At 38.5% G+C, this 144179-nt stretch overlaps 1 protein-coding gene, 1 non-coding gene and 2 pseudogenes across 2 annotated transcripts; 3 read left to right on the top strand and 1 right to left on the bottom strand.

Annotated features, from left to right (window-relative positions):
• Nucleotides 1–25399: 25399 nt before the first annotated feature.
• Nucleotides 25400–26192, top strand: LOC116898437 (annotated as a pseudogene).
• Nucleotides 26193–38395: 12203 nt separating this feature from the next.
• On the top strand, nt 38396–105292 carry LOC116899236 (protection of telomeres protein 1-like). Its single transcript, XM_032900838.1, has 17 exons — nt 38396–38483; nt 46292–46338; nt 50766–50880; nt 51335–51465; nt 53826–54116; nt 56234–56389; nt 60240–60409; nt 63510–63586; nt 66243–66251; nt 69634–69696; nt 72444–72600; nt 74008–74213; nt 74826–74961; nt 91150–91238; nt 93031–93122; nt 103719–103824; nt 105028–105292. Exons 2-17 carry the CDS (start codon nt 46330–46332, stop codon nt 105138–105140), a joined length of 1920 nt encoding a protein of 639 aa, XP_032756729.1. The 5' UTR covers nt 38396–38483; nt 46292–46329; the 3' UTR covers nt 105141–105292.
• On the top strand, nt 46510–49014 carry LOC116897731 (annotated as a pseudogene).
• LOC116899786 lies at nt 98510–98617 on the bottom strand. Its single transcript, XR_004387794.1, has one exon. It is a non-coding gene; the product is annotated as a U6 spliceosomal RNA (small nuclear RNA).
• Nucleotides 105293–144179: the final 38887 nt, after the last annotated feature.

Genomic DNA, 144179 nt, shown 5'->3' with positions numbered 1-144179 from the left:
AGAAAACGCAAGGCCCTGGGTTCGGTCCCCAGCTCCGAAAAAAAAAAAAAAAAGGAAAGAAAAAAAATAATTTAAAATGAAGGGGGTATTGAAATTTGTCAAATGCTTTCTCGGCATGTAACCCTTTTTCTTTTTGAGGTTTTTTTTTTTTTTTTTTGCATAGTGGATTATGTTGATGGATTTCCATATATTGTACCATCCCTGCATCCCTCAGATGGAACCTACTTGATCATGATGAATGATCATTTTGAGGTGTTCTTGGATTCAGTGTGCATCAACTTTATTAAGTATTTTTACGTTGGTATACATAAGGGAAATATGTCTGAAGTTTTCTTTCTTTGTTGGGTCTTTCTGTGGTTTTGGTTAAAATGTAATTGTGATTTTATAGAAGGAATTTGGTAGTGTTTCCTTCTGTTTCTATTTTGTTGAATAGTTTTGACAGTATTGGTATTAGGTCTTCTATGAATGTCTAATAGAATTCAGCACTAAACCCATCTGGTTGGGCTTTTTATGGTTGGGAGGCATGTAATAACTGCTTCTATTTCTTTAGGAGTTATGGGACTGTTTAGATGGTTTATCTGATCCTGATTTAACTTTGGTACCTGGTATATATCTAGAATATTGTCCACTTCATCCAGATTATCCAGTTTTGTTGAATATAGGCATCTGTAGTACGATCTGATGATTTTTTTAATTTCCTCAGGTTCTGTTCTTATGTCTCCCTTTTAATTTCGGATTCTTTTTTAATTTGGAGACACTCTCTGTGCTCTCTCTTTAGTGTGGCTAAGAGTTTATGCCTCTTAGGTGTATTCACTTCTTTTTGTTCTATAGCTTTTAGGTGTGCTGTCAAGCTCCTGAGGTATGCTTTCTCCTGTTTCTTTTTGAAGGCACTCATAGCTATGGATTTTCCTTTAGCACTGTTTTCATTGTGTCCCATAAGATTGAGTATGCAGTGCCTTCATTATCGTTAATTTCTAAAAGTCTTTAATTTTTTTTCTTTATTTCTTCCTTGACTAGGTTATTATTGAGTAGAGTGTTGTTCAACTTCTACGTGTATGTGGGATTTCTGTCATTTTTTTTTTGTTATTGAAGACCAGCCTTAGTCTGTGGTAATCTGATAGGATGCATGGGATTATGTAAATCTTCTTATGTCTTTTGAGGCATATTTTGTGACTGATTATGTGGTCAATTTTGGAGAAAGTACCATGAGGTGATGAGAAGGAGGTATATTCTTATGTTTTGGGATGAAATGTTCTAAAAATATCTGTTAAATCCATTTGGATCACAACTTCTGCTAGTTTTTCTATGTCTCTGGTTAGTTTCTTTTTCCATGATTTGTCCATTGATGAGAGTGAGGTGTTCAAATCTCCAACTATTTTTGTGTGAGGTACAATGTGTGTTTTGAGCCTTAATAAGGTTTCTTTGATAAATTTAGGTGCCCTTGCATTTGGAGCATAGACATTCAGGATATGATAGTATACTTAAGTGACCCCAAAATAGTAGTTCAATCAGAGAACTACCAAGCATGATAAACAACTTTAGCATAGTGGCTGTATATGTGTATAAAATTAATTCAAACAAATCAGCTGCATTCCTCCAATCAAAGGATAAATAGGCTGAAAAATAAATTAGGCAAATGACACCCTTCAAAATTTTCACAAATACCATAAAATACCTCAGTGTGATGATAACCAAGCAAGTGAAACATCTGCATGACAACAACTTCTACCTCCTCTCTTCCCATTTTCATCAGTCCTATTGATCCTGAATCATTCAGGTAAGTTTTGCTTCCCAAAACCATCTTTCCTGTAAGCTGAATATTCTCAGGTAGGCCAAGCTGTCATAAGCAGACTGCTATCCACTCTGGGCATCTACCTCCACATTTCCCCCCGCCACACAAACACTTTTTCCATTCACCTTTGTCATACCTGCATAGTCTGAGTCATACTGGTTACCTGTTCTTTCAACACGCAACTTTGCTGCTTGCTGAGTTTTCTGGGGCACTTCAAGCTTCCCTGAATAGTCCCTATCTCTGCTGTCCCATCATTCTCCCCCATGTCTCTGCCTAACTTCATCAGACCTGCTAAGCCTGAACCATACACAGACCTGCTAACTCCTTTCACAATACCTACTGCAAGAGAAACATCTCGGGACCAACAAAATCCAGGGAAATATGATACTTCAATGCTCAGCTACTCTATTATATCAAGACCTACATATCCTAACAAAACTCAAGAAAAAGAAAATAACTAATTTTAAAAGGATGATACAACACTTTAAAGAAGTAACAAATTGTTCAATGCAATCAATCAAATACAATCAAATTTGTGGAGACCTTTAAAGTTGTAATAAATAATTCTCTTAAAGAAATATGGGAAAATACAGTTAAACAGGTGAAACAAATTAATAAAACTGTGCAATACCTGAAAGTAGAGATAAGAGCAATAAAGAAACACAAACTGAGGGAATCCTAACCCTGGAGACAGAAAGCCTAGGGAAGAGAACAGAAAGCCTAGGCAAGCATCACCAACCAAATACAAGAGGTCAAAGAGAGAATCTCAGGCATAGAAAGCACAAAAGAAGAATTTGATTCATCAGTCAAAGTAAATGTTAAATCTAAAAAGTCACTGACATCAGACAGTCAGAAAATTCGTAAAAATAATAGGAAAAGAAAAATGTGAAGAAACTTAGCTCCAAGGACCAGAAAATATTTTCAACAAAATAATACAAAAAAAAAATCCCAACTTAATGAAAGAGATGCCTATTAACATACAAGAAGCTTATAGAACCACAAGTAGAATGTGCCAGAAAAGAAAATCCTCCTGCCATAGTGTAATCAAAACACAAAATTTATAGAACAACAACAACAAAATACCTAAAGCAGCAAGATGAAAAAAATCCAGGTAACATATAAAAGCAGACCTATCAGAATTACAACTGATTTCTCAACAGAGACTCTGAAAGCTGGATATCTAACAACCTCTAAAAAACTAGAGATGCCAACCTACACTACTGTACCCAGCAAAACATTCAATCACTATGGATAGAGAAAATAAGATTATTTCAAAACACATTCAAATAGAAACAATATATACCCATCAATGTAGCCTTATAGAAAATACTAGAAAGAAAACTCCAATGCAAGGAGGATAATTACATCCTAAAAAGCACAGGGAATAATTATTTCCACATGGGCAAAATCAAGGAAAGACCATGAACACACACACATACACACACACACACACACACACACACACACACACACACACCACACACACACACACACCACACACACACACACACACACACACACACACACACACACACACACACACACACACACACACACACACACACGCAAGTGCCAATAAATGGTTTTACTGTGTAGAGTTTGATATGTGATTTAAGCTTTAGCATTGTTTCTTTAACAAAGGAAGGTGACTTGTGTTTAGGAGTTACATCAAAATAACAGAAATTAATAATCACTAGTCATTAATATCTCTCGACATCAATGGACTCAAAGATACAGTCAATGATCCATTATTCTTCTGCATACAATAAACATGACTCAGCAATAACGGTAGACATTACCTCAGGAAAATTGCTGGAAAAATGTTTCCCAAGACAAAGTACTCAAGAGGTGGGAGTAACCATCTAATAAATGGACTTTCAAACAAAATTAATTAAAAGAGATAGGAAAAGACATTTCATACTTATCAAAGGAAAAAAATGTATCAAATTGATATATCAATTCTGAACATATATGTGCCAAACACAATGGCACCCATTTTTGTAAAAGAAACATTGCTAACACTTAAATCACACCTTGAACCCCATCCATTAATAGTGGAAAATTTCAACACCTCACTTTCTCTAATTGATAGGCCATCCATACAAAAACTAAATAGAGAAATTTGAAACTAACAGACATTTTTAATCAAATGGACCTAACAGACATCTATAGAATATTTAATCCAAGCACAAAACCTTCTTCTCAGCACCTCATGGGTCTTTCTCTAAAACTGACCATGTAGTCTCTTACAGAGGGAGCATCAGTGGATACCAGAAAATTGAAATAATGCCTTGTATTTTATTAGACCAACACGTATTGAATCTGGACTTCAGCAAAAACAGAAACAAAAAGAAAGGTTGCACCCTTATGGAAACTGAACAACCGTCTACTCAATAATCTCTGGGACAGAGGCATAGCATAACCTAATTCATTGGATGCAGTTAAAGCAGATCTAAAGGAAATTTCATAGCATTATGTGCCTCCATGAAGAAACTAGAAAGTTCTAATGCCAGCAATTTAAGAGTATACCTGAAAACTCTAGAAAATAAGAAGTAGCACATTGAAGAAAAGGAAAAGGTAGGAAATAAAGAAATATTCAACATACTGAGTCATCAGAAAAATGAAATTCAAAATGACTCTGTGATTCTGTCTTTTATCTATGTGATTGGCTAATATCAGAAACTCAATAACAACGTACACTGGAATGAATTATAGTAAGGAGATCACTCATTCAATTCTGGTGTTAGTGAAAATTGTACAACCACTTGTAAATCAATTATATTGTCTCTAAAACTTGGGGATAGTTCTTACTCAAGACCCAGCTATACCACTCCTGGGTATATACCCAAAAGATGCTGCACAATGCCACAAAGACACTTTTTCTACTATGTTTATATCTTCATTTGTATTAGCCAGAAGCAGAAATGAACCCAGATGTCTCTAAACTGGAGGTTGGATAAAGAAAATGTAAAACATTTATACAATTGAGAACTATTCAGCTATTAAAAGTTAGAGCACTGGGCTCCATCTCTCATAGCTATTGCAGCACAGTAATTGGGACAGTACCCAGCAACTCTGCCTCACATAGGAAAGTCAACTAAACCTGGGCAAAATACATCCTAAAAAGCCGAGAGGTAAAATATCCTCATATGTATTCTTTGTAAAAATGTGCCGGAAGGACCACAAGACAAAGCACCAGATGCTTCAGTTAACTTCTCTGAGTTCTCCCAGAAGTGCTCAGAGAGGTGGAATCCAATGTCTTCTAAATAAAAGAGAAATTTGATGACATGACAAAGGCTAACAAGGCTAATTATGAAAGAGAAATGAAAACCTACATCCCCCTTCAAAAAGGATACCAAAAAGAATTCCAAGAAGCCGAATGCTGGACAATGCCATCCTCTGCTACATATGTGTCTGGAGTCATGGGTCCCTCCATGTGTACTCATTGATTGGTGCTTTAGTCCCTCAGAGTTCTCATGGGGTCTGGTTGCTTGATACTTCCTATGGAGTTGCAAACCCTTCAGGTCTTTCAGTCTTTTCTCTAACTCCCCTTTTGGAGTCCCCTTGTTCAGTCCAATGCTTAGCTGCAATCATCCTCGTCTGTATCAGTAGGGCTCTGGCAGAGATTCTCAGGGGACACCAATATCTGGCTCCTTTCAGCAAGTACTTCTTGACATCAGCAATAGTGACTGGGTTTGATGGATGTTTGTGGGATGGATTCCCAGGTGGGCCAGTCCCTGGATGACCTTTTCTTCAGTCCCTGCTCCATTCTTTGTCCCTTTATTTCCTCTCATGACTATTTTGTTCTCCCCTCTAAAAAGGAATGAAGCATCCACATTTTGGTTTTCCTTCTTCTTGGACTTCATATTTTTCATTTTCACTTCTCTCTGATTCAGCTTATATGAAGTTAGTTGTTGTTCTTTCACTGATTTTCACTTGTAATTGCGAAAAAACAGATGTTTAGGTGGCAATCTCAATGCTAAGTAAATACTTTTTTTTCATTAGGAAAACGTAAGAGCATCATGAAATTTGAAGGCAAATATATAGACTAGAAAATATTATTCTGAGGGAGAGCTAAACCTTCAGAGGGGCAGACACACCTGGGAAGCCAGAAGAGACTACACTCTGCCCACATTTCTGACTCCAGAGGAAAACACCTAATGCCATCTGGGAACCAGGTACATTGGGGCCCCGGGAAAAGGCAGCACAGGCCCTCCTGGTTGCCACCCTCATGGAGAGCTCAAAAGCAGCCCCCCAGGAGTCACTTCAGCCTCAGGACCACAGGTAAGACCAACTTTTCTGCTCCAAGCGACCTGCCCGGTGGATTCAGGACATACAAAGGCAAAATTCCTCTGGGACTGGACACTTCCTGTTTTTAGCTGGAGCCCCACCTCACTGATCCTGGACCACAGATCCTTGCTCCCAAACTCCTTGGGAGAGAGAGCTCACCTCCCTAACAGGTGGGCACTCCTGAGACTGCAGACCTGGAGAGACCACCAATACTGCCCACTGCTGCCCACATCCCTGGCCCAAGAGGAAACTGTATAGTGCCTCTGGGAAGAGGAAGATAGGGGCACTCAAGCGGCAGGTCCCCTATGGTCCAGACACTGCCCTGATCTGAAGGAACCTGATTGAAAGTTCCCTACACTCAAATCCCGTGGGAGGGAGAGCTAAAACTTCAGAGGGGCAGACACATCTGGGAAACCAGAAGAGACTGCACTCGGCCCACTTTTCTGACCCCTGAGAAAAACACCTAATGCCATCTGGGACCCTGGTGCACAGGGGCCCCGGGAAAAGGCTACTTGCCGTCCTCATGGAGAGCTGAAAAGCAGCCACCCTAGGATCAACTTCAGCCGAGGGGCCACAGGTAAGACCAACTTTTCTGTTCCTAGCTGCCTGCCTGGTGGACTCAGGACAGAGGCCCACAGGAACAGCTGAAGACCACTAGACAGTAAAGACTACATGCCCAAAAGCAGAACACTCTGTTCCCATAACTGGCTGAAAGAAAACAGGAAAACAGGTCTACAGCACTCCTGACACAAAGGCCTACAGGACTGTTTAGCCACTGTCAGAAATAGCAGAACAAGGTAACACCAGAGACAACCTGATGGCGAGAGGCAAGCACAGAAACCCAAGCAACAGAAACCAAGACAACATGGCATCATCAGAGCCCAATTCTCCCACCAAAACAAACACTGAATATCCAAACACACCAGAAAAGCAAGATCTAGTTTCAAAATCACATTTGATCATGATAATGGAGGACTTTAAGAAACACATAAAGAACTCCCTTAGAGAAACACAGGAAAACATAAATAAACAAGAAGTCTATAGAGAGAAATCACAAAAATCCCTGAAAGAATTACAGGAAAACGCAATCAAACAGGTGAAGGAATTAAAAATGGAAATAGAAGCAATAAAGAAAGCAGAAAGGGAGACAACCCTGGATATAGAAAACAAAAGGTAGAGACAAGGAGCTGTAGATACACGCATCACCAACAGAGTACAAGAGATAGAAGAGAGAATCTCGGGAGCAGAAGATTCCATAGAAATCATCGACACAACTGGCAAAGATAACGTAAAACGGAAAAAGCTACTGGTCCAAAACATACAGGAAATCCAGGACACAATGAGAAGATCAAACCTAAGGATAATAGGTATAAAAGATACTGAATACTCCCAGCTCAAAGGACCAGTAAATATCTTCAACAAAATCATAGAAGAAAACTTCCCTATCCTAAAGAAAGAGATGCCCATTAACATACAAGAAGCCTACAGAACTCCAAATAGATTGGACCAGAAAAGAAACTCCTCCTGTCATATAATAGTCAAAACACCAAATGCACAAAACAAAGAAAGAATATTAAAAGCAGTAAAAGAAAAAGGTCAAGTATCATATAAAGGCAGACCTATCAGAATCACACCAGACTTCTCACCAGAGACTATGAAAGCCAGAAGATCCGGAACATATGTCATACAGACACTAAGAGAACACAAATGCCAGCCCATCTTACTATATCCAACAAAACTCCCAATTAACATAGATGGAGAAACTAAGATATTCCATGAAAAAACCAAATTTACACGATTTCTTTCTAAAAATCCAGGCCTACAAAGGATAATAAATGGCAAAGCCCAACATAAGGGAGCAAGCTACACCCTAGAAAAAGCAAGAAACTAATCGTCTTGACAACAAAACAAAGCAAAGAAAAGCACACAAACATAATCTCACATCCAAATATGAATATAACAGAAAGCAAAAATCAATGTACCTTAATATCTCTCAATATCAATGGACTCAACCTCCCAATAAAAAGATATAGATTAACAAACTGGATATGCAATGAGGACCCTGCATTCTGCTGCCTACAGGAAACACACCTCAGAGACAAAGATAGATATTACCTCAGTTTAAAAGGCTGGAAAACAATTTCCAGGCAAATGGTCTGAAGAAGCAAGCTAGATTAGCCATTCTTATATCAAATAAAATCAATTTCAACTAAAAGTAATCAAAAAAGTTAAGGAAGGACACTTCATATTCATCAAAGGAAAAATCCACCAAGATGAACTGTCAATCCCAAATATCTATGCTCCAAATACAAGGGCAGCTACATACATAAAAGAAACCTTACTAAAGCTAAAAGCACACATTGCATCTCACACAATAATAATAGGAGATTTCAATACCCCACTCTCATCAATGAACAGAACATGGAAACAGAAATTAAACAGAGACATAGACAGCCTAAGAGAAGTCATGAACCAAATGGACTTAACGGATATTTATAGAACATTCTATCCTAAAACAAAAGGATATACCTTCTTCTCACCACCTCATGGTACTTTCTCCAAAAATTGAACATATAATTGGTTGTAAAATAGGCCTCAACAGATAAAGAAAGATAGAAATAATCCCATATGTCTTATCAGACCACCATGGGCTTAAGCTGGTCTTCAACAACAATAAGGGAAAAACGCCCATGAATACATGGAAGATGAACAATGCTCTACTCAGTGATAACCTGGTCAAGGAAGAAATAAATAAAGAAATTAAATACTTCTTAGAATTTAATGAAAATGAAGGCATAACATATCCAAACTTATGGGACACAATGAAAGCTGTGCTAAGAGGAAAACTCATAGTTCTGAGTGCCTGCAGAAAGAAACAGGAGAGAGCATATATCAGCAGCTTGACAGCACACCTAAAAAATCTAGAACAAAAAGAAGCAAATACATCGAGGAGAAGTAGAAGGCAGGAAATAATCAAACTCAGAGCTGAAATCAACAAAGTAGAAACAAAAAGGACAATAGAAAGAATCAACAGAACCAAAAGTTGGTTCTTTGAGAAAATCAGCAAGATAGATAAACCCTCAGCCAGACTAATGAGAGGACACAGAGAGTGTGTCCAAATTAACAAAATCAGAAATGAAAAAGGAGACATAACTACAGAATCAGAGGAAATTCAAAAAAACCCACCAGATCCTACTACAAAAGCCTATATTCAACAAAACTTGAAAATCTGCAGGAAACGTTCCTAGACATATACCAGGTACCAAAGTTAAATCAGGAACACATAAACCATTTAAACAACCCCATAACTCCTAAAGAAAAAGACGCAGTCATTACAGGTCTCCCAACCAAAAGGGCCCAGGTACAGATATGTTCAGTGAAGAATTCTATCAAACCTTTATAGACGACCTCATACCAATACTATCCAAACTATTCCACAAAATTGAAACAGATGGAGCGCTACGAAATTCCTTCTATGAAGGCACAATTACTCTTATACCTAAACCACACAATGACCAACAAAGAAAGAGAACTTCAGACCAATTTCATTTATGAATATCGACACAAAAATACTCAATAAAATTCTGGCAAACCAAATCCAAGAGCACATCAAAACAATCATCCATCATGATCAAGTAGGCTTCATACCAGGCATGCAGGGATGCTTTAATATATGGAAAACCATCAACGTAATATACTATAAAAACAAACTGAAAGAAAAAAGGCACATAATCATTTCATTAGATGCTCAAAAAGTATTTGACAATATTCAACACCCCTTCAAGATTCAAGTCATGGAAAGAATAGGAATACAAGGCCCATACATAAACATAGTAAAAGACATATGCAGCAAACCAGTAGCTAACATTAAACTAAATGGAGAGAAACTTGAAGCAATCCCACTAAAATCAGGGACTAGACAAGGCTGCCCACTCTCTGCCTATTTATTCAATATAGTTCTTGAAGTTCTAACCAGAGCAATCAGACAACAAAAGGAGATCAAAGGGATATAGATTGGAAAGGAAGAAGGCAAAATATCACTATTTGCAGATGATATGATTGTATATTTAAATGATCCCAAAAGTTCCACGAGAGAACTACTAAACATGATAAACACCTTCAGCAAAGTGGCTGGGTATAAAATTAGCTCAAATAAATCAGTAGCCTTCCTCTACACAAAAGAGATACAAGCTGAGAAAGAAATTAGGGATATGACATCCTTCATAATAGTCCCAAATAATATACAATACCTCTGTGTGACTTTATCTAAAATGAGTGAAAGATCTGTATGATAAGAACTTCAAGCCTCTGAAGAAAGAAATTGAAGAAGATCTCAGAAGATGGAAAGATCTCCCATGCTCATGGATTGGCAGGATTAATATAGTAAAAATGGCCATTTTACCAAAAGCTATCTACAGATTCAATGCAATCCCCATCAAAATAGCAATCCAATTCTTCAGAGAGATAGACAGAACAGTTTCCAAATTCATCTGGAATAGCAAAAACCCAGAATAGTTAAAACTATCCTCAACAATAAAAGGACTACCAGGGGAAACACTATCCCTGAACTCAAGCAGTATTACACAGCAATAGTGATAATAACTGCATGGTATTGGAGCAGAGACAGACAGATAGACCAGTGGAATAGAATTGAAGACCCAGAAATGAACCCACACACCTATGGTCACTTGATTTTTGACAAAGGAAACAAAACCATCCAATAGAAGATAGAAAGCATTTTCAACAAATGGTGCTGGTTCAACTGGAGGTCAGCATGTAGAAGAATGCAGATCGATCCATGCTTATCACCCTGTACAAAGCTTAAGTCCAAGTGGATCAAGCACCTCAACATCAAACCAGATACACTCAAACTAATAGAAGAGAAAGTGGGGAAGCATCTTGAACACATGAGCAGAAAATTTCCTGAACAAAACACCAGTGGCTTATGCTCTAAGATCAAGAATCAAAAAATGGGACCTCATAAAACTGCAAAGCTTCTGTAAGGCAAAGGACACTGTTGTTAGGACAAAACGGCAACCAACAGATTGAGAAAAGATCTTTACCAATCCTACAACTGATAGAGGACTTATATCCAAAATATACAAATAACACAAGAAGTTAGACTGCAGGGACACAAATAACCCTATTAAAAAATGGGGTTCAGAGCTAAACAAAGAATTCACAGCTGAGGAATGCCCAATGGCTGAGAAACACCTAAAGAAAAAAATGTTCAACATCTTTAGTCATGAAGAAATGCAAATCAAAACAACCCTGAGATTTCACCTCACACCAGTGAGAATGGCTAAGATCAAAAACTCAGTGACAGCAGATCCTGGGGAGGATGTGGAGAAAGAGGAACACTCCGCCATTGTTTGTGAGATTGCAGACTGGTACAACCATTCTGGAAATCAGTCTGGAGGTTCCTCAGAAAATTGGATATTGAACTACCTGAGGGCCCAGGTATACCTCTCTTGGGCATATACCCAAAAGATGCCCCAACATATAACAAAGACACATGCTCCACTATGTTCTTAGCAGCCTTATTTATCATATCCAGAGGCTGGAAAGAACCCAGATGCCCTTCAATAGAGGAATGGATACAGAAAATGTGGAACATCTACACAATGGAATATTACTCAGCTATCAAATACAGTGACTTTAGGAAATTCATAGGCAAATGGATGGAACTGGAAAATATCATCCTGAGTGAGGTAACCCAATCACAGAAAAACACACATGGTATGCACTCATTGATATGTGGATATTAGCCCAAAATGCTCGGATTTCCCTAGATGCACAGAACATATGAAATTCATGAAGGATGGCCAAAATGCAAATGCTTCACTACTTCTTTAAAATGGGAGGCAAAGTTTAGAACAGAGGCAGAAGGAACACCCATTCAGAGCCTGCCCAACAAGTGGCCCTTTCATATATAGCCATAAAACTAGACAAGATGGATGAAGCAAAGAAGTGCAGGCCGACAGGAGCCGGATGTAGATCTCTCCTGAGAGACCACAGCCAGAATACAGCAAATACATAGGTGAATGCCATCATTAAACCACTGAACTGAGAACGGGACCCCCATTGAAGGAATCAGAAAAAGGACTGGAAGAGTTTGAAGGGGCTTGAGACTCCATATCAACAACAATGCCAATCAACCAAAGCTTCCAGGGACTAAACCACTACCCAAAGACTATACATGGACTGGCCCTGGGCTCCAACCTCATAGGTAGCAATGAATAGCCTAGTAAGAGCACCAGTGGAAGGGGAAGCCCTTGGTCCTGCCAAGACTGAACCCCCAGTGAATGAGATTGTTGGTGGGAGGGCGGTAATGGTCGGAGGATGGGGAGGGGAATACCCATAGAGAAGGGGAGGGGGAGGCGTAGGGGGATGTTGACCTGAAACCGGGAAGGGGAATAGCAGTCAAAATGTAAATAAGAAATACTCAAGTTAATAAAGATGGAAAAATATATATTATTCTGAGAGGTAACCAGATGCCAAAAATCATGTATTGTCTGTACTCACTTATAAGTGAATATTAGTTTTAAAGTACAAAATTACCATGCTATAGTTGAGAGATCAAAGGAAACTAAGTACCAATAAGGAGCCAATGAAAAATACTTAAATCTTATTTTGAGAGGAAAATTCTGATACCTGAAGTGGTTTGAGACTGGAAACTGTGTGAGAGAGTATTTGGAGAAGGAAAACAGGGGTAGTGATTAGGCTTAGGAAGAAGGAGAGATGAGTCGGGGGGGGGGAGGAATTGTTAGGGATCATCTCTGGAACAATCTGGAGACTTGGTTCAAGAAAGCTCCTCAGTGGCTGTGTGGGTGACCCTGCTGACCCTCCTAGCACTGGGGGATATGATAGTATAAGTGGCCACATTCTATACACAGGCATGACTTCCAGGATACAAAGGGGCACACAAACTCACCCACAACACTTTGAGCCATAATTTGCCCTAACTATAATATATACCAGGATCAAGGTGGAACAGAGATTGAGTAATAGGCAAACTAAACACTGGCCCAAATTGAGACCCACTCTTGGAACAGAACTAATCTCTGAAACAATTAATGATACTCTGCAATGCTTGCAGACAGAACCTTAGCATAACTGTCTTTGAGAGCCTTCGTCTAACAACTGAGGAAAACAGATGCAAAGACACACAGCCATAAAATGAGAAGAAGCTTGAGGAATCTTGTTGAAGAGTGGGGAGAATGATTGAGGGAATCAGAGGTGTAAAGGACACCACAAGAAGACCTACAGAGTAAACTAACCTGTGCCAATAGGAGCTCACAGAGATTAAACAACCGACCAAAGTGCATGTCTCAGATGGACCTAGAACCCCTACATATACATAGTAGACATGTAAGTTAGTCTTCCTGTGAATTTAAAAATTACATCAGGGGATGTCTCTGACCCAATTGCCTGCTTTTGGTTGCTTTCCCCCTAGCCGAGCTGCTTTGTCCAGCCTCAGTGGAAGAGGGCGCACTTATTCCTGCTACAATTTAATGAGCCAGGACAGGTTGGAGAGCCTATTGTTCTATTAGAATAAAGGGAAGGTGAAACTGAAGAGGGGAATGTGGGAGTAGAAATTGGGGAAGAGGTAAGCAGCTGTGATTAAGATGTAGATGGAATAAATTAATTAATGAAAAATGCATTCACGATAGCATCACTGATATCTTCAGTCACTTTGTATAAGACAAAAACATCATTAGTGGGTCAGTGAGAGATAATGAAGTGTCAGAATTGAGTAGACAAGAAATATACAGAGAAATACATTAAAAAATAGGGTGTGCAATTTATCATGTTTTCTTTTTTTTTTTTATCTCAATGGTTTATGTCAGGGCCAAGAACTGTTTTCATAGTTCATTAATTCAACACTGAAGTTTTTTTCGTTATTGCTGTTGGCTTATCTTTTAGTCAGAAAATTTTATGGCTTCATATTTTCACATAAATCTATTAAATCATGTGACAATTTACTTTGCTGTGTAAAATTTAAGTTTTTGATGAAATTTTGCTTTGGCTGTGTTCACTGTAGGTTTCTATTTTGTCTGGTACTGCACAAAGAATCTCAATCCAAAACATGATCTGCACATACTTAATAGCACAGACACATGAAAATGTTTCTATAGAATCTCACAGCTTTGGGTACGAAATGCTACAATAGCAAAGACACTGGAAGATGAGAGAGCCCTGTTTCTCTTACCTGGTGCTTGTGGCAGGCACCGGCTTCCCATATCTCCAGTTGCCACCATCAGTGTTCTGGGAATTTCTTCAGTGAGGCTGGGTGAGAGTTCCTAAAATGAATGAACCAATAAAAAGACCTATTGGTGTTCAATAAAATGAAAATACAGATAAATAACGCACAAAACACATCTGCCTCTTTCCACCAATAACTGCATATGATAATCTACCTCAAAGAAAATACTTAATAAAGGTAACTAGCATAACCTTGACTCGAGTATACATGCCTACTCCTTGATATACTACCAGGAATTGATAGTCAATGGAACTAAACTCTGCTGACCGTTTAAATGCAGCTCACATATAGGCAACAAACAGCAAGACTGTCATTATGCTTTTCAATATTCCAGTAACAATCATATTCATCTGGTGATAGGCATCATAATCATATATAAAATCACATTCTTAAACAATGTGAAACAAAGAGCAGCTATTGATTCAAGGACCATTGTGTTTTAGCTATTTTTGTAGGTGCCCGGGAATGTGCAATGTATTATAATTAATTTTAGTCTCTGTATCATGCCAAAACTGTCTTGCTTAGTGTCTGAAATGTCTGCAAGTCAAACTTCTTAAAGACCATTTCATTTCTCTAATTGTTCCACCTCAGGACTCACAGTCAACATTCTATTCTTAGTCCTGAATTTTACAATTTCTTCTTTCCAAAATGTGTACATTCCGGAACTGAAGATATAGCACTCTGATAATGGCACAGATTATAGGAATTGAGCTACATCACAAATGTCTTTGCCCACTTTTCCTGTTTGTCGTTGTTATGATTGCAAGAGGTAGCAATGAACAGAAGAGAATGCAGAGGCAGCAACTGAGGGAATGAAGGGAAGAAGATTATCATAAGCCAGAAGCAGAGGCAATGTAGGTGATGAAATTTATGAAGCGATCAAGATTAGCTACTGCAGTTCCTAGCCACTATATGAGTTTCAAAGACTTGTCAAACCCTGAGCCTATGATTTGGAAGGCTATAACCATAACTCCTGTTAAGCTTCTTAGAAAGTCTTTATAAGACCAAAGAACCTGCAGGTAGTATATGACTCAGAGATTGTATCTGCTTCTTTTTGTTGTTATCATTCATTAAAGCTGAAAGCTGAGGACTTGCTATTAATGTTGAAACAGTGAAACCTCTATTGGTTAATAAAGTTCACAAGAGTAATACAACATGATTGCCTAATATTGTACTTCCCTGTGTTCTCAATCCCTGGATCAATGTAGTAATTGCTCTTTTGGCCCAGCACTATAGTTTTTGGGTTTTTTTTTTAATTTATCAGTCCAACCTGTAGGATTAAAATGTTCCAAAGCTCCACACTGCCAGCATTAGGAGAGTTTCTTTTTGTCTGTTTGTGAGTTATGCATAGATAGAGCAAAAGACTCGAGGTCAGATGTTTGGCAACACATTGTGATTCTATTTTCATAAAATGATTCTGGAAATAACCTACAAATCTTACAATATCAATTGCTTTTTAAAATTCATGACTGGGAATTTAAAATAACTGAAACTCCAATGGCATTTTAAACAAAATATAAATTCTTTATGTGAAAAATCCATTTTTAAATTAAAATAATGGGACAGCTTGATTTAATCATAAATGAGTCATTGTAGTAAGGGTTTTCACTGCTGGCATCATCACTATAAAATTGAGAAAAGAATCGCATAAAGGAAAATGACAGTGGCTATCAGCAACCTAATAAACAATGCCCTGTGCATATCATGATCAACAACAGTGTTCTTTATAAATTTGTGAAACAATAAAGTGTGAAAACATTGCTAGGGACCTATGTGGGATGAATCTTGCTAGATGTATAACTGAAAATAGAGAATGAGAATATTCCCAATTTTCATAATTTAATATCATAAATAAAAGTATATTTCACAACTCTTCATTAAAGTAACCTAGCTAATATTTTAAATTAGTATAAGAATAAAAATAAAAATATAGTATGCAAATTCATCACCCAAGCATTTTCAAGAGAATAATCTCTACACAGCACCCTTCAAGAGATAAAATGGATGTTAAGAAGAATGTCCTTGAAGAATTTCCAGTCAAAACAGTTTCTGTTGACACAAAATCATGAGTGATTTTTCCCCCTATTTTCTATGGCTGGTTGTTAATATAAAAGCTACTTACTCCAGAGATGATAGGCCTTTGCTTCTTACCCAGTCTGGAACATTCTCATCAACAATGAAAGAGGAAGTACATCACTGCTTATCTTGTTCTCTCTTTCTCAAGGAATCTTCTGGTCACACGAAAAACTGAACTTTTTGCAGCGACGTTTGCCTAATGCTAATTAGTTCTCTTTTCACTAGTGTAAAGTAAACCTTGCAGTGCCTAGAGTGTATAATATTGAAATGCTTCAGAAAACGACTTTTTAAATGGTGGTTGTCTGCAGGCAACATGGTATAAACTCCTAAGTTTATAAGTCCAACTTTGAAGTAGCTTCTTTAATTGATTCTTGATTCTCCATAGACTCCCACTTTTTTTTTAAGCTTGGACTTACTACTAGGTTTCAGATATGTTCAGTGAGTGAAGTTCAAATGAGCCCCAACTCCAACTCCCAATTAATTCTTACAGTAAATATAAGCAATATATCACCTAGGAATATAGAAGAGAAATCCTACTGCAGAAGACATTAATCTATACTTAATGTGTTGGTGATTATAATTAAATGTTTTCCAATGAAATTTAAAGAGAGGAGGATGAAAATTAACAATATGTCTTTGTCTCACTGCAGTCCTTATGGGACATTTAACAATTCACCACTTTTTTAAAAATTCTGACATATTTCTACTTATTCCTGAACAATAAAAAAGCCCCAGACAACCACTCATATGGATCTACTGTGCCAGGAAATCATTTGACTTGTCTTTAGAATGATGTTCTGATATCTTGTTGTGATTATGTTAGAAGACTCTTGTTAAATTCTACTATACTTCAGAATATAGTAGTTTTTTTCTAGCAAGCTAAAATCCATATCTTGCAATTTGACTTTAGTCACAGGCAGAAATAAAATAAAATAGCATTATTTGTCTTCAGGTTGACATTTTCATTTCCCATGCTCCACTTCTTTTAGTAAGTAAAAAAGTCAATGTAATGATGTCTTCAAACAATTGCCATGAGACAGCTTTAAAATTTGATCCATTATTAGTACTAAGATACTCCACATACTAATCCGAAAGTATAAGCATTTTCTCCTGTCTTAGTTAAGGTTATTGCAATAAAATCTTCTGAATAAAGCAAAGAAATGTTCGTAATCAACATAAAATATTAAAATTCTAAGCATTGTGTATGATTAGTGCTCCGTGTTTCACCCCAGATGTGTCTGCACCAAAGAATACATATATTTCTGACTTTGGGCATTTTTATTCAGAGATAGACATAAAACTTGGGCAGGTGGTTGGCTTTTGCACATTAAACAAGAGTTTATAGGGTTTAAAAACCCTATAACTTGGTGGTCATATGAAAGAGAATCAAAGCTTGCTATCAAATTCCTTTATTTTGGTTTCCAAGCTATTGTCAACCAGAGATATAAGGAGAATCCTGTTAAATATAATCATTTTGATTACCAAAAATCTGCCTATAAACACATTAAAATGATCACTCTAGAACAGGCAAGGTTGTCTTATCATAAAAAAAGGTATAGGCAACACACAATATTATGATTTAAGTGAAATATTATAGTTTTGTATATGTTCATGGTAGAAAATTATAGCAATGGCTTGTATGTGCTCCTTTTTTCTTTTTTTTCATATTTATAACCCTTACTCTTTTTCTCACTTCCATTCATGCCTTATTATGTTTTTTGAAGTTTTTATTAATCAATTTATTCATTTACATTTCAAATGATACCCCCTTTTGGTTAACCCTCCACCAACCCTAATCACAGGAGCTACAGGGAGGAAGGGACCTGGGATGGAGAGGGAGTATGAGCAGGAACATGTATTAGAAAGGACATGAGACAATAAAAGAATATCAGGAAATTGAACAGAAACATGCATCAGAGGAGGATGGGGAACTGGGAGTATCAGACTCCAGGGAAGTGAAATGCTTCCAGGAACCAATTGTGATGACTTTAGCCTAAATAACAAACAAAGGGGAGGTACAACCCATAGAGACCATCTCCAATAGATAGGCACAGCCCCCAGTAGAGGGATACGGCCACCCATGCATCTCAAAATTTTTATCCCAGAAATGTTACTGTCTAGCAGGAAGACAGCAACAAAAAGTGTAACAGAGACTGAAGAAAAGGCCATCCAGAGACCACCCCACCTAGGGATCCATTTATTTTTCTGCAGACACCAAACCCCCACACTATTGCTGTACCATTCATGCTGTTTTGATAATATCCCTTTTCTCAAAAATTCTCTTTCTATTTCAATGCTATATAGGTACACAAATGTCACAAAAATGACAGATACTAGATAGATAGGTAGGTAGGTAGATAGATAGATAGATAGATAGATGATTTAATACAGTGTAATGATATTCCCTGTCAGTTACACCATTTTATTTGTATTCACAACCAATTAAAGCCTAGTTGGTAGATCATTCCGTACTATCCATTAATTTTCCAGCATATGTAGAGACTGATTTTGCTGCCTATATTGAGAAATGACAGGAAATTTTCAGAAATATATCTCAGACTGATTAATCTTGGCATATATGCTGTCAAGCATTGTACTATTTGGCATTCTTTCCTAACATGATTGATTGAAAAATTCATTTTTCCACATGACAACTAATTCTCCAAGGCAGTAATTTGAAGACATGTATTCCACACAGTTTTTCTGCATTGGATGATAACTAATAGGCTTACCCAATTGTGTCTATCTTTTAGAATTTGAACACAAGAGTGATGGGCAAATTTATAGTTCATGCAGAAATAAATAAGTCTGCATAAAAAAAACCTGAGCCCTTCACCATCATAAGCAAATTTTCTGCCCCTGTACATAACTAAAACAATATATAATGTATTAATTAGATACTTCTAATTAAATGCTTTTGGAGGGCCATCCATTTCTTCATATAGTATGCCAAAATGAAAACCAAGTTCTCCAGGTAAGCAAGGGTTCACTATTACATATGTCAAAAAAAAAAGCCATACCATACTTAAAAGATAGCAGCTTTTTAGCCTATAGAAATACAAGCATGGTCCATGGAAGGGCTCAGGAGGCATTTGCTGTTGACAGCTGCTGCAGGAGACTCTTGTTTTGGAGGGTTATCACCACTGGCTGGTTGTACATCTTCATTGGAAGTTTTTCTGCTTTCACTGTATGATAAGCACTAATTGGAGGCTGTATTGGGTGGGTAGAATATGAAAACATATTGGAGCAGTAATAAAAGGAGGTGAATAAGAACATACTACATTACACACACTATAAAATTCAAAAAAATTAAAAATGTATTCTAACACAAAATGAACGTCTACATTCCAAAAACTGCACAGCAGAGAAATGAACAAATTCTACTCTCCTACTCTGAAGATAAAATCTTATCAACTTTCACAAAAGAGGAAACTACATTTCAAGAGGAGGAAACATCATCCCACCACCGTGTGGTTGCAAAGCAGAAACACAAAAACACCACTTCCTCCTTTAAAAGGTTATTTTTAAAAGAAATTTCTCCTCAGCAAAACTCCAAAGTTCAGTAATGGCTGTTGAGTATGACTTTATGTTTGTTTTTGTTTGTTTGTTTTTATCAATTGGGATCCTTTGCTTCTATACCTCAAGGAAAAGAGTTAATCCAACATAACCTGTGTTCTGTAATGGTAAGTTACACTAAAGGCAAATAGTCATTTTCAGTGCTTCACAGAAATGTGCTTTATTGCTCAGGACACAGAATTTGAGGCAAGATTTTTGATAAGACTCTAAATTCTCATAGTTTCAAGCAATGGACTTTTTACACATGTGCTTGTACTTAAACACAGTCACATGCCTCTGATCATTCTTACAAAATGTCTCCATGCCATGAATTTGGCTCTGTATTGTCCTCCATTTTTTACATTATTAATTAAGTGCTTCATGCAGCACAAACTGACATTAAAGATTACCATTTCATACTTGATTATTCACCCCAGAAAACTATTAATATATGTTCAACCAAAGTTATGCACAGCAATTTCATTGCAACATGGCTCAATGTCACAATGTATAAACTCAGTGAGTAATAACATATGGATCCAACCATCCACAGGAAACTGTAATGTTATTGAAGAAGAAAGCATGTTGTGTACTTTGGTGTAAATGAAGATTGTTTTGAAAAAGTTCAGTGGAGAAGATAAATAGCAGAGAATAGGGGTGGGGGCAGTGTGGAGTTCAAACGGCGAAGTAATTACCTTGCAAGTAAGATTGTTTCTGTTAAGTTCTTAATCCTCATAGGGAATTTAAAAAGAACAACTAAACACACAAACAAAAAGCCAGTATGTTCATACATGCTTAGAATCCCATTTCAGAAAAGACACAGATATAACTGTAGGCTTAGAGTTGTATGCCCAGTTTAGCTACCTTGATAAACTTATGATATGAGTCATTTTTCAATTAACAAAATCACAGCTGAGGCCTCAGTATGGATGTCTAATAAACAAGTATGCTCCCACTACATAGCTAATACAGACACAGAATGCTGTAAGTACTAAGTTTTTCAGTTGATATGAACTATCTAAATCAATGAATGTATAGAAAAAGAACAGCATCTGATAGTCACTGAAGGCTTGAGAAGGCAGAAAGAAGGGATGACTGCTCAACATTTCTGAAGTTTCCTTAGGTATTGTGAAAATGGCTGGAAATAAACATTATGAACTAAATAGATTAAATGATTTGTTCTTATATTTGTATTTTTATCGTAATAACAAATAATAAATGATAAATGTAGGCTTAAACTGTAGCCAGATTGCCTATTTTCAGTTTGAAAACCTCATATTTGTCATTGTTATAAATTTTGTGGTGACTATTGACTTCCTGTTTTTAAAAAATGACCTTTCATTCTGCATATGTGCTGATCACCCAGAAAATGATGGCAGAAGAAGAAAGTACCCTTGATTGATCTAAATTCTCATAGTTTCAAGCAATGGACTTTTTACACATGTGCTTGTACTTAAACACAGTCACATGCCTCTGATCATTCTTACAAAATGTCTCCGTGCCATGAATTTGGCTCTGTATTGTCCTTTCAGGTTTTATTTACAAGAATGTGGCACAAAATATGTCTTTTTTTCACTTTTTTATGTGAAATTAAATTCTCATTTGAAGCTGCAGATGTATGTATAACGCTAGTAAGAAAACACTGGTATGAATAAGCAGTAATAAGTAATTAAAACAGTTAATGTAGCTTGGTGATAATGCCCATGCTAAATGGGAACCCTACAGATTCTGGTATACATTCTCACCACTAAAAGGAGGAAACAGAAGAATAGAAAGAGGAATCACTGGTTTTTAGTGACAAAATACTTAACTTCCCAATGAAATTAAAATTGAATCTCTTTTGGTCCACATTCTCAACAACATTTTTTTTTTTTTTTTTTTTTTTATTAACTTGAATATTTCTTATATACATTTCGAGTGTTATTCCCTTTCGGTTTCGGGGCAAACATCCCCCTCCCCTCCCTTCCTTATAGGTGTTCCCCTCCCTCCCCCATCGCCGCCCTCCCCCTCTCAACAACATTTTTAATTTTTATAAAATTGCAATTCTAACTAGACTGAGATAAAAAGGATTTTGCCATTTTTGCTCCAATTTCTATGATAACAAATTGTCTTGAATTATTTTCGTATATTTAAGGCAATATTTTGTTATTTCTCTTTAGAAAAGTCTATTCATATACTTCATTTATACTAACATAACTGATTCTACTGATGCTAAGCTTTTTGAGGTTTGATTATGTGTTTTATGTATTAAGTAATCATATGAATGCCACAGAAGCATTTTCTCAGATTCAAAGAATAATAAATGATATATTGTTAGGAACTGAAGCACAATTTCAAGGAGAGGTGAGGGAGGGGGAGGTGGGGAAGGAGGAGGGGGGGAAGAAGGAAGAGGAGGAGGAGGAGGAGGGAGAAGAAGAAGATGATAATGATGAATGGTGGATAGGTGGTTGAACATTTATAACTTAGAATGAATAAAGACATGAAAATAACAGTAAATTTTTGGACTTAACATATTTTAGCAATTAAAGCAAAGATATAAGTAGAACTGATAAACTGATTACTCTCCTATCTCTTTGATGCCAACTTGAATCTACATATAAACAAAGACCATAGCTGCATTCATTTCATAATGTTTCCCTGTGTCTTACGTTTTTACTGCTGTGAAAAGACACTCTGTGTCAGGAATTTCTTCAAAAGGACCACATTTATTTGAGGCTGGCTCACAGGTTCAGAAGTTCATTCCATAATCAAGTCAGGAGTATAGTAGCATCCAGGCAGGCATGATTTGGGAGAACCTGAGAGGTCTACACCTTGTTGTGTAGGCAAAGAGTAGAAGACCAATTCCTACATGGTTAACTGGAGGGTTATATGGTCTACCCTGACAGTGACACTTTTTCCAACAAGGCCACACCTCCTAAGAGTGTCACTGTCTGTGCCAAACATATTCAAACTACCACAGAGGACATAATATCTCACACTTGAAGAGTATAATATATGTATTTAATATATACCTCTATGAGTATGGAGCAATTAAAAAAAGCAAGAAGAGAGGAGGAAGTTTGAAAGATAGGATGGAAGAAAGCAAGGAAGGAAGACAAAAGGAAAGGGAATGTATAACTCTATAAACATATTAATGCCCAAGAAAGACAACTTAGTGTATTGAGAGGTATAAAATGCCAATTCAAACATTCAAATATTCAGTGATATATTTATTTTATTTCTGATCTATACCACCTGTCTTAGTCAGAGTTTTTATTCCTGTATAAACATCATGACCAAAAAGCAAGTTGGGGAGGAAAGGGTTTATTCAGCTTATTCCACATTGCTGTTTCATGACCAAAGGAAGTCAGGACTGGAACTCAAGTAGATCAGGAAATAGGAGCTGATGCAGAGGTCATGGGGGAATGTTTCTTACTGGTTCGCTTTCCCTGGCTTGATCAGCTTGCTCTCTTGTAGAACCCAAGACCACCAGCCCAGGGACAGCACCACCCACAATGGATGCTTCCGCCTTGATCACTAGTTGAGAAAATGCCTCACAGATGGGTCTCAGGGAGGCATTTCCTCAACTGAAGCTCCTTTCTGTGATAACTTCAGCTTGTGTCAAGTTGACACACAAAACCAGCCAGTACACCACCCACTGGAATGAAACCTTTATTTTAAGAATGTCCAAACATACTATGCTAGTTTGCAGGAGAAATGTTCTTATGATTTCATGCCTTTGAACATTTTCTCCCAGTTTCTGGTACTGTTTGTAACGGTACAGAAACCTCAGGAAGTGAAGGCCTTGTTGTAGAAAATATATCACCTGAGTTGGCTTTGATACTTGGCTGCACCTATTGTCTTCTTTATTTTCCCTGTGTATGTATAAATTGTGACCAGATAGCTTCTGGGGTATCATGTCTACTCTAGCACAGTGGGCTCTATTCCTCTCCAACTGTAAACTAAAACTAAACTTTTCTTGCTGTTAAGTTCCTTCTGGTAAGGTAACTTATCAGCAAGAGAAAAGTCAATAATACATGTACAATGTTTAATTCCAAAGACTCCGTGTTCAGTTGATATAAAATATTTGTAGGATGAATTAATGCCTGTTTATTTCTAAGTCTGTCCATTATTATTGGATTTAAAATTATGGTGTTCTACACAGATCTGGAGTGCATCTATGATGCAATTCGTAAGAGTCTGCTATACACTTGCAACATGCCCTTATAGCTTATGACATCTACATAAAATTGTTAATAACTAAGGTGGTTGTTAGATGAATCCAATAAATAGGACAGGGAAAACAGACTCTGGGTTCACACTTGTAAAGCATCACCTGCAATTGGGCTGATAAATGTTGCAATGATGTTTATGATTTAAAGGACCTGTGTGATTATCTCTAAACAACTTTTGTGTGAAATATATAGAGAGATATAATAAATTTTAAGGATAGCTAGATGTCCAGGTACATAAGCTGAGGCAACTTTGTTGACAAATCTCATATTTTATACAATAAGTAAATATGTGGAAAGATTGCAAATTAAACATGTTTATCAACTACACAAAGTGGAAATTATCAGTGAAACAATGCCCCAATATAGAATTACTATAAATTGGGAGATCTATAGTTCCAGAATGTAACCTAGTTGGGCTGGAGAGATGGCTCAGCCATTAAAAACTAAACTCACAATCAGAATATAACCTACTATCCTGCTATGGTACATAAATGCAGAAGTGTGAAAGAGGAGACAACCCATCTGACGAATGCATTAAATGCTTATTGTTTGATGTTGGTTTGATGCCTTAATGGGTAAAGGCTTGTTAGGCAAACATGGATTCTGAGTATAAATCCTGTTGACCCAGTAAAATACAGAAACATGTGCCTTATTTGCGATATTTGTACTCCTATGGTAAGATGATGTACAAATGGGAGAAGTCCTGGGAGCTCATGGTCCACATGGCCTTGTGTGAGCACTGGCAAACACAAGAGTAATAAGGACTTTCACCTACAGCCTTACTCTGAACACCACATTTGCTAGAGTACACAGAAAAGCACACTCCCACCATAAGCACAAATGCGCGCGCGCGTTCACACACACACACACACACACACACACACACACACACGCACGCACACACTTACACATAAATAAATAGAAAACATTAGCTCCTAAAACATTTTGATTTTAATCTTTAAAAAGTGGCAGTACACTTGTGTTTGGAATTGTAAACACCATTGCACTCAGGACTCAAATCTAAGTCCAGAGAGACAGCTGCCTCCTTTCTGTTTCACAAGCACAAAAGTTGTGCTTATTTTTACAATGGCCTTTTTGTCCCAAAAAGGTCTTCTGATTTAGCTGTGTGACTAAATGTTATTTGTCCTCTTCAGAGGACCTCTATTCTCTAGACTCTCTTCTTGTTTTCTCACCATCCCACTTGAGATGCTTGTTAGTAGTTGTTACAGGTCCTCTTTACCACCGAGGAAATACAGAATTCTACTAGAGACCAGAAGGAATGTTCTAGATCCAGATGGAAGGCCCTCACCCCTGCCTGTTGACTTCAATACCCCTGAAGGTAGGGAGTGTGCAGGTTTATCACCAGGCTCCAATGGTGGGTCTCTGAGGGGCTGGAAAATGCCCCACCAATTTTGCTAAGGTATGGAAAAGATATGAAGAGAAAGATGCAAAAACTTGAGGGGTTAAGTTGCTGAGAGAGTTAGTGTAAGCTTCAGAGAAAGTAAGATTGAAGTGTGGTTCAGGGTGTGTACACAGCATCTAATAGCTGTAGAAGAAGATGCAGAAGATATTATAACAGAGAGACTGAAGAAGAGAAAGAGGAAAGAAGGCAAAAAGTGCAGGAAGCTAGGGAAGAAGAGAGACAGAAAGAAGAAAAAGCTTGAGAGCTAAAGAGAGATAAAAGACAGAAGAGGAACATATACTGGCCACAGTAGTTAGAGAGACTAGGAAGACAGTACCTGGCAACAGGAGAGAATTCCTGGCTAAAGATCAGTGTGCCTATTATAAGGAAAAAGGACACTGGGTCAGGGATTGCCCCAGGATAGAGGGGAAGCCCACTCAGTGTTTTGTGGACACAGGGGCCCAGCTCCTATGCCCAAGTAGGCCAGTGTCCATCAAAAGACCTTGGGTTCAAGAGGACTACCAAATGGACTACCATAATACAAATAATACTCATGGACTACCAGAAGAACAGTGGACCTTGGCGTGGGCTGGGTAACCCACTAATTCATGGTCATCCCTGACTGCCCCTTTCCCTTGCTCATGAGAAATTTGCTCTCCAAAATGGCTTGCATGGGCTGAAGTGGCTGGGTAAGGCCATGTGTATGCATATTTGCAGGCTGTGTATATGGAGCTTAAGACCTGTCTCAGGGGGTTGGGGATTTAGCTCAGTGGTAGAGCGCTTGCCTAGCAAGCGCAAGGCCCTGGGTTTGGTCCCCAGCTCCGAAAAAAAGAAAAAAGAAAAAAAAAAAAAAAGACCTGTCTCAGTGCACCAGTACCTGATGCTGGGAGATGTGTGGCTTAGTGCCATTCTGCTTGGAACACACTGCTCCTACAAGCCGGACACTAACAATTATCACCACCCAATCCATGACTTAAAACTGTGGTAGAGTGGCTGACTTCTGCACTACTATGCCTAACCCCTAAATTCTGTGTTCTTTGCCACCTTCCAGAATTTGGTACACCATTTTAGACTTGAAAGGTGCTCTCTTCTGCCTGAGCTGAGTACCCCAAAGTCAAAATTGCTTTGCCTTTAGATAGAATGTCCCAGAGGATGGGACCACTGGTTAGCTGACATGAACAAGATTCTCTACTGGTTGGGGGCAATCTGGTCACCTTGCTGCCCAATCCTGACCTGCAGCCACCACAGCAGGAATATCAAGTACTGGCAGAAGCCCATGGGTGGAGGAAAGACCTCCTGACAAATCGACCCCTGCTGAAAGCCGAGGCTACCTTATCCACAGACAAGAACAGCTTTCTTCATGAAGGTCAGAGATGAGTGGGTGCTGCCTTGGTGGACAACACAAATATCATCTAGAATGGACAAACCTCTACCCCTCCAGCACATCAGCGCAGATGCCTTTGCCATCTCTTAGATGTGTTGATGAAGCCAACAACTGCCTACAAGAGACAGCCTCGATAGTCATCAAAAAGATACTAGAAGAAATCTTCCCCCAATTTAGAGTGCCCAAGGTAATCAGGTCAGACAACGGCCCTGCTTTCATTGCCAAGGTAAGCCCAGGTGTGGCCAGGTATTTAGAGGTCGATTAAAAATTACATTACATCTACAGACCTCAAAGTTCAAGACAGACAGAAAAAAATAAATAAAACTCTAAAAGAGACCCTGACCAAATTGTCCATGGAGACTGGCACAGACTGGGTGGCACTCCTTCCCTCTAGCTCTCTTCAGAACAAGAAATACCGCTTCCAGATTCAGCCTAACCCCCTTTGAGATCTTATATGGGGCCTCAGCTCCTCTGACTGTATTAGATGATTTTATTGAACCAACATGTCATAGTAATAATCATTTGTATGCCAGGCTAAAAGACCTACAGGTGATACAAAAAGAAGTCTAGTCACAGCTGACAGCATTCTATGCCCGGGGACCCCTGAGACATCTCACCAGTTCCAGGGCAGAGACTCTGTCCACGTACAACAACATCATGTCCAAGCACTTGAGCTTTGCTGGAGAGGACTGTACATGGTGCTGCTGACCACCCTGACAGCTGTCAAGTGTCAGCCCTCACCAGCTTCGTACTAGCTGTTGGGAGGGATGGGGGGGGGCTGGGACCTCAAGGGACACTCAGATTTTTAAAAGCTCCCTAGACTTGCACATCAGATAAGTGAACAGATCAGAGATGTGACTAGGGGATTGCTACAAGGCTCACTTCAAGGGTGGGCTTTAGAAACAAAAATTTTATGTTTGTGCTGGGTTCTATCAAGATAAGGCCCTCAAATGTATGTGTATAATTTCTATTACAAATGATGTAACACTCCCTTACTATAAAGACATTACATATGTTAGTACTCCTAACACTTCTTGGGCCTATGCCTCAGGGGATCACAACCTATATAAGTTTAAAAGTTCTAAAAGACAGTTGTGACTTTTGTGTGTTAGTTCAGATAGTGACTAGACTGTTATACCATCCTTATAAAGATGTACTGAACTGTTAGGATCCTGATGCCAGATACTAGACAGAGAGAGAGAAAAACAAAGCAAATTGAAGATGGTTTAAAGACTGGTTCACCTGGTCCCCGTGGTTGAATACCCTAGTTTCTACCCTAATGGGACCCCTAATAATTCTTTTGTTACTTCTAACCTTTAGACCATATATATTAAATAGGCTGGTGACTTTTATTAGAGAGAGAATTAGTGCTGTACAATTATTAGTATTGAGACAACAGTACCAAGCTCTTGCCCTAGAGGACCTAGATTCAGAAGTTCCGTGATTAGAACTTGGCACAAAAGAAAATGGGGGCATGAAAGATCCCCATTTGATATTAGTGCAGTCATTTCTTAAAAATGAGAATCTTTTAAGCTGGCCCCTGCATAGCCCCTAGATGTTAGACAATAGACCAGAAAGTAGAGAAAGCACATGCCCACCCACTCTCTAGGAAGCTGCCTGACCATAAGAACAGATGGTATAGATCATATTTACTGCAGGACAATTACAAGGCAGGAAATATCTCTGGGAAGCTGACTGACCACTATAGATTGTGCCCCAGGACAGAAAATCCTATATCAAGTTAGATGTCCTTGGTACTGAAATAGCTGTGCTGACATAGCTATAGCCTTGTCCTGGGAACTCCAGAAGAGAAACATCTGCCAAGTCAGATATCCTTGGCACTGAAATAGCTGAGCTAATGAAACTGTGTAATCTTAAATGACTATTTAAGCTGTACATTTCTGCTGTTCAAGTCCCTTCACATCCCTCCTGTATGAGGACCATGTTGAGCCCCAATGCATTGGTATCTCAAAGTAAACCTCTTTTTTTTGCATCAAGACTGAGTCCCGAGTGTTTGTGGGGTGGTGGGTGTCCTCAGGATTGGAGCAAGTGTCTCCTCAATCTGAGGGTCTTTCACTATAATTAAAATAATTTCTTACTAAGTTTTGAATTTATGTAAGTAAAACAGCTCTCTGTTATTTCCAGGCATTATTATTTCCAATTCTTCAAACAGCTAGAAAAACAGATTATTAACATTTTAGATGCTTCTACATCATCTTTTAATTCTCTAATTTTAATTTCCTCATCCTAGCAATTCTATAACCTCATGTAATCTCCTTCTAATATTGTTTATTTATGAATTATATATAATTTCCTACTTTTCCATCCTTACCATTTCTTCCTGGGACCATTTTAACTCTCTATACTTGATGTCCACAAGTTCACACAGCCTAATTAATGCAGCAGTCATAGGGCCAGAGGGCACATATATCACCTTATGATTCCACATTCAAGGCCAAGTATGGCAATGAACTAGTTCTACAAAGGACCATGTAGGTATTTATGGCCTTATGGTTATGTTGTCAAGAATCTTAAAAAGATGGTGTATTAGTCAGGGTTCTCTAGAGTCACAGAACATGTGGAATGTCTTTCTATATTGAGGGTATTTATTATGATGACTTATTGTAGTCCAACTCCCCAACAATGTTCAGCTGTGAATGGGAAGTCTAAGAATCTAGTAGTTGCTCAGTCCCACAAGGCTAGTTGTTTCAGCTGGTCTTCTGTAGAAGTACATTCCAAGAGACGTGCTGGCAAGTAAATAGAAGCAGTGAAGAAGAGAGAATCTTTCTTCTTCCAATGTCCTTATGTAGGTCTCCAGCAGAAGGTGTGGTCCAGATTAAAGGTGTGTACTACCAGACTGACCTTGAACTCAGAGATCTCCTTAGGTTTAAAGACATGTCCTCTCTTGCCTGGGCCTATGCTTTCTATAGCCATAATGCCTCAAAATCTCCAGGTCAGAAACTTGTGTCTTCCAGTCTCAAGATCTGGATCACATGTGAGCCCTCCAATTCTATATTGTAGCTTATTCCAGATGTAGTCAAGTTGACAACCAGGAATATCCATTACAGATGGGTATGACAGGCCTCAACATAATCAATCGCCTCAGAAATGGTAGAGAGAAAATAAATAAACCTCAGAAGATCCTTGGCTCAGCAATCTAGCTGAATTTATTAGCTTCAGGTTCAGTGATTGACACTGTCATTCAAAGGTGTCTATAAAGAAATGGGAATAAGTCAAGCTTCTTTTGGGGCACAACTTTGATTTTAGCACACAAGAGGCAGAGACACACAGATCCCCAAGTCCTCAAAGTGACTTCTGGAACAGTCAGGGATACTCAGAGAATAACTGCATAAAAAAAGGAAACAAAAAGATAGTAATTGCAGGAGGCAAAATTCCAATGATCAGTGATTTTACACTCTAGAGGAAATAGTAAGTAAGCCAGGGTACACAAAAATACATTTTATGGATGAGTGCTATGTATTTATGTGGTACCTGTGAATATGTAAATATATCAACACACAAGCCAATGTTTAGATCAATACTTCATGTCTTTCTCTTTGAACTTTTGCCTTATTGATATGAGATAAGGACTCTCACGGAACAGTAAGACTGTTTGTTAGACTAGCTAGCAAATGAACACTATCACTTCGAACCACCACAACTGATATCAACACTGGGGAAACTGGAAGACACAGCCCTTCCTAGCTTTTTACATGAGTGCTGGGGATTCAAACTCATATGCTCATGCTTACAAAGCAAAAGGTCTTAATCACTGAATATCTTTTCAGTATTACAAACAAACAAATTACTCAGTACAACTTCACAGGACTTTATTCTGTGAATGAAAACTATTAAGTGGGGTTTATATGATTGAACACAATTATTTGAAATCTATATGCAAATTAAGCCTACTAGAATACCAGAAGACATTTTAATTCGTCCACTTATTCAATATGATTCAAAATTAAAGGAGAAAAAAGTGATTTTTATTAGTTTATTGTTAAAAATATGCATCCTATATTGCTTGAACAATCCCTCCATCTCTGCTTTATCTTTGTCCCAGCACATCTTATAGACAGGACACATTTTGGGTCAAAAATTGTGTGGGTTGATTATGATCCATAACTCTCTACTAGGAGTCCTGTCTGGCTACAGAAAGTGGCTACTTCAGTATCCCTATCCCCTAGAGCTAGGAGTCTCAACTAGAGTCACTCCATAGACACTTTGGCACTCCCCAGCCCCATTCAAATCTCTGGCATGCCCTGAGATTGTCCCCTCACCCACCTACAATTTATGTTTTCTTTCCCCTGTTCTCCCTAGAACTGAACCCCCCACTTCACTCCTCTCCCCAACCCTTCTTACCTTGTTCACTCCCTCCACTTACCTCCAATACCTATTTTATTTACCCTTCTGTGAAAGATGCGACCATCGTCCAGTATGCCCACATTGTCTCGTGGCTTCTTTGGGTCTGTGAATTATACCATGGTTATCCTGTACATTATATCAAATATCCACTTATAAGTTACTACATACTGTGAATGACCTTTTGGGTCTTCACTCAGGACGATATTTTCTAGTTCTATCCATTTGCCCACAAAACTCATAATGTCCTTGCTGTTAATAGCTGAGTAGTATACTGTGGGACTGGGAAAGGCACCCTGGTTCCTGGTTGAGCTAAGGCTCCAAGCCCCTCCACAGGTAGAGGACCAGAGGTCACATAGGTTCAAGACAGATCTCCATTATAATGAGGTACCTGAGGCCTGGAGGTTTGGCCAATAACTTTTCCTTTCCAGACACTTTTCTCTGCAATAGGTCCCACCCTGAGATGTGGGGTACAGTTTTACTCATCCACCTTCTGTCATGGCAATAACTGTCTTATAATCATGGATTGCCTCTTCTCATTGGGATTCACTTTGGGAGCCACAGAAAAGGCCTTCGCCTACAGAGTCACAGTCTAATCTCCTGTAGAAGGCCTCTCTGCACTCCTAGACATAGCCAAGCGACTACCAAGCATACAGCCCACCACCTTCAAGTCAAGGACTATCCCCTTGGGAGTAGCAGGAGCCCCTCTCTTCTCTCGTTTGACCCAGGCTAGGTCCAGTGTGGGTAGAGGAGGGACTTCGTTCTTAGCTCTTCTATAACCTCCAGCAGTGCCAGGATGCCCAACAGCCTGAGAACCGGACAGACCCAGCCTTTGCAGGCCTGGGAACCCCTGAGCCAGCTCTGGCTGTGTCCTGAGCCTCAGACTGTGCTTTCCCCACCCTGGAGCTGTGTCTTGCAACTGCCCTATAGCCTGACACCTGCCCAGCGGTTGCATGGGGTAAGCTAAGTCAACTTCCTGCATCCTGCCTCCCCGAGTGACTGAGCCAGTGTAGTACCACTAAACTTACGTTTTCCATTGTGTAAATGATTACTGGCCCAAATTGAGACACATCCCATGGTCAAGAACCAATCCCTGACACTATTAATGATACTCTGTTATGCTTGCAGGCATGAGTTTAGCTATATGTCCTCTGAGACGCTTCACCCATCATTCAATGGAAAGAGATGCAGAGACTCACAGTCCAACATTACGTGGAGCTCAGCGAGTAATGGGAAAGTTGGAAGAGAAATTGGGAGACCTGAGAGAACAGGAACTTGAAAAGAAGAACAATAGAGTCAACTAACCTGGACCTTGTGGAGCTCCCAGAAACTCAACCAACAACCAAAGACCAAAAATGGGCTGGGAACTATGCCCCCTAGAAATCTGTAGCAGATGTGCAGCTTGGTCTTCATGCAAGTTCCCCAACAACTGGAGCAGGGACTATCCTGAAATCTGTTACATACCTGCCTATGGATCCTGTTCCCCTAACTGGGCTGCTGTGTGTGGCTTTAGTGGGAGCGTGTACACCTAGCCTTGCAGTGATTTGATATTCTGTTGGAGAGGGACTGTGATATCAAGAAGGAAGTTCCATCTTCCCACAGGAAAAGGGGAAGAAAGGAGGTAAGATATGTATGAGGAGGTGCTAGGAGGAGAGGGGGGATGATATTGGGATGTAAAGTGAGTAAACAAATAAAATTAAATTGAAAAAAATACCTGACCTTTATAGAACTGAAGCAGAATTGCTCTAAGTTTGAGGTCAGCCTCAGCTGCATAATGAATTTGATATTAGTCTCCTTTAAATATCAAGATCTTTTCTGAAACATAAATAAAATACTTACTTATTAAAATTATATACTAACCTTAAAGATGTAGGACCCAATCCTACATCCAGGAGGTCCCACTCAGGGAAACACAGAGATGGAGGTCGATGCAATAAAGAAGAGGTTTAATAATCCAGTACACTGGGGTGACCCTGTAGTTGGGATAGAGGCGACCCAGAAGAACAAAGGCCCACACCCTTTATACTGTTTCAGAGTATAGGCTTTAGGTTAGAGCATGAGTTGGTTATTTTTCTTTGGTGGGGCCTATTACTTTTTGAATTCATTGGTAGCCACCTATTGTCCTTTGAATTAATTGGAGGCCTTTGGTGGGGAAATAGCTTTGTCATGCAGAGCTGGTGGTAAAGGATCCCTGCTAAGGGCGACTAGCTCTTTTCCTGGAACAGGGTGTTAGCCTAAATTCTACCTGGTGTTTGCCTAAGGCAGCCTTTGTTCTTAAGTTTGAATCTTACAGGTTTAATCCCAGAAAACAGGCATGCAGATTTCTGAGTTCAAGGTCGATCTACAGAGCAAGATCCAGGATAGTCAAGCTCAGGCACTGAAAGGGTTGGAAAACAAAAAGTTAGTGATAATGTAATAGAAAGGGGCCATGTTCCAGCTCTAGCAAGCAGCAGAACTTGGCAACTTTGGCCATTAGGCTCCGGATATAGAGTCAAAAATAGAAAGGACTACTGGGACAATTGATGCTGGTTAGCTGGAGCTAAGAAATTAGTTGTGATTAAGAGACCAGACTCATTGGAGGTGAAATCTTCTGAAAAGTGTTGTCTGAGAGCACAAAGAAGCTATGTTCCAGAGATAGCCAAAGTTGTACCTCAAACTGCAGCTGGACTTGGTAATGTTTAAGAGTCACCCAGGCGGTACTGGTTTTGAAGCATGAAAGCGTCATGTCATGAAGAGCAGCTGAGTCTTATTCTGGTGTTCAGGAACAGGATAGTTTGGGGTATACCCAGGCCCCTCCTCTGACTCAAAGAAGAAGGGAAGGAAAGATAGGGAAAGGATTGTGGAAGTGGGGGTGACCGGGCGGGTGGCAGTGAGCAGGAAATAAAGTGAATAAGTAAATAATGATAATAATAATAATAATAATAATAATAATAATAATAATAATAATAACATATTTACAACAACAAAATCTTTGCTACCAAATTCAGGGAACATATTAAGAAGATTAAGATCATTACTGAGTGGGCTTCATTTCAGAGATGCAAGGTGTGAATAACAATTCAGAAAGTGTAATATATTGAAAGACCCCTGGAACGGGGAGACCCTCACTCAAGTCTTGGGATGACATGAACCCCCAAGAACTCACACAAGACCATCTTTGCTGTAATCACATGAGGTTTATTGATAGGAAGCAGTGCACTGGGGTCGAGACTCGTATCCCACGCAGGGGCAGTGCAGTTCGATGACGAGGGGCTGGGAGAAAGGGTATTTAAAGGGAGAAACCACAACCCGAGGGGGCAGGGATGGTGTCATTGGAAAGTGTGGAGAATACCAGTGAAAAATCAGAAGGAGAAACTCTCTGTTTCTCAAGATAGTTTCCTAGGAGAAGCTGCTTCTTGCTTCTCAAGATTGTTTAACTTTATGGTCCACTAGTTCCTGGGAGAAGCTGCTTGAACCAGCAGATGTAATTACCTATTCTATAGCCCTAGGAGAGGCTTCCTGGAACATACAATTCTGAGGCTAACCTGTTTCTTCTGCTCTAAACTTTGTGTCTAGGGGGGTAACTTTAAAACTTTTACCTTTCAATATCGTGTAAATAAAATTTAAGCAGAAAAAAACATCACATAATAACCTGGATACTTGTCAAAAAAAAAAAAAAGCATTTTACAAAATTCAAGATGCCTTCACGATTAAAGTCCTGGAGTCATTAGGAATAGATATAGCACATCCCAAAATAATAAAGATGAAAGACTTTGTTCTCTTGAAGGAACAACCTGGCCTTCCTGTCTGCCCTAGGGGTTAGCTAACATCTGAAGGCTAGATCTCTTGATCTCAGCTTTTGTTTCACTTTCTGTTTCTCCACTGTGCTTCCACTCAGTGGTTGGGGTTTATATTCTGTGTACCCAGTAAAAGCTTTGCCATTCATTTTCTTGAAACATGAGTGACCGGAGTCTGTGTGTTTCTTCTTAAATCTCGAAGGCCTGCGTTGGGTTCTCAGTATCTTGATGATGCAGGCATCGTCTGGCTAGAACTTAAATGTGTGACTATGGATAAGCTCTCAATCTTCAGTAGTCTAAGCGATTCTGTGAAGAAGATGCACCACTGAGATAGTGAACATTTGAAAGGAGAATTGTTAGGGGTCAGTTAATCAATATTTACCATTTAGATTCTTATAATTAGAGAGATGGAAAGATATTCTAGACATCTAATTTGAAATATCGAATGCACATCTGAAATAGAAAGGCTGAATTTATGACAAATACAACATCTAAAATGAAAGATACTAAGCTAGTAAGGAAACTAAGGAAGGCAGGTAAGACAAGTGTTGCTAGAATATAAACGGTTGTATAAATTTTTTGAAACAACATTGGGTATAATTGTATTGTCTCACAAGATGTCAACTTCATGTCTAGATTGCTAGTAGATAATAGCTTTTATTGATGAAAATGGTCTGTAACTTTCCTAATTTTGAGACCCTTAAATATAGTCCTGTTGTGGTTTGCCCTGGAGTTATCTGTATTTTGATGCTAATTCCGCTGCCTCAAGGACAGCAGCCTAGACTCAGGACTACATGAGGACTCACGTGACTTCAGCAACACCTTCTCCCCATTTAATTTGTAAAATACAGGTGAGGGCAGGTACAGGATAGACCGAGGCCTGTCATTGGATGGGAAGGAAGGATGGGCGGGAGAAAAGTTTGAAGGAAGAGGAGGAGACAGGAGGGACAGGGAGAGGTTAAGATTCCATGCTGTACCTTTGCCCGGTGTTACTAAGGAATGGATGTGTATTGGGCTTTGTATGTTTAGATGGGCAATTATATCTTATCAATTGAGTCGGAGGTTACTGTGTTTTGTATTCTTTCACGTGTAGATTTAAGTATAATGGAGAGTGGGGCGGCTGGTCTGGGCTGCCACGGAATTGGGATGTGTATGCCTGGCATGGAAAACTGCCTTGGGAACTAGATAGGTAGAGAGATTGCTGCCAGGCTCAGAGAGAGGCCTTCGGCAGTGTGATGTGGGATGGAGCAAAGCAGGTGAGGTTTTGCTGACAGAGAATTAAGATATCTAACAGATATCTTGGGGCACTGCGGTGCTAGACCTAGTGAGGGATAAGAGACAGCCTTTTTTATTTTTTATATTTTTACAACAACATAGTCCCTCATGTTGTGGTGACTCCAACCATATACTTATTTTGTTGCTACTTCATAACTGTAGTTTTGCTACTGTTATGAATCCTAATGCAAATATCTGATATGGAGGATATCTGATACATAGGTTGAGAACCACTGGTCTATGATTTGCGTGGCATTTGCCCAAAAGACTGCATTTTGATGCTATGGATAGAAAACCAAAAGCAAAAAAAATAAACATATAATATATATCACTAGAAATCATGAGGAAAATGAGATGTGGGGAGATTCAAGGGCTCAGTATTGACTTCAGATCGTAGATGTTTTGTTTTTGTTTTTCATTTTTAATCTTGTTTACCACTCAGTCAAACACAGAACCAACTACATCAAATCTTCCCTCTGATTTTGTGATTACTGCCCGAGGAAATGACACGTATAGTTTCTTATGTAGTTCCAGAAAGAATTTCCAGGAAATCTATGTGCAGATGGAATACCTTGACATAGCTGCTATAGATGTACCAGAAAATATTGCCTTACATCTCTGAACATTCTTAAATATGTTTTCTGCTGAAGGACCAATGGATGGATACTAAGACTATCTGTCAGAAATAAAAGGCAAAGAATAATTTCTAATATAAAAATAGGGAAGAGTTGACTAACGTTCCTATGAGACCACTATGGGTAATATGAGGAAGTTTAACATGGATGACACTAGCATAAATGGGCAGACATAAACAACAAACCAAAGCAGTAATTTTTGTTCTTAAGTCTCCTTTTAGTCTGATATATTTACTTCAAACTTGGTCCCATTTGCAACATTTTAATAGGAACATAAGTCGCAATACCAAATTATTTGGTGTTCTTCTCATATCCTATTCCATTGTGCCAAATTCTGACTTAATGTTGTAGGTGAAATATGCTTCAATCACACTGAATTTCTTTAACTCAATTACATGGAAATCATATCTATTCTCCTCAGTCATGGGAAAGATACCTTTAACTGATTTTTTTTCCTATTGATAGAATAATGGAGATAAATTCCACTCTACCATCGATGGATACAACCTGATGATTTTTGTCAGATGAACAAATTGTATGGGAGAAAGATTAATATTTACTACTAGGCAGTGTTATTACTGCTTCATGTAGTTTAAAAGAGTGAACTAAAGACACTCATTTTCATCAATGGGATTTCAAAACATTTCCCACTTCCAGAAAAAAATGGGTGAGCATAATGAATCAATTTAAACTAACAGAGTAACATTTTGAGAAAGACATAAAAAGCTATTCTGTGTTTAACAATGCTTTTGAACCTGATATCCTATGGTTCCCAATTACTCCAAATAATCGTGATAAACTTTTAAATCACACACACTCTTGTTCACTTTTTTATATTCTGAAATTAATCATTACAAAGTTTCTAAACTCATGACAATTTTTAATCACTCAATAATACAGTAAAGGAAGAAAAATCTTCAGGCTAATGAAGGGTTCTTGATATTTTTCAACTTGCCTGAAAATAGCATGATAGCCCTAAACTGCGATTCAACAAAAAAACAAAAAACATTGTTACTTTTCGTCCATTTACATCCTGTAAAAAGTGCATTTGCAAGTTAGAAGGTGGACAAAGGATTTTGCCTCGGGGTCATTGATTCAACTAAATAGTATTTGGAGTCTCACTCGGAATAGGGTTCCAATTAGCTCCAGGATTTAGGAGTTTTTCAAACCAGTTCACTGTCCTTTGAACGGTTTTCCCCTACCCCAGAAAAACCCATTAGGGACATGGGAAGAGGAGCAGCCAAAGCTTCCTAGTTGCTGGGAGGAACTGGGAGGAGGTTGGCTAAGGCCCCGCCTGCCTGTCCCTTTAGTTAGTGGGAGCAAAACAAAACAAAACAAAACAAAAAACCAAGCGGCCGCCAGTGTGATTGGAGTGCGCATGCGTATGCGCGGTGAGCTCCGGAATTCGCATCTGCGCAGGTTGAAACAGTCGCCAAGGATTCTGCGTGTTTTGTTTGTGAGTGAACGCTGGAGTTTTGGTGTGGTCGCGGGTGGTCGAGCCCTGGATGATGTAATGAAGGGTTGTTTACAACCACATCTGGGGTAGTTGTGGAGAAAGTAGGCTATGCGTTGCTGGCGGCGATAACGTCAGGAGGGGGCCGTCACGGGCTCCTGGTACGTGTGACTGCGTGTGCTCGTGCGCGCGTGCGGTCCGGAGGGCGGCCTCAGAGGCTTCCGGTACGTGTGTGTATGCGTGTGCGTGTGCGTGTGCGTGTGCGCGTGCCGTGTTTGTATCTCTGTTGTCTGGAGGGTGGCCTCAGAGGCTTCTGGTAGGAGTGAGTGCGTGTGCCGGTGTTTGTGTCTCTGTTGTCCGGAGGCGGGGCTCAGGGGCTTCTGGTACGTGAGTGCGCATGCGTGTCCGCGCGCGCCCGTGTTTGTGTCTCTGTTGTCCGGAGGCGGGGCTCAGGGCCTCCTGGTATTCGCCCAGGTGAAAGATCACTGGTTTGGGAACCTGTTAATGTATCAAGGTTAGTAAGTTAGCCTGACAAGTTTCAGGGAAAAAAGCCTAAACCCGGTGCACAATTAACCGAGATCCACCGGCTTTTGCCTTTGCCTCAGAGTGCTAGGATTAAAGGCCTGAGCCACAATGCTCTGCTACAGATCTGAAGACTAGCTTTTACAAGCACTTTGATACAAAAACCTCAGAAAAGAAACGTTTGAGCTCCTTGGAAGTGTACTTTGGGTTTGGAATTGCCATAAAGCTATAAAATCATATACTCTAAAACCTCCACCCCAACACTGAAACTAAAGAACCCCCCCCCCCAAAAAAAGACTTAAAACAAATTATGGGCTATATTTTGTACAAAACGTTGATTTTGTGTGTGTGTGTGTGTGTGTGTGTGTGTGTGTGTGTGTGTCCTCAGCAGCAAGTATCAGCTTGAATTTTTATGCCTCTTGATTTAATAAAGGAAGTCAAATGGATACCGAATTTATTCAGCCACTGAATAAATTACGGAAATTAGATTTCAGATCTCTACAACCAGGATGTGATTATAGTAAGATACATGTCCAGTTAAGTTTGTTAACTCAAATGTGTTTTCCTCTTAAAAACTATGCACATATTTTATGTTTAGTATCTTTGTGAGAGCTCTTAGAATAGGATTTTTTTTCATTACAACTGAGACTGAATATTTCAATATTATTCATGTTTTTTTCCAGCTTTTCCCTAGGAAGTATTTATTGTTTTGTGATGCATTGAAATAAGTTTCTGAAGTATAAAGTTGAATTGATCTAGCCACCATACTCAAGGTGATCTCTAATTTTCATTAATAATAAACAGTAGCATTTTGGTATGTGAACATAAGTGAATTTTTGTTTCTGATATTCTTAGATTATGAGAGATGAACTAGGACTTTCAGGGCAACTATTTTACTTGCCTTTCTTTGGGATGAGAGCAGTTACATGTATACTGAGGAATTTGGGTATTACAGTAACAATGTGGGAATCTCATGCTAGACATCAGCAGAAGAAAGACATGACTTCCTTTGAGTTTAGACTATTCTTTCCCCTGCCCAAAGAATATATGACAGATATGATATAGATAGGGTATAGCAAGTACACTGGAAGAAAACCAGGTAGGCAGTGACAGTAACACAGGTAAGAATTGATAACTGATTGGCACTAGTGGTAGAAGGGATGATAGGGGTAGACTGATAGAAAAAAATAGAAATCTAATGTTAATAACAACAAGGAACATTTATTGAGTGCTTTATGTTGGGTGGCATTTTAGGTGTTGTGTGCGTTAACTCATTTAATTATTAAAAAAATTTATGACATCGATGCTTTATGTTTACCTATGTATTTGAAAACATTGCATTTTCCTGAGAGCTAGTTAGCGGTAGAGGTGACAATTAAATCTAGAGTTTGTTTTAGGCTTGAGACAAAATCAAGAGTTAGAAGGCCTTGCAGAATAATTACATTACAGGGGCAATGAGTACAGAAAGCTTAACTGTAATTTCTAGACACGCTGGCAAGAAAAGAGGAAATAACATATGCTGTGAGTTCAAGTTGGGACATGTAGGTGAGATCTTTGGTGTGGGACATCTTGACCTGATCTACCTATAGGCTTGGCCCTTGCTCCTGTGTCCCTTTCTAAGTAGGGGTAAGAAGGTGGGTTTTGCTTTGTTTATTTCTGTTCTTCTTTTCCAGCCACACTGGGTTTTCATCAAATTCACAGGCTTGTTTCACTTTTCCTCACATTGTGAGGCCTTTGTTGTGAGTCAGAGGTAGAGGAGAAAGATCCTCACAGGGTACCTGCCTTTGCTCCAACAATGGCTGCTGCTGTCCTCTCCTAGTCTTAATGTTTCAGGTCTGTGAAGAAGAATGTGACCTGCTCTTGGTCCTAATCAATAAAAACCTTCCTTAAATTTCATATTAGTTGCAGACACTTTTGGAATTAGATGACAAAACTCTTTTCTCACTGAAGAATCCCTTTCCTTAGCTCTGTTAGTTTACTGCCCTGGATCTCCTCTGGTGGATCAAAGAAAAAATTGAAACTGTAGATTGTCTAGCTGTTTGCTATCTGATGTCTTGGCTCATGTCCAGGATCTGCCTGCCACCATACCTGGCTTATGGTGACTCTTTTAGGAATAAATTTGTCATGTTTTCTATTTGATCAGTAAACTTAACAGCCTTTCTGTTGACTATTTTAAAGTTTGAGATGTAATATAGAAGAGTATTAATTAGGATCTACTTTTAATCTGTTTTTTAAATAAATAAAACATACCCATATAGTTGTTTACCAGGAATCCATGGTTTGTGTGAGACAGAAAGTTTTAATATGAGAGTCAAAAGAAAAGTTGACAGACGGTACAGAGACTAAATTGTACTTTTTTGTTGTATATTGACTGGAACTCATTGTCCTAGTTTATGAGTTTTTCATTTCACATTTAGAATTTTTCTTTTTAAATTGTAATTTGTTTCTCAAAGCAATCTTTATTTTATTTTGCTGAGAGATTTATTAGAGGATGAAAAAGAAGCTTGGGAAATTAATGAACCTCACTTTATTCTGTATCTTAAATAAGGCTTGAATCAAGTTATGAATTCTACATATTTTCTTCCTCAGATTTTTCTCAGATGACTTAATATTTATTAGAACATGGTATATTGAGTTCCTAAAAGTATGGTCTAAGTGAGATTCAGAGAAAGGTTCTCTAAAGATTAATAAAAGGAATAGAATAACTATGTATAACCGGACACATCCCATAGTATAGTATGAGTATATTAAGGAGTAGACTGTGGCAGTATAGGTTTTTAAAGGCAAATGAGCATGCTTGCTGAAGATACCCATAATCCTCCATAATAGATATTAGCAGCAAGTGTATCATTAGTACAGGCTTACATATTCAGAGGTTGTGTGTGTGTGTGTGTATGTGTGTGTGTGTGTGTGTGTTTGTTTGTGTATGTATGCAGTAGACTTTATTTAGGAGTGAGGAGTAAAGCTGTAGCAGAGACCTTTAGGACAATAATTCTCAGGTAGTCAGTCATATGTGAGAACCTGAACCTCTAAGTGGCTTTATGTATTTTGTTAGGGCTGATGCTACTCCAGTAATATTCCAAAAAAAATTCTCAAAAGGTAAAACATTACAGATGCTCTCAGTTCTATTCAAACTTTTGCATGAAAAGAAAAACAATATAATTTGTAAAAGTAGTCACCTTTACTAGTTTCTTCATTTCAGGGAAAATTCTCAGTTACTTAATATTTGGAAGTAAAGCAGCTATTTTGAAGATTAGACCTTATTAAGGTATGAGGTGTATATGTGCTTCATTTCTGCTTAGCTTCTTACTTGTACTGTAGAAATAGGTAACAGTTTGTATGTATACTTCACAGGGACACACACACACACACACACACACACGAGTGATTTTGGTAGATGCTCCATTTGTTGTAGAGCAGACAATCCTATATAAGGAAGAGCTGCCCTTTCATTGCCAAAGCTTTGCTGTAGTGTTTCCCTTGGCCTTCTCTCTTACTTAATAGGTGAGACACATTTTGAAAGGATCACAGTTCAGCAAGGTACAGGGGATGGGAGAGACAGGAAAGGCAAAACCACTTGTTAACTGTTTTGCCCTGTCTGAACTTGTTTTTCCATTTTCTGGCATGACCCTTCACCATTCCTCTTACCTCCAGGCTGTCAGAGTAGCTAACAGTGTTTTCCGTTTGCACTTTAATTAACATGACTTAATCATCTTAGTAACTTTGTTAAAAGTTTGCGTTCATTATATAACTTTTTACATAGATGTCCTCATGTAGGGACAATTCTCTCTTTATTATTGCTCAAATAATCCTGTCAATAAGGGAAAAAGAAGTACCCCTGGACACTTTGATGCTTCCGGTCCATTTCATTTAAAGCTTATACTTGCTTTGGATGGTCTGGAACAGTGTTGGAAATCAGAATATAAACAATAGCTATTATAACTAGCAGTGAAATAGACAATTTTATTAGTACTAGGGGAGCAGTGGTGAACCAGACTTAGTGATTGCTTCTTGGAGTTTGCACCATAAAGGAGAGAAGAAATGAAATAAATAAGTATAAATAATAATGTAAGATACTAATATAGTCTTGTTAAGAATAAAATTAAGATTATGGACTATAAAGGCATATTTAAAATAAATTTTATGAGGAAATATAATGTATCTGTGATATCCATCAAGGAAGATTGAGAGAAAATTGAAACTTGTCTCTGTTTATTTTAGGATTTCTAGTAGTTAGATTAGATTAATAACTATTAAATAGATTAGAGTTCAGGCAGGTTGAGAAAGCAAGTAAATAGAAAGTATAGTTGTGGACTTCAACTGTTTGATCTCAGAGAAATCATTCATTAATTAAGAAATTGAGATGTACAAATGAGTATAGTATAACATAGGGCAAACACTGGTATTTCTGGCCATCCAGGTCTATTTTGAATTGAATTTTATCAGATAGGCAAACCTTGCGTATGAGGAAATGATCAAGTCACCATGAAGAGTTTTATAAAGGAAACACAAACTTGTAATTAGTGTCTAATCCCGAAAAGATATTAGAAAGGTAACTTTTCAAGTTACAGGCTTCCAAGGATCATGAAAGTCCTCATAACCCACAGCAATCTACTTTTCTTTGACTTTTATAAGACCACATGTCAGACAGAACAGGTGTAACTTATTGCCACCTTCACCGAAAGCCTACTTTACCAGCAGACACAGATTAGGTGCACAGGGGCAAGATGCCCCTTTGTAAGAGAAGATGCTAACCGTAGTGAATAGGAAGTTCTGGAAGTGGTCAACGGGCCCAGTGCACAGAAGTTTTCTACGTGGTAAATATTAAAAGCAGAAAGGGATTGAAACTCAGGAATTTATATATATCTTAAGAATTTGATGCTAAAGTTAGATGAATAAGCTCAATAATATAATTCAATAGATAAAAAAGCCTGAGTGTTTAAGTTCATGGAGGACAAGAATTAAAATATGAAAGAAAATTAAAGGAGGATGACTTTATTACAGGTAAAAACAAAGGTGGAAGGTGACTCTGTTTCTCCTGGTGTAAAGCTGCTGAGTTCTTATGTAGATGTCTTGGATCAGTACTTAGGTCTGATGTGCTGGATATTGAAATATGTATTAGAGATTTTGTACAAATTAAGTGTACTATCTCAAGGTGTAGTTTTATTTAAGTTATATTTTTGACTACTGTGATACCATCTTCTGCCTTGTTATATGCATTCACTCATATATCTCACTTATGTAAGTGGAGGCAATGATTTTGCAAGTTGCACTAAATACAGTTGTCCAAGCAATACTGTGAGTGCCTTTTTGGTCATGGAAGGGGCATTATATATACTGTAGCAACTATACTGTATCGATAGGTGATGGAGAGTCTAAGAGTCTGAACTATGCATTCAGTAAGTGTTAAATAAGTTTCGGTGATCCAGGCTCTAGTTTATAGACATGCATACCATTTATTTTAAAATGAATATGGAACTCATGACGTGCAGAATTATACACACTTCTGATTGATAAAAAACGACTTTCCCATTGGGGCACCATTGAAGTGTCTGGATTCGTAGTCTGGTCAGTAGTAAGCAGAGGTAATAAGCATTACATAGTTTTGATGGCATCTAAAGATTTTAAACTAACTTTATGCAATTGTGTACCTTTATTGTCTTGTCATGTTTTGGGTTTAATGGGGCAGTGTAGTTGGAAAGAATACTGTTTCTGTAAGTCTGTGGGTGAAATGCTTATGCTGACTGGCCTATTTGAGTTGCATATGGAATTGGAAATGATCTCAATGAATTGAATTTCTCAAAATACACCAACAGTAGACAGATTAGCAGCAAATAAAAGTGCTAACAGTGTACACTAGCTGTAAAAATGACACAGTCAAAGAAGGTATAGAGTTTGCGGCTTGAATACCCTCTTCCCCTCCTTCAGAATCACTTCCTACCCCATTACAATTGTCCATAGCATACAAAACAAAGAGGAACAGGAACAAACAGCTAGGAAAACAAAATGCATCTAAGAAAGGGGTAGATAACACAAAGTTCCTAGGTGCTTGGACGTAATGCTGGGTCGTTAGTCTCTTCCTCTGTGCTGTGAGTCTGATCTTGATCAATGAAGTTACTATTAGGGCATAAATGTAGGCTTCTGTCTTTGGCTCCTCTTTTATTTAAGTAGGTTAGGGAACCTCAAACCAAACCCTCTTGATCTGCTGTTCCCTAAATGCTCTGTCTTGGATATGCAAAGCAGAATATATTAGAACAGCACATACAGTTGAATGATTTAAATTAAACAAACAAACATACAAACCAAAAAAAAAAAAACCCAAAAAAAACCAAAAAACCAAAACAAAACCCAACAACTGGATCTCTGCTTTTAGAATGCCTCCATGTATAAATGAGTGTCTTTTAAGCCTGCAGTCATGATCTGTTTTGTTATTCACAGAAATGCATGGTATGTGGTATGGGCACTGAGTGAACTTTGTAGAGTGTGCTTAACAAACTAAGCTGCTTACTGTTCATGCCATTGCCATCCTGGATGAGGCTTTTTCTTGTCTGAAATATCCTACCATCATATTTATTAATGAGGCTTATAAATGCATAGATAGACATGTAGACCTCATGTTACTGATTGCAGTTATTTCTACTTCTAGGTACTTTGATATGAACTTAAGTAAATTTTAAATAATGAATTGGCCCTTCTAGGGAAAATAGATTTTTCTCTTACCATTATTTATGAGTGCATTTCCTTCTTCCTTTTTGCTTTCTTCCGTACCAGACCTGTAAACTGCCTCTTTGGTAAGGCTTCGATAAGACTTAGTTGAGCCTCCAGATCAACTTGATGGTTTTAGTCTCACCAAAGGCCTTCTCTGGCCTGGGCTAGTTTTTTTTTTTTTTTTGATATTAAAACATAATGAATTAGGTTGAAGATGATCAGATTTATAGATGAAATGATTGCTATTTGGGGAAAGTCTGGGATGGTTCCATGCAAGTAATCAGTACCAATTTTCTACCTATTTGGAACTTTTCAAATTGTGTGTGTGTGTGTGTGTGTGTGTGTGTGTGTTTCTGTGTTTGTGTGTGTGTGTGTGTGTGTGTGTGTGTGTGTGTGTGTGTGCGCGTGCGCATGTGTGTTGAGGTGGGGTGGAGCCTGTGCAGCTGAGTATACTTGTCTGTGAAAGCAGGAAGTAAGAGCCATCATAGGGAATTTGAATATTGGTAAGTGAATAGTTAACTATAATTCCAAGTATTTGGAGGTAACTGCATACAAATAAACCTTTCCTGTTTTGTTTTCAGAGTTTGAATAATTCTGTAAAGGGATTTTCGACAGAATAATGTCTTTGGTAAGGTAATATTTAATTTCATTTAGGATATACAGTGACATGAACCCATACACTTATTTGTGTAATAACATGATCTACTTTATGCTTTGATTTCAAATTAGCCTACTTTTTATTTGAATTTTTCTATAGTGACAATAAAACAGAAAACTGATATCTTTACATTTTTATAAGATGATGTATTATAGTTATATTTGATTGTTTTCTTATCTTCATTATTTATAATATCTTGTCATAAGCTCTACTAATATAAGAAAGTGGAAGAAAAATGTCTTAATAAAGACATTGCAGTTTTTCTTAGTTTAAACCACAGGCAAATTAATTTCTTCTGTTTTTTCGTTGGCTTGGTGGTGCTCTGCACTCTCGGGGCAGAAGCCCACACGTGTCTGGCAGCAGCTCCACCGCACACAGTAGGCAGTGTAGAGTTCCAAGATGCTGGAGATGCCAAGAACATCTTCTCAAGCTGTAAAAGCAGTAGTATGTCAGAGGGCTCTGTGAGCCTGAGCTGGAAGAAATAGAGTGCTACTCCAAGGATATGCACTGCATTATTGTCAGGGTACAGAGCCTCTTTCTGAAGAACTTAATTCAGGATACTTGTGCAGACCTCTGCATTCTAGACACAGGACTTCTTGGCATCAGAGGAAGTGCCGAGGTTGTGATCATGCCCAGAAGTCACATTCAGTAGATTGTGAAGCTCTTTGAGAGTAACAAGAACCTCTCCAGTAATCAGAAGAAATTGGAAATCAAACAGGAACTCAATTTTTGAAGTCCATGCAGACAGTTATGATGGACCTGTTGATTCTGCCTACTTCCTTGAAGAAGGAACTACTGAGTCTCACACAGGGGAAGAGAATCTGTTGGATACAGGAGATGATGATGCCACCAGAGTTCACACAGAGCGCTGCCACAGGACCAAGTATTGCTAGAGATGAAATTGTACAGGAAGATTCCAGAAATAAAGCTAGAACCTCCTGTTTCTGAGCATACAAAAGTCTTTTTCTAGTTCACCAGATATGCTTTTTGTCCCAGTGAATGGTTTAAGCCCAGATAATGATGCTCTTTCCAAAGACAGAGTTTGTCTTGTATATCTTGCATATGGAAGAAAGGCATACCAAGAAGCAGTTTTTCTTAAAAAAAGAAAAAGATAATAAAAGACTCCAAAAAGACAGAGACTTTCCACCAGGCGCTGTGTATCCAGAGGTCAGTCAGAGCAGAAGTGCAGGAGGTGGGAGCAGCATAAATGAGCTCACAACAGGTTCCACTCCAAAGAAAACACAGTCACACAGAGCAAAATACGATGGAAAGATTTCTCAGTTACTGCTCAAAGACTCTAAACAATGTATCTCAAATTGCAGAACTGATTTTTTCAAAACAGTGTAGTAGGACATGAAATCTGGGGTTCAAAGCAGAACTCAAATTGTACTGTAGATATGGAAACCGATGGCCTCTCGGCCTCTGCTGCCTCTGCCTGCTCTAAAGATAACAGTTTTGTTTCAAGGGGAACTTTAGGGCACCAACAGAGAAACCCAGATTTTCCTGAAAATACTTTTCAACAGCAGCAGAACTTTGGCTTCCAAATAATAAGAAAAAGCCTGCCTGTGAAAAGCATTCTGGCTGCTGTAGCTCTCCTCAGTGCAAGGCAAATTATCGCCCACTTTCTCCTCCACCGCTGCTGCTGCAGCTGCTACCTTCAGTTACTGAGGCTTGATTGGGAGGATCCTCTGATTATATTAATTCCTCAGTTACAGGGGTTCAAAGATTTCAAAATACCTGAAAAATACCATATAAGCCAGAATTAAAAAGCGAACCAGGAAGCACAGATTTGAAACATATTGTTACAAATGGGAGTAATGTTGCAATTACCCATGGTCTGAAAAAGTTCTTTAGTTGCCATGGAATAGCAATTACAGTTGAATATTTTTGGAAGCTTGACTACAAAAGCATCACTTGTGTATGTAATATCATAAGTTCCTACCTCACTTAGAGGACAAGACTGGGGCTATAATTGTAACAAATGATAAGAGTTTGTGACAGAGTCAGTGTTCTGGAAAGAAATTGTTACAAAAAGACACAGTACACATTCGTTTACTCATGTATTCAGTACACATTTATAGTCCCTGATGACCCTTTTGGAAGAAACAGACCTTGGGTAGAAGAATTTCTCAAAAAGGAGGTCTTTCTTAGAGACATGCAGCCGGTACTCAATGCCTTGCCAAGTGTGGGCAGGTTTGACCCTGACTTCCAGAGTCCCAGCACTCAGGTAGCCAACACCAGCCGCCAGCCCCCACCCTGGATCCAGGCGTCTTCAAGCCCTTGGCTTCCTCAGCAGCCCCTCTTCACATCCCTGGCCGCCCTATCCATGGAGACCAGTGAGCTGAGGGAGTCACAGCTGAGGCTCTTCCCTGACTGAGCAAAAACTGATGATCAGCTACACTCTGGTAGCTCATCCATACATGAAAGGCCTGGATGCCCTGTCTCCCCTGGAGTTGGACTACAGCTGGGCTAGAGCCCACTGATGACCATCTCCCCAGCCCTGCAAGATGGATTTTTACATGTTAGGCATATATTGTCCTGCTTTTTATCTATGTTGTAAATTATATTTCACTGAATTGTTTGCTGATGGCGTTTTGTTTGTTTGTGAGGTCTGGTTATGGTGGTTGTATTGTTTAGTTGGTTGTGGACATTAAACCTAGGCTCTTGCAGTTCCAGTCAGCACTGGCTATTTAGTCCCTAGTCCTTGCATACACATGTCCTCACAGTATAACAAGCTCTGTCTTAAGCCTTCAGGACATTATACAAGCCTCATATGTCTTCGCGAAATGTAGATAGGGGATATATATACTGAGTTGTTTTTGAAGATTATCTTTAGTATATTATTATATTTTATAATAAAATGCCTGTAGCTTCCCCATGAATATGTTTTAGTGTATCTAAAAGTGATTTGCTAGATAGACCTCTGTGATCTAATGCTGCAGAGGATGGTCATGTGTGACAATTATTCAAATACCACCACCACCAACAACAAAAAAACCCCCCAAAAAACAAAAAAATTCTTAGCTTAACTATGCTGGTACTTGCTGTGGTCCTAGCATGCCAGTATTCAAGAGAATGTGGCAGTAAGATCACGTACTGGGTCTCTCACGGAAACTCTGCCTCAAACCAGAAAACAAAATTTTACTTTGTAGCTACACTGGTCATATTTAAGTTCTGTATTTTCCCATTCTGTTTGCAAGGTTCTACTGGATAGATATTCCTATCCATAATATCCTTGTTATTTTACTACTAATCATAAAGTAATAAAATTACTAGTAAGCACTGTCACAAAAGGGAACATGAGGTCATGTTATCAGCCTAGACACAGTAGGCTGCTATAAAAAGTATATGCTTTTTTTTTTTTTTTTAATAGATAGTAGACATAGCTTTTTGCATCACCTCAACAGACTGGTTGCAAATCCCTTATGTAACATTATGTCCAAGTGCTTGCTTTGTGGATTTTGTTTTGTTTTCGTGTTACTACCTACCAGTGATACATTTTTACTTACCATTTCCCTTACTCTGTTAATTCGTCCCTAAAAATGTTTGCCTTTTAAATTCAAATTGGATTCAGTGCCTCCTACCCTCTGTAGACTACTCTTAAGGACATCATATTGTACTGTCATCTAGGAAGACAAATTGACTACTTGATTACTTGGGATTATTGAGATATTTATATATAATGTCTACAGATAATTTTTATTGAAGAGTACATTAACCTAACTTGTAAGAGAATTGAGTATATATAAAAAGCAATGTATTATATTGAAAATAGTAACTTACCTATTGAGTGGGTAGTGACTAATTTTCATTGAATGACAAATTAATAATTTAAAAGTTTTTGTTGTTTGTTTGCTCATTTTAGTAAGCAGTGAGGTAGATAGTGGCTCATATACCTCAGCTCTGCTAGCTCTCCCATCATCACAGTATCAGGGACATACTTGTTAAGTTAGAATACTGGAGCCATTTTCAGAGCTTAGCCCTAGATCTTTCTTTTGGTTTCTTTTGCTGAGCTCCATCATAATTGATGGGCTACAGGTCCTTGAGAGCCGCCCTTCTGGGCTTCCAGAGTTCTCATTGTTGACACATAATAGTTGAAAGAATTTCCCTCCAGTTTTGCTTCAGCATGTATGCCAGCTTCTGAATTTTAATGGATTTTTTTTAAATACTTTATTGTTAAAGAGATATAATTAGTATTTAAGTTATTATAAGCTAAAGAATTGATTTCAGTAGATAAGCAGAATTGTTTCAAGAAAACTAGTTGCTGTCAACACCACGCCTTTCCCCATGAGGCAATTTTTTCTTCAGGTTAAATCTTTTAAAGTGAAATAGTACAAATTTGGTAATTTACAGGTGTTATCATAATATTGAATAATGTAAAGTACTTTTTTCTTTAGGCCCCAGTACCACCTTACACATACACACCCCTAAATCTACTTAAGGATGGCACTGTTGTCAGTGTCTGTGGTGTTGTGAAGTTCTTTAAGCCTCCGTACTTAAGCAAAGGAACGGGTAAGTATTGAGATGGGTGGGTATTTTATGGATAAGAGCTTTGTTGCTGGACTCAGGACCACAACTCCTTTAGTGACCTGAGACTTAGAACAATTTCAATCCTAATTTTCAGATGCTAAGCAATACTGATGTGTATTCTTTGGTTATTTTAACTTATGAAATGCATGTAGTCATTACATTTCTGAGTTTTGTTGAACACAGTACAAGTAACATTTTTGGAAAGATGTTAAGTGATTAAAAAGTTATTACTTCTCCAGAAAATCAGTGTAGATTATTTATATTTATATCCTTTTATATCTTAAGGTTGGTTTTGTAGTTTGTTAGTTGTATCTTTTTATTAAAAGACATTAGTAGAGAAGAGTAATATTTCTTCACCATTCTTAAGTAAGCATATTCCTATTTTATAAGCACTTCCAATTATCTTAATTTATGTTAAATATTTTTTGTTTCCCAGATTATTGTTCTGTTGTAACAATTGTGGACCAGACACATGTGAAGTTAACGTGCATGCTCTTTAGTAGAAACTGCGAAACCCTTCCCATCATTTATAAAGTTGGAGACATTGTTTGCTTCCGTGGGCTGAAGGTGTGCTTTGTTCTTTTTGTAGTGTGCATTTACTGGAGAAGTCTGCTAGCAGTAATTATATGTCTTGTTGCAGAGAGACATTAAACATTCCAAGAAGCAAATATATCAGGCACCAATTATTCAAACGAGTCGCCTGCCCTCTTTCCTAAGACTTGCTTCAGAAACTGTGATGGACTAGTTTCAGTTTGTCCTCTCACTTCCAAATATAATTGATTTTTATCAAGTTTCCATGTAGAATTTGTCAAAGATGAAAACATAGATCATTGTCTTTTCAATTTAATTTTATTCAACTTTGGGTCTTACTGTCGCTCCACCTGATTTCAGACACCTGAGATGTGAGCTGTATGTCCCTGATACACTGAGGAAGGGAAGATTAAAATTCAGTTCAGCTAAAAGAACATGATTCTTCAGGACAAGGCACTAAAGAGAAAAGTCTACACAAAACATGCCAGAAGTCTGTTTTTTACCCCTGGGTACTTGTGTGAAAGCTGTGCTGTATAGGCTGGGCAAGATCACTCAAGGATTGTAAAGCCAGGGAACAGGAGAGCTGCAAGGGTAGGGGTGCTGCAGGCCCAGCTTAGTGAGGCTTAAATAACTTTATACCTCATTAGCAGTTACTAGTTTTTCTTATTTTGTGACATATTATTATCAGATGCAACTTATAAAAAGGAAAGTTCAGTTTGGGTCAGTCTCATGGTAGAGATGTTGGTGACATTGCTCCTCATATAGCTGCCAGAGCAAGAGGCAGAGAAAACAGGACTAGGGGGTGGTGAGTACCTAGTGCCAACACCTAGGGCTTTCAGCAAATTAAAAAAAAAATAGTTAAATGAATAAAAGGAAACTAATACAAAAAGAGAACTATAATCTGTAAAAGAAGCAAGTAGAAATTCAATATGTAACAGGAACAGCAAATGAAAAGTATACTGGCTTGGTTAATAAGTATTAGACATTGAAAATAGATTCAAAGACATTACCAGGCATGAAGAACAAGTACTAGATAAAAATAGACCGCAATGAACTTTTGGGGTAATATCTAGTAATGTAATCTGTAATTTAAGATACCCAGAGAAGAGAGGTGAATGGGGATACACAGGTGAGAGAGCATGCGTGTGTGTGCACATACCCATACCACAGCCCCCCACATGACACACACGCATCCACATGCCTACATACATCTAGTCTTGAAAAGTCAAAGCATTGGGGAATCATTCTATATGGAGAACAGTAGCAATGATTTTTGATAATTAATTTACCTGTATATTTGTCTTAATATTCTTCAGTAGAGGCTTATCAACTAGAAAGTTATTTAGGGTTGACAAATCATTTCAGTGGATAAATATGAAATTTTTTAATATTCTAGTAATTTCACTAATAATAAATTACTATTTTAAACATAAACAATCCTGTAAGATGATAGGGGTTAAAACTGCTACTCTGTACAACAGTGTGCAAAGGACAGGGGCTTGGAAAGCAGGAAGTTTCTGGTAAAAAAAAACAAAAAACAAAAAACAAAAAAAACCCAGAGTGCTTCAGTGCAGACTGAGACCAAGAAGCCATTTTTACCCAAGGAAGTAAATGAAATGTTAAGAATTCCAAAGGAAGACAGAGCAAAGGGACAGTAGGAAGCAGTTGTTAAAAAGCACAGAGTCAAGGAATGTAGTGAATGTGTCCTGATTACCAGAAAAGCATAAAAGTAAAAAGCAAGAATTATATGGTGCCTACAGAGAGTACTTTGCATATGAAGACAAATTAGAACTAAAATGATAGGAAATAAATTATAAAGCAAGAAGAAAATGAAATAATGATATCTTATTTTCAGACATGAAATACTACCAGAGATTTGTGAAGAGAAAGGGAGCATTTTATTTGAACAAGAACTATTCATGAAAACCATACTAACACCACGTATTTAATAGTTGTACATTTAATAAAGGAGCCATAGGACTCAGTGTGACACACGTTTGGAGATGGCCCAGCTTGTTCAGTCATAAGGATGAGTTAGCCTTGCTGCACGTGCTTGCTTTATACATTCTTGGGTTCTAGATTTCACTGCCATAACATACTTTAGTTAAAATTATACTTTAATAAATTAAACACATAAATGTAAGAATGCAAGTTTGGTAGAATCGGGGTAACTATTACCTCCTGTTTAAAAAGTAAATTTTAGTGTTTTAAAATTAGCATCTGTGTGTTCCCTGATACAGTATCAGTTGGCTGTATTGTTTCATGAGTTAATTCAATAAGGACTAATAAAGATTCCCTCTGCTTCTCACCCTAAAAAAACTTTAACATCTGAAGTTTTTGGTTTCTCAGTTTTATATTGCTGGCTTTTTGATTTGTACTTTTTCTCTCTGTCTTAGATCCAGGCATATAAAAATGAGCTTCAGGGAATCAGCACACGTGGTTTTGCGTCTTTAACATTTGATGGCACCTTAGGGGCTCCTGTCGTATCTCGTACTTTAAGCAAGAGCTTTAACTTCACCGCTCAGGACTACAAGATAGTAGAAACCTTGCGGACTTGGGCATCCACACACATTTCAGCTTCTTCCAACTTACTGCAGCTTTCTAATGCTGAACCCATGCAGTATTATGACCTGACTTGTCAGCTCCTGGGCAAAGCAGAAGTGGACGGAGTGTCATTTCTCCTAAAGGTACATTTTAAATACTCGAAACTATACCTTAATGCCACCTATCTGTTGATAAGGAGCCTGCAGCACTCTGACAGTATTTCCAGACTATTTTATACGGAATTAAAATTCTTCAGACTATTCATGCAGCTCTACTACATTTTTTGTTGTTTTCCTCTAGAGAAAACAGTATTGTCAGATGTGTATTTTATAAAGTTTGTGACATGCTGAATGTATTTCTTATTTTAGTAATAAAATCCACATAATTCTCTTCAGTGAAACTTTTGCGTATTTCTGTTGCTTTATGAATGTCAGCTTTGTTGCCACCCATTTACGTGCAGGAACTATTGCAGGGACTGCCTGGCCGTGGTGAAGCGTAAAACACTGAGATATTTCTTGTCATTCTTGTTTTTAAATCAGCCAGAAAACAGTAGCATAATTGCCCATGACTTACAGAGAGTAATTAATCATATTCCTTGTTTTGCTCTACTATAGAGGATGTTTTAAACAGCACCACATTGACTGAGATCCTTTGCTTAAGTCTTTGGCATCTGTAATAGTCAAACAAGCCATGGAGTTTCATTTTTGACAAGACTCATGACTTACTCATAGTACTTACTGCTGGCACATTAGAAAGGAACACTGAAAAATAGAAATCGCTGGATAAAATATCTGGAAATCACTATGTAGACTTGGTTGACTTCTAACTTATCAAGATCTGCCTACATCTTTCTCCCAGATGCTTGGAATTAAGATATGTGCTAATACTCCTAGACTCAGACATGAATTTTTAATTAAATATTATAAGCAGAGGAATGCAGACACTTTTCTTTCTAAGTTATACTTGGAATAATATGTGTTTTCTTCTTCGATCTTAGTACAATACTAACTTTGCCCTGCCTTTAGTTGCCATGATATATCCATTTCAGTTTCTCTCAGCAGCCATGTGTTCTAGTATCCATTCTGTTGAAAGACACTGATCATAAGCAACCTAGAGGACTGAAGAGTGTATCTGGTTTCAACCTCTGGATCACAGTCCTGAGGGAGGTCAGGGCAGATAATGAAGCAGGATCTTCAGTCTTCCTATTCCACACTGAATTACCTCTAAATTTTAAATGGAAAATTCATGCACAACTGAGGAAATACAACAGAAAACAGGAAGCTGCTATTACCTGTTTGTTGGCTTAAAGACCGGCTTATGCTCAGCCATCTTTCTTTCTTGTCTTAGGACTCCCTGCATAAACATGTTGCTGCCCACCATGGACTTGCCCCTCTTTTGTCCATCAACAATTAAAACCCCACTACAGATAGTATAGTATTCCACACAGGTCAGAACATGGAGCAGTCTGATCTTTGTACATCAGATCAAGGCTTTCTTCTCAGATGCCTCTTGGCTGTGTCAAGTTGACAGTTAAAGTTACTCAGAAGAAAATGTTTTACTAATGGTTTAGGAGTTATTTTTTTAAGTACACATATGTACATTGGAATAGCTACATTTACATAGGTGCCTGGAGAAACCAAAAGAGTCTGTCCAGTCCCCTACTGGTGGAGTTACAGGCAGTTGTAAGATGCTTGACGTGTGATAGAAATCAAACTTACAGCTTCTGCAAGAGGACCATGCATTGTCAACTACTGAGTCTCCTCTCCAACCTTCACCCATCTGTAAATATAACATCCAAGCATTTTCGTCTGTTAATTAGTTTATCCAATGTAGGTATTGAATAAGTGCTTTTCAGTTGTTATCTGTTCAGACATGATCTGAACAGATGCAGTCTGATGGCTTTAGTGTTTTTACTTGGCTTCATATCTTTGGTTTTTGGTAGTAACTAGAAGTTATATGTATGTGGGGTTGGGGGTGGTGGTGTACTGTAAGGACATGTTTGAGCACAGAATAGAAAACTTGTCAGTCGACTGCAGGCTAATGTTTTGTTTGGTATCATAAAGTATTTTGTTTTGCTTATCTTTACCTCTTTCTACATTTTTGTAAGCAACAGTTTTTATTTAGTTATTTCACTCTCACAGAATGATGGACTTCAAGGTTTAAAGTCTATTAAAAATACCAGTGTGCAGCTATTCATTTTTAAATTTGACTCTGCTTTTGCCTAAAGATTTCTGAGCTTTCCTTTACCATTCCACGGCAGGTATGGGATGGCACTAGGACGAAGATTCCCTCTTGGAGATTATGCCTACAAGACATGGCTTTTGAAGGTGACTTAAGTCACATTCTGCGGCTACAGAATCTGGTGATAGACGTTGTCGTTTATGATAATCATGTCCAAGTGGCTAAATCCCTAAAGGTGATGTTTACTAGAAATGTGCATGCTGTTTTCTGTTTATGTCCTTTTTAGTTGTACTTTTATTCTCATAATTGTGTTTGTGGATATTATTTAGGATCTAGTAGTCAACTTCAAATTTACTCGTTTTCAACTTGTACGTTATAAAATGTGTGTCAGAGTTAAAACTCTGAACACATCTTATACATACTATTTTCATTATAATTTTTATTTGAGAATATGACTATGTTATTTACCTTTGTCTCCTACCCCTCTAAGTCCTCTCATGTGTCCCTCTGCCCCTTGCTATCTTTCACATTCTTGGCCTCTTTTTCTTTGTAGTTGGTGGTGGTAGTGATGGTGGTAATTGTGGTATTGGTGGTGGTGGTGGTGGTGGTGGTGGTGTGTGTGTGTGTGTGTGTGTGTGTGTGTGTGTGTGTGTGTGTGTGTGTGTTTTAATTCCTAAATGTATAAATATACCTGTCTGTTCGATCCCTTTAATGTTACTGGTGTATATGTTTTCAGGGATGACCATTTGGTATTGGATATCCAACTAGCCTCTTCCCTCGAGGCTAGTTCTTCTAGTATCTGTACTAATTATTTGCCTATCATTCTTTGTCTAGGGTTAAAAAATTGTGAGCTTTCTCCCTTCCGTGTTAGCACGTCTATTAGTATCATCCTTGTTTGGGTCATGTTTAAACGGTCTTGTTGGTGAGGCTTCCTAGGTTTTGTTACTCTTATATTTGTTACTCTTATGTGTCTAGAAGACACATGTTTACCATAACTTCCTGTTCTTCTGGCCCAACATATAGTAATGAAGCCATTCTTATAAAAATGAAACCATTTATATTCAAACAAAGTGCTCCTTGACACCTGTCCTCATGCAGGGTCCTGTCTGGAACTCATTGCTGTTATCAGCTGTTTAACCCAAGTACATGCAGATTATCTCTATATACCCAGGCAAAAATACAACTGTAAGAAAAAATCAAACCAACCATCAATGTATTGCAAAATATTTATTGCCTATGATATATGAAATGATCTTTGAACATTGTTGCATGACTTGTATTGTAGATGAATTTATCAGGACTAGACTTTACAATCCCGCATTTTGTTTGTGATTTTTCTGTAATGGTTTTTGTCCATTTTAAAGAAGTTTCCCCAATGAGTGTTAAAAACTATACTTGCCTATCTGTATAAGGACAAATATTAAAAGTATAGTTAGGAATGATGTTGGTTTCCTTCAGTAGTAGTCGTAGGTTGTCTTCAAGATCCATGATTTTGCTCCTTTGGGTGTTTGACTAGGTTTCCAGTACGAGGCACGAAATCTCTCTTGTTTAAGGAGGGTATGCATGCTACTGCTGCAGCTCTACCTAGGGCTATTATGTCATGCTGGGCATTGTAATTCAGTGGACTCAGCTAGGTAGGACTGTTGGCTGCTTTTCTTGTTTGGAACCCTCCACAGCTCCTTCTGGTACCATAATATCGTGTATTCAGGAAAGGGGTCTTCAGATCAGTTTCAGCTCAGGTTCTTTTTGAAATTCTTTTCAAATTAAGCTGTTCTTCCAATACTCTTTTTCAGATATGTAGATACAAAATGACATTGTAAACTTTTTGCCTATAAGCTAAACTTATACTTTTTAAATACATAGTTATCCTGATGCAGTTCTTGTAAGAGTGTAAAGCATACATTGTCTTTATTACATTTTGGCCTTTGGTGGATCAATTACTAGTTTGTCTACAGGAGAAAATAAACATATTATACTGTTTTGGTAGAAATATCCTTAATGTTAACGATTATGTGTTAGAGTTTTGTTAGAGATTAAAGTACACATTTGTGTTTCTGTTGTCATTTTTCTGCTTGTAGAAATTTGCCGTACTGTCAAGACTAAGCAACACCTTTTTCAATAATAGACCATCAGGCAAATTTCATAATAACATTTACTCGAGCTTTGACAAAGCATAGTGCTGTCTCCAGAAGGCATTCTGATCATAGCAGCAGTCGTCTTCCCTCTGTGATTTGTTCAGAAAAGGTCTGTTTTCTGTGGCTGGCACATGTTAATAGTGCAGTGAGGTGAAGGATAATAAACACCCATGCCTCACATCTATGCTTCCCCTGAAGGAAGATATACCATAGGCATTTGAGATTCCTCTATAATGAAACTGTATGTGTGGCGTTCTGGTGTCCCCACTGTCTCAGCCTCTTCCTTTCCTGAATGATCTTGTCCTTTCTCTTTCATAGAGATTTTTTAGAAAACTTTTTCAAAAGTCATGAAAGACACTGAAATTTCTGGCTGTCGTTTCCTTAAATTTAAAAATTAATGTAAACATTATGTTTTTGGTAGCTAAGCCTTTGTTTATTAATGTAATTCTTTCCTACCTGAGTCTCTGGCTTCTTTCTGGTCCTTCAAAGGTCATAGAAGTCAACTGTACTGATAAAAAAGAAATAAATATTCCAAACTCTTGCAAAAGTTAAAATAGTTTTATTTACTATTCTAGTATCCCACATTGGCTACCTTTTAGAAAATACATTTTTCCATTTTGTTATGTTTTCTTTTTCCAAACCTCTATATTTTGCTGCAACCGTAGTATAAGAATCGACAAAACAAGTTGCAGGAGAGTAGACTCAACACTTCCTTCCCAAAAGGCCTGGCAAGAGAGACCCTGGAAGTGAAGGAGTCATGTTGGGAACATGGATCATTCTCCCTGATTTATTCTGACTCTTTGTGCTCCAGTGTAGATAAAGATTAAACGTGAGAGTACAAAGTGGAGAAGCTGAGTTGGTCTTTTCCTCTTCTTAGCACCATCTTCTCCCATCATTTGATGCCATTTTTCTACTATATTATGTCACCACAAAGATGGGTAGTTTGTAGGGAAGAAAGAAGAAAAGGTGGGTTCTCAGTCAGGAATGCTATTTTTATGCAAAAGAGAGTATCCTTGTTGCTTTTTGCTCATAAGTCTCTATAAAATTTAGTGCAGTTCCCATTGTGTGGTGTGTGATGTCTAATGTCTTTGTTTTATTATATTTTGTTAAAATAGGGTTGCCCAGGTTGGGTTTGAGCCCATTGACACAGTCTTCCCCTAGTAGAGGCTTGTATCCCATCACTAGCTCCAAATGTCAGCAGCTTTTAATAGCCTGTATTTTCCCATTTCAAATCTTCATTGAAAAAGCTTAAGTTCTCTAGTTAAAATTGTATTTTATAAAATGAGTATTAGTTCAAAATATTGGTCTCACTCCTCACTTTGCATTCACAGAATATATTTCACAAGATTGGGATAAAAGTACAAGTATTTTATTAAGAACTTTTCTGTGCATAGAATTTATAAGATGGGGAAAAGCAAATGGAAGCACCTGCCTATAATCCCAACAGTCAGAAGGCTATGGCATGGGAATTGCTGTAGCTAATAAGAAAATAAACCCGCAGAAGAAAAAGATGTCATTTTGATGGAGTTACATGATTACATTTTTCTAGTGTCTCATCATGAGAGGATTTTATTTAATCTCTTATTTAGTCTCTTCAAGTTTTTTTTTCAGAAATTGCTATCAAATAGAAATTTATTTAAGCCTTTGATTTATTCAATATATTTTATTGATGGGCTTCTGGAATGGGCCTGGTTGTTTTTTCTAATGAGCACATTGTGTAGTGGGCATGTGTGCACAAGCATGCTACTACACACATGATCTTATACAGAATCTATGAAACCAATACTAGGGCACAATGTTGCCCTGGTGCCACTCTCCTCTTGCCATTAGACGGTGCCTTTCATTGCTTGTTGAGATTGTTACCTCCTTTTGGTTATAAAACTTTCAAGGCTCAGAGATTGTTTTTATTGGGTCTCTTTTCTGAAATAATCTTTTAAAATAACCTTTCAGATAGGAAGCTTCCTTAGAATCTACAGCCTCCATACCAAGCTTCAGCCAGTTAATTCAGAGTCCCCAACTTCCTTGGTAAGACTCGAGTTTCATCTTCATGGAGGAACCAGCTATGGTCGTGGGATCAGGGTCTTACCAGAAAATAACTATGATGTGAATCAGCTGAAAAAGTGAGTATTTTAATATCCCTGCTTGGAAAATATAAATGTGATAATCATTAGGTTAATTTACAAGGTAGCACACTTTCTGTAATATGTGACGCATTTGTTTTTTTCCTGTTCCCTCTTTGCCTTGCTGAGACTCTGATTGGGGCTCTGGTACCAGCTAGGCAGACTGGACCATGATCCACTGCTGAGCCCAGCTAAGCAGACTGGACCATGATCTACTCCTGAGCCCAGCTAGGCAGACTGAACCATGATCTACTGCTGAGCCCAGCTAGGCAGACTGGACCATGATCCACTGCTGAGCCCAGCTAGGCAGACTGAGCCCAGCTAGCCAGGCAGACTGGACCATGATCTACTGCTGAGCCCAGCTAGGCAGACTGGACCATGATCCACTGCTGAGCCCAGCTAGGCAGACTGGACCATGGTCTACTGCTGAGCCTAGCCAGGCAGACTGGACCATGATCTACTGCTGAGCCCAGCTAGGCAGACTGGACCATGATCTACTGCTGAGCCCAGCTAGGCAGACTGGACCATGATCTACTGCTGAGCCCAGCTAGGCAGACTGGACCATGATCTATGCTGAGCCCAGCCAGGCAGACTGGACCATGATCTACTGCTGAGCCCAGCTAGGCAGACTGGACCATGATCTATGCTGAGCCCAGCCAGGCAGACTGGACCATGATCTACTGCTGAGCCCAGCTAGGCAGACTGGACCATGATCCACTGCTGAGCCCAGCTAGGCAGACTGGACCATGATCTACTGCTGAGCCCAGCTAGGCAGACTGGACCATGATCTATGCTGAGCCCAGCCAGGCAGACTGGACCATGATCTATGCTGAGCCCAGCTAGGCAGACTGGACCATGATCTACTGCTGAGCCCAGCTAGGCAGACTGGACCATGATCTACTGCTGAGCCCAGCTAGGCAGACTGGACCATGATCTATGCTGAGCCCAGCTAGGCAGACTGGACCATGATCTATGCTGAGCCCAGCCAGGCAGACTGGACCATGATCTACTGCTGAGCCCAGCTAGGCAGACTGGACCATGACCCACTGCTGAGCCCAGCTAGGCAGACTGGACCATGATCTGTGCTGAGCCCAGCTAGGCAGACTGGACCATGATCTATGCTGAGCCCAGCTAGGCAGACTGGACCATGACCCACTGCTGAGCCCAGTCTAGGTAGACTGGACCACACAGATAAATCTTCCTAGCCCTGTCTCCATGCTGCTTGTCTGTCCCTCTCCCCTTCCTCCCACCACCTGTCTTTTTCTTTCTTTCTGTTTAATAAGACAAAAGGAAAGTGAGATGTAGTAAAGCCACTATTTTAACTTGAGATTTTCAACAGTTATTTCTAAATTTGTTTTTATTGTGAAATATTTTTATTCTCCATCTATTGTGATTGATTGTTTCACTGGGTGCACTAATCTGTGCTGCTATCCATGATCCCTCAGTCCAGGTCCTTCTGTCTTTTAGCATCTCTATTGAAAAGTCTGTTGTTCTAGTAGGTCTGCCTTCATGTGATTCTTGATCTTTATTTTCTTTTTTCCTCCTAGCCTTTAATACTTTTTTTTCCTGCTTTGTTCTTTTAGAATTTTTATTCTTGTGTATAATGGGGAATTTCCTTTTAAGTCCTGTCTGTGTGTTCTGTATGCTTCTGTATGCTTCTTATACTTTTATAGATATCTCTTACTTTAAATTGGGAAATTTTCTGTTAATCTTTTGTTGAAAAAAAAATGTGTCTCGTTCATATATTCCTATTATCCATAGATTTGATCTTTTCATAGTGCCTGAATTTTTTTTTTTTGATTGATGTACCTGTTTTTTAAAGAACTAAATTTCTCTCTCTTCTATGTCTTGTATTCAGTTGTTGAGGATTTACCTAAGAGATTTTGTTCAACATCCTTAGCTTTTTTCTTTTTTTCCTTCCAGTTTTATTTCAGTTATGGTTTTCTTTAGTGATTATTTATCTCTGTTAAATTCTCCTTTAAGGTCTTAAATTTTTACCATTATTTCAACTGTGTTTTCACATTCTACTTTAAGGCATTTATTCATACCATTTTTGTGGTCTTTGAATGTAGTCATGGACTACATGTTAGAGTCCTTGTTTTATACTATGGCTAAATTGCTTTTCTCAGAGCAGTAGGCTTGCTGCCTTCTGGAGGGAGTATATTGTATCGACTGTTCGTGTTTGTGTTTTTGCACTGTGACCTAGGAATCTAGAGTAATATTTGAGGTATTTCTTGGTATAGGTATCTGGTCTTATCTTTGTTATGTACATGTTCTGTTCTTTGGTTTCTTTTGCCGAATCTTTGTCTTCCCAAGTATAGCAGCTGTCGGGTCCTGGATTCCAGTTAAATGTTATGGTGGCTTTGCCATCTCTTATAGATATAGTTATTCTGCTGGTTGGCAGGGAGTTACAGTGAAATGGAGATGGCCTAGAAAGAAAGGGTAGAAGGGGTAATGTTGACGGATTACTGGGACCCTGGATCTGTACCAAGACCCTGGATCCCAAGGGGATGTGAACTAGGAGGAAGGATGCCTCTAGTGGGCAGGCTGCAGAAGGACTTAAAGTAAATGTAGAGAGAACAAAATGGAGGAGAAGGTAAATGTTGGTCCTTTACTTGGTTCTCAACCTAGTGTGGCAGCTGGAGTCTGTGATAACAAGGGTTTCTGCAGGTCAGTGGATCCATAAAGGAATGAAGATAAATGGGCTAGAGGGGAAGCTAAAAGGGGTTACCAGGTAAAATTGTGGTGGGCGTTGGAGGGTTGTACCCTCACTAAAATGCTGTGTCTCTAGGAGATGGGGCTTACTTTTACAATCTTGAGTGATAGTATTCTAATTGCAAATGTTAGCATTACATTCCCAGGCTCTTTCTTTGATTGCCTTTAAAGTATTCCATTGACCAACACTTCCACTCTTATTTCTTCTGAACTTTGATATTTATTTAGAAGGCGTTAGAGTTCTCAGATAATCTAGGAAAAGCTACAGGCCACCTGACTGGAATCTAACAAATTTTATAATTTCATGAACTATATTTGGAGGATTCAGCTGAACTTACTATATTGACATTGTTATGCAATTTGACTTCATATCTTTCCATTTTAGATCTTTAGAATCTGTAGATTTGGAAGCTATTCAGACCTCAGATGATACCTATCAATCAGACAATGAGAACTGTTCAAGTAAGGACAATTTATAAAATTGACATTTTACTTCCTCATAGTTTCATAAGTGTAATTTGATTGTTTTCTTCTGTGTGTGTGTTAGTTTTTTCTTCCATTTTTATTAAATTGGGTATTTCTTATTTACATTTCAATTGTTCTTCCCTTTCCCAGTTTCCAGGCCAACATCCCCCAACTCCTCCTCCTACCCGTCCCCTTCTATATGGGTGTTCACTCCCCATCCTCCCTCCATTACCGCCTTCCCCCAACAATCACATTCACTGAGGGTTCAGTCTTGGCAGGACCAAGGGCTTCCCCTTCCACTGGGGCTCTTATTAGGCTATTCATTGCTACATATGAGGTTGGAGCCCAGGGTCAGTCCATATATAGTCTTTAGGTAGTGGCTTAGTCCCTGGAAGCTCTGGTTGGTTGGCATTGTTGTTCATATGGGTCTCGAGCCCCTTCAAACTCTGTCAGTCCTTTCACTGAATCCTTCAACTGGGGTCCTGTTCTCAGTTCAGTGGTTTGCTGCTGGCATTCGCCTATGTATTTGCCTTATTCTGGCTGTGTCTCTCAGGAGAGGCCTACATCTGGTTCTTGTCAGCTTGCACTTCTTAGCTTCATCCATTTTATCTATTTTGGTGGCTGTATATATATGGGCCATACGTGGGGCAGGCTCTGAATGGGTGCTCCTTCTGCCTCTGTTCTAAACTTTGCCTCTCTATTCCCTGCCAAGGGTATTCTTGTTCCCCTTTTAAAGAAGGAGTGAAGCATTCGCATTTTGATCATCCTTCTTGAGTTTCATGTGTTCTGCGCATCTAGGGTAATTCGAGCATTTGGGCTAATAGCCACTTATCAATGAGTGCATACCATGTGTGTTTTTCTGTGATTGGGTTACCTCACTCAGGATGATATTTTCCAGTTCCATCCATTTGCCTATAAATTTCATAAAGTCATTGTTTTTGATAGCTGAGTAGTATTCCATTGTGTAGATGTACCACATTTTCTGTATCCATTCCTCTGTTGAAGGGCATCTGGGTTCTTTCCAGCTTCTGGCTATTATAAATAAGGCTGCTATGAACATAGTGGAGCACGTGTCTTTTTTATATGTTGGGGCATTTTTGGGTATATGCCCAAGAGAGGTATAGCTGGGTCCTCAGGCAGTTCAATGTCCAATTTTCTGAGGAACCTCCAGACTGATGTCCAGAATGGGTGTATCAGTCTGCAATCCCACCAACAATGGAGGAGTGTTCCTCTTTCTCCACATCCTTGCCAGCATTTGCTGTCACCTGAGTTTTTGATCTTAGCCATTCTCACTGGTGTGAGGTGAAATCTCAGGGTTGTTTTGATTTGCATTTCCCTTATGACTAAAGATGTTGAACATTTCTTTAGGTGCTTCTCAGCCATTCAGCATTCCTCAGCTGTGAACTCTTTGTTTAGCTCTGAACCCCATTTTTTAATAGGGTTATTTGTGTCCCTGAAGTCTAACTTCTTGTGTTATTTGTATATTTTGGATATAAGGCCTCTATCTGTTGTAGGATTGGTAAAGATCTTTTCCCAATCTGTTGGTTGTCGTTTTGTCCTAACGACAGTGTACTTTGCCTTACAGAAGCTTTGCAATTTTATGAGATCCCATTTGTCAATTCTTGATCTTAGAGCATAAGCCATTGGTTTTCAGTAAATTTTCTTCAGTGCCCATGTGTTCGAGATGCTTCCCCACTTTTTCTTCTATTAGTTTGAGCGTATCTGGTTTGATGTGGAGGTCCTTTAACCCTTGGACTTAAGCTTTGTACAGGGTGATAAGCATGGATCGATCTTCATTCTTGTACATGCTGACCTCCAGTTGAACCAGCACCATTTGCTGAAAATGCTATCTTTTTTCCATTGGATGGTTTTGGCTCCTTTGTCAAAAATCAAGTGACCATAAGTGTGTGGGTTCATTTCTGGGTCTTCAATTCTATTCCACTGCTCTATCTGTCTGTCTCTGTTCCAATACCATGCAGTTTTTATCACTATTGCTCTGTAATACTGCTTGAGTTCAGGGATAGTGATTCCCCCAGAAGTCCTTTTATTGTTGAGGATAGTTTTAGCTATCCTGGGTTTTTTGTTATTCCAGATGAATTTGGAAATTGTTCTGTTTATCTCTCTGAAGAATTGGATTGGTATTTTGATGGGGATTGCATTGAATCTGTAAATCGCTATTGGTAAAATGACCATTTTTACTATATTATTCATGCCAATCCATGAGCATGGGAGATCTTTCCATCTTCTGAGATCTTCAATTTCTTTCTTCAGAGGCTTGAAGTTCTTATCATACAGATCTTTCACTTCCTTGGTTAAAGTCACACCGAGGTATTTTATATTATATGGGACTATTATGAAGGGTTTCGTTTCCCTAATTTCTTTCTTGGCTTCTTTCTCTTGTGTGTATAGGAAGGCTACTAATTTATTTGAGTTAATTTTATACCCAGCCACTTAGCTGAAGGTGTTTATCAGGTTTTGTAGTTCTCTGGTGGAACTTTTGGGATCACTTAAATATATTATCATATCATCTGCAAATAGTGATATTTTGACTTCTTCTTTTCCAATCTGTATCCCTTTGATCTCCTTTTGTTGTCCAATTGCTCTGTCTAGAACTTCAAGAACTATATTGAATAAGTAGGGAGAGAGTGGGCAGCCTTGTCTAGTCCCTGATTTTAGTGGGATTGTTTCAAGTTTCTCTCCATTTAGTTTAATGTTAGCAACTGGTTTGCTGTATATGGCTTTTACTATGTTTAGGTATGGGTATTGAATTCTTATTCTTTCCAGGACTTTTATCATGAAGGGGTGTTGAATTTTGTCAAATGCTTTCTCAGCATCTAATGAAATGATCATGTGGTTTTGTTCTTTCAGTTTGTTTATATAGTGGATCACGTTGATGGTTTTCTGTATATTAAACCATCCCTGCATGCCTGGGATGAAGCCTACTTGGTAATGGTGGATGATTGTTTTGATGTGCTCTTGGATTCGGTTTGCCAGAATTTTATTGAGTATTTTTGCGTCGATATTCATAAGGGAAATTGGTCTGAAGTTCTCTTTCTTTGTTGGGTCTTAGTGTGGTTTAGGTATAAGAGTAATTGTGGCTTCATAGAAGGAATTCGGTAGTGCTTCATAGAAGGAATTTGGTAGTGCTCCATCTGCTTCAATTTTGTGGAATAGTTTGGATAGTATTGGTATGAAGTCTTCTATGAACCTCTGATAGAATTCTGTACTGAACCCATCTGGACCTGGGCTCTTTTTGGTTGGGAGACCTTTAATGACTGCTTCTATTTCTTTAGAAGTTATGGAGTTGTTTAAATGGTTTATCTGTTCCTGATTTAACTTTGGTACCTGGTATCTGTCTAGGAAAGTGTCCATTTTCTGCAGATTTTCAAGTTTTGTTGAATATAGGATTTTGCAGTAGGATCTGATGATGTTTTGAATTTCCTCAGATTCTGTAATTATGTCTCGCTTTTCATTTATTATTTTGTTAATTTGGATTGTGTCCTCTCGTTAGTCTGGCTAAGGGTTTATCTATCTTGTTGACTTTCTCAAAGAACCAACTTTTGGTTCTGTTGATTCTTTGTATGGTTCTTCTGGTTTCTACCTGGCTGATTTCAGCTCTGAGTTTGATTATTTCCTGCCTTCTATTCCTCCTGGGTGTATTTGCTTCTTTTTGTTCTAGAGCTTTTAGGTGTGCTGTCACGCTGTTGATATATGCTCTCTCCTGTTTCTTTATGCAGGCACTCAGAGGTATGAGTTTTCCTCTTAGCACAGCTTTCATTGTGTCCCATAAGTTTGGGTATGTTGTACCTTCATTTTCATTAAATTCTAAGAAGTCTTTAATTTCTTTATTTCTTCCTTGACCGGGTTATCATTGAGTAGAGCATTGTTCATCTTCCATGTATATGTGGGCGTTCTTCCCTTATTGTTGTTGAAGACCAGCTTTAGCCCTTGGTGGTCTGATAGGACGCATGGGATTATTTCTATCTTTCTGTATCTATTGAGGCCTGTTTTATGACCAATTATATGGTCAATGTTGGAGAAAGTTCCCTGAGGTGGTGAGAAGAAGGTATATCCTTTTACTTTAGGATAGAATGTTCTATAAATATCTGTTAAGTCCATTTGGTAAATGACTTCTCTTAGTCTGTCTATGTCTCTGTTTAATTTCTATTTCCATGATCTGTCCATTGATGAGAGTGGGGTGTTGAAATCTCCTACTATTATTGTGTGAGATGCAATGTGTGCTTTTAGCTTTAGTAAGGTTTCTTTTATGAATGTAGGTGCCCTTGTATTTGGAGCATAGATATTTAGGATTGAGAGTTCATCTTGGTGGAATTTTCCTTTGATGAATATGAAGTGTCCTTCCTTATCTTTTTTGATGACTTTTAGTTGAAAATTCATTTTTTTTTTCGATATTAGAATGACTACTCCAGCTTGCTTCTTCTGACCATTTGCGTGGAAAGTTGAGGTAGAGTTTCACTCTGAGGTTGTCTTTGTCTCTGAGGTGTTTTTCCTGTAGGCAGCAGAATTCAGGGTCCTCATTGTGTTTCTAGCTTGTTACTCTACGTCTTTTTATTGGGGAGTTGAGTCCATTGATGTCGAAAGATATTAAGGAATAGTGATTGTTGCTTCCTGTTATATTCGTATTTGGATGTGAGGTTATGTTTGTGTGCTGTTTTTCTCTCTCTTTTTTTTTTTTTTTTTTTTTTTGTTGCCAAGACGATTAGTTTCTTGCTTCTTCTAGGTTATAGCTTGCCTCCTTATGTTGGACTTTACCATTTATTATCCTTTGTAGTGCTGGATTTGTAGAAAGATTTTGTGTAAATTTTGTTTTGTCATGGAATATCTTGGTTTCTCCATCTATGTTAATTGAGAGTTTTGCTGGATACAGTAACCTGGGCTGGCGTTTGTGTTCTCTTAGGGTCTGTATGACATCAGTCCATGATCTTCTGGCCTTCATAGTTTCTGGCGAGAAGTCTGGTGTGATTCTGATATGTCTGCCTTTATATGTTACTTGATCTTTTTCCCTTACTGCTTTTAATATTCTTTCCTTGTTTTGTGCATTTGGTGTTTTGCACAGAACACGTGAAACTCAGGAAGGATGACCAAAATGCGAATGCTTCACTCCTTATTTAAAAGGGGAACAAGAATACCCTTGGCAGGGAATAGGGAGGCCAAGTTTAGAACAGAGGCTGAAGAAACACCCATTCAGAGCCTGCCCCACGTGTGGCCCATACATATACAGCCACCAAACTAGATAAGGTGGATGAAGCAAAGAAGTGCATGCTGACAGGAAACGGAGGTAGAGCTCTCCTGAGAGACACAGCCAGAATAAGGCAAATACATAGCCGAATGCCAGCAGCAAACCACTGAACTGAGAATGGGACCCCCATTGAAGGAATCAGAGAAAGAACTGGAAGAGCTTGAAGGGGCTTGAGACCCCATATGTACAACAATGCCAACCAACCAGAGCTTCCAGGACTAAGCCACTACCTAAAGACTATACATGGACTGACCCTGGACTCCAACCTCATAGGTAGCAATGAATAGCCTAGTAAGAGCACCAGTGGAAGGGAAGCCCTTGGTCCTGCCAAGACTGAACCCCCAGTGAACGGGTTTGTGGAGGGAAGTACAGTAATGCGGGGAGAATGTGCAGGGGAACACTCATGTAGAACAGGAGGTTGAGATGTGATTAGGGAGATGTCGGCCTAGAAACTGGGAAAGGGAATAACAATTTAAGTGTAAATAAGAAATTCCCAATTTAAGAAAGATGGAGAAAAAAAAAAAACTTTAAAAATAGAAATTTAAACCTCCCCCCAAAGAAAAGAAAAAGAAAGGAGAGATGTTGCTTATCAAATTTGGTGACTCAGCCTGTGTATCATTGATTAGACTTATTTTGAATATATAAATAAATTGGGGGAAAAGACATTGGAGCATTTGTTTAGCCTTTCGACTGGATACAGTTCCATAGTTTCAATTTTACATTGTTTCTGAATCATATTTTATATAGCTATATGTATTTTGTGATTCCTTTTCTCTTCCTGTAGGTTCTGAATCAGACTCAGTTTCCCTGTATGAGATGGAAAGATGTCAGCAACTCTGTGCTACAAGTAAGACCTTTTCCAGTGTAGTACCCAACATATAGATACCTGTCTGTGCATTTCTCACCCAGTCCCCTCGTATTCATTAAGTGTTTATATTTAGCTTTTATTCATGTGCCTCATCCTGCATTGGTGGATGGTAGAGCTCATATATGTGTTTTTGTATAATGAACATGTATTTTAAATTCATACCCTTAAAATTTATATAATTCATGGCATCAGGTGTGTTTTTAGCTTAATGGTATAACTTCTATTCCGATATTAATTATAATGAAATTATATTCTATGTTAAAATTGTACACATTAGAAACTCTCTATCCTATTCTCCCAAACTTTAATATTAGCAGTGATAGTACATAGCTATCAGATATATCCTTATTATTTCAGATAAGTTGATAAAACCTTTTTTTGTAAAAAAAATTAAGTAGTGATCAAAATTTAATTAAATAGTTCATTAAATGTATACTGCTATATAGAAGGAGTTTCTCCTGTTGAAGAAAGGAGATGTATATATGTAATGGAAGACTAAAATGTCATCTTTTATTGGGATAGAAAATGACGTATACTGAGACTTTAGACACTACACATTAATTCTCGCAGGTGTACTGTAGAGAGGCAGTGACTTGCAGGAGGTAAGCACAGAGAGTTTACATTCAGATCTTGGCTTATGAAAATGTCCCAGGTATCTGTGGCCAAAAACCAAAGAAAATCCACATTTAGGACAAGGGAATTAGAGATAAATCAAGAACATCCTGGATTTCTAGAAATGCATTCTTGGCTAACAGAGAATATCAAATGTGGGACATTGTGATAATCGTCAAAGCAATGTTAGTGATGGGTTAGAATTCAGTGAGTAAAGCTGGGATGTATGAACTCTGCTCGCTAATGAGGAAATAAAATGGGTTGAATAGAAAAGTCTTCAGGGCTTAATGACTAGTAAATGTAAAAATGAAAATAGTAAAACACCATTTTGCTACCATGATGGTAATTATTATTTCATTTGTGAATCATAAATCAGTAGGTTTTAAACTACTAGATTATTAAGGGTTGATAAAGAAGAACACATTTACTCTCTGCTAGTTACAAGAGTGGGAATAGAGTTAAGTCGAACATCCTTTAATTATCTGCACCAGGTTCCCTCCCCAGAGGAGAAGGTGTGTTCTCATAGGCTTTTTATTGCATGTATTGAGAAGTACCGTGTCACATATAAAGTCTCTATGCAAACAATGAATGATCAACATCTCAGAGTGAGAAAATTCCAGCCATAACTAAATTAATATGTACTCAGTAAAATAAGTAGGTGCACTTTTAAAGTCAGTGTCATAGACAAATAAATAAGTAGACTAAAGATAATCCTGTTGACATCAGGATACACAAAAGATAAATATTCATTGTTTAGGATTATAGCATAAAGTCAAAAGATATTTGGAGAGGGGTAAGTATCTGGTAATCCCATAAAAGGGTTAAGTCTGTGTTAATTCTTTGAAAGAGGCACTGTAGCAGTGTGAAGGAAATAAATTGTTTTCATGAAATACTGATGTGTTTGGAGGAATCAGGACATTTTCTGGAGACTGTCCCCAGTAATAATGTAACAATAAGTTCACGGGGAGACAGAGGTGAGGTACGCCCAAAGCGTAGAGTAAATGTGCCAGCATTAACTGTGGGTGAATTGTTTAGAAGTATAGTTAGGAGGTCTTTACATTATCACAGGATTTTTGAAGTTTGAAAGTAATACGAAGTGTAAAACTTCTAACATCTTACTGTAGTGTGTGAAGTGAAGCAAGTGTTTCATTTTATTTTAGATTTGTCAGGTGTGCCCAGCAGGGAAGTATTTCACTGTAAGTCCTCAGCCATTTACAGCTCAGAGGAAATGTCTGTGAGAGTTTTGGTGTATTGAAGCTGTGAATGAACCTATTTATATGCATGTCTGAGCCCTGCTTGGGTATTCTTAAATTCTGTTTTCTAGAAGAGGGGAGTGTCACCCCAGAATATCCAAAAGGCTGCATAGCACCTTCATTTCTAAGCTATTTAGAGTAAACTCATCCAGACAAGTGAAACCTTTCAATTTTCTATTTCCCAGTTATTTGTTCTGTTTTTATGCTTCTCTGCTGTTGTGATTCTAAGTTCTTCCCTATGCCCCTTCCACACACCCCATCCATCGTCCCCCCTTTCTGCCTACAAAATAAACCCCTTCTCTTTCAAACTCTGTGGCTCACTGTGATAATTGGGTTCCCCTAGTAACCTTTCCATTCTGAGGCTCTGAGTCATGAATAAAGGAAAGTTCAATACAGTCTTGAGTTGGAATATGCAGGTCAAGAGCCCATGTGACAACTCCTGTTTAACAAATGTGTTTTGTCACATCTCTTAGTCAAATTCCACTTAGAAAGTAAGCTGTTGCCTGGCATAGGTTGTCTAAGAGATCGGCATTCTTTACAGGTGCCATTCATTTTCTTGCTGAATAAATCCCACTGTTTTCCCTAAGTTAGAATTTTCTGAGAATTTCTACAAGTCCCATATAGAAATACTTACATACCCATTATACAATTAAAATATTCCTCTTTTCAATAGCTCAGTACCAATGTACCTCTTTCGTGCCTGGCTCTGCGTTCATGGGCCTAGATCCACACCTGGAAATAATTGTGATCATAGCTGAGATAAATTTGATTTTATGGTATATATTTGCTTTAGGAAAATTCATGCTGAACATACTTAAGACCCCATACTTTATTCTGACTTAATGTAAAACTTCTCTACAGAACTTACAGATTACCATTGTTTAGAGAAGACATCGTTGTGTGCCATTTTGAAGCAAAGTGCTCCTCGACAATATCGAATCATAGCAAAGCTAAGATCATACATGCCCAGAAGACTTTTACAGTCTGTGAAACTCCTTTGTCCTAAATGTCATTTATTGTAAGTATTTTCTAAAATTAAAAAAAAAAGTTACCGTGGCAAAATTGGAAGAGTCTGTGATGTCACTCAGTATGCTGTAGGTGGGCATCATTGTAAACAAGCGGATTCTGGCCAAGAGGATCAGTGTGGGGATGGAGGACATAAGCACTCAAAGAGCTAAGACAGCTTCCTGAAGTGGATGAAGGAGAACATTCAGAAGAATGTGGAAGCCAAGGAGGTCACCTGGCTTCAGCTGAAGTGCCAGCCTATGCCAGCCAGAGATGCACACTTCGTCAGGACTGATGGACGGAGCCTGAGCCACTAGAGCCCATCCCATATGATTCTGTGGCCTAATATCCAAAAAAGAAATAAAGGGTTTGGATTGCTAGAGAAAAAAATATTAATTGAGGAATCTGATTTCTGAGTTTATGTAACCATAAACTCAGAGTATTATGAAGATTTTAGGTAATTTATAAAACAGTACCAGATTATATTTCATTTAATACCGCAGTATTATATTGTTCTTCAAGAATAAAGCTGTGCTATAATTTCCTTTTAGACAAATAAGTATCTTATCAAGTATAAGAGATTACATAAACATGCAAGCCCAGTTGGTGACAGAATTAGGATAAACACTTCAGCCTTTTAATTTCAAGCCATGGTGTTTTTATTGCATGGTAGTTTATCTGACTAGTGTGAATTACTAATTATTAAAGATAGATGAAGCTAATAATGCTTTAAAGAAGTTTCCCTGTGACAGTGAGATTAGCTGCGTTGAAGATATGACTACTTGTAAAAGACAACAGATTGGGACTGGGAATAACTGTAGGTCACCTAGGACTCTAGAATTGGCATGGGCCAGAGAGGTGGATCAACAGGTGAAGACACCGCTCTCAAGCCTGATGACCTGTGTAAAGTTCTTGTGACCAACATTGTAGGAGATTGTCCTTTCTCCTCTACACATGCACTGTGGCACGTGGGTACCCACACAGACAAAATCTCTCTGATTATGGTATGTATTTACCTACCCACAAAATGTTAAACACCTATTGAGTGAAATCTATTAAATTTGAAAAGTGAATTATCTCCTTAATTTAGGAGAGTTTAACTGGTTTAATCTGCATATAAAATATTTAAATTCATTCTAGATTATTTGTGATTATGTGTGAGTGTTTTGCCTAGATGTATGTATATGTACCATGTGTTTATCTGATGCCCTCAAAGTTGAGAACTAGAGTTACAAATCTTAAATCACCATGTGGGTGCTGGGAAATGAACCTAGGTTCTCTGCAGGAGAAGCAAATGCTTTTAACCACTGAGTTATCTCTTCAGCCCCTAAACTAGTTTTCTTTTTAGTAATTTATTAAATTGTAATTGCTGTGAGTATAACTACATTGTTTGCTGATATTTTGTTATGAACCATTTTAGGCAAGAAGTTCCATATGATGAAAATGTGGATAAAATTTTGCAAGATGCATCAGGTAAAGCCCCAGACTACAAGCTGCATGGTACACCATTATATGACTCAGAAGTCTGGACCACAAAAGGCCAAGGGGGACGGCAGGTTGCTGTTCATTTTGTAAAGAATGATGGAATCCTTCCTCACTCAAGTGAATGTCTAGTTTTGATAGAAGGTAAGATACTTAGTATTGGTTATTTTAAATATTATTTTGTACATTTTTTCCTATTATTAACTTATGTCCACCTACTACTTATAAAGTAAATGTACTATTAATTAAATTTCTCAAGACAGTATACAAGATTCAAATATATATAAGCACACACACCTATTTGAATTGCATTTTTAAATTATGCATTAAAGTCACATTTGTTTATTTCAGTACTTTGTTCAATTCTGTCTCAGTGGATCTAGTTCGTTGACCAATTGCTTATGTGAAGCTGTCAATGTCCTAGCCTCTGTGTTTCAATGTTGGGTCATAATACTGGGATGAAAATTCTCAACTAAAGATACCTGAGTCAGAGAAAGGAGCCATGAAAAAGCATATTAATATGACAACTCTGAGATTGAATTTGTGCTGTTTATTCCTGTGCTTTTTGCATCTAATTATTATGTAACTTCATATTTCTCTTTGTCATGCAAAGTTCAAACTTTCTTTCAAAATTTGTAACTCCCTGTTCTGTGCACTTCTTTGTAGCACTTGCTGTATTCCACATCTTACATTCTGTATCTTGTTCTGATTCTCTGTGTGCTGCTAAAGAATTTCTTTTTTTTTTTTTTTAAACAGGAGGACGGCTCTGTGAAATCTATAAACTGTCAAGCATGTTTCACAGTGTGATTCCTGTGAAGTCTGGCCCTGAGGACCTGGAGCTCCTAGACCTTGCAGCACCATTCCTCATACGAGGAAAGGTGTGTCATTATGGGTGTGTGTTTTTTTGGGGGATCTGGGCAATTCAACAGTGTCTCTTTTCCTTACTCTCCATTGCTTACCTGCTATTGCTTACGCACTTCTTTGCTCAGTTGATCCTTAATTGTGCCTGTTCTTACTTGTACAAAGTCCTCAAGCTATAATGATTGTGTTATAATTTTTTATAGGCTCAGCAAACTGTTCTTTGTGTTTTGAGAATCTTTTCTAGTCTGTGGTTGTGGGGTACAATATTCATATGCTAGGAAGTGACAGCAAAATAGAGCTCTCAGGATTACTGGATTGTGAGGGTCACATGTATGTACTAAGTGCTGTGTTCAGTAAGTTAGATGTATTGGGTCACTCTCTTGTAAGTTCTAGAGCATCTGTACTCAGTTTTTCTTGAGCATTTCAAAATCTAAATACTCTGCATGCAACATAGAAGGCTTACAATGTTTCCTCAGTCACAAGCTAAATTTATTTCTTCCACAAGAATGTAGGTGACAGCTAAGGAAGCATTGTAGAGGTGCAAACAAGTGAGTTTAGGTGCTGAGTCAGCACCTTGCAGAGTTTCTCCCACTGAAATCTGACAGGGAATATGGAGTCTATGATTCTGACTTGGAAGGGCGAAGTAAACCATCCTATAGTTCTGAAACATTCACCTTGGAGTCTGAGCTTTGAGAAGGCTTGCACTACAGAATCATCCCATTTTCACTCCCCCTCTTCATTATTCTTATTATTCTTCTACATATTTGTTAATTGTTGTCATAGTGAACCTAAATTTTGACTTTTTTTTTTTTTTTTATTAACGAGTATTTCTTATGTACATTTCGAGTGTTATTCCCTTTCCCGGTTTCCGGGCAAACATCCCCTTCCCACCCCCCCTTCCTTATGGGTGTTCCCCTCCCCACCCTCCCCCCATTGCCGCCCTCCCCCCGACAGTCTAGTTCACTGGGGGTTCAGTCTTAGCAGGACCAAGGGCTTCCCTTCCACTGGTGCTCTTACTAGGATATTCATTGCTACCTATGAGGTCAGAGTCCAGGGTCAGTCCATGTATAGTCTTTAGGTAGTGGCTTAGTCCCTGGAAGCTCTGGTTGCTTGGCATTGTTGTACATATGGGGTCTCAAGCCCCTTCAAGCTCTTCAGTTCTTTCTCTGATTCCTTCAACAGGGGTCCCGTTCTCAGTTCAGTGGTTTGCTGCTGGCATTCGCCTCTGTATTTGCTGTATTCTGGCTATGTCTCTCAGGATCGATCTACATCCGGCTCCTGTCAGTCTGCACTTCTTTGCTTGATCCATCTTGTCTAATTGGGTGGCTGTATATGTATGGGCCACATGTGGGGCAGGCTCTGAATGGGTGTTCCTTCAGTCTCTGTTTTAATCTTTGTCTCTCTCTTCCCTGCCAAGGGTATTCTTGTTCTCCTTTTAAAGAAGGAGTGAAGCCTTCACATTTTGATCATCCATCTTGAGTTTCATTTGTTCTAGGCATCTAGGGTAATTCAAGCATTTGGGCTAATAGCCACTTATCAGTGAGTGCATACCATGTATGTCTTTCTGTGATTGGGTTAGCTCACTCAGGATGATATTTTCCAGTTCCAACCATTTGCCTACGAATTTCATAAAGTCATTGTTTTTGAGCTGAGCAATATTCCATTGTGTAGATGTACCCCATTTTCTGTATCCATTCCTCTGTTGAAGGGCATCTGGGTTCTTTCCAGCTTCTGGCTATTATAAATAAGGCTGCGATGAACATAGTGGAGCACGTGTCTTTTTTATATGTTGGGACATCTTTTGGGTATATGCCCAAGAGAGGTATAGCTGGATCCTCAGGCAGTTCAATGTCCAATTTTCTGAGGAACCTCCAGACTGATTTCCAGAATGGTTGTACCAGTCTGCAACCCCACCAACAATGGAGGAGTGTTCCTCTTTCTCTGCATCCTCGCCAGCATTTGCTGTCACCTGAGTTTTTGATCTTAGCCATTCTCACTGGTGTGAGGTGAAATCTCAGGGTTGTTATGATTTGCATTTCCCTTATGACTAAAGAAGTTGAACATTTCTTTAGGTGTTTCTCAGCCATTCGGCATTCCTCAGCTGTGAATTCTTTGTTTAGCTCTGAACCCCATTTTTAATAGGGTTATTTGTCTCCCTACAGTCTAACTTCTTGAGTTCTTTGTATATTTTGGATATAAGGCCTCTATCTGTTGTAGGATTGGTAAGATCTTTTCCCAATCTGTTGGTTGCCATTTTGTCCTAACCACAGTGTCCTTTGCCTTACAGAAGCTTTTCAGTTTTATGAGATCCCATTTGTCGATTCTTGATCTTAGAGCATAAGCCATTGGTGTTTTGTTCAGGAATTTTTTTCCAGTGCCCATGTGTTCCAGATGTTTCCCTAGTTTTTCTTCTATTAGTTTGAGTGTGTCTGGTTTGATGTGGAGGTCCTTGATCCACTTGGACTTAAGCTTTGTACAGGGTGATAAGCATGGATCGATCTGCATTCTTCTACATGTTGACCTCCAGTTGAACCAGCACCATTTGCTGAAAATGCTATCTTTTTTCCATTGGATGGTTTTGGCTCCTTTGTCAAAAATCAAGTGACCATAGGTGTGTGGGTTCATTTTCTGGTCTTCAATTCTATTCCATTGGTCTATCTGTCTGTCTCTGTACCAATACCATGCAGTTTTATCACTATTGCTCTGTAATACTGCTTGAGTTCAGGGATAGTGATCCCCTGAAGTCCTTTTTTATTGTTGAGGATAGTTTTAGCTATCCTGGGTTTTTTGTTATTCAAATGAATTTACCAAATTGTTCTGTCTAACTCTTTGAAGAATTGGATTGGTATTTTGATGGGGATTGCATTGAATCTGTAGATCGCTTTTGGTAAAATGGCCATTTTTACTATATTAATCCTGCCAATCCATGAGCATGGGAGATCTTTCCATCTTCTGAGGTCTTCTTCAATTTCTTTCTTCAGAGTCTTGAAGTTCTTGTTGTACAAATCTTTTACTTGCTTGGTTAAAGTCACACCGAGGTACTTTATATTATTTGGGTCTATTATGAAGGTGTCATTTCCCTAATTTCTTTCTCGCTTGTTTCTCTTTTGTGTGAGGAAGGCTACTGATTTATTTGAGTTAATTTTATACCCAACCACTTTGCTGAAGTTGTTTATCAGCTTTAGTACTTCTCTGGTGGAACTTTTGGGATGGCTTAAATATACTATCATATCATCTGCAAAAAGTGATATTTTGACTTCTTCTTTTTCGATCTGTATCCTTGACCTCCTTTTTTTTTGTCTGATTGCTCTGGCTAGAACTTCAAGAACTATATTGAATAAGTAGGGAGAGTGGGCAGCCTTGTCTAGTCCCTGATTTTAGTGGGATTGCTTCAAGTTTCTCTCCATTTAGTTTAATGTTAGCCACTGGTTTGCTGTATATGGCTTTTACTATGTTTAGGTATGGGCCTTGGATTGCTATTCTTTCCAGGACTTTTATCATGAAGGGGTGTTGAATTTTGTCAAATGCTTTCTCAGTATCTAATGAAATGATCATGTGGTTTTGTTCTTTCAGCTTGTTTATATAATGGATCACGTTGATGGTTTTCCGTATATTAAACCATCCCTGCATGCCTGGGATGAAGCCTACTTGATCATGGTGGATGATTGTTTTGATGTGCTCTTGGATTCGGTTTGCCAGAATTTTGTTGAGTATTTTTGCATCGATGTTCATACGGGAAATTGGTCTGAAGTTCTCTTTCTTTGTTGGGTCTTTGTGTGGTTTAGGTATAAGAGTAATTGTGGCTTCATAGAAGGAGTTCGGTAGTGCTCCATCTGTTTCAATTTTGTGGAATAGTTTGGATAATATTGGTATGAGGTCTTCTATGAAGGTCTGATAGAATTCTGCACTAAACCAGTCTGGACCTGGGCTCTTTTTGGTTGGGAGACCTTTAATGACTGCTTCTATTTCCTTAGGAGTTATGGGGTTGTTTAACTGGTTTATCTGTTCCTGATTTAACTTCATTACCTGGTATCTGTCTAGGAAATTGTCCATTTCCTGCAGATTTTCAAGTTTTGTTGAATATAGGCTTTTATAGTAAGATCTGATGATTTTTTGAATTTCCTCTGAATCTGTAGTTATGTCTCCCTTTTCATTTCTGATTTTGTTAATTTGGACACACTCTCTGTGTCCTCTCGTTAGTCTGGCTAAGGGTTTATCTATCTTGTTGATTTTCTCAAAGAACCAACTTTTTGGTTCTGTTGATTCTTTCTATGGTCCTTTTTTGTTTCTACTTGGTTGATTTCAGCTCTGAGTTTGATTATTTCCTGCCTTCTATTCCTCCTGGGTGTATTTGCTTCTTTTTGTTCTAGAGCTTTTAGGTGTGCTGTCAAGCTGCTGACATATGCTCTTTCCTGTTTCTTTCTGCAGGCACTCAGCGCTATGAGTTTTCCTCTTAGCACAGCTTTCATTGTGTCCCATAAGTTTGGGTATGTTGTACCTTCATTTTCATTAAATTCTAAAAAGTTTTAATTTCTTTCTTTATTTCTTCCTTGACCAGGTTATCATTGAGTAGAGCATTGTTCAATTTCCACGTTATGTGGGCATTCTTCCCTTATTGTTATTGAAGACCAGTTTTAGGCCGTGGTGATCCGATAGCACGCATGGGATTATTTCTATCTTTCTGTACCTGTTGAGGCCCGTTTTTTGACCAATTATATGGTCAATTTTGGAAAAAGTACCATGAGGAGCTGAGAAGAAGGTATATCCTTTTGCATTAAGGTAGAACGTTCTGTAAATATCCGTTAAGTCCATTTGGCTCATGACTTCTCTTAGTCTGTCTACGTCTCTGTTTAATTTCTGTTTCCATGATCTGTCCATTGATGAGAGTGGGGTGTTGAAGTCTCCTACTATTATTGTGTGAGGAGCAATGTGTGTTTTGAGCTTTAGTAAGGTTTCTTTTACGTATGTAGGTGCCCTTGTATTTGGGGCATAGATATTTAGGATTGAGAGTTCATCTTGGTGGATTTTTCCTTTGATAAATATAAAGTGTCCTTCCTTATCTTTTTTGATGACTTTTAGTTGAAAATTGACTTTATTTGATATTAGAATGGCTACTCCAGCTTGCTTCTTCCGACCATTTGCTTGGAAAGTTGTTTCCCAGCCTTTCACTCTGAGGTAGTGTCTGTCTTTGTCTCTGAGGTGTGTTTCCTGTAGGCAGCAGAATGCAGGGTCCTCGTTGCCTATCCAGTTTGTTAATCTATGTCTTTTTATTGGGGAGTTGAGGCCATTGATGTTGAGAGATATTAAGGAATAGTGATTATTGCTTCCTGTTATATTCATATTTGGATGTGTTATGTTTGTATGCTTTTCTTCTCTTTGTTTTTTGTTGCCAAGACGATTAGTTTCTTGCCTCTTCTTGGGTATAGCTTGCCTCCTTATGTTGGGCTTTACCATTTATTATCCTTTGTAGTGCTGGATTTGTGAAAGATATTGTGTAAATTTGGTTTTGTCATGGAATATCTTGGTTTCTCCATCTATATTAATTGAGAGTTTTGCAGGATACAGTAGCCTGGGCTGGCATTTGTGTTCTCTTAGGGTCTGTATGACATCAGTCCAGGATCTTCTGGCCTTCATAGTTTCTGTGAAAAGTCTGGTGTGATTCTGATAGGTCTGCCTTTATATGTTACTTGACCTTTTTCCTTACTGCTTTTAATATTCTTTCTTTATTTTGTCGTTTGGTGTTTTGACTATTATGTGACGGAGGTGTTTTCTTTTCTGGTCCAATCTATTTGGAGTTCTGTAGGCTTCTTGTATGCCTATGGGTATCTCTTTTTTAGGTTAGGGAAGTTTTCTTCTATGATTTTGTTGAAGATATGTACTGGTCCTTTGAGCTGGGAGTCTTCACTCTCTTCTATACCTATTATCCTTAGGTTTGATCTTCTCATTGAGTCTTGGATTTCCTGTATGTTTTGGACCAGTAGCTTTTTCCGCTTTACATTATCTTTGACAGTTGAGTCAATGATTTCTATGGAATCTTCTGCTCCTGAGATTCTCTCTTCCATCTCTTGTATTCTGTTGGTAAAGCTTGTATCTACAGCTCCTTGTCTCTTCTTTTGGTTTTCTATATCCAGGGTTGTTTCCATGTGTTCTTTCTTGATTGCTTCTCTTTCCATTTTTAATTCCTTCCACTGTTTGATTGTGTTTTCCTGGAATTCTTTCAGGGATTTTTTGTGTCTCCTCTCTATGGGCTTCTACTTGTTTATTTATGTTTTCCTGGAATTCTTTCAGGCATTTTTGATTCCTCTCTGTAGGCTTCTACTTGTTCTCTAAGGGAGTTCATCATGTCTTTCTTGAAGTTCTCAGCATCATGGTCAAATATGATTTTGAATCTAGATCTTGCTTTTCTGGTGTTTTGGATATTCCATGTTTGTTTTGATGGGAGAATTGGGCTCCCGATGGTGCCATGTAGTCTTGGTTTCTGTTGCTTGGGTTCCTGCGCTTGCCTCTAGCCATCAAATTATCTCTAGTGTTACTTTGTTCTGCTATTTCTGACAGTGGCTAACTGTCCTATAGGCCTGTGTGTCAGGAGTGCTGTAGACCTGCTTTCCTCTCTTTCAGTCAGTTATGGGGACAGAGTGTTCTGCTTTCGGGCGTGTAGTTTTTCCTTTCTACAGGTCTTCAGCTGTTCCTGTGGACTTGTGCCTTGAGTTCACCAGGCAGGTCACTTGCAGCAGATAAAGTTAGTCTTACCTGTGGTCCCGAGGCTCAAGTTCGCTCATGGGTGCTGCCCATGGGCTCTCCTTGCGGCAGCGACCAGGAAGATCTGCGCCCCCTTCCAGAGCCTCCGTGCACCAGGGTTCCAGATGGATTCTGGTGCTTTCCTCTGGAATCAGTAATGTGTGCAGAGAGCAGTCTCTTCTGGTTTTGCAGGCGTGTCTGCCTCTCTGAAGGTTTAGCTCTCCCTCCCACGGGATTTGGGTGCAGAGAACTGTTTATCCGGTCTGTTTCCTTCAGGTTCCGGCGGTGTCTCAGGCAGGGCTCCTGCCGCTCCTGGGCCCTCCCCCACAGGAACCCAGAGGCCTTGTACAGTTTCCTCTTGGGCCAGGGATGTGGGCAGGGGTGGGCAGTGTTGGTGGTCTCTTCCGCTCTGCAGCCTCAGGAGTGCCCACCTGATCAGGCGGTAAGGTCTGTCTCCCACGGGGTCTGGGAGCAGAGGCTCTTTTTTTTTTTTTTTTTTATTTGGTTTTTATTTACATTTCGAGAGTTATTCGCTTTCCTGGTTTCCGGGCAAACATCCCCCTATACCTCCCCCTCCCCTTCTTTATGGGTGTTCCCCTCCCCATTCTGCCCCCATTGCTGCCCTCCCCCCAACAATCTAGTTCACTGGGGGTTCAGTCTTAGCAGGACCCAGGGCTTCCCCTTCCACTGGTGCTCTTACTAGGATATTCATTGCTACCTATGAGGTCAGAGTCCAGGGTCAGTCCATGTATAGTCTTTAGGTAGTGGCTTAGTCCCTGGAAGCTCTGGTTTCTTGGCATTGTTGTTCATAAGGGGTCTCGTGCCCCTTCGAGCTCTTCCAGTTCTTTTTCTGATTCCTTCAACGGGGGTCCTATTCTCAGTTCAGTGGTTTGCTACTGGCATTCGCCTCTGTATTTGCTGTATTCTGGCTGTGTCTCTCAGGAGAGATCTACATCCGGCTCCTGTCAGCCTGCATTTCTTTGCTTCCTCCATCTTGTCTAATTGGATGGCTGTATATGTATGGGCCACATGTGGGGCAGGCTCTGAATGGGTGTTCCTTCTGTGTCTGTTTTAATCTTTGCCTCTCTATTCCCTGCCAAGGGTATTCTTGTTCCTTTAAAGAAGGAGTGAAGCCTTCATTTTGATCATCTGTCTTGAGTTTCATTTGTTCTAGGCATCTAGGGTAATTCAAGCATTTGGGCTAATAGCCACTTATCAATGAGTGCATATCATGTGTGTCTTTCTGTGATTGGGTTAGCTCACTCAGGATGATATTTTCCAGTTCCATCCATTTGCCTACGAATTTCATAAAGTCGTTGTTTTTGAGAGCTGAGTAATATTCCATTGTGTAGATGTACCACATTTTCTGTATCCATTCCTCTGTTGAAGGGCATCTGGGTTCTTTCCAGCTTCTGGCTATTATAAATAAGTCTGCTATGAACATAGTGGAGCATGTGTCTTTTTTTATATGTTGGGGCAAAAAAAAAAAAAAAAAGAAAAAAATTCTTAAAATCATATCTATTCCACGAAAATTCTGAGTGGAATAAAATAATCTTTAGGGCTGGAGAGATGGCTCAGCCGTTAAAGGCTAGGCTCACAACCAAATATAAATTTTGACTTTTACAAGAGACTATTTCCTGTTCATGTGCCTAGGTGATGGGTAGTTGATTGGGGGGCAGCATTTCTGCTCCTGCCACTGTATGGCAGGGCATAGAAATGGCAGGACCAACTCTCCAATGCTCATGCCCTCAGGACTAGCTCACCTGTGCACCCACCAGCTCTACTCTGCTGCCTACATGTGGCCAGCTCTCTCACCCGCTGTAGGTGATGAGGTTTCACTAGAGGAGGCATCTGGAGAGCGGCCAGAGGTCATGGGAGCAAGAAAGCTGTCCCTGCCCCTCGCTGACTACAGCAGTACAGAACTACTGAGAGTAGGCCTATCACCTTTCTTAGGTGGCACAGTAGAGCTGGCCACACTAGCATGGCTGTGTGTGAGGAGGGTGGGGCAAGCGGATGAGAGCTGGAGAGCTTGCTCTGCCCCTTGCTGGCTGTGCCATTGGGTAAGCTAGCCAGGGAAGTGAGGGAGAGCTCTGTTCTAGAAAAATTCATCCTGATCCAGGGTTTCTACCTTGCCCTGATCATTCAATTCCTCAAATAAAAGACACACACACACCCTTTATATATACAATAATTTTTAATCAGCAATAGAGCTGGGTAGATGTCTATCTTTTATGCTATTAGAATCTATCTGGGCTGCTCTTAACTCCAATTAGCCAGTCCTCATTGCCCTGTTTGCATGACTCATCTAGCCCATGATGGCTTCTCCTTCCTCACATTTTTCTCCCCTTCATTGTCTTCTAACCCCCTAATCCAAGGAACCGTAAACCTGCCTGTGTCTCTTCTGCCTAGCTATTGGCTGTCATCATCTTTATTCACCAATTAGAAATAACTTGGGACAAGGTTATATAGCTCATTTGGGTCTCCCTGCAAACTCTCTCATCTCTGTCGCAGTGAGGTCTTGGGGGCCCGCACTCAGCAGCAAAAGACCAAACCTCAACAGAGCAAACCCGATGTTGGAGAGCTGGTCAGCTAACTAACTCAGCTACCTAGGCAAAAATCAGGGCTTTGATTTGGCCCAGTCCAACTTCTACCCCATGCATGAAATTCTAGAAGACATGAAGGGACCAGCCCTACAGATCCAAAATGCAGACACAGGGCAACAACTGCATATCTGTGAGGACACCTGGTGAGAATCCAGTACTCATATTGTAGCAGAAGCCAGAGGCTTCGAACCAGCAATGACACATTGCAGTGAACATTTGCAAGTAAAGAGTTGTGAACAACTTTAGCCATAAAATAAAAACAAATGTATCTGGCTAATTTCTCTGAAGTGTTTACTGTCTTTATATCTTAAAATGGCCTGCAAGGCTTATGAACCACTTAATTGAAATGTCTAAACCCATTGTTTTGTGTTCTCCTTTGAATAAGTTCATACATCAGTATTTTGCTTTTGACATAATCATCCCTTGTTTTTTTCTCTTCCTTCTTTTCCTGTCTTCCTAGTACAGAATACCTAAGTCTAAATCAGGATATCAAGTTATAGAAGAACTTGATCTATCATTGTCTAACATTATCTTTTCATTCCTGCTGTTACTGAAGAAATACCTGTATATATTAAGTAATACACTGGACATCAGTCACCTCTGTTTTTCCCAGTTCATAAATTACAGAGACACTTGAGTTCCGTCTTTTATCAAATATATTTTCTTACCACATCTCATGCACATTTGATCATGCATAATAAAGTTAAATCTATTCATGCTTAAGAATACTAATATATATATCAGGAGGATAAGTTTTAATAAATGATGTCCAGTTTTAGGAATTGTCTTGTTTCAAATGTTCTTACATTTCAGACCATAACTGACTCGCTGGCATCATATATGATGCTTGTGAAGATGTGTTCACTGAAAATGTTATTTTACTGGAAATCTTCCTTGTCCTTACTGTTCATTCAGAATAATTTTTTTCTTATTGACTAGGTTTTTTATTTTATTTTTTGGCTATTTTTTATTTACATTTCAAATGTTATTCCCTTTCCAGGTTTCCCATATATAAACCCCCTATCCCATACCCCTCCGTTTTTTCTATTGGGGTGTTCCCTCCTCATCCACCACCCCTTCCCGCCCTCCGAACTTTCCCCTACACTGCAGGTCTCACTTTAGCATGACCAAGGACTTCTCTTCCATTGGTGCCCAAAAAGCCATCTTCTGCTACCTATGAGGTTGGAACCCTAGGTCAGTCCATGTATAGTCTTTGGGTAGTGGTTTAGTCCCTGGGAGCTCTGGTTGGTTGGCATTGTTGTTCTTATTGGGGTGTAAGCCCCTCAGCTCTTTCAGTCCTTTCCATAGTCCCACAAATGGGGGTCCCGTTTTCAGTTCATTGGATTGCTGCTAGCATTTGTGTCTGTATTTGACATGCTCTGGCTGTGTCTCTCGGGAGACAGCTGTATCCGGTTCCTATCAGCCTGCACTTCTTAGCTTCATCAGTCTTATATAGTTTTGGTGGATACATATATATATATATATATATATATATATATATATATATATATTTGGGGTACATGATGGACAGGCCTGAATGACCATTCCTTCAGTCTCTGCTACAAACTTTGTCTCCATATCCCCTTGTATGGATATTGTTGTTCCCCCTTTTAAGAAGGAGTGAAGCATCTACATTTTGCTCATCCTTTTTCTTGAGCTCCATGTGGTCTTTTAATTGTATCTTGAGTAATTCCAGCTTTGGGGGTAATATCCACTTATCAGTGAGTGAAAACCATGTGTGTTTTTCTGTGATTGGGTTACCTCACTCAGGATGATATTATCTAGTTCCATTCATTTGCCTATGAACATCCTGAAGTCATTGTTTTTGATTGCTGAGTAGTACTCCATTGTGTAGATGTACCACATTATATGTATCCACTCCTCTGTTGAAGGGCATCTGGGTTCTTTCCACCTTTAGCTATTATAAATAAGGCTGCTATGAACATAGTGAATCATGTGTCTTTGTTGGATGTTGGAGCATCTTTTGAGCATCTCAGGAGAGGTATAGCTGGGTCCTCAGGTAGTGGAATATTCAATTTTCTGAGGAACCTCCAGACTGATTTCCAGAGTGGTTGTACCAGTTTGCAATCCAACCAAAAATGGAAAAGTGTTCCTCTTTCTTCATATCCTCACCAGCATCTTTTGTCACCCAAGTTTTTGATCTTAGCCATTCTGACTTGTGTGAGGTGGAATCTCAGGGTTGTTTTTGATTTGCATTTCCCTGATGACTAACAATGTTGAACATTTCTTTAGGTACTTGTCAGCCATTTGATATTCCTCAGCTGCACATTCTTTGTTTAGCTCTGTACCCCGTTTTTTTTAATGGGGTTATTTGGCTCTCTGGAGTCTTACCTTCTTGAGTTCTTTCTATATTTTGGATATTAGTTCTTTATCACATGTAAATATGATGTAAAGATGTTTTCACAATCTGTTTGTTACCATTTTGTCCTAATGACAGTGTCCTTTGCCTTACAGAAGCTTTACAGTTTCATGAGGTTCCATTTGTCGATTCTTGATCTTAGACCATAAGCCACTGGCGTTTTGTTCAGGAAATTTTCCCCAGTGCCCATATGATCGAGACTCTTCCCCACTTTTTTATTTTCTTGTATTAGTTTGAGTGTATCTGGTTGTATGTGGAGGTCCTTCATCCACTTGGACTTAAGCTTTATACAGAGTGAGAAAAATGGATCAATTTGCATTCTTTTATATGCTGACCTACAGTTGAACCAGTACCATTTGTTGAAAATGCGATCTCTGTTGACTGGATGGTTTTAGCTCCTTTGTCAAAGACCATAGGTGTGTGGGTTCATTTCTGGATCTTCAATTCTATACCACTGATCTACCTGCCTGTCTCTGTAAAAAGCATACACTTTTTGTCACTATTGCTCTGTAATACTGCTTGAAGTCAGGGATGGTGATTTCCCCAGAAGTTCTTTTATTGTTGAATATTGTTTTCGCTATCCTGGGTTTTTTGTTATTCCAAATGAATTTGCAAATTGCTCTTTCTAACTCTATGAAAAATTGACTTGGAATTTTGATGGGGATTCCATTGAATCTGTAGATTGCTTTTGGCAAAATGGCCATTTTTACTATATTAATCCTGCCAATCCATGAGCATGGGAGGTCTTTCCATCTTCTGAGATTTTCAATTTCTTTTTTCAGAGACTTGAAGTTCTTGGCATACAGATCTTTCACTTGCTTGGTTAAAGTCACACCAAGGTATTTTATATTATTTGGGAGTATTATGAAGGGTGTCATTTCTGTAATTTCTTTCTCAGCCTGTTTATCCTTTGAGTAGAGGAAGGCTACTGATTTGTTTGTGTTAATTTTATAACCAGCCACTTTGCTGAAGTTTTTTATCAGGCTTATTAGATCTCTGGTGGAACTTTTGGGGTCATTTAAATATACTATCATATCACCTGCAAATAGTGATATTTCAACTTCTCCCTTTCCAATCTGTATCCCCTTGATCTCCTTTTGTTTTCTGATTGCTCTGGCTAGAACTTCAAGAACTATATTGAATAAGTAGGGAGAGAGTGGACAGCCTTGTCTAGTACCCAATTTTAGTGGGATTGCTTCAAATTTTTCTCCATTTATTTTAATGTTAGCTACTGGTTTGCTGTATATTGCTTTTACTATGTTTAGATGGGCCTTGAATTCCTGATCTTTCTAGTACTTTAATCATGAAGGGGTGTTGAATTTTGTCCAATGCTTTTTCAGCATCTAATGTGATGGTTTTTATCTTTGAGTTTGTTTATATAGGGGATTACGTTGATGGATTTCAGTATATTGAGCCATCCCTGCATCCCTTGGATGAAGCCTACTTGATCATGATGGATGATCTTTTGATGTGTTCTTGGATTCTGGTTACGAGAATTATATTGAGCATTTTTTGCATTGATATTCATAAGGGAAAGTGGTCTGAAGTTCTCTTTCTCTGTTGGGTCTTTCTGTGGTGGTCTAGGTATAAGCATAATTGTGGCTTCATAGAGAGATTGGGCAGTGCTTCCTCTGTTTCTATTTTGTGGAATAGTTTAGACAGTATTGGTATAATTGGTATAAGGTGTTCTGTGAAGGTCTGATAGAATTCTGCACTACACCCATCTGGTGCTAGGCTCTTTTTGGTTGAGAGATGCTTAGTAACTCCTTATATTTCCTTAGGAGTTATGGGGTTGTTTAGATAATTTATCTGTTCCTGATTTAACTTTGGTACCTGGTATTTGTCTAAAAAATTGTCCATTTCCTCCAGATTTTCCAGTTTTGTTGAATATAGGCTTTTGGAGTAGGCTCTGATGGTTTTTTGAATTTACTCAGATTCTGTTGTTATGTCTCCATTTTCATTTCTGATTTTGTTAGTTTAGATACTGTCTCTTTGCCTTTGGTTAATCTGGTTAAGGGTTTATCTATCTTGTTGATTTTTTCAAAGAACCAGCTCCTAGTGTGTTTATTTTTGGTATAGTTCTTTTTGTTTCTACTTGGTTTATTTCAGCCCTGAGTTTGATTATTTCCTGTCGTCTTCTCCTCTTGGATGTATTTGCTTCTTTTTGTTCTAGAGCTTTTAGATGTGCTGTCAAGCTGGTAATATATGCTCTTTCCAGTTTCCTTTTGGACACACTCAGAGCTATGAGGTTTCCTCTTAGTACTGCTTTCATTGTGTCCCATAAGTTTGGGTATGCTGTGCCTTCATTTTTATTAAATTCTAAAAAGTTTAATTTCTCTTTTTATTTCTTCATTGACCAAGTTATCATTGAGTAGAGTGTAGATGCTTTCTATGATATCTTCTGCTCCTGAGATTCTTCCTTCTATCTCTTGTATTTTGTTGGTAATGCTTGTATCTGTAACTCCTCATCTCTTCTGTAGGTTTTCTATCTCCAAAGTTGTTTCCCTTCATGCTTTCTTTATTGTTTCTATTTCCATTTTTAAATCCTGGATGGTTTTGTTCAATTCCTTCACCTGTTTGTTTGCGTTTTCCTGTAATTCTTGAAGAGATTTTTGTGTTTCCTCTTTAAGCACTTCTACATGTTTACTTGTGCTGTCATGTATTTCTTTAAGAGAGTTATTTATGTCACCCTTAAAGTCCTCCATCATCATCATAAAATGTGATTTTATATCTAAATCTTGCCTTTCTGATGTGTTTGGATATCAGGTATTTGCTCTGGTAGGAGAATTGGGCTCTGATGATGCCAAGTAGTCTTGGTTTCTGTTGCTTGGGTTCCTGTGCTTGCCTCTCGCCATCAGGTTGTCTCTGGTGTTAGCTTGTCTTGCTGTTTCTGATGGTGGCTTTACCCTCCTGTAGGCCTGTGTGTTAGCACTCCTATAGACTTGTTTTCATTTAGCCCGATTTGTGAACAGAGAGCTTGGACCTCAGGTATGTAGCTGCTCCTCGGGACTGGCTTTCAGCTCTTGGTGCAGGCAGAAATCCGACATGTCCTGCCTCTGACTGCTCCTAGGTCCTTGTTCCCAGGGGACACAGAGGGCACTAGGCAATTTTCTCTTGGGTCAGGAATGTGGACAGTGAGTAGTCTCCTCTGAGTTCTCAGGAGTGTCCACACTTCTGAGCGTCCAGCTTTCTTCTCCACAGGGTTTGCGTGCTAGAAGCTGTGTGACAGTTTCAGTTCAGTTCCACATGCAGGCTGGACCTAGCAATTTCCTGCCACTGACTCCTATATTCCTGTTTCCAGAGGCACTATGCAGTTTCCTCTTGTGCCAGGGATATGGGCAAGGGTGGGCAGAAGTGGCAGTCTGTCCTACGGTCTCAGGATTGTCTGAAGTTCTGGGTGTTCAGCTCTCTCTCCCATGGGATTTGGGAGCAGGGATATGTAAGATGGGATCAGATTAGTTCTGTGTACAGCCAGAAACTGGAAGTGCCCTGTCCCAGAGAACTTTGCCTTTGTGTGTCCTGAGTTCACCCGGCAGGTCACTTGAAGCAGAACAGTTGGTCTTACCTCTCCTCTCAGGTGTGTAGGTGCTCCTGGCACCTGGCTCTCAGTTCTAGGCGCAGGCAAAAACCTGAAGGGTCCTGCCACTGACTGCTTGTAGGTCCTTCTTTTTTGTAGCCCAATCTGGCCTTGAATTTGTGATCCTCCTGCCTTTGCCTCCTTCAGCAAATCATACTGGCATGCGCCACCACAATAGGCAAGTGTTTCTTAAGACTGTGACCATTACATATTGTTCATAGAGCCATAAATTCAGAGTTCTTCTAACTTCTCTCCTGTTTATTGTTTGTTTTAACAGATAAGAAAATTAATAGTCAAATTAACTAATGATTTGGATACACAGTTCAGTTCTGGTTCTCAACATTGAGTTATTTATTCTGAAGCTCTTCTTTTTTTCTTTGTTTTATCACTATGAGGAGACATCATGACCAAGGCAACTTAGAAAAGAAAGTATTTAATTGCCTGCATTAAATACTTTACAAAAGAAAGTATTAATTGCTTATAGATTCAGAGTGGTAGTTCACAGTTACTATGGCAGGAATCAAGGTACCAAATAGGCAGACATGACATTTGAACAGAAACTTTGAGATCATATATTGGTCGACAAAAGAGAGGCAGATAAATCTTAACACCCACCCCCCCACCCCCTGCCTCGCCCCAGTGACACATCTCTGTCAACAAGGCCACACCTTATGATCATTCCCAACTAGTTTTAACAACTGTAGAACAAACATTCAAATATATTAGCCTATGATGACCATTCTCATAAACTACCCCACCATAATATCTTTTATCACTTTTGTGTAAGTTAATCATAATTCTTTTGAAACAAACACATTACAGAGTAGACAGTGATGTCTTCTATTTAATAACTAACTTTCTAAAACTGTCCATACTTGAATAATTTAAATGCTTATCTTTTTTTTTTCTTATTCCCTTCAGATGTAATCAGTGCTCAAACTTGAAATCCATACAAAACCTAAGTACTATTCCTAATAAAAGACTATGGCTTCCATCCTCTGTGGCAGAAGGTAAGCTAGATTTTTTTTCTTTGTAACTTAAAATTTTAATTCTGTCATCTCACTAATTTGTATTTCAATATGTTTGAATATTTATGGCAAATTAGCTTAGTTTATTTTTTAACCCATCCTAATAGACCAATTTATTGTCTGAAGTTAGGTATAAGCATCTCAACTTTTCTTAACTGACACCAATTTGCAATAATTGTAATAAAAAATAAGAACTGAATATTTAAAATACTTGCTATCATTTCCAAACATTGTAATGATAATATTTTAATACTTGACCACTTGTTTTCCATTTAATTATTGGTCACAAATACAGATCCTGAAAACATCTTTAGGGTCCATACTTAATGTTAGAACAGGCATTACTTTCCTTCAAGTCATTAGCTAGAACAAAGAAGTCACATGATTGGTTGTACACATGATTGATTACCTAGCCTTTGGTTTTAGCTTCCAGGAGAAGGGTACATTGTAAGGCATGTACTCTTAACTCTCAGATTATCCTTAATTGTAAACTAGATCTTCCTACTAATGTAGGCCTACTAGTAATGTTCTGTCTACTAGAATTATAAATTTGTATATCCATTTTCTCTTCTACAAGAACAAACACTCTTTGTAGATACCACAATATCTATTCTGCTTCAATTGTGTCGTTTTCAAGCCAAGTACTCTACCATGTTTTGTTAACTTTCCCACACTTGTGATTTTTTTGTCTCCCCAGTAAATGCCCGTTTGCCAATGTTTTTCTCAGCCTTGGCCCTTTATAGACATTTAGATCTGTAGGTTTAGTTTGGGCAACTTAAAATACATTAAGAATTCTTATTTTCATCAAACTATACTCAGCTTATTTCCCCTAGACTGAATTTTTGTTTTCAAATATGTATATATGTGTTTCTCATTTTTTTTGTTTGTTTGTTTCATACTTTGGGCCATTAGGATTCCATGTTACTTTGCATGATCTTCTCCTGTTGAGATGGGCAATGTCATTTCATGTGCTCCTTTGTTTTGACTTTGAGCCGACTTAGTGTTGCTTCAGTATAACTCTTGAGTCCTGAAACTACATTCTTCTCATTCTGCTTTTGGATACTACAATTTTTGTGCTGCTCCAACATGTTGTTTTGACTTGCCTCCTTAAATTATCTTCCTAGTGGACTATGGTCTATGTGTACAGAAGGTAATAGAATGTTCCATACATCCATGCAGTGTTATCAACTCCTGAAAAAAGATGTTTGCCTTAATTGAAAATTCTCATATGTTAACTGTAAATTTGTTATCTCCAACTTATTCAAACTCACTCATCCTAGCAAATTATGGAAGCCCAGATTTTGTCAAGGATAATAATAATAATAGTAATAACAATAATAGTAATAATAATAGTAATAATAATAAATGCTCATAAACTAAAGGGGATAAACTTTTTTTGGGGGGGATAAACTTTTAATAGCAGTAAACTTTGTGTTGCTTTCAATAATATTCTATGGTTTTCATTTTATTTTTTATATACGTGACTTGCAGTGAGTGACATTGTATTAATCATTTGTTGTAGTTTCTACCAAATATTAGGATACAATTTCTTATGTCATGAGACTACTCCTGCATAAATTTGGTGGAATGTTCCAAAGCGATTCTCTTATGGGGCAGCCTTCATAAATTGATCTGGAGAAGAAAACTTTCATTTTCTTATAAATACTCTCAGTAAACATTATCTACTCCTATGCTCTATAATAAACCACTTTTGCTTTTACCTTGTGGAAAGTCTAGCAAACTAGATTAATATGCTTTTTTCCCCCCTCACTAGCTCTGGGCATTGTACCTCTACAGTATGTGTTTGTTATGACTTTCACATTTGATGATGGAACCGGAGTATTAGATGTCTACCTCAAGGATTCTGTAAGTAACAACCTGGTTAAAACAAACAAACAAAATACCAAAAAACCCCAATTTACTGAAATTTACATTTAAAGTCTTTAATATTCAGCTTAGTTTTCCTTCATTGTAATTTATGCAGACCTCTTAAGCCTAAAAATTGGTTTCTCTTTATTTTGTTCTTAAAATGATTTAAAAATAACTTAAAATGTAGGAATGAAACATAGCCCATAAAGCTGAAATTATGTGTTTATCTGTAGCTCTGTGAAGAATTGACTTGGGATTTTGTTGGGGTTTGCACTTGAGTCTGTAGATTGCTTTCAGCCAAGATGGCCATTTAATTCTATTAATCCTGCCAATCCAGGAGCGTGCAAGATCTTTCCATCTTCTGAGATCTTCTTCAATTTTTTTTCTTCAGAGACTTGAAGTTTTTGTCATTCAGATCTTTCCCTTGCTTGGTTAGAGTCAGACAGAGATATTTTAAAATGTTATTTGTTACTATTGTTAAGGGTGTCATTTCCCTATCTTTTTCCTCAGCCTGTTTATCCTTTGAGTAGAGGAAAGCTACTGATTTGTTTGAGTTAATTTTATATCCAGCCAATTTGCTGAAGTTGTTTATCAGGTTTAGTAGCTTAGGAGTTAGGTGGGACTTTTCGGGTCACTTATGTATCATATCACCTGCAAATAGTGATATTTTGACTTCTTTCTTTCCCTTGACCTCCTTTTGTTGTCTGCCTGCTCTGGCTAGAACATCAAGAACTATATTGAGTAAGTAGGGAGAGAGTGGGCAGCTCTGTCTAGTCCCTGATTTTAGTAGGATTGCTTCAAGTTTCTCTCCATTTGATTTGATGTGGCTACTGGTTTGCTGTATATTGCTTTTTACAATGTTTAGGTATGGGCCTTGAATTCCTGATCGTTCCAAGGCTATTAAAATGAAGGAGTATTGAATTTTGTCAAATGCTTTCTCAGCGTCTTATCTGATGCTCATGCAGGTTTTTTTAGAGTTTGTTTATGTAGTGGATTACATTGATGGATTTCCTTATAGTGAACCATCCTTGCATCCCTGGGATGAAGCCTTTTTATTTGATCATGATGGATGATCGTTTTGATGTGTTCTTGGATTTGTTTTGTGAGATTTTATTGAGTATTTTTGGGCCGATATTCATAAGAGAAAGTGGTCTGTTGTTCTCTTTCTTTGTTGAGTCTTTGTGTGGTTTAGGTATCAGAATAATTGTGGCTTCATAGAAGGAATTGAGTAGTGTTCCTTCTGTTTCTATTTTGTGGAATAGTTTGGACTGTATTGCTATTAGGTCTTCTATGAAGATCTGATAGAATTCTGCACTAAAAACATCTGGTCCTTGGCTTTTTTTGGTTGGGAGACATTTAATTACTACTTCTATTTATTTAGGAGTTAATGGGACTGTTTAGATGGTTTATCTGCTCCTGATTTAACTTTGGTACCTGGTATTTGTCTAGAAAATTGTCCATTTCTTCTAGATTTTCCAGTTTTGTTGAATATAGGCTTTTGGAGTAGGATCTGCTGATTTTTTGAATTTACTCAGATTCTGTTGTTATGTCTCCCTTTTCATTTCTGACTTTATTAATTTGGATACTCTCTCTGTGGCCTCTGGATAGTGTGGCTAAGGGTTTATCTATCTTGTTGATTTTCTCAAAGAACCAGCTCCTGGTTTGTTTGATTCTTGGTATAGTTTTTTGTTTGTTTGTTTGTTTGTTTGTTTGTTTCTACTTGGTTGATTTCAGCCCTGAGTTTGATTATTTCCTTCTATCTACTCCTCTTTGGTGTATTCGTTTCTTTTTGTTCTAGAACTTTTAGGTGTTCTCTCAAGCTGGTAATATATGCTCTTTCCAGTTTCTTTTTGGATGCGCCCAGAGCTATGAGTTTTCCTCTTAGCACTGCTTTTATTGTGTCCCATAAGTTTGGGTATGTTGTGCCTTCATTTTCATTAAATTCTTTAAAGCCTTTAATTTCTTTCTTCATTTCTTCCTTGACCAAGTTATCATTGAGTAGAGTGTTGTTCAATGTCCATGTGTATATGGGCTCTTTGTCATTTTTCTTGTTATTGAAGACCAGCCTTAGTCCATGGTGATCTGAGAGAATGCATGGGGTTATTTCTATCTTTCTGTATCTTGTTGGTGCCTATTTTGTGACCAATTACATGACAAATTTTGGAGAAGGTACCATGACCTGCTGCAAAGAAGATATATCCTTTTGTTTTAGGATGAAAAATGTTCTATAAATATCTGTTAAATCCATTTGTTCCATAGTCTGTTAATTTCTCTGTGTCTCTATTTAGTTTCTGTTTCCATGAAGTGTCCATTATTGAGAGTGGGGTGTTGAAATCTCCCACTATTATTGTGTGAGTTGCAATGTGTGCTTTGAGCTTTAGTAACTTTTCTTTTATGAATGTAGGTGCCCTTGCATTTAGCATAGATATTTAGGATTGAGAGTTCATCTTGGTGGTTTTTTTTCCTTTGATGAATATGAAGTGTCCTTCCTTATCTTTTTTGATAATTTTTTATTGAAGGGCAATTTTGTTTGATACTAGGATGACTACTCCAGCTGGTTTCTGGGGACCATTTGCTTGGGAAATTGTTCTCCAACCTTTTACTCTGAGGTATTGTCTGTCTTTGTCATGGAGGTGTATTTCCTGTATGCAGCAAAATGTTGGGTCCTCTTTACATATCCAGTCTGTTAATCTATTTATTTTTATTGGGGAATTGAGTCTATTGATGTTAACAGATATTAAAGAATAGTGATTGTTGTTTCCTGTTATTTTTGTTGTTAGGGGTAGAATTATGTTTGTCTGGATTTCTTTTGGGTTTGTTGCAAGAAGATTATTTTCTTGCTTTTGCTAGGGTGTGGTTTCCCTCCTGTTGTAGTTTTTCATATGTTATCCTTTTCAGGGCTGGATTTGTGGAAAGATACTGTGTAAATTTGGTTGTATGGTGGAATATCTTGGTTTCTCCATCTATGTTAATTGTGAGAGTTTTGCTGGGTATGGTAGCCTGGGCTGGCATTTGTGTTCTCTTAGGGTCTGTATGATATCTGCCTAGGATCTTCTGGCTTTCATAGTCTCTGGTGAGAAGTCTGGTGTAATTCTGATTAGTCTACCTTTATTTGTTACTTGACCTTTTTTCCTTTCTGCTTTTCATATTCTTTCTTTGTTTTGTGCCTTTAGTGTTTTGACTATTATGTGATGGGAGGAATTTTTTTTCTGGTCCAGTATATTTTGATTTCTGTAAGCTTCTTGTATGTTTATGGGCATCTCTTTCTTTAGATTATATATATAGAAGAAGTTTTCTTCTATAATTTTGTTTAAGATATTACTGGTCCTTTAATCTGGGCATCTTTATTTTCTTCCTCATCGATTTTCCTTATGTTTGATCTTCTCATTATGTCCTGGATTTCCTGGATATTTTGCATCTTACATTTTCTTTGATGGTGGTGTCAATGTTTTCTGATATCTTCTGCCCCTGAGAGTCTCCCTTCTGTCTCTTGTATTCTGTTGGTGATGCTTGCCTTCTATAACTCCTGATCTCTTTCCTTGGTTTTCTATTTCCAGGGTTGTCTCCCTTTGTTATTGTTTTATTGCTTCAAATTTCATTTTTAAATCCTGGATGGTTTTTGATCAATTCCTTCACCTGTGTTGTTGTGTTTTCCTGTAATTCTTTAAGAGATTTTTTTTTTTTTTGTTTCTTCTTTAAGGGCTTCTACATGTTTACTTGTGTTGTCATATATTTCTTTAAGGGAGTTATTTATGTCCTTCTTAATGTCCTCTATCATCATCGTGAGATGTGATTTTAAATACAAATCTTGACTCTCCTGTGTGGTTGGATATCCAGTATTTGCTTTGGTGTGAGAACTGGGCTCATATGATGCCAAGTAGTCTTGGTTTCTGTTGCTTATGTTCCTGCGCTTGCCTTTAGTCATCAGATTGTCTCTGGTGTTAGTTTGTTTTGCTGTCTCTGACAGTGACTTGACCCTCCATTAAGCCTGACTGTGTCAGCACTCCTGTAGACCTGTTTTCTTTCAGTTGAATCAGGGTACAGAAAGTTGTGGGATCAGGTCAACTCCAGGTAAAGGCAAAAACTGTCCTGTCCCAAACTGCTCCTATTCCCCCTCTCCTCCTGGGCGCTCCAGGCAAGGGCTTCAAGCTGGTCCTGGGAGCAGAAGAATTGGCCTTACCTCTCAGGTTAGTTAGCATTCCTGCGGACTGGCTTTCATCTCTGGGAGCAGGTAGAAATGAGAAGGGTTCCTCCCCTGACTGTTCCTAGGTTTCTGTGCCCAGAGGGTACTAGGCTGGTTCCTCTTTGGCCAAGAATGTGTGTAGAAGTAGTCTCCTCTGAGCTTGTGAGAGTCCAGATCTCTTGCTGACGGTATTTGTGAACACAGAACTGTGGAACTGGTTCAGCTCTGGGCACAGGCAAAACCCGGAAGGGTTCTGCCTCTGAGTGCTCCTAGGTTCCCATGTCCAGAGGGTACTAGGCAGATTCCTCTTTGGCCGGGGATGTGGGCAGAAATGGAAGTCTCCTTTGAACTCTGAGGATTGTCTGCACTTCTGAGAGTCCAGCTCTCTCTCCACCATGATTTGGGTACAGAGAGCTGTGGGACTGGTTCAGCTTCAGGCGCCTGCAGAAACTGGAAGGTTCCTGTCCCAGACTGCTCCTGGGTTTGTGTGTGCTGAAGTCTCCAGGAGCAGAAGAGTTGGTCTTACCTCTACTCTCAGGTGTGTCAGCCTTTCCTGTAATTCTTCAAGTGATTTTTGTGTTTCTTCTCTAAGGGCTTCTACTTGTTTACTTTTGTTGTCCTGTATTTCTTTAAGGGAGTTATTTATGTCCTTCTTAAAGTCCTCTATCATCATGAGGTATGATTTTTTTTTTTTTTAAATCCAAATCTTGCTTTTCCTATGTGTTTAAATATCTAGTATTTGGTTTGGTGGGAGAACTGAGCTCCAATGACGACAAGTAGCCTTGGTTTCTGTTGCTTAGGTTCCTGCGCTTGCCTCTTGCAATCTGACTGTCTCTGATGTTAGCTGTCTCAGACATGGCTTGACTCTCCTGTAAGCCTGTATGTCAGCACTTTGGAGACCGGCTTTCTCCCAGGGGGATCTGGGTACAGAGAGCTGTGTAACAAAGCAGGTCAGGGCACAGGCAGATACCTGAGAGATCCTGTCTCATGCTGCTCCTAGGTTCCTGTGTCCTGAGGGCTCCAGGAGGGTTCTTCTTGGTCCAGGAATGTGGGTAGAAGTAGTGGTCTCCCCTGAGCTCTTAGCATTGTCTGTAATTCTGAGAGTTCAGCTCTCTCCCCCAACAGGATTTGGGTACAGAGAGCTGTGGGACCAGCTCAGCTGTGGGCACAGCTTATTGGTACTTTATAATTGGAATTTCTAGGGGTTTTGTTGATTCTGTTTTCTTCAGAAATTTCATCCCTGTGCAAGAACCTTCCTAACTTCTCTGTATCATTCCAATTTTAGTATATGTGCTGCCAAAGCGAACACTTTGGTTTTTTTTTGGGGGGGGGTTGCTTGCTTTTTGGGTTTGTTTTGTTTTGTTATTTACATTTTAACTTACAAAGAGATAGAAAACAATCCAACTTGAGCTTAAGTGATTTTTTTCTTCAGTCAGGACTATTCATCTAGTCACTTATTAAATGAATATTTACTGAGCAGCTGCTATGTGCAGTGTATGCATAGAAAACAGAACAGTTAGCAAGCCAAGAAAAATTTTTCTCTAAAATATAATACAGAACGGGCAGAAATGAAGTACCTTTTCATTAATGTTATATCCATTCTTACTTAACATTACTTATTTTCCCAGTAATACAATTGTCATTAGCCTGGCTACATTATCTTACTATGTGTGTGCATCTCAAAGCTTTGTCTGAGAAGCACCTAAAAATATGTTCAGCATCCTTAGTCACCACGGAAATGGAAATCAAAATGACCCCGAGACTAATCAGAATGGCTAAGATTAAAACAAAGCAAACCAGGTGGAAATAGACGCTGGTGAGGACTTGGAGAAAGAGGAATACTCCTCCTCCATTGTTGATTGCATAGCAAGCAGGAAAAATTGCTTTGGAAATTAATCTCATGGTTCTTCAGCTACTGGGAATATACACAAAAGATGCTCCAACATATAACAAGGAAACATGCTTCACTGTGTTCATAGCAGCCTTATTTATAATAGCCAGAAGCTGGAAACAACCCAGATGTTCATCAAAGGAAGAATGGATACAGAAATTATAGTACATTTACACAATGAAGTACTACTCAGCTATTAAAACCAATGACTGCATGAAATTCGCAGGCAAATGGATATAACTAGAAAATATCATTCTGTGTGAGGTAACCCAGACACAAAAGAACACACATGGTATGCACTCACTGATTAGTGGATATCAGCCCCAAAGCTCAGAATATCCACAATATAACCCACAAACCATATGGAGTTTAAGAAAAAAGAAGACCAAAGTGTGGATACTTTAATGCTACATAGAAATGAGAACAAAATAATTACAAGAGGTAGAGGGACAGAGGGACCTCGGAGGGAAGAAGGAGGGGTAGGGAAAAAGGTGAGAGCAGGATCAGGTATTAGAATGGACAAGAGAGAAGTACACAGGGTCAAGAAATTGAATAAAAATATGTAGCAGTGGCGGATGAGGAACTAGGGTTAGCCACTAGAATGTCCCATATACCAGGGAAGCAAGAGGCTCCCAGGATCCAACAAGGATGACTTTAGCCAAAATACCTAACAAAGGGGAGATAGAACCTGTAGAGACCACCTCCAGTAGATAGGCACTGTCCCACATGAGGGATTGGGCTACCCACCCATCTCAAAATTTTTAACCCAGAAATGTGTTCCTGTCCAAAGGAAGGATAGGGACAAAAAATGAAAGAGGGACTAAAGGAATAGCCATTTCGAGACCTCTCCACTTTGGGATTCATCCCATCAAGTGACACAAAATCCCCACACTATTGCTGATGCCAAGAAGCACTTGCGGACAGGAGCCTGGTATGGCTGTTCCCTGAGAAGTTCTGTCAACACCTGACCAATACAGATGAAGATACAGCCAACTATTGGACTGAGCCCAGGAACTCCAATGGAGCAGCTAGGGGAAGGACTGAAAGAGTTAAAGGCCATTACAACCCTATAGGAAAAACAATATCAACTAACTAGACCATCCAGAGCTCCCAGAGACTAAACCACCAACAAAAGAGTATACATGGAGGGATCCTTAGCTCCAGATACATAAGTAGCAGAGGATGGCCTTATCTGACATCGGTGAGAGGGGAGGGCTTTCGTCCTGTGGAGGTTTGGTACCCAGCGTAGGGGGATGCTAGAATGGAGAGATGAAGTGGTGAGTGGGTTGGGGAGCACCCTCATAGAGACAAAAGGGAGGGCGAAGAGGGGGGTTGAGATGTGAGAAGTTGGGGAGGAGTAACCGGGAAGGGGGATATCATTCGAAATGTAAACAAATAAAGTATTTAATTAAAAAGACGTGATCCATTATATAAACAAACTGAAAGAACAAAACCACATGATCATTTCATTAGATGCTGAGAAAGCATTTGACAAAATTCAACACCCCTTCATGATAAAAGTCCTGGAAAGAATAGGAATTCAAGGCCCATACCTAAACATAGTAAAAGCCATATACAGCAAACCAGTAGCTAGCATTAAACTAAATGGAGAGAAACTTGAAGCAATCCCACTAAAATCAGGGACTAGACAAGGCTGCCCACTCTCCCTACTTATTCAATATAGTTCTTGAAGTTCTAGCCAGAGCAATCAGACAACAAAAAAGGAGGTCAAGGGATACAGATCGGAAAAGAAGAAGTCAAAATATCACTATTTGCAGATGATATGATAGTATATTTAAGTGATCCCAAAAGTTCCACCAGAGAACTACTAAAGCTGATAAACAACTTCAGCAAAGTGGCTGGGTATAAAATTAACTCAAATAAATCAGTTGCCTTCCTCTATACAAAAGAGAAACAAGCCGAGAAAGAAATTAGGGAAACGACACCCTTCATAATAGACCCAAATAATATAAAGTACCTCGGTGTGACTTTAACCAAGCAAGTAAAAGATCTGAACAATAAGAACTTCAAGACACTAAAGAAAGAAATTGAAGAAGACCTCAGAAGATGGAAAGATCTCCCATGCTCATGGATTGGCAGGATTAATATAGTAAAAATGGCCATTTTACCAAAAGCGATCTACAGATTCAATGCAATCCCCATCAAAATACCAACCCAATTCTTCAAAGAGTTAGACAGAACAATTTGCAAATTCATCTGGAATAACAAAAAACCCAGGATAGCAAAAGCTATCCTCAACAATAAAAGGACTTCAGGGGGAATCACTATCCCTGAACTCAAGCAGTATTACAGAGCAATAGTGATAAAACCTGCATGGTATTGGTACAGAGACAGACAGATAGACCAATGGAACAGAATTGAAGACCCAGAAATGAACCCACACACCTATGGTCACTTGATTTTTGACAAAGGAGCCAAAACCATCCAATGGAAAAAAGATAGCATTTTCAGCAAATGGTGCTGGTTCAACTGGAGGTCAACATGTAGAAGAATGCAGATCGATCCATGTGGATCAAGGACCTCCACATCAAACCAGACACACTCAAACTAATAGAAGAAAAACTAGGGAAGCATCTGGAACACATGGGCACTGGAAAAAATTTCCTAAACAAAACACCAATGGCTTACGCTCTAAGATCAAGAATCGACAAATGGGATCTCATAAAACTGCAAAGCTTCTGTAAGGCAAAGGACACTGTGGTTAGGACAAAATGGCAACCAACAGATTGGGAAAAGATCTTTACCAATCCTACAACAGATAGAGGCCTTATATCCAAAATATACAAAGAACTCAAGAAGTTAGACTGCAGGGAAACAAATAACCCTATCAAAAAATGGGGTTCAGAGCTAAACAAAGAATTCACAGCTGAGGAATGCCGAATGGCTGAGAAACACCTAAAGAAATGTTCAACATCTTTAGTCATAGGGGAAATGCAAATCAAAACAACCCTGAGGTTTCACCTCACACCAGTGAGAATGGCTAAGATCAAAAACTCAGGTAACAGCAGATGCTGGCGAGGATGTGGAGAAAGAGGAACACTCCTCCATTGTTGGTGGGATTGCAGACTGGTACAACCATTCTGGAAATCAGTCTGGAGGATCCTCAGAAAATTGGACATTGAACTGCCTGAGGATCCAGCTATACCTCTCTTGGGCATATACCCAAAAGATGCCCCAACATATAAAAAAGACACGTGCTCCACTATGTTCATTGCAGCCTTATTTATAATAGCCAGAAGCTGGAAAGAACCCAGATGCCCTTCAACAGAGGAATGGATACAGAAAATGTGGTACATCTACACAATGGAATATTACTCAGCTATCAAAAACGACGACGTTATGAAATTCGTAGGCAAATTGTTGGAACTGGAAAATATCATCCTGAGTGAGCTAACCCAATCACAGAAAGACATACATGGTATGCACTCATTGATAAGTGGCTATTAGTCCAAATGCTTGAATTACCCTAGATGCCTAGAACAAATGAAACTCAAGACGGATGATCAAAATGTGAATGCTTCACTCCTTCTTTAAAAGGGGAACAAGAATACCCTTGGCAGGGAAGAGAGAGGCAAAGATTAAAACAGAGACTGAAGGAACACCCATTCAGGGCCTGCCCCACATGTGGCCCATACATATACAGCCACCCAATTAGACAAGATGGATGAAGCAAAGAAGTGCAGACCCACAGGAGCCGGATGTAGCTCGCTCCTGAGAGACACAGCCAGAATACAGCAAATACAGAGGCGAATGCCAGCAGCAAACCACTGAACTGAGAATAGGACCCCCCGTTGAAGGAATCAGAGAAAGAACTGGAAGAGCTTGAAGGGGCTCGAGACCCCATATGTACAACAATGCCAAGCAACCAGAGCTTCCAGGGACTCAGCCACTACCTAAAGACTATACATGGACTGACCCTGGACTCTGACCTCATAGGTAGCAATGAATATCCTAGTAAGAGCACCAGTGGAAGGGGAAGCCCTGGGTCCTGCCAAGACTGAACCCCAGTGAACTAGACTGTCGGGGAGGGCAGCAATGGGGGAGGGTGGGGAGGGAACACCTATAAGGAAGGGGTGGGGGGGGGATGTTTGCCCGAAACTGGGAAAGGAATAACACTCGAAATGTATATAAGAAATATTCAAGTTAATAAAAAAAAAGGAAAAAAAAGGAAAAAAAAAAAAGAATAGATATCTTCCTTTCAAGAGACAATGTGTATTTTTAAGGATATGGAGCTATATGTGTATTCATTTATGGATATGTAATTTTACTAGAATGGCAATAATCATTTAAAATAAATATATTCAATTACAAAAAAAAAAAAAGAGAGAGTATTAAAGAAGAGGATTGGACTTTAGCTTAGACCAGCATTGCAGTTTATGAATTCTACACCCTTAATAGAGAGATGTGTATATCTGTCATTTTAGCAAATTGGTTACTGAAATTCTATGCATGGAAGCTTCTCAGATGATGAACATTCCTTTGTTGTCATCCTTTTTAGGACAAATTTTTCCAGATCCCAGCATCAGAAGTACTCACTGATGATGACCTGCAGAGAAATCTGGAAAGGATCATGAATGTTATTTGTCCTCCAGGAATAAAAATAGGTAGGCAGCATTTCAATGGTGCTTCTCTCTCTCTCTTCAGAATTCACCTGTGTGTATCTAATCCGCAGACTGCGGGAGGAAGGAAGCCAGCCGAGTCCTTGGGCATTACTAAGTGTGAACAGGATCAGTGTCGTGATAAGATGGCAGAAATGAAATAAATATAAATAAAAGGTTTACAATACTTTGAAATATAATTAAAGCATAGCAGTTTTGGTCACAACATACTTGACTCTGATTTAACACATATACCATAGAAAAATTGGGGCTGCAATTACACCAAATTGATGCACTATTTATAAGAAACATGTCCTCAAATAAACTGTCATAATCATGTTTAACTCGGTGGATTTTCTTGGTTACTAATGAGCTTCAATCTTTTCTGTATTTATTTTGCAAAGTTTATGAACTGCATCTACTGACTTCTGCCCTGATAAAAATTGTACACATTGTAGCCTCTGCCACTGAGCACTTTTGCGTCCAGCATTTCTTTTCTGTTAGAATCTGGAGAAGTAAATTATGTTAAAAAGTTGATTGTTCTAGTAATTGTTCACAGAGACAAATCTCCCCTCTACCTCCTTCACTGTTGCTGATGGAACTGTTAGAGTTTGCTCATGATTTTTCCTCTGCAGTAGGTCTCTACAATGTAACATCAGTTCCCAAGAGATGGCAAAAGTTTGCTTTTCTGGAACAAAGTTTAATTGAGATATGTTCATCTGTTTTCAATTTTAATGTCTTTCATATTGCGTTTAGTATGCACAGATTTCCAAAAGTAAAAGTCTGGGCCAGGTATCTTTTGAAATAGATAGATCTATCACCAAGCGTGGTCCCTGTACCAGATGCCTTGCAGACTTACTGGGGCCTTCAGTTGGTCTTAGAAATGAGCCTGCCCTGCTCTGTGCCAAATGCGATGGTTGGCATTATGGCTGCCACTTAGCCAGGTCACAGGTAAGGCTTAAAATGACTTGATGTCAAGCTCAGGTTCTACCTCTATCTAATTAGTCAAGGAAAAGACAGCGGAGGCCCATACACAGTCAGCTTAAGAAAAGGAGCAAAACATTGGTGAGATGATTTACTACTTTTGCTGTCAAATGTTTTATAAACTTTTAATCACTTTCATCTGAGGTTGGGAAACAATTCTAATTAACACTGTTATTAGTTCTGTGCTGGCTTAATGACTGAATGACATGCCCTCTTGGTCTGTAGATGCATACCCATGGCTGGAGTGCCTCATCAAGTCCTACAATGTCACAAGTGGAACGGAACCTCAAATATGTTACCAGATATTTGACACCATGGTTGCAGAAGACATCCTCTAGTACTGCTACTCCATGTAGTAGGTGCATGGAGGTGGGGGGTGTAGTAGTCTTACAAAAAGTTATGACTGTGACTCTAAAAACCCACTTCTCTGTTATTGAATTATTCATTCCAATTTTCACTAGAACATTAAATTCTTTTATACAGGAAGACATTGTATTGTTATTTATACCTTTTTGTGAATATGCTGATTTTTTTTTTTTAACATGCTTAGAGTGACAACTAGAGTACAAAATAAGACCACATTCTGTGTGGAGAAACCCAAGTTTTCATTTCCCACTTAGGGAATCTCTATTCTTACCAGACTTTGTAGGTCTGTCTTCTGCACAAGACTCTTGTTTCTGTGCTGTTCACTCACCATCCCTAGTTGGGGTTATATTCCTGTCCTGAGTTTTATACAAGCAGTTGATAAAGATGTGTAGATAAGAACACATTCTGTTCTTGAGTCTCTTAGCTCCATGGGGGGTACTTTTCTTTCATCCATTTCCATTTTACTTCAATTTTATACAGAGGAATTCCTTAACCAGTCCTGGTGTTAAGAAATCTTCCTGTGCATTCAAATGAGTATCTGGTTACCTGAGTTCCCCATGAACAAATATTTGTCTGAGTGAGTCACCAATGTACTAAAAGGAATATTTAAGGAGGTGTGGCAGAATTGGTTTTGTTTGATGCTTATGTTGCCCATTTAAGGATGATTTTATCACTTTGAACCAGATGCTGTGCTTGATTTCTTCTTCTCTCTGTAAATACTAGATATTATTCCATCCCATATCAGCTAATGGAGATTTATGATGATAGAGCATGAAATGTTTACAGTAGTGACTGTTCAAATGAGAGCATCTGCTAAAGTGTGAGACAACACACTGTGAATGAGAAAAAAAATGCAAACAACGATTAGCAGCTGAAGGGGGAACTCATAGGTGGCTCTAAAACAGAAGAATTTGGAATTTGGAAAAATAAGGAATCATTCTCAATATTTCACAGTCCCACATAGACTTTGGGATGCCTGGAATTTTTCTTTTCATAGTAGATGAATCCTGGTTACCTACAGTTTTGTTTTGTTGTTGTTGTTGTTGTTGTTGTTGTTGTTGTTGTTGTTGTTTTTTTGTTCCTGGTCTCCATTTGCATCATCTCAAGAATCACCTGTTATGTCACTTTTCTCTCGCTTATATTCCTGAAAAGAACACAAGTGTAATTACATAGATTTTCATTTTCATGTAAATATATTGTGATAGTTTCTATATCTTTGATTAAGGAAGTAGCACTATGAGATGTGGGCTTGTTGGAATAGGTTTGCCCTTGTTGAAGGAAGTGTATCACTGTGAGTGTCGGCTTTAAGACCCTCATCCTACCTGCCTGAAAGCCAGTTGACCTATGTCTTTGTTTGGAAGAATGTGGATTTGGGGACTTTGTATTTGGAAATCAGTGTTATGCTTTAAATGTTGCTTAATGAGCCATCCTAGTAGGGATATAGAAGTTTTTTTGCTGAGGGTGATTTGAATTGTAGAATCCTTGCTCTAGAGGTTTCAGAGAAGTATTTTAGTATATTACTGAGACTGTTCTTGTGATCAAGGCCAACATGGGACAGAGCAAGTTCTGGGTGAAGAAAAGCTTAAGTTCAGGTGTAGTGGCATGCACTTTTAACCCATTCCTCTGCTGAAGGGCATCTGGGTTCTTCCAGCTTCTGGCTATTATGAATAAGGCTTCGATGAGCATAGTGGAGCGACTATCCTTGTTGGATGTTGGAGCATCTTTTGGGTATATGCCCAGGAGTGGTATAGCTGGGTCCTCATATCAGCCTCATTCATAATAGCCAGAAGCTGGAAAGTACCTAGGTGTCCTTCAACGGAGGAATCGACACAGGAAATGTGGTACATTTATACCATGGAGTACTATTCAACTATTAAAAACAGTGGTTAATGAAATTCTTAGGCAAATGGATGTTCCTAAAAAATATCCTGAGTGAGGTAAACAGTCCCAAAAGAACACACATGGTAAGCACTCACTAATAGGTATCCACAAAAGCTGGGAACACCCAAGAAATAATACACAGACCATGTGAAGCTCAAGAAGAAGGAAGACCAAAATGTGGATGCTTCAGTAATTCTTAGAAGGAAAAACAAAATGCTCATGTGTGGAAATACAGGGAAAAGGATTGGAGCAGGGCTGGAAGGTCATCCAGAGACTGCCCCACCTGGGAATCCATCCTATATGCAGCCACTAAACCCAGACACTAAGGCTGATGCCAAGAAGTGCTTGCTGACAGCCTGATACGGATGTCTCCTGAGAGGCTGTGACAGAGCCTTACTGATACAGATGAGGATGCTTGCAGTTAACCATTGGACTGAGCACGGGGACCCCAATGGAGGAGTTAGAGAAAGGACTAAAGGAGCCGAGCAGGTTTACAACCCCATAGGAAGAACAGCAATACCAACCAACCAAATTCCCAGAACTCCCAGGGACTGAACACCAAATGTAGGGTACGCAAGGAGGGACCCTCGGCTTTAGCTGCACATGTAACAGAGGGTATCATTGTCTGGTATCAATAGGAGGAGAAGCCCTTGGTCCTGTGAAGCCTCATTTCCCCAGTGTAGGAGAATGCCATGATGTTTACATGGTAGTGGGTAGGTTGGAGTGGCTTGTTGGGAGTGGGAGCATCTTCATCCTCATTTCCCCAGTGTAGGGGAATGCCATGATGTTTACATGGTAGTGGGTAGGTTGGAGTGGCTTGTTGGGAGTGGGAGCATCTTCATAGAAGCAGGGAGAGTGGGAAGCTGGGGAGATGGGGGAAAGGGATAAAATTTGAGATGTAAATACATAAAATGTCCAATAAAAGAAAAAAAATCCAGAATCCCTTAAAGAGGAAAAAGAAAAGTCCCCAAGAATCATGAAACTTTAGACAAATAGATGGAATTAGAAAAAAAATCATACTGAGTGAGGTAACCCAGTCACAACACATATGTTATGTACTCACTGATAAGTGGATATTATCCTAAAGCTCAGAATACCCAAGAAATAATTCACAGATCATATGAAGCTCAAGAAGAAGAAAGACCACAGTGGGGATACTTCAGGCCTTAGAATGGGGAACAAAATACACAAGGGAGGAAATAGGGAGACATTGTGTGGCACAGAGACTGAAGGGAAGGCCATCCAGAGACTGCCTCACCTGTAGATCAATCTCATGTAGACACTATTGTGGATACCAAAAAGTGCTTGCTGACAGAAGCCTCATAATAGCTGTCTTCTGAGAGGCTCTTCCAGAACCTGGCAAATACAGAGACCAATACTCACAGCCAACGGAGCATAGTTCTTCACTATACCTGTAACAGTGCTAGAGGTAGAACTTTGAGTGTGGAGTTTCCCAGTTCCTGTGCTTTATTATAATGACTGATGCAGAGACAAGTGGATGGTACTTTTTAGAAGAAAGTAGAATTTCACACACACACACACACACACACACACACACACACACACACACACACACACACACACACAAATACAAACTTGATGGTGTCAGAAACCTGGTCAATTACATCCACCCATGTTGTTGAAATTGCTTAATCCCAACCCAGGGCTTCTACCCTGCCTTAGATCATTTAGTTTCTGGATAAATAATAACACCATTTTATGTTTCCAATAAGCCTTAAACAGGATGAGAGCTGAGCAGCTGTCTGCCCCCTATGCTGTTAGAATCTACTTTCCTATTGATAACTGTGAATTATTACTTACTACTTACTGTTTCATCTGGGCTGCTCTTAATTCCAATTAGCTAGCCCTCAGGACCATGTTCTCTTGAGTCCTAACCCATAGCAGCCTCTCCTACCATCTTCTGTACCTTCTCCTGCAGCTTGTTGTCTCTGTGGTTCTCCTTTGACCTCAAACTTGGGATACCTAAACCCTAATTATGTCCCTTCTTCCCAACTATTTGCTGTTGCCATCTTTCTTTGCCAATCAGAAATAACTTGGTGTCAAGGTCTATATGAGGACTCTCTTGTCTCTGGGACAGCCTGGTTCTGGGGGCCTGCATTTACCATTACAATAGAGAACGTAGTCTTAACCATTTTTCTTCTTTTACATCATTTCTCCTTTCTCCTCAGCCATGTTCCTTGGATTTTCAAGGATATGATTACTGTCTCATTGAGGACTGAGCCTCCCAACAGTCACTTAGTTTCCTGGGAAAGTGTTAATTTCTCTATTTACTGTAATTTGGGAAAAGCAGCTTCTGTGACCAAGGCTGAGTAGCATTTATCAGTGGGTGGATTTACATACAGCAGTTTAGGAAGCAGTCTAATGCTCTGTACTTCAGGTTTTCAGTTTACAACTTGAAGGTTCAAAAAGCAATTTGAACCACAGATACATTGTCTCTTGAAGCTATATAGAAGTTGTTTTAACAACTCTTATGTCCCCCAATACAGCAAAGTAGGTGAAATGTAAATATAGTTGATATTACTGGAACCAAACATAAGGCCTAATTTGTCAAATGAATGACACTGTCAGTTTCAATCCTGCAAAATTGTCATACATGTCCCTGAACACTGATGACTGAGGCGTCAATGTCCTGTTTAAAGGGACAGTTTTAGGGAGCTTATGACTTTTTACAAAGGAGGCAAGATTTGAATCATGAACATCCAGGCTCTGAAATTCACATACCAATCCAGTTCTGAGGCACATCGTTATATTGATAGATGATCAGGCAGGACTCGTCAATCATTCAAGGCCATGGCCAGTATCAAGCCTAATTTTCCTGTTATGTGGAGGAAATGCCATCATTCTTTTACATGAATATCCATATTGTATACTTCGTAGCCTGTGCCACCCTGGTGTCCACAGTTTACATGTACCTAGTTGGCACCACCCTCAAATTCTATGGACTAACCACTCCCATATTTGTGGGGTCATCAATCAGAATAGAAGAGTGGAAGAAGAGCCCTTAAAGGTGCTAACAGATATTTGGGGAACCGTGGTGTGTACCAGGATGCTAGGGAAGTTGAAGTCCTTTTTTTTTTTCTTAGGGTTCTTAGTAACATTAATAAAAAAAATTTAAAACTGGACTCAAACAGAAGCTCAAGGAGAATTTTATTACATATGAAAAGAAGTACCAGGGAAGATATGTAAATTTCAGTAGCCGTGTGGAAGAGAAGTGGAGAAAATTAACCCACATGACTTAAGCAAGGGTAATAATCAGACACATGGCAGATCGGAAGCCACATGTTAGGAAGACAACATTAGAGATGTGAAGCAAAATCTTAGGGGACAAAGCATGCTTATAAAAAGAGAAGAAAAATATTTTTCTAAGTAATTCAGAAAAAATAGGCATACTTAGCAGCATAGCTATATTCTATAACAAACTGCACTGCAGAGTGGGTATTTGGGGAAAGGAAAGTATTATATCATAAAAAAAATTATTTGGTTATCTCTTTAACATAGCTCATGGTTGGCCTGTGTTTTTTGGCTTAGGTCTAAAATCCTGAGGGTGGTCTATGATCCAGAGGGCCCCCTGTCATAAGTAGAATGTTATATCTCCACCCAGGCTAGAGATACTGTTCTCTTGACCAGGAGTTTTTGTTTTTGTTTTTTGATTTTGTTTTCTTTATGAGTCTTTATCGCTACTCTAGCATAGGGATATGTATAATGATATGGAAGAATATTTAAGATTAGTATACATACATAGATGTTTAACTTTTATTCATTTTCTTCTTTGACAATTTTATACATATGTGAATTGCATTCTTGTTACTCTCATGCTCACCCTTTTCTATCTTTCTCCATTACTCTCAACCCCCATCCTCTTTATAAGTTCCTTTAACACAATCATGTCTTTCTATTATTCCTTGTGGACTAAATGACTTTAACCAGAGTTCCCAGCATGATGATGATCTAAGGCTATTCAGTGTAGCTTGGTCAGCTACCTGTGAATACACGAAGGCAATGTATTCTTGTCTTTAACAAGCTACCATTATCCCACTGATGAGCAGAGTAGAGCATGGCCTGTGAATACCTCACTGATTCTTCTTTATCCTGTGATAGATGCAGGCACATTCAACATATCAACATTGAAACATATGTTGACATATACAAACTTAATTCTCAGGACCTATACAACCAATAGAATATAAAATTCTCATGCTAATGTAACTATTTGCCACATGCTGTGGGTTTTCATCCATACATATCTTTGACTGCATGTGCCAAGAACCATTTCTGTTACTATAACTTATATTGTTTGTCTGTTTAAAGGGCTTCAGTCATGCTGTCTTAAAATTACCCTATTGAGTTCATCAAATTAGATAATAGTTTCAAACTCCATATTTCCAAATTAGCCTATCTTATCTGGTCCTAAATCTGAAAAAATATAAAATTTTCTGGGGTGAAACATTTCTACCCATACTATAATTTCCTTTGAGTTATGGAAGGAGGGCTGAGCTTTCGAGATAATAATTTTATAGTCTCTAGGCAGAAGGGCAAAGCCTGCTTTCTGACATTTTGTCTGGCTTGTATATTGACATTCTCTTGAAATGATCAAGTCATAGACACATCTGCTTTGGGTATTCGTATTTATTATTTATATTTTTAGCTAATACTTAAAAAGTTTTATGTGATGTTTTTGACTCCTTTCTTTAAACTATCATGTATTTGCATCACTTCAGATGGCTCTCCTCCAATTAGTAGATAAACACAGGCTTAGAAGCAGATCTGCCCTAAAGTGTTAATCCCCTGTGGTCTTATTATCTGTTTTCTTCCAGTGAATTATGACTTATGAGACCTGGGTATGAAGATGATCGTTCTCAGTAATATTGCCTAACTTGTGTTTTTGACCTCAATTAAAGACCTCAGATGTATAGCCTCTGGACAAAAAAGTTATTCACATTCTTCAATTTGAAATGAATAACATGGGCTGAAAGAAGTTGTGTGAGTTTAGAGTGTTATTCAAACCTTGAAAAATAGTACAGACATACATATGCCCAAAGGAATGGTAAAAATACATTTATGCTTGATAACTCAGGCTCTGTCTCCACCCATATACTTGCTCTTCAGAGACTCATTCCCTCACCAGTTCTTTTTTGATTATTGTTAACACTTTCTTCAAAGATAGGGACAGAATGGTTATTATTACTTTTTCACACTTTTAGCTTTTAGTGTGCTAGCCATGGTGAATTAACATACACTCTCTCATATAACATCAGGATTAGTAGCTGACAGGAAACAACACAGGTGTGCTCTTCATCTTTTATATTATCCCTCATCCCTTATCTCTTCAGAGAAATGATTAGTGGTTTATTTAGAAACTTGATATTGAATATTACCTTGATTAAATTGGGAAAATATGATTCTATTGACATATATCTTGGTTTAATATTTCAAGTCTGAATTTATACCTCCTTGCATCTCTCTTACAGGCTGGTTTGTTATAGATTCCCACACACTGCCCAAAGATAATTGCATGGTTATGGCTGGTGAGAGAGCCTCACATCTGAGGACTATAGTTCAATGATGATGGCTAGCATACTTTAATTTAGGAAGTAGATGATTCTAAGTGAATCCTTATCCAGCCTAAACAGCAAAATTGAAAAGGTTTAGACAGTAAGTTCCATTTTCTTGCAATATGATTTTGCAAAACTGGATTTTTGTGAGGGACAGTGGACAATTGCACAGTACATTTTAGTTGTACAGTTAATTCCATTTACACTTCGGTTAATTATGGAGTGTGATATACTGACTGTTGTTTTGAGCACTTGCTTCAATTCCCCCTATTTCTCTTAGTGTGTTTTTTGTTTATTGAGTGGAAAATATTTGATATTTCATTATTTTTATTCATTTTTTCCTATTTTTTTTATTTTTAATTCTTTCCTAGTCCTTATTATTTTCAGTTTCTGTCTCCTTAGTGTAAGCGACAGATTCTTTGAGAAACTATCTACAGAAAGTGGCTTCATTTTTGAGAATTTATTAGTATGTACTCAAATAATAATTTAAGTTTCTTTATTGCTTGATAGCAATAGCATGGCATGATATAAAATACATCATTCCATGTTTTTCTGTGTGCAGTGTTTCTGCCCTAATCATCTTAGCGGGCGGTTGGCATTCACCCTTTGCTCCACTCACTGAGCATGATAGGTGAACGAGACCTCGATAGGTTGCTTACACTTGTCACGTTTCTTTGGGATTTTAAACATCCCTTCCATGCTGTTTCAAGATTTGTGGAGTCATTAGCTGCAATAGCCTCAGATATTTTACCTGTGTATTTAATGTGTGTTTCAGCAATGGCTTTATCCTCAAGAGTTCAAATATTTGGTCTCATGGCCTTTTCTCAGAGTTTTTGAAAACCATTGTCATAACAGACAAGTCTATATTTATGATTAAAGAAATAAAAGAAGTTCTTAATTTAACTTCTGCTTGATCTATTTTGTTTGGGATGTTTCATATTATGTTTTTATGTTATTTCAGATATTCTCCTCTAAAAATGTCATCATAGTTTATTGACTATCTGTATTTATAGTGGGTTGCTTTCAGCAGTCTTGATATTTCTTAGTATTGTAGTATTGTAATTCCTCTGTTGTTGTTGTTGTTATTATTATTATTATTAATAATTATTTCTGTGACTGGGGGCTTAAATTAAGTTCGGGTTTTGGCTCACTATTTGGCAATCCCATCCCCTGAATGCCTGAATATCTTTGGGATGCACAAACATTTGTGGAAGAGTCATGTTTCCTTGGTGTTATTTTATGGCTTTTGTGATTCTATGTTATTATTTGAACATCTGCTGCAGTGGCTAAATCTTATAATTTTAGATGAAGCTCTGACATTTGAAGCCTGCTATTGAATATAAGTCATTTCATCTCAATAGTTAATAGAGGGAGGGATCAAGTGACATTGATCATAGTACTTTATAAAAAGTAACATCTGCTTAACTATGAAAGCAATCACTGTACTTCATATCATCAGTAGAGTTACAAAAAAAAAGTGTTCAGGGATTCAAAGGAAGCAAAGAATTTAAAGTGGGTTAAATATAAAATTATGGGTAATTTATTTTAAAGATCATGGTCAAAGGATTTAAAAAACACAACAGAAAAGCAAAAGAGTTTGTTACATGAAAGGGCATGAAATACTAAGGAGGTCATAAATTGTGAACAAGATGGAAATGTAAGCATTTCCACCTTTCCGAGAGAAAAAATAGGAGTTCATCATATTGTGGTCTACTTTTGTAAATCATATTTTCCTGAGGTGTAAGTGATGGACCAGAAAGGTCAGTTGATTACTGTCCACCCAATTCACATGAGGCCCTCGCCATAGTCCATGTCCCCAAATCCAGTTCACATTTGTGGCTGTTCAAAAATCCTCCCAACTTTCGTCTTGTTAGACCAAAATACAGAATGAGCTCCCTGTTATTTAGTTTACCAAACTGAGATATAGATAGATTATGTGACTGTCTGCACTCCTCACCCCAAGTCTGTGAGTCTTAGTGGTAATGTTGACTGCCTAAAAAATGATAGCACCATGGCAACATTTCTTCCAAATATCTCTAGGGCCCTTATAGTATGAGAAATATTAAAACTAAATTAATTTATGTTAGAGGTGAAGGTAAGGCTAAAGGGCAAAATGTGGTACAGCATTAATATTTTATAGAGGAAAACAATGTATTAAAGAGAAACTTACAAAAGTGTCTTACAGGGGAGAAAGCCTGGAAAGGCCAGCAATACAACTAGCACACAGGTGTGGCTGAACACATGGTGGCTGTACAATAATGAGTTTGGAGGTCTTGGCTGTTCGAGTATGGTTCTAGAAATGTATAGGATTCCTGGAGAGCCAACGTTCTTCACTCCATCTTTGAAATCTAAAGAATCTGATGACACTGACAGCAGCAGAATGGCAGAACTTTAGCAAGACACAAGGTTAGGTGTACCTGACAGCATGATGGGAAGAAGGGAGGTGAAGGGAAGCAGACAAAAAGCCAAGTGTTTTTCTTCAGCAGTTCTTTCATCTAACTGTACGTATCATTCCAATTACTTCATCAATAAATTGCACTATAGGAATTTTCAATATCTTATTTCTTCATTATAATCCCAATGAAGTTAATAATGGAGACCAATCTGCACAGGTAATCCAGCCATAGAGGAGTTTACCCAACACCTCAACTCAAGTTTTCATAACCTTTGGTCATTTCTTTTCTCAAATACTGTGCTACCATTTTTACCTGAAAACACTCCACTTTCCTCGGAAATGCAGTTCACAACTTCTCCTATGTACATTTTTGTTCAAGGCTGTGTTACCAATAATATTAGTTTCCTGGACCCAAACTTGGTTGGTTAATTTCTTCCTAGTTACTTAGTTAAGGTTACTATTGCTGTGATAAAATATCCTGACCAAAAGAAACTATGGGAAAAATAGTTTATTTCACTTATAATTCCATATTTTATTCATTACTGAAGAAAGACAGCAGAAGAACTGAAAACAGGGCTAGAACCTGCAGGTAGGAGCTGATGCAGAGGCCATGGAAGAACTGCGGGGATGGAAATAGAGAAGAGCCTGAGGAAAAGAAGGTGCAACGACATGTCCAAAGGAAATTCAGCTCAAGGTGTGGCTCCAAGACCTGACACTGGGATTATGGAGTGTTCAAAAGAGGTTTTTATCCTGACTGCCCTCTGAAAGACAACCAATGAACAGAAACTGCTGACTCCTGTGGTTGAATTAGAGAAAAGCTGGAAGAAGCTGAGGAGGGCAATCCTGTAAGAGGACCAGTATTCTCAATTAACCTGGAGACCTCTCAGACACTGTATTACCAAATAGGCATGATACACCAGCTGATATGAGACCCAGAACACATATTCAGCACAGGAGTTCAGTCAGAGAAGATGCACCTAACTCTCAAGAGACTGGAGGCCCCAGGGAGTTTAGAGGTCTGGTGGGGTAGGTAGGGTGGGTGCATCTTCGTGGGGATAGGGTAGGTGGACTGGGGGTGTCAGGGGTAGGTATGTAATGTGGAACAGTTGGAGGATGGACTGGGAGGGGAATAAAATTTGGAATGTGAAAATTAATTAATTAATTGATTTTCAAAAATGCAAGAACAAAACCAGCTGTCTCAGCAGACACCATCTGGTATATATGAGACCAGGAGTATTCCTAGAGTCCTGCAGATTTTCAGTCTAAGTTACTGTCTTAGTTTGGGATTTACTGCTGTGAATAGACAACATAACAAAGCAAGTATATAAAGACAACATTTAATTGGGGCTGGCTTACAGGTTCAGAGTTTCAGTCCATTATCTTCAACGCAGGATCACGGTAGTGTCAGGCAGACATAATGCAAGAGGAACTGAGAGTTCTACATCTTCATCTGAATTCCACTAGGAGAAGATTGGCCCCCACATGGTTAGGAGGATCTCATTGCTCATTCCCACAGTGACACACTTCCTCCATCAAGGGCACACATCTTAACAGTACGCCTTCCTGGGCCAACCATATTCAAGCCAACATAGTGATTCAGATAAGGAGGATGTATCTGACCTTAACTATTGGGGTCCTACACAGTCAAGTCCTAAGGTGGAACAGTGTCAGATGAAAGTTGAAAGCTAATGACTTTTGGATGTTTAACTCTCTTTTGCCATTCTGGTAGCTTATGGCAATTTAACTTTTTGTCTGTCTAAGGCCAAACGCTGATGGCTTCTGACAATTGACTCCTGCTGAGAGCAGCAGGGGATTAAGAAGTTTAGTTAATTGTGGTCTTTATTCAGGAACCTCTTGCTTGCCAGGCAAGTGTATTTCATTATTGACTCAGCTGAAGACACCTTTTTATGACCATCTATATGGGAATTCGATGTCATCACATCCTTTACCCATTTGGAGAAATTCATTCCCAGATATCTTTCACACCAATTTTCCTATTGGGATCTTTCCAAGTCTCTGACCATCAAGCCAATACATTGGGTATAGCTCAAGAGTCAGTGAACAATTATATATCTGGCCATTTCTTCTTTCAAACAAACTGCCTCAGAAGAGACTCAACTTTGGGCTTTTAATTTTGTTAGACTGCTGTAGACATTGGGGACTTTGGAGTTTGTCAGGTGCCATAACGCGACAAGGTAATAACTAGCAGGTAATCTTCCTAATATAGCCTGCTTTAGATTATTACATAATCTCTCACAAGTTCACTTTTATTTGGCAAGGCCATAGTAGAAATCAGTTTAGGACATATTCCTGCTATTGTTATACTTTTCATGATTAAACATATATATCAGTCACTAATAGCCAACTCCTTTGGGCAGATCTCTGCAGATCTATGAAAGATTTACTGTCTTGTAGTGATGCCATATAGACAAGTAGATGACTTCTTAAGTCTTAATGATGATCCTATAAGATTTCCTAAAATTATATCAGTGTTTATTAGGCTCTTTATAGTGGAATGTTGTCATTTTCTTATAGTCAATACTGCATTGAGAATTCTGCCAGTCTCCCAACTGTCACCAGTTAATTACTTTTAGATAATAATCAGACTTTCTTATACACAGAGCACATTCCAATAGATTGTAAAACAATTAACCAAAGGTCATAAAAGGGAACAAATGATTTACTATTGGTGCTAGGACAAATGATAAAATATTGACTGGATTTATTTATATAAAACTTCACTAATAACTTAGTTATGGTTTTAAGCCTTCAGTGAACCTGTAGAGCTCTGATAGAAGTGATGGAAGTTTAGCCAGATTACTCCTAATGGATATGCATGTGAACATTCTTTGTTGTAAATTTCTATTTTAGTTTATAATTTGATTTTTTGTGTGAACATGTGAAACTTTTTAATAAGTGATCATGTTTTCTGAAAAATGTTTAAGGGCTGAGGACAAAGAGAAGAGTCAGAACTGAGCTCAGAAGAACAGAGCTGAGAAAGGGAACTGGGCTGAGGAGAAGTTTTAGAAAGAACACTTTTTAGACAGAACTGAATTCAAGAAAAACTTAGAAGTATAGGCATAGCATTGGGAGAAAAGGCATTGAGAATAATAGCATTATTGCAATAGCAGAGTAGGAAGAGAAAGAAATACTAGACTAATACAGAATGGAATATCTTAGAGACTATAGGTAAAACACACACACACACACACACACACACACACACACACAAAGACACTAAGAGAGCAATGTGCAGTATGCAGAGGGATAGAGGAATAAAGAAGAAGCTGTTGAGAACAGAAGGAGCAGGCAGGCTTCTCTTTACCATGGGAAAAGAGAAGGTACTTTCTTAATAACAAGGCAGTCTTAGTCTTATTAAAAGGAGAAAAGCTTTTTGCCTTACAAACTTGGGCTTAATTTAGCATGAAAAGAGTAGAATCTTTTTTGTTCTTTATGCAATAAAGATTGGATCTCATTTTTCATCCAGAATTAGTTAATTCTTTCTTTCTGATGGTATTTGGTCTTTTGTTCCATATGCATATATAAGTATGAATGTGCGTGTGTGTGTGTGTGTGTGTGTGTGTTTGTGTAAGTATGTAATTGTGAGTATATATGTGTGCATGTGTGTGCATGTGTGTGTGTGTGTGTGTGTGTGTAAGAACTTAATTATGAGAATGCATGGAAGTTAAGCCCAACTGTTAGAGTGGAAATGCATAAATATTCCTTCATGGATCTGTATATGAATTTTTGTGAGTTTATGCTTATTTGCCTATGTAAAAGCTTTTCCTTCTTCAAGAGCTGTACTCTTCTCTTGCTTCAATAGAAGTTAATAGCTCCAAACTTTCCCCTAGCCTAAGAAGCAGGAGGTATCTGGAGAAAAGGGAAAAAAAGCTCTAACAATTAATCCTTTACTTTCTCTTGCTGTTTTAGGATGAGGTGCTAAGTGCCAGACACTGCAATTTCTGGCCTCAAAGGAAGACAAAAGGCAGGTCAGCCCTAGTAGTATAGTAACTTAGACTTAGGTAAACTAAAACTTTTATTATTATACAGCAACCCTAAAAATCCCCTGAGATGAAGTCTTACCCTCCACCGATGCTCTTCCCCCTCTGCTGCCCCAAGAGGAACCAGTGGGGCTGGCTCCACGCAGAAGTTGGGCTAACTGACTTTTTATTATACTATGACTGAATATGGAGCCCAAAGACTCATGTGTTTGTAAAAGCCTATGGTGGCCAGGGAGTGGCATTATTAGGAGGTGTGGCTTGGTTGGAGTAGGTGTGTCACTGTGGGCATGGACTTAAGATCCTCACCCTAGCTGCCTGCAAGTCAGTATTCCACTAGCAGCCTTCAGGTGTAGATATAGAACTCTCAGCTCCTCCTCTACCCTGCCTGCCTAGATGCTGCTGTGTTCCTACCTTGATGATACTGGATAGGACCTCTGAACCTGTAAGCCAGCCCAAATAAATGTTGCCTTTTATAAGACTTACCTTTGCTCAACAGGAGAGATACATGGTCCTGCAAAGGCTTGATGCCCCAGTGTAGGGCTGGGAGGCGGGAGTGGGTGGGAGGGAGTGGGAGTAGAAACAGGTGTTGGGGAGGAGGGAGAATGGGAGAAAGGGGAAAGGGGACAACATTTGAAATGTAAATAAATAAAGTATTCAATAAAAAAATACTACTCAAAAAAAAAAAAAATAGGAGAAAACATTGGGGTTCTGGTCCTGGCCAAGAGCTGAAAGACAGACACCAGAAGCACCTACACACCTGAGAGCAGAGGTAAGACCAAGCTTTCTGCTCCAAGTGACCTGCCTGGTGGACTCAGGACACAAAGAGGCAGAAGTCCTCTGCGACAGGTCACTTTCTGTTTCTGGCTGTGCCCGGAACTGAACTGATCCCATCCCACAACTCCCTGCTTCCAAATCCCGTAGGGGAAAGAGCTGAATACCCAGAAGTGCAGACAATCCTGAGACCGCAGTACAGACTGCCACTTCTGCTCATCTTTGCCCATATCAATGGCCCAAGAGGAACTGCATAGTGCTTCTGGACACAGGAACATAGAAGCAGTAGGCAGCAAGAACCCAAGATTTGGGTCTGCTCCTAGAACTGAACTGAACCAGTCAAACAGCTCCCTGCACACAAATCCATTTGGGGGAGGGAGAGCTAAACCCTCAGAAGTGTGGACACTCCTGAGAAATCAGAGGAGAATACTCTCTGCCCACATTCCCAACCCCAAGAGGAAATTGCCTAGTGCCATCTGTGTCCCCTGGGCACAGGGACCTAGGAGCAGTCTCACACTGAGAACTGAAAGAGAGCTGCCAGGAGTGACTACACACCTGAGAGCAGAACAGTCTGTTCCCAGAACCGGCTGAAAGAAAATAGGAAAACAGGTTTACAGGAGTGCTGACACTCAGGCCTAAAGGAGGTTCAAGCCACTATCAGAAATTGCAAGACAAACTAACATCAGAGACAACCTTACGGCAAGAGGCAAGCACAGGAACCTAAACAACAGAAACCTAGACTACTTAGCATAATCAGAGCCCACTTCTCACACCACAGCAAATACTGGATATCCAAACACACCAGAAAAGCAAAACTTAAACTTAAAATCACATTCTATGATGATGATGGAGGACTTTAAGAAGGACATAAATAACTCCCTTAAAGAAATACAGGACAACACAAGTAAACAAATAGAAGCCCTTACAGAAGAAACACAAAAATCCCTTAAAGAATTACAGGAAAACACAACCAAACAGGTAAAAGCATTGAACAAGACAATTCAGGATCTAAAAATGGAAATAGAAACAATAAAGAAATCACAAAGTGAGACAACCCTGGAGATAGAAAACCTAGGGAAGAGATCAGGAGTCATAGATGCAAGCATCACCAACAGAATACAAAAGATAGAAAGGTGAATCTCAGGGACAGAAGATACCATAGAAAACACAGAAATAACGTAAAATGCAAAACATAGCCTATAACATACAGGAAATCCAGGACACAATGAGAAAATCAAACCTAAGGATAATAGGTATAGAATATAATGAAGACTACCAACTTAAAGAGCCAGGAACTATCTTCAATAAAATCATAGAAGAAAACTTCCCTAATCTAAAGAAAGCGATGCCCATAAACGTACGAGAAGTCTACAGAACACCAAATAGATTGAATCAGAAAAGAAATTCCTCCCTTCACATCATAGTCAAAACACCAAGTGCACAAAACAAAGAAAGTATATTAAAAGTCGTAAGGGAAAAATGTCAAATAACATATAAAGGCAGACTTCTCACCAGAGACTATGGAAGCCAGAAGATCCTGGGCAGATGTCATACAGACCCTAAGAGAACACAAATGCCAGCCCAGGCTACCATTGTACTACTGGATGAGCCAGCTACAGCGTTCCTGGGCATATACCCCAAAATGCCCCAACATATAACAAGGACACATGCTCCACTATGTTTATAGAAGCCTTATTTATAAGGCTGAAAAGAACCCAGGTGTCCTCAACAGAGGAATGGATACAGAAAATGTGGCATGTTTACACAGTGGAGTACTACTTCTCACCTATTAAAAAATAAGGACCTCATAAAATTCACAGGCAATTGGATGGTACTAGAAAATATCATCCTGTGTGAGTTAATCTAATCACAAAAACACACCCATGGTATGTACTCACTGAGAAGTGGATATTAGCCTAAACCTTGGATTACCTAAGATACAATCCACAGACCACATGAAGCTCCAAAAGAAGTACTACCAAAGTGCAGATGCTTCAGTCCTTCTTAGAAAGGGGAACAAAAATATTCATAGGAGAAGATATGGAGACAACATTTGGAGCAGAGTCTTAAGGAAGAATGATTCAGAGACTACCTGGGGATCCAGTCCATATACATACAGCCACTGAACCCAGACAACATTGTTGATACCAAGAAGTGAATGCTGACAGGAACCTGATATAGCTATATTTGCATGGCAAATAAAGAAGTGAATGCTCTAAGTCAATCATTGAACTGAGAACAGGGTTCCAAATTCGAGGAATTAAAGAAAGGATTAAAGGAGCAGAAGTGGTTTGCAACCTCATAAGAACAACAATATCAACCAACGAGAACTCCTAGGGACTAACCCACCATCCAAAAAGGACACATGGATAGATTCATGGCTCCAGCTGCATGTGTAGGTAAGGATGGTCACGTTGGGCATCAATGAAAGGAGAAGCTCTTGGTCCTGCCAAGGATGCCCCCCCAACCCCTGTGTAGGGAAATGTCAGGGGGTAGGAGAAGCATGAGGAGGGTGATTGGGGAGGAGGAAAGGTGGCTTATGGACTGGAAACCGGGAAATGGATTAACATTTGGAATGTAAATAAAACATATTTAATAAGAAAAAGAAAAAAATCTCAAAAAATAAAAACTAATTTTATTATATGTAAGTGTTCTTTCCTTATTATTATATTGAATGATTTGAGTGTATTGTTGACAGTTCTTTGATGATCTAGTAGCTGGCCTTGCATTGGAGCATAGATTTTTAAAATTGAGAATTCATCTTGGTAGATTTTTCCTTTGATGAGTATAAAGTGTTCTTTCTTATCTATTTTGATAACTTTTTGGTTAAAATCAATTTTATTTGATATTAGAATGGCTTGAAAAAATTTCCCGCCATTTACTCTGATATAGTGTCAGTCTTTGTCACTGAGGTGCATTTTCTTTATCCAACAAAATGCTAGGTTCGTGTATCAGGTCTCTTAGTCTTTGACTCTTTAATCGGGGAATTAAGCCCATTGATGTTAAGAGATATTAAAAAATAGTGATTTTTGTTTCATGCTATATTTGTTGTTAGAGGTGGATTTATGTTTTGTGTGGTTATTATCTTCTTTTGGGTTAGCTGAAAGAAGAGTACTTTCTTGCTTTTTCTAGGGCGTAGTTTCCTTCCTTGTTTTGGAGTTTTCCATCTATTATCTTTTGTAGAGCTGAATTTGTCAAAAAATAATGTGTAAATTTGATTTAGTCCTGTAATATCTTGGTTTCTCCTTCTATGGTATTTAAGAGTTTGCTGGCAATAGTAGCCTTGCCTGACATTTTGTGTTCTGATCCTGTCTGTATGACATCTACTAAGGATTGTCTAGCTTTTGTAGTTTCTGTTTAGAAGTCTGGTATAATTCTGATAGGTCTACCTTTATATGTTACTTGACCTTCTTCCCTTATTATTTTAATAATCTTTCTTTCTTTTGTGTATTTGTTCTATTGACTAATATGTGATGGGAGGGATTTCTTTTCCAGTTCAATCTATTTGGAGTTCAGTAGGCTTCTTATATATTTATGGGCATTTCTTTTTTTAGGTTAGGGAAATTTTCTTTTATCATTTTTAAAAGATATTTTCTAACTGTTTAGGTTGGGAATCTTAGCTCTCTTACACACCTATTATTAGGTTTTGTCTTCTCATGGTGTCCTTGATTTCCTGGATGTTTTGGGTTAGGAGACCTTTGCACTTTCTTTGACTGTTGTGCCAATGTTTTCTATGGTATCTTTTGCTCCTGATACTCTCTTTTCTATCCCCTGTATTCTATTGGTGATGCATGCACCTATGACTCCTGATCTCTTTCCTAGATTTTCTGTCTTCAGGTTTGTCTTCTTTTGTGATTTCTTTATTGTCTTTATTTCCACATTTAGATCTTGGGTGGTTTTGTTTAATTCCTTCACCTGTTTGGTTGTGTTTTCCTGTAATTCTTTAAGGGATTTTTGTGTTTACTATTTAAGGGCTTCTCCTTGTTTACCTGTGTTCCCTGTATTTCTTTAAGGGAGTTATTTATATCCTTCCTAAAGTCCTTTACCATTATCTTTTTAATTTTTTATTAGATATATTTCTTTATTTATATTTCAAATATTATTCTCCTTTCCAGTTAATCCAAATCTTGCTTTTCCAATATTTTGGTGTATCCAGGATGTGCTGTAGTGGACAAAATGGTTTCTGATGATGCCACATAGCCTTGATTTCTGTTACTTATGTTCTTGTACTTGCATCTCACCATCTGGTTATCTCCAGTTTTAGATGGTCTTGCTGTTTCTGACTGTGGCTTGTTCCTTCTGTAATTCTGTGTTTCAGCACTCCTCAGAAACCAGCTCTCTCTAGGCTGTATTTGGGTATGGAGAGCTGTGTGTACAGGTCATCTCTGGGCACAGATGGGAACCTAAAAGATCTTATCCCAGGTTACTCCTTATTTCCTGTGTCCTGAAGCCTCTGGGCAGGTCTCTCTTGAGCCAGGTATTTGAGGAGAAGTGGTGGCTTACCTGTTCTCTTAGGTGTGTCAGCACTCCTGGAAGATCAGCTCTCTCCAGGCAGGATTTGGGTACAGAGGGTTGGGTCAGCTTCAGGAACTATTAGAAACCTAAAAGATCTTGTCCCAGGTTTTGCCTCAGTTCCTGGTCCCTCAGAGCAGAAGTGTTGTTCTTACCTGTGCGTTCAGGTATGTCAGCATTCCTGCAAGACTGGCTCTTTCCTGGCATAATTGTATATAATGCTTGGCACAAGATCAGCTCTAGGGTGCAGATGTAAACTGGAAGTTGTCTTTTATTTTTAAGGATTTAATATAATTACATAATTTTTGTTAACATGAAATATGTGTAAAACATTGTAGAACATTCATAATAATTTTCATACTTCTAGATTTGTAGACATATCTCTTTTTCTTTTTTCCCTTTTGGGTATTTTATTTATTTACATTTCACATGTTATCCCCTTTCCTGGTTTCTCCTCTGCAAATGCCCTTTCCCATTCTCCATCTCCTTCTGCTTCTATAAGGTGGGTGCTTCACTAACCGATCTACTCCCACCTCACTACTCTGGCATTCCTCTACACTAGGGCATTGAGCCTTAACAGGCCTCTCCTCCCATTGATGCTAGAGAAGGCCATCCTCTGCTACATATGCATCTGGAGCCATGGGTCCCTCTAGGTTTGGTTCATGGTTTAGTGCCTGGGAGCTGGGGGGGGGGGGCTCTGGTTGGTTGGTATTGTTGTTCTTCCTATGGAATTGCAAACCCCTTCAGCTCCTTCAGTCCTTTCCCTGGACCTCTTTCTCAGTCCAGTTGTTGACTGAGAGCATCCACATCTGTATCTGCAGAGTCTCTCAGAAGACAGCTATCAGGCTCCTCTCAGCAAGCACTTCTAAGCATCTGCAATTGTGTCTGGGTTTAGTGCTTGATTACGGTATGAATCCCTAGGGGGTACAGTCTCTGGATGGCCTTTCTTTCAGTCTCTTCTCCACACTGTGTCTCCATGTTTCCTTTAGACAGGAGCAATTCTGTGTTAAAAACTTGGAGATGAGTGGCTGGCCCTACACCACAAACAGGAGCCTTCTGCAACCTTAGGATATGGTCTCCATAGGTTCTCCTTCCACTTTGTTGAGCATTTCACCTAAAATTATCCCTTGTGGGTCCTGGGAGCCTCTTGATTACCTGGTATCTGGTACCTTCTGGTGGCTTCCCCCAATTCCACATCCCCCATTGCTACACACCTCCATTCAATTTCCTGACCCTCTATCATCCCATACCTGATCCTTCCCCCTTAATTCCCCTTCCCTCTTCTCTTCTTACCAAGTCCTTCCCATCCTCTACCTGGTGTAAGCATTTTGCTACCACTTCTAAGGACTGGAGAATCCACACTTTGGTCTTCCTTTTTCTTGAGCCTCATATGGTCTGGGAATTGTATCATAGGTATTCCAAGCTTTTTGCTTAATATCCATTTACCAGTGACTACATACCATGTGTGTTTTATGAGATTGGGTTACCTCAATCAGGATGGTATTTTCTAGTCCCATCCATTTGCCTGCTAATTCTATGAAGTCACTGTTTTTAATAGCTGAGTTTAATAGCTCTGTTGTATAAATATACCACATTTTCTGTATTCATTTTTATGTATAGGAACATCTGGGTTCTTTAAAACTTCTGGCTATCATAAATATGGCTTCTATGAAAAGAGTGGAGCATCTGTCCTTGTTATATGTTGGAGTAGTTTTTGGATATATATCCAGGAGTGGTAGAGTTGGGTTCTCAGGTAGTACTATGTCCAACTTTCTGAGGATTCACCAGACTGATTTCCAAAGTGGTTGTACCAGCTTGCAATCCAACCAACAATGGAGGTGTGTTCCTCTTTCTTCAATCCTCAACAGCATCTCCTATCACTTGAGTTTTTGGTCTTAGCCATTCTGATTGGTGTGAGGTGGAATCTTATGGTTGTTTTGACTTGCATTTCCCTGATGACTAAGGATCTTGGACACTTGGTGCTTCTAGGCCATTACATATTTTTCTGTTGGGAATTCATTGTTTAGCTCTATTCTCAATTTTTTTTCTTTTTTTTTATCTTTATTAACTTGGGTATTTCTTATTTACATTTCGATTGTTATTCCCTTTCCCGGTTTCTGGGCCAAGATCCCCCTAAACCCTCCCCCTTCTATATGGGTGTTCCCCTTCTCATCCTCCCCCCCCCCATTACCGCCTTCCCTGCAACAATCACGTTCACTGGGGGTTCAGTCTTGGCGGGAACAAGGGCTTCCCTTTCCACTGGTGCTCTTACTAGGCTATTCATTGCTACCTATGTTGTTGGAGCCAAGGGTCAGTCCATGTATAGTCTTTGGGTAGTGGTTTAGTCCCTGGAAGCTCTGGTTGGTTGGCATTGTTGTTCCTATGGGGTCTCAAGCCCCTTCAAGCTCTTTCAGTTCTTTCTAAGATTCCTTCAACAGGAAACATTCTTTTGATGTTTAAGAGCTCCATAGATAACGGAAAAGGAATGTCATTATACATTTTCAAAAATGCTGTGTAAGCTTCCACAATTGATTACATAGTTTATGTACCAGACTTTTAGTAAAAGATTCTTTTTTTTTTTTTTTTTTTTTTTTTGTAACTTGAGTATTTCTTATTTACATTTCGGTGTTATTCCTTTCCCGGTTTCCGGCCAACATCCCCCAACCCTCCCTCCTTCTTTATGGGTGTTCCCCTTCCCATCCTCCCCCCCATTGCCGCCCTCCCCCCAACAATCACGTTCCCTGGGGGGTCAGTCTTAGCAGGACCCAGGGCTTCCCCTTCCCCTGGTGCTCTTACTAGGCTATTCATTGCTACCTATGAGGTTGGAGCCCCGGGTCAGTCCGTGTATAGTCTTTAGGTAGTGGTTTAGTCCCTGGAAGCTCTGGTTGCTTGGCATTGTTGTACATATGGGGTCTCAAGCCCTTTCAAGCTCTTCCAGTTCTTTCTCTGATTCCTTCAACGGGGGTCCCGTTCTCAGTTCAGTGGTTTCCTGCTGGCATTCGCCTCTGTATTTGCTGTATTCTGGCTGTGTCTCTCAGGAGAGATCTACATCTGGCTCCTGTCTGCCTGCACTTCTTTGCTTCATCCATCTTGTCTAATTGGGTGGCTGTATATGTATGGGCCACATGTGGGGCAGGCTCTGAATGGGTGTTCCTTCTGTCTCTGTTTTAATCTTTGCTTCTCTATTCCCTGCCAAGGGTATTCTTGTTCCCCTTTTAAAGAAGGAGTGAAGCATTCACATTTTGATCATCTGTCTTGAGTTTCATGTGTTCTAGGCATTTAGGGTAATTCAAGCATTTGGGCTAATAGCCACTTATCAATGAGTGCATACCATGTGTGTTTCTCTGTGATTGGGTTACCTCACTCAGGATGATATTTTCCAGTTCCAACCATTTGCCAACGAATTTCATAAAGTCATTGTTTTTGATAGCTGAGTAATATTCCATTGTGTAGATGTACCACGTTTTCTGTATCCATTCCTCTGTTGAAGGGCATTTGGGTTCTTTCCAGCTTCCGGCTATTATAAATAAGGCTGCAATGAACATAGTGGAGCACGTGTCTTTTTTATATGTTGGGCATCTTTTGGGTATATGCCCAAGAGAGGTATAGCTGGATCCTCAGGCAGTTCAATGTCCAATTTTCTGAAGAACCTCCAGACTGATTTCCAGAATGGGGTACCAGTCTGCAATCCCACCGACAATGGAGGAGTGTTCCTCTTTCTCCGAGTCCTCGCCAGCATCTGCTGTCACCTGAGTTTTTGATCTTAGCCATTCTCACTGGTGTGAGGTGAAATCTCAGGGTGGTTTTGATTTGCATTTCCCTGATGACTAACGATGTTGAACATTTCTTTAGGTGTTTCTCAGCCATTCGGCATTCCTCAGCTGTGAATTCTTTGTTTAGCTCTGAACCCCATTTTTTAATAGGGTTATTTGTCTCCCTGCGGTCTAACTTCTTGAGTTCCTTGTATATTTTGGATATAAGGCCTCTATCTGTTGTAGGATTGGTAAAGATCTTTTCCCAATCTGTTGGTGGCCGTTTGGTCCTAACCACAGTGTCCTTTGCCTTATAGAAGCTTTTCAGTTTTATGAGATCCCATTTGTCGATTCTTGATCTTAGAGCATAAGCCATTGGAGTTTTGTTCAGGAAATTTTTTCCAGTGCCCATGTGTTCCAGATGCTTCCCTAGTTTTTCTTCTATTAGTTTGAGTGTATCTGGTTTGATGTGGATGTCCTTGATCCACTTGGACTTAAGCTTTGTACAGGGTGATAAGCATGGATCGATCTACATTCTTCTACATGTTGACCTCCAGTTGAACCAGCACCATTTGCTGAAAATGCTATCATTTTTCCATTTGATGGTTTTGGCCCTTTGTGAAAAATCAAGTGCCCATAGGTGTGTGGGTTCATTTCTGGGTCTTCAATTCTGTTCCCTTCGTCTATCTGTCTGTCTCTGTACCAATACCATGCAGTTTTTATCACTATTGCTCTGTTATACTGCTTGAGTTCAGGGATAGTGATTCCCCCTGAAGTCCTTTTATTGTTGAGGATAGTTTTAGCTATCCTGGGTTTTTGTTATTCCAGATGAATTTGCAAATTGTTCTGTCTAACTCTTTGAAGAATTGGATTGGTATTTTGATGGGATTGCATTGAATCTGTAGATCGCTTTTTGGTAAAATGGCCATTTTTACTATATTAATCCTGCCAATCCATGAGCATGGGAGATCTTTCCATCTTCTGAGGTCTTCTTCAATTTCTTTCTTCAGAGTCTTGAAGTTCTTATTGTATGATCTTTTACTTGCTTTGTTAAAGTCACACCGAGGTACTTTATATTATTTGGGTCTATTATGAAGGGTGTCGTTTCCCTAATTTCTTTCTCGGCTTGTTTCTCTTTTGTGTAGAGGAAGGCTACTGATTTATTTGAGTTAATTTTATACCCAACCACTTTGCTGAAGTTGTTTATCAGCTTTAGTACTTCTCTGGTGGAACTTTTGGGATCACTTAAATATACTATCATATCATCTACAAATAGTGATATTTTGACTTCTTCTTTTCTGATCTGTATCCCTTTAACCTCCTTTTGTTGTCTGATTGCTCTGTCTAGAACTTCAAGAACTATATTGAATAAGTAGGGAGAGAGTGGGCAGCCTTGTCTAGTCCCTGATTTTAGTAGGATTGTTTCAAGTTTCTCTCCATTTAGTTTAATGTTAGCAACTGGTTTGCTGTATCTGGCTTTTACTATGTTTAGGTATGGCAATTCCTATTCTTTCCAGGACTTTTATCATGAAGGGGTGTTGAATTTTGTCAAATGCTTTCTCAGCATCTAATGAAATCATCATGTGGTTTTGTTCTTTCAGTTTGTTTATATAATTGATCACGTTGATGGTTTTCCGTATATTAAACCATCCCTGCATGCCTGGGATGAAGCCTACTTGATCATGGTGGATGATTGTTTTGATGTGCTCTTAGATTAGGTTTGCCAGAATTTTATTGGGTATTTTTGCGTCAATATTCATAAGGGAAATTGGTCTGAAGTTCTCTTTCTTTGTTGGGTCTTTGTGTGGTTTAGGTATAAGTGTAATTGTTGCTTTATAGAAGGAATTCGGTAGTGCTCCATCTGTTTCAATTTTGGGGAGTAGTTCGGATAGTATTGGTATGAGGTCTTCTATGAAGGTCTGATGGAATTCTGCAGTAAACCCATCTGGACTCTATTTGGTTGGGAGACCTTTAATGACTGCTTCTATTTCCTTAGGAGTTATGGGGTTGTTTAACTGTTTTATCTGTTCCTGATTTAAGTTTGGTACCTGGTATCTGTCTAGGAAATTGTCCATTTCCTGCAGATTTTCAAGTTTTGTTGAATATAGGCTTTTATAATAGGATCTGATGATTTTTTGAATTTCCTCTGATTCTGTAGTTATGTCTCCCTTTTCATTTCTGATTTTGTTAATTTGGACACACTCTCTGTGTCCTCTCGTTCGTCTGGCTAAGGGTCTATCTATTTTGTTGATTTTTCTCAAAGAACCAACTTTTGGTTTTGTTGATTCTTTCTACCGTACTTTTTGTTTCTACTTGGTTGATTTCAGCTCTGAGTTTGATTATTTCCTGCCTTCTACTCCTCCTTGGTGTATTTGCTTCTTTTTGTTCTAGAGATTTTAGGTGTTCTGTCAAGCTGTCTATTCTCAATTTTTAATAGGGTTATTTGGTTCTCTAAATTCCAACTTCTTGAATTCCTTGTACATATTGAATATTAACCCTCTTTCAGATGTAGGATTGGTAAAGAGCTTATCCCAATCTGTTGGTTGGTGTTTTGTCCTATTGAGAGTGTCCTCTGTCTTACATAAGCTTTGCAACTTTACAAGGTCCTATTGTTGACTCTATAGCATAAGCCATTAGTGGGTTGGTCAGAAATTTTTCTCCTGTGCCCATGTGTTTGATTGAGGCTCTTCCCCAATTTTTCTTCTATGAGTTTGAGCGTATCTGGTTAGATGTAGAGGTCCTTGACCTACTTGAACTTGAGCATTGTAGAAAGAGATAAGAATATATTGTTTCACATTCTTTTACATGCTGACCCCCAGTTGAACCAGCACCATTTGTTGAAAATGCTGTCTTTATTCCACTGGATGGCTTTAGCTATTTTGTCAAAGATCAAGTGACCCTAGGTGTGTAGGTTCATTTCTGGGTCTTCAGTTCTATTTCATTGATCTACCTGTTTGTTTCTCTTCCAATACCATGCAGTTTTTATCATCAATACTCTGTGATATAGCTGGAGTTTAGGGATGTGATTTCCCCCAGAGTTGTTTTATTGTTGAGAATAGTTTTCTCTATCCTGGGATTTTTGTTATTCCAAATGATTTTTGAAATGCTCTTTTTAACTTTGTGTAGAATTTAGTTGGAATTTTGATGGTGATTGTATTGAGTCTGTAGATTGGTTTTGGCAAGATGGCCATTTTTTACTATATCAGTACTGCCAATTGATGAACATGGGAAATCTTTCTGTCTTCTGAGGTCTTCTTTGATTTCTTTCTTCAGAGACTGAAGTTCTAATCCTAAATATCTTTCACTTGCTTGGTTTGAGTCACATTAAGGTATTTTATATTATTTGGGACTATTTTGAAGGATGTTGTTTCCTTAACAGCTTTTTCAGCCTTTTAATCTTTTGAGTAGAGTAAGGTTGTTGATTTTTTTTGAGTTAATGTTATAACTAGCCACTTTGCTGAAGTTGCTTATCAGGTATAGCAGGTTTCTGGTGAAATCTTGGGTCACTTAAGTATACTATCATGTCATATACAAATAGTGATACTCATAGCTCTGGGTATCCCCCAAAAGAAACTGGAGAGATTATACACAAGCAGCTTAACAGCACAACTGAAATCTCTAGAACAAAAAGAAGGAAATATACCAAAGAGAAGTAGAAGGCAGGAAATAAACAAACTCAGGGCTAAAATCAAACAAGTAGATACAAAAAGAATTATACAAAGGTTCAACAAAACCAGGAGCTGGTTCTTTGAGGAAATCAACAAGATAGATTAAAGACTTAGACTAACCAGAGGTCACAAGCACAGAGTCAGTATCTACATTAATAAAATCAGAAATGAAAAGGGCAATATAGCAACAGAAAGTGAGGAAATAAAAAAATCATCAGATCCTACTACAAAAGTTTATATTCAACAAAACTGAAATATCTGGATGAAATGGACAATTATCAAGACAGGTAACAAGTACTAAAGTTAAATCAGGATGAGCTAAATGATCTAAACAGTTCCATAACCCCTAAAGAAATAGAAGCAGTTATTAAAAGTCTCCCAACCTAAAATAGCCCAGGACCAGATGGGTTTATTGTAGAATTCTATCAGATTTTCAAAGAAGATCTAATACCAATACTGTTCAAACTATTTCACAAAATAGAAACAGAAGCAACACTATCCAATTCATTTTATGAAGCTACAATTATGCTTATATCTAAACTACACAAAGGCCCAACAATGAAATAGAACTTCTGACCAATTTGCCTTATGCATGGCTATGTAAAAGTACTCAATAAAATTCTCAAAAACTGAATTCAGGAATACATCAAAATGATCATTCACTATGGTCAAGTAGGCTTCATCCCAAGGATGTGGGAATGTTTCAATATAAAGAAATCTATCAATATAATCCTGTATATAAACACACTCAAAGGAAAAACCACACGATCATTTTTTAGATGCTAAGAAAGCATTTGACAAAATTCAACACCCCTCCATTATAAAAGTCTTGTAAATATTGGGCATTCAAGGCCTATACCGAAACATAGTAAATACAATATACAGGAAAACAGTAGTCAGCATCAAACTTGAAGCAACCTCACTAAAATCAGGGACTAGACAAGGCTGCCTACTCTCTCCCTATCTATTCAGTACATTACTCAAAGTCCTAACCTGAGCAATTAGACAACAAAAGGAGATCAAATAGATAGCATTTGGAAAGGAAGAAAATAGATTCTCTTGTCATACGATACATTCCAATCACAGTTTCTCCTCTCTATATTCTTCCTTGTTTTCTTCAAGTTTTATTTTACCTCAAATCCATAGCTTTCCCCCTTTTTCCTCTTTAGAAAAGACCAATTCTAAAAAAGACAACCTGCAGACAGTATTAAACAAGATACAAAAACTCATGATCAATGCCCTTATATTAAGGTTGGACAACACAACAGAGGAAAAGTATATCAACAGCATACAAATTAATCAGAGATACACCTGTACCTACTGTTAGTAGTCCCACAAAAAAGCACCAAGATAATAGCTGTAATGTAGAAAAGGACAGAGTCCAGACCCATGCAGGTCCTTTGCTTTCCTTCTCTGTGAACCATGCTTAGTTAATTTTGTCGGCCTGTTTTTTGGTGTGTTTCGTCCTTTCTGAAACCTATAGTTCTGCCTCTCCCACATTCATTGGATCCCCAGTTCACTGTCTTTCATGAAAGCATATACTTTCTTGAAAATAAAAATACTGGAAGTTTCAGAAAGTACACCACTGTACTACACATTCTGCAGATCAGAATTCCAAATTCCTCATTGTATGATGAATTTATTCATTTTTCAAGTCTGATTCTTTCTATCATAGGTGTCTCTTTCTGCTTCTATCTACTCACATGTTTTCTAAAGGAGATAAAATGTGGAGGAATTTCTAGAAAGAAAAACATTAACATTAGAGGAACTTGATGTAGGTGAAGACATGCTTCAACAAAATCAATAGGAATTAAGGAATGAGGAAGAACCATGCTTAGACCTCCACATGTAGCTGTGTGTAGTAGTGATGGAGTGTAAAATAACAGGTGATATTTGGTCATCATAATTTGGCAAACTCATGGAATTGGCATGATAGGTGCTTCTCTTTATATTGGAAAGCACTTTGAAAATATGGAGATTCTGTACATGGGTGTTCTTTTAAATAGTTCAAATATGACACACTGAGTAATCCATGCTCTGGAATGGTCTGGACTAGGTTTGCAATATTACCCTTACTTCTCTCAGAGAATGAAGCATATCATGGCTCTTGTATTTTGAGCTGTCTAGAGATATTGATGCTTTTGTGAAATCCATTCATTAATGAGATTGAATATGGTACTAAAAATGGTTTATTAAGATGTGGTTTTTGCTAAAAGGGAGCTCCTCCCTGTGGAACTTGTGCCAGGGGCTTGAATGAAATAGCACTCAAGGCAGTTGAAGGTTTTCACATAACATGTTTTGAAAACTGTTTGTCACCTGAATGTCAAAAGCAGCTGCAGAACCTGAGACCAGGTTATTTTTTATCCCTCTTGAGAGTTTGGTACAATCTGGAGAAAAAAAAATTGAGGATTATTTGTGCCGTCTTCAGCCACAAGCATAATAAAAGCAGATATACATGCATAATGGTACATATGACATTTCGTTTAACATTGTAGGTTCTTGCACAGTTCAGGCTTCCAGTTCAGCTGTTATAAGGATGATGTTCACTTCAATTTTTATAGTTTTTCTCCTGAAGCTTCCTCTTCTTCTGAGCAATTCAACTGAAAACATGTGCTTTTGGAGAGCAAACTTCAATGAAAACTGTGATGGTGACTTGCTCCATGACTGTGCTTTTCTCATTTACACAGAAGAAGAACCTGCACCAAAAGACTTTTTAAAGTATCTTTTTAAGTTACGGTGAGTTCCCTTTGCAATTCTTTGTTTTCTACCTCATGATTCTTATAGATGCACTGTCAGAACTGTATACATGGGTGAAATAACTTCTTTCTTCTTTTTGTGAACCAGAAATATAGAATGATGTTACAGTGTATTTGAGGATTTTTCTGAACACCAATTTTACATTCTTTAATGACCCAGTCTCTATTTGTGTCTCTTTCTATTAAACTCTCTTACAATTCTCCCAACTTAGAGCCATAGTACTATCAAAATAAATTCATTAAACATCCCTGGCTCTTGAAACTTCCCCCTTCATAGAGTCCAATCATCTTTGGAGAAACTCAGTTGAAAACAATGCAATGAGCAAAGTATTAGTAGGCTGTAGAAAGTGCTCCTGTGAGTGTCTATTAATGCAACTCTTATATATTTGGTTGTGAGCCTAGCCTTTAACGGCTGAGCCATCTCTCCAGCCCTATTAATGCAACTCTTACTAGAACACAAAGCATGGGAGATCTTTTCATCTTCTGAGATCTTTAATTTCTTTCTTGAGCGACTTGAAGTTCTTGGCATACAGATCTTTCACTTGCTTGGTTAGAGTCACAGCTAATTTTTTGTGTTATTTGTGATAGACTGTTTATCCTTTGAGTAGAGGAAGGCTACTGATTTGTTTGAGTTAATTTTACATCCATACACTTTGTTGCTTTTTTTTTTTTGTATTTTTTTTTAGGCTGGGAGTCCTGTGGTGGACCTTTCAGGGTCACTTAAGTATTCTATCATATTATCTGCAAATAGTGATATTTTAACTTTTTCATTTCAAATTTTTATCCATTTGATCCTCTTTTGCTGTCAGATTGCTCTGGCTAGGACTTCTGGTGCTATATTGCATAGGTATAGAGAGAGTAGGCAGGCTTGTCAAGTCTGTGATTATAGTGGGATTGCTTCAGGTTTCTCTCCATTTAGTTTGATGTTGACTACTAGGTTTGCTATATATTTCATTACTATGTTTAGTTATGGCCGTGAATTCCTGAACTTTCTAAGACTTTTAACATGAAGGGTTGTTGAATTTTTTTCAAATGCTTTCTCAGCATCTACTGATATGATCATCTGGTGTTTTTCTTTGAGTTTATTTATATAGTGGAATATGTTGTTGGATTTCCAAATATTGGACAATCCCTGCATCACTGGAATGAATCCTACTTGATCACGATGGATGATCATTTTGATGTGTTCTTAGATACTATTTGCCAGAGTTTTATTGATAAATTTGCATCGATACTCATAAGGAAAATTGGTCTGAAGTTTTCTTTCTTTGTTGAGTCTTTTTGTGGTTTAGGTATAAGAGTAATTGTGGCTTCACAAAAGGAATTTGGTAGCGTTCCATCTGTTTCAATTTTGTGGACTAGTTTGGATAGTATTGGTATGAGGTCTTCTATGAAGGTCTGATAGAATTCTGCACTGAACCCATCCAGACCTGGGCTCTTTTTGGTTGGGAGACTTTTAATGACTGCTTCTATTTCTTTAGGAGTAATGGGGTTGTTTAAATGGTTTATCTGTTCCTGATTTAACTTCAGTACCTGATATCTGTCTAGGAAATTGTCCATTTCCTGCAGCTTTTCAAGTTTTGTTGAATATAGGCTTTTGTAGTAGGATCTGATGATTTTTAAAATTTCCTCAGTTTCTATTGTTATGGCTCCCTTTTCATTGCTAATATTATTAATTTGTATATTCTCTTTGTGACCTTTGGTTAGTCTGGCTCTGGGTTTATCTATCTTGTTGATTTTCTCAAAGAACCAGCTCCTGGCTTTGTTGAATCTTTGTATAGTTCTTTTTGTTTCTACTTGGTTGATTTCAGCCCTTAGTTTGCTTATTTCCTGCCTTCTACTTCTCTTGGGTGTATTTGCTTCTTTTTATACTAGAGCTTTCAGGTGTGCTGTCAAGCTGCTGGTGTATGTTATCTCCAGTTTTCTTTTTGGAGGCACTCAGAGCTATGAATTTCTATTAGTACTGCTTTCATTTTGTCCCATTAAGTTTGGCTATTTTGTGCCTTCATTTTCATTAAATTCTAAAATGTCTTTAATTTCTTTCTTTCTTCCTTGCCCAACTTATCATTGAGTAGAGGGTTGTTCAGCTTCCAGGTGTATGTGGGTTTTCTGTCATTTTAGTTGTCATTGAAGACCAGCCTTGGTCCATGGTAATCTGATAGGATACATGGAATTATTTCAGTCTTCCCGTATCTGTTGAGGCCTGTTTTATGACCAATTATATAGTGAGTTTTGGAGAATGTATCATGAGGTGCTAACACGAAGTTATATTCTTATGTTTTAGAAAGGAATATGATATAGATATCAGTTAAATCTATTTGGTTAATAACTTCTGTCCATTTCTCCGTTTCTTTGTTTAGTCTGTATTTCTATGATCTGTCCACTTCTGAGTGTGGGGTGTTGAAATCTCCCACTATTACTGTGTGAGGTGCAATATATGCTTTGAGCTTTAGTAAGGTTTATTTGATGAATGTAGGTGCCCTCACATTTGGAGCATAGATATTCAGGATTGAGAGTTCGTCTTGGAGGATTTTTCCTTTGATAAATATGAAGTGTCCTTCCTTATCTTTTTTGGTAACTTTTGGTTGAAAGTCAATTTTATTTGATATTAGAGTGACTACTCCAACTTGTTTCTTGAGATCATTTCCTTCAAAATAGTTTTCTAGCCTTTTACTCTGAGGTAGTTTCTGTCTTTGTCACTGAGGTATGTTTCCTGTGCACAGCAAAATGCTGGATCCTCCTTAAGTTACCAGTCTGTTAGTCTATGTGTTTTTATTGGGAATTGAGTCCAGTGATGTTAAGAGATATTAAGGTATATTCGTTGTTTCCTGTTATTTTGTTGTTAGAATTGGAATTATGTTTTTGTGGCTCTCTTCTTTTGAGTTTGTTGCAAGAAGATTCCTTTTTGCTTTTTCTAGGGTGTAGTTTTCCTCCTTATTTTGGAGATGTCCATCCATTTTGTTTTGTAGCACTGGACTTGTAGAAAGATATTGTGTAAATTTGGTTTTGTATGGAATATCTTGGTTTCTCCATCTATGTTCATTGAGAGTTTTGCTGGATATAGTAACCTGGGCTGGTATTTGTGTTCTCTTAGGGTCTGTATGGCATCTGTTCCAGATTGTGTGGCTTTCATAGTCTCTGGTAAGAAGTCTGGTGTAATTCTCATAGATCTGCCTTTATATGTTACTTGACATTTTCCCTTATTGCTTTTAATATTCTTTCTTTGTTTTGTTCATTTGGTGTTTGACTATGATGTGAAGGGAGGAATTTCTTTTCTGGTTCAATCTATTTTGAGTTATGAAGGTCTCTTCTATGTTTATGGGCATCTCTTTCTTTAGCTTAAGGGAATTTTCTTCTATAATTTGGTTGAAGATATTTACAGGCCCTTTAATTTGGGAATCTTCACTCATTTTTATACCTATTATCCTTAGGTTTTATCTCGTCATTGTGCCCTGAGTTTCCTAGAGGTTTGGATTAGATGATTTTAGCATTTTACATTTTCTTTGATGCTTGTGTCAATGATTTCTGTAGCGTCTTCTGTTCCTGAGATTCTCTCTTCTATGTTTTGTATTCTGTTGTTGGTACTTCTACCTATGACTCCTGTTATCTTTCCTAGGTTTTCTATCTCCAGGGTTATCTCCTTTTGTGCTTTCTTTTTCCATTGTATGCATTTCCATTATTATATTTCGATGGTTTTGTTCAATTCCTACACCTCTTTGGTTGTGTTTTTCTGTAATTCTTTAGTGTTTCCTCTTTAAGTGCTTCTACTTGTTTACTTGTGTTGTCCTGTATGTTTTAATCAAGTTATTTATGTCTTTCTTAATGTCCTCTATCATAATCATAAAATGTGATTATAAATCCAAATCTTGCTTTTCATGTATGTTGAGATATCCAGGATTTGCTTTAATATGAGAACTGGGCTCTGATGATGCCAAGAAGTCTTGATTTCTGTTGATTAGTTTACTGTGATTGCCTCTTACCATCTGGTTTCTCTGTTGTTAGCTGAGAAGAAGGGATTTCTCCATGAGAGTGGCAAAGGGTAGACCACACACAGTGAAGAAACTAGAGTTTGAGCAGGCCAAAATGTAGGTGCAAAGTGAAAGTAGCCCTATGAGAGGGCTGCCCACAGGACACAGGACAACAAAGGTAAAATACAGATGGAGAAAATATTAACTCAGTAACAGCAGAGAAGAGTGTGTGGTAACAGCAGGAAGGTTTGGAATTGCTTAGTCATTGAACTAGTCAAATCATTTCAAAATTTAAAGGTTATATTTATGTGTCTTTCCATTCAGGAATCTAGAGAACTCTGGCAGGTGGCAAGAAGGGTGATCATCCAGCAGTAGCTCAGGTTGGATTAACAATTCACCGCTCCACAGCTGAATAACAGTGTGTCTTTATTGCTCCTTTATTTCATATATGATTTCAGAGGGTTGGAGTCAATATAGTTAGAGAGAAGAAACACTTAGAAACTCACCAGTAGAAGGAGAAAGAATACTGGAAATTCCATCAGTATTTTGAAGCCTCAAAGTATGTCCCTAGTTACATACTTCTTTTACAAAGACACGTCTCCTAATCCTTCCCAAAACATTCCACCAACTGAAAATCAAGTATTAAAATATATAAATTGTAGAAATATGTGATGGTTTAAATAGCCAAAACCAATATACTAAAGGGTTCAATTTTTTTTGGAAAGAACCTATGATTGTGCGAAATACAGAAGACTTACATTTTATTGTGTTACTCTCAGTATCTCAGTATAATGCAGTCAATGGAAGCTGGCATAAATCGCTTGATGCCTTTGATATCTTTGCCAGGTATTCAAGCTATTCAAGGAGGAATGTTTGTTCAAGATAATAACAAGTAAGGCAATTATATTAACAGAGTAGAAGACTTTTGGATAATTTTAATAGGTTAGTATTTATTATGTAGGTAAAGGCTTTTTAAAAATTCTGAGCAATAGATGCCTTAAGTCCTTTCACTACTGTCATTTATGCTTCTTGAACCTCTGCTGGGCATTGTGATCACAACTGTAACCTTAGCATGCAGTAAGCCAGGGTTTGAAGATCAGGATCTCCAAAGTGTTCTTATCTACAAACCACATAAAGGGACGAAGATCTATCAAATGCATGGTGAATGTCATTTGCACTATGTTAAAAACAATTGAATTAATGTACTCAGCAGCAATATCAAGGGCTTTCCATTAATACACACCTTTCAATTAAAACATAAATATTTTCACAGGGATGGGGATTAAACCCTATGTGTAAAGCAAATGGTAGTGTTGGAAGGTAATTTGTATGCTACCAAAAGAGAAAAGTGAACAGCAACTCAGCAATCAACCTTTTGATATATAGTGGTGACCTGCCTGCAGTGTGCACTAGTGCAATGATGGTACAAATCTTACGAGGCTCACCAACCAATATAGGATCGAATTCAAGGCTTATTCCATGAGATGGAAGCTATCATGGATACTATTTGCTTGTCTTAGAATTTGTGACTAAATATGCTTGGTAACAATGGGCAAAAATGCTTCAGTTCTACTAAAGGAATATAGCAACACAATTCCTTTTAATGACATTTTGCTGTACTCTTTTACCTTGCCCAGCTATAAAAACCTTCCTCCTAGAGTATATTGGAATGCATACAGAGTCCCACAACTGGACAAGGCATAAATAGTGAGGAACCAAGAAACACTCAGCCCTAAAGGAATGTGTCTATGTATTTCATTCCTAGGAAGAGAAGCCAGAAAAAGTATGAGAGCCAGAAGGAATAGAAAACACAAGAGAAAAAAGCTTTCTAAAGACAGCAGGACTCAAAAGAAGTAGAGACAAAACCACATATCTCACCTAATAGGTATCTTAAATTGATAACCACTTAGAGATAAAAAAATAGTTTTCTGCAACAGTGAAGAACCCGGAATAAAAACCGTTTTTAAGTACAGGTTGATTGTGCAGGATATATGGTCAGCACAAATTAACTCAATGTTATTATTAGAGTTGGTTTGGGCAAATTTTTTCTATTTTCTTTGCCTCATATTTTTTCTTGCCATACAAACTTTCCAAATGTATATATATATATATATATATATATATATATATATATATATATTTTTTTTTTTTTTTCTTATTTTATTCTATTTTCTCCTTCTTATTTTTAGTTGCCTGAAGTTTTTTTTTAAATCTTTTTTAAAATTTTTATTAGATATATTTCTTTACTTATATTTCAAAGGTTATTCCCCTTCCAGATTTCCTGTCCATAAGCCCGCATTCCTTCCCCTCCTCCTCCCCCACATGGGCATTCCCCCTATACATTCCCCTTATTGCCCCCCTACCCCCACATTCCCCTGCACTGGGATCCAACCTTGACAGGACCAAGGGCTTCCCATTCTCCTGATGCCCCAACAAGGCTATGCTCTGCTACATATGCAATTGGAGCCCTGGGTCATTCTATGTATAGTCTTTCTGTAGTAGTTTAGTCCCTGGAAGATCTGGTTGGTTGGCATTGTTGTTTTTATGGAGTTGCAAGCTCCTTCAACTCTTTCAATAATTCCTCTAATTCCCCCCAAGGGGTTCCTATTCTCAGTTCGGTTGTTTGCTGTTAGCAGTGACCTCTGTGTTGTACATGCTCTGGATGTGTCTCTCAGGAGGGATCTATATTCGGTACCTTTCAGCATGCATTTCTATCTTCATCAAACTTACCTAGTTTTGGTGGCTGGATATGTATGTATATACATATATGGGACACATGTGGAGCAAGCTCTGAATGGTCATTCCTTGAGTCGCTGATTAATCTTTGTTTCCATATACCCTCCTATAGATATTTTCCCCCCTTTTAAGAAGGAGCGGGAGCATCCACATTTTGGTCATCCTTCTTCTTCAGCTTCCCATGGTCTGTGGATCGCATCTTAGGTGATTCGAGCATTTGGGCTAATACCCACTTATCAATGAGTGCATACCATGTGTGTTTTTCTGTGATTTAGTAACCTCACTCAGGATGGTATTTTCACGTTCATTTCATTTACCTATGAATTTTATGAAGTCATTGCTTTTGATAGCTAAATAGTACTCCATTATGTAAATGCATAACATTTTTTGAATTCATTCCTCCACTGAAGGGCATCTATCTGGGTTCTTTCCAGCTTCTGTTTATTTGAAATGAGGCTGCTATCAACATAGTGGAGCATGTGTCTTTGTTGTGTGTTGGAGCATCTTTAGGGTATATGCCCAAGAGAGGTATACCTGGTATACCTCTGGTAGTGGATTGTCCGATTTTCTTAGGAACCTCCAGACTGATTTCCAGAGTGGCTGTCCCGGTTTGCAATCCCACCAAAAATGGAGGAGTGTTCCTCTTTCTCTACATCCTCGCAAACATTTGCTGTCACGTGAGTTTTTTATATTAGCCATTTGACTGGTGTGAGGTGGAATCTCACAGTTGTTTTGATTTGCATTTCCCTGATGACTGATTATGTTGGACATATCTTTAGGTGCTTTTTGGCCATTCGATAATCCTCAGCTGAGAATGTTTCATTTAGCTCTGTACCCCATTTTTTAATACTTGGCTTTCTGGGGTCTAACTTCTTGAGTTTTTTTGTATATTTTGGATATTAGCCCTCTATCAGATGTAAAATTGATAAAGATCTTTTTACCAATCTGTTGGTTGCCGTTTTGTCCTAATGACAGTGTCTTTTGTTTTACAAAAGCTTTGCAGTTTTATGAGGTCCCATTTGTCGATCCTTGATCTTAGAGCATAAGCCATTGGTGTTTTGTTCAGGAAATTTTCTCGAATGCCCATGTGTTCGAGACTCCTCACTTTTTCTTCTATTAGTTTGAATATATCTGGTTTGATGTGAAGATCCTTGAACCACTTGGACTTAAGCTTTGTACAGGGTGATAAGAATGGATCAATTTGCATTCTTCTACATGCTGACCACCAGTTGAACAGCACTATTTGTTGAAAATGCTATCTTTCTTCCGTTGGATGGTTTTAGATCCTTTGTCAAATATCAAGTGACTATAGGTGTGTGGGTTCATTTTTGGGTCTTCAATTCTATTCCACTAGTCTATTTGCCTGTCTCTGTACCAATACCATACAGTTTTTATCACTATTGTTCTGTAATACTGCTTGAGTTCAGGGATAGTTATTCCCCTGGAATTCCTTTAATTGTGTGGAGTTTAGTTTTAGCTAACCTGGATTTTTGTTACTCCAGATGAATTTGCAAATTGTTCCGTCTAACTCTATGAAGAATTGAATTGGAATTTTGATGAGGATTGCATTGAATCTATAGATTGCTGTTGGTAAAATGGCCATTCATACTATATTAATCTTGCCAATCTATGGGCATGGGAGTTCTTTCTAACTTCTGAGATCTTCTTCAGTTTTTTTCTTCAGAGGCTTGAAGTTCTTATCATACAGATCTTTCACTTCCTTGCTTAAAGTCACACCGAGGTATTTTATATTATGTGGGACTATTATGAAGGGTGTCGTTTCACTAATTTCTTTCTCAGCTTGTTTCTCTTTTGTGTAGAGGAAGGCTACTGATTTATTTGAGTTAATTTTATACCCAGCCACTTTGCTGAAGGTGATGTCCATTTAATAGTTCTCTGGTGGATATTTTGGGATCAATTAAATATACTATCATATCATCTGCAAATAGTGATATTTTGACTTCTTCCTTTCCAATCTGTTTCCTTTGATCTTTTTGTTGTCTGATTGCCCTGGCTAGGCCTTTGAGAACTATATTGAATAAGTAGGGAGAGAGTGAGCAGCATTGTCTAGTCCCTGATTTTAGTGGGATTTCTTCAAGTTTCTCTGCATTTAATTTAATGTTAGCTAATGGTTTGCTGTATATGGCTTTTACTATCTTTAGTTATTGGCCTTGAATTCTTGTTCTTTCCAGGATTTTTATCATGAAGGGGTGTTGAATCTTGTCAAATGCTTTCTCCGCATCTAATGGAATGATCATGTGGTTTTTATCTCTCTGTTTGTTCATACAGTGAATTAGGTCGATAGTTTTCCTTATATTAAACCATCCCTGCATGCCTGGGATGAAGCGTACTTTATCATGATGGATGATGGTTTTGATGAGTTCTTGGATTTGGTTTTCAAGAAGTTTAATGAGTATTTTTGTGTCAATATTCATAAGGGAAATTGGTCTGAAGTTTTCTTTCATTGTTGCGCCTTTATGTGGTTTAGGTATACATGTAATTGTGGCTTCATAGAAGGAATTTGGTAGTGCTCTATCTGTTTCAATTCTGCTGTATAGTTCGGATAGTATTGGTATGAGGTCATCTATGAAGGTCTGATAGAATTCTGCACTGAACCCATCTGGACCTGGGCTCTTTTTGGTTGGGAGACTTTTAATGACTGCTTCTATTTCTTTAGGTGTAATGGGGTTGTTTAAATGGTTTCCCTGTTCCTGATTTAACTTTGGTACCTGGTATCTGTCTAGGAAATTGTCCATTTGCTGCAGCTTTTCAAGTTTTGTTGAATATAGGCTTTTGTAGTAGGATCTGATGATTTTTTGAAATTCCTCTGAATCTGTAGTTATGTCTCCCTTTTCATTTCTGATTTTGTTAATTTGGACACACTCTCTGTGTCCTCTCTTTAGTCTGGCTAAGGGTTTATCTATCTTGTTGATTTTCTCAAAGAACCAGCTTTTGGTTCTGTTGATTCTTTGTATGGTCCTTTTTGTTTCTACTTGGT

This window comes from Rattus rattus, chromosome 4, assembly GCF_011064425.1.
Source record: "Rattus rattus isolate New Zealand chromosome 4, Rrattus_CSIRO_v1, whole genome shotgun sequence".
Lineage (NCBI taxonomy): Eukaryota > Metazoa > Chordata > Mammalia > Rodentia > Muridae > Rattus > Rattus rattus.
This window is presented reverse-complemented; position numbering and strand designations above follow the sequence as displayed.

Excerpts from the sequence above, each read along its gene's own strand:
- LOC116899236 (XM_032900838.1), top strand. Across the intron at positions 69,697-72,443 it reads TCAGCAACTCTGTGCTACAA|AACTTACAGATTACCATTGT; the intron begins GTAAGACCTTTT and ends ACTTCTCTACAG. Across the intron at positions 74,214-74,825 it reads ATGTCTAGTTTTGATAGAAG|GAGGACGGCTCTGTGAAATC; the intron begins GTAAGATACTTA and ends TTTTTTAAACAG.